Source organism: Anas acuta, chromosome 2 (assembly GCF_963932015.1).
Source record: "Anas acuta chromosome 2, bAnaAcu1.1, whole genome shotgun sequence".
Classification (NCBI taxonomy): Eukaryota; Metazoa; Chordata; class Aves; order Anseriformes; family Anatidae; genus Anas; species Anas acuta.
The window spans coordinates 104,975,551-105,117,951 of NC_088980.1; the positions used below are offsets into that span (position 1 = coordinate 104,975,551).

A 142,401-nucleotide genomic window follows, 5' to 3' on the forward strand; every position below is an offset into this window, starting at 1 on the left:
GAACACACCACAGAAACAGTGCTTCATATTTCTTTTAAATGTGGGATATTTGTTAACATTGTTAGACAAACACAAAGCCAGATGGCTTCATTTGGAATTGTTATATGGTGTTCTTTTTCCACTGTGCCTAACAAAAAATCATTTATGAAGCAAAAGAAAAAAATAAACTTATATTACGTAACAGTTAATTCAGCTTAAAAAAAAAATAGAAGAAGAAAGGAAACCTTTTGGGATCCCACAGAAATATTATTGGATTGTTGCTGAAAATTTATTGCTTAAGACAAACATTGGATTAAATGACTACTATTATGATGGCACCTTCGTGGCTAGTACATGTGTTCGTGGGAGAGCAGTTAATATTCCCGGCAAAGCAGCTCAACTTTTCAGAGAGGCAAAAAACTTCACAGTTTTTTCAGAGGCAATTGGAGCTTTCTGCAAACTTGCACTGCTGGAGATGCCCAGGAGCTGTGGGTGCCTGCAAAAACATCCTGCTACCAACACTTTCCTAATCGCCACCCGCTCCCAGGGCACATAACACAGCCCAGATCCCCCAGTTTTCCTCTCCCCACATATGCTGGGTAGAGATGGGGACTGACAGGGTATTGCATGTGCTTTTTGCATGTGCAACCTGTCTGTACAACTCCTTCACCAGCCTCCCTAAATAATAAGGATATGAGCTACCAGTGCCACAGCCTTGCAACACCCATGAGTACCAGTGCTGTTGCATGGTGAACAATGGAAACAAGGCAAAGAAGAGCCGTGTGTCATGTAGTGTGATGGTGACAGGGCCAAGAATAAACCTAGACCTCCCGACTCCCTATCTTGTGATCTCACCACTAGACGTCTTCCTGTTTGCCTTTGAAAATGTTGACAGCTTACTGGAGAGGAAAATCTACAAACATTACGCATTCCTCTGTCAAAAAGGGGGCTTTGTTATTTGATATAGGAACTCTTTTAATTATTGTGGTAACTTCACAGCATGAGGTCAAAAAGGGCAAATTTGTTAGCAGCATTTATTAGTGATCTCTCCACGGGTAGCGCGCAATTCCAGAAGAACTGGTGTGACATGCTGGAGTTGTTTTACACAGTCCCATCTGAGAGCATTTTAATAACATGCATCATAACTTTTTGACTGGAAATGGTGAAATTGGTGCTGATCCAGTGAGAACTGACCTGATTTTTCATGCACCGCCTGAATCAACACCAAAAGCTGTTCCAGCTCCTGTTTCTTTGGATTTTACTTTCAGATGGAAACAGAGGTACACAAATCCAAAGTGAGTTTTTCCCTGAAGGAGCCAAGAATTTAAACAAAACTTTGTATTCCCCCATCCCTCTGACTATATTTTAATAGTTTGAGCTTTGGGATAAAGGCAAACTTATTAATAGTATGGATTAGATATCTGGATAATTGGCTTAAATGTTTTCATTAGTCACAAAACATACATATATATTTTTTTCTCATGGGTATTTCTATCAAATTTGTTCACAATAAGACTTTTTTGTCACCTCTTTATAATGGCAACATGAAAAAGGTTAGAACTAAATTATACCATGGGTAAAAGCTTTCTCATCTATGCACATTAAATGCACAGTAATAATGAAAAAAGTATTCAGTCATGTAAAAGTATATATAAAAATTATATTCTAAATTGTTCTCAGTCTGAAGTCAGCAGCAAAATTTAGTCACCTTTTTTGTCTTCTTATACCTAATAGCAAAAGGCATGTTGGACTCAGCATTCGTACTAGGAGCTGATACAACCTGGCTTTCTTCTTAAGAAAAGTAATGTGTCAGCCTACGTCTAACAAGCTGAAGCACACACATTCAGGAACTTTGCATCACTCTCAGAATACCCTGTGTGTGGGTTTATGCAGGAGATGAGTCTGCAATTCAGATGTACCATGTCATCTATCTCATCCTTCTTTACCAAAAGGGTTGTTAGACATTGGAATGGGCTGCCCAGGGAAGTGGTGGAGTCACCATCCCTGGAGGTCTTTAAAAGACATTTAGATGTAGAGCTTAGGGATATGGTTTAGTGGGGACTGTTAGCGTTAGGTCAGAGGTTGGAATCGATGATCTTGAGGTCTCTTCCAACCTAGAAATTCTGTGATTCTGTGATCCTGGGTGTTAGTAGATCCTCTGCAAGGCGCAGAGTCAGGGTTCCCAGGCACCATGGCCATGCACACTGCTGTAATTGCATTGCTACTGTGGTGTCCTCATGCTAGAGCTTGCTGAGATCTTCAGAAGTTCCTAGTATGCCAGATTGCTAGGTTTATACTACAGGGGACAGAGAAACAGAGTTAGGGCATCTCAGCTAAGCAAACCCTTTGCTACAGGCAACTGCCTCAGGTGCCACAACTAATACAGCTTTATGTTCAAGAGTTAGGGACACATTCAGGGACTCAAGGCTGTTGAACATTGAGTCCCTGAATGATCCCAACCTGCCCTGTGAGAAGAGCAATGGTAGGCCATGCTCAGGCTGCCTGCCCCAGACTTTTAGCCTAGGGTTCACAACTCCTTCCCTTGAAAATACAGGACTCGGATTTGGCAGCCTCAGGTTGTAGGTGGTCCAAAGAGCTCATGGAGCTCTTGAACTTTGACATCATGGTAGCACCAGTGTCCTTCTTAAGCACTGGATTTGCCCCGAATGTCCTCTCCTGGCAATGCAGTCTTCAGGGATAGATCTTTATAACCAACCTTACGTATTCCCAAAGAAGCTCATGGGGCTACACATGAGCTGAAGAGTCTCAGCTTTAAACAGCTAACCCCTGAAAACCTTTATATCCCTTGTGGATGTTTGCATGAACATAATACCACACCTTCATGAGGAGGGTTTGCTTTCTGCCTTCTCTGATCTTTACACGTGAAATACTTCAGATCATCTATATCATATAGCAAGGTCAAGCATTTTAATTTATGGAGGGTCACAGTTGCTACTCCTCTTAAACACCAATGGAATTTTTCAATATCCTTGAAGTAAATCCCCTTTTCAAAACAGTAAATGTTAGCATGACAGTATGTCAAACACGGATTTGTTTCAAGATTATTTACTTACAATTAGACAACTCTGCTGGCTCTCAGAGAGAACAGTCAGCAAAACCAACATTATTTGAAAGAGCAGCGGGGATGGCTAGTGCTTTAGAATCCAAGGAATGTGGTTTTCATGGATTCCACAGCCTTATGAGGTGCCACGGAGCTAATGAATTTGTTCTCTAAAGGTTTGTTTGGGCCTACTTTATGTGTAACTAAATTTGAAAGGGGCTACGCTTCGTAAGGAAAAAGCAAATAGCAATTGCTCCATGTGGAAGCCTGTGGGATGGACATTTTCACATTAAGATCAGCATACTTTCCATTCTTCTTTTTTTTTTTTTTTTTTTTTTTTTCACTTTTACTTTGATGTATGCATACATGTACATACAAGATAGTCCTCTTGGGCAGGGCAGAAGAGGGAAATGGCTGGTATCAGCTCCGAGGAGTGAAATGGCCAAACACAAAACGGCAGCTAGTCTGTCTGAAACTCTGATCTGCTTAATGGCACCGTTAGCATTTCTGCATGCTGTGATCCTGACTCTTCTTTGAAACTGCTGTTCCTTAATAAGCATTCCTTGTAAATCCTTCCTGCTTGGTTAGCTCTTTCCTAAGCGGGAAGCAAAAGGTAGAGCCTGTAGTTATGTGCAGGGAGGCAGTTTTTAAGCAAACATTCCTTCTGATGTGTGTTTTCAATAAAATCTTAATTACCCTCTTCACTAAATTGACATGCTTCTCTTTGTGGGCACAAAGTAGCTCAGCCTGTACTTATGAAGGGACAGCTGAGGAGCTACAGAGCCCACTCAGGAGTTTAAAAATGGGTGTTTGGACATCTCTTAGGCACACATGGAGGGGCTGGGTTTTGGTTTAGCATAACCTGACAGAGCAACAGCAAACCAGATGTGCAGCAGTTCACTGCCCGTACCAGGGCAAGAAGCAGGCAGCAAAGCAGAGAGCTCCTGGGGCAGAGCATCTGCACAGCCAAATAATGTCAGCCTGGACACCTCCTTCACCTGGGCCACAGCTCTGGACAGGCACACATGCTGCTGCTTCTGCTTCAGCTACTGATGTGGCAGTTTTGGATGGCAAAACCCTTCCAGGGAGCCCCAGCGAGTCCCCTGCCCCTGCCTGCAGCTCTTGGCTTTGGAGCAGCCCCTCTCCTGGGGAGTGCAGTGGAGGGTCCTGCAGGTCTGGTGGGATGTAGGTCATCTTACATAGAAGTAAAGTGTGCAGGGGAGGGTTACTAAAGGAAATATTTTAAATGACTTAATAAATTTGCTGCATACCTGTCCCCTTTTCTCTGCAGTGTAAGGAGTCTGCATCCATTGTAGGACAGGCTGCAAACAGAAGCAGTTTTCTGGGGCTTGCCACTAGTTTTCAGATTAACTAAATACAGCCCTTGAAATCACTGGTCTATTTACAGTAACCCAATGAGTTTATCTTATTTATTTTTTTCAAAATTTAACATTTCTGCTTTCCCTCTTGAAGATTAATTCTGTGAGACGCTGAGTCGCCCACTTCTCCCCCCATCACAATCAGGTGGGACTGGGCTTTACATGGATGAGAGCAGATAAATGAAGCAGCAGCCAACAATGCTCCACATCAGAAGAGCCAGGCAAAGAGGAAAAAAGAAAAAAAAAAAAAGACAGGAAATCATAAGGTTTTAATATGTGTTACAAGGCGTTTTTCAAACTCAACCTGGAGAGAAAAAGGGTCAGTGAAAAAGACAGTAGATTTTCTTGCAGATCTACAGATTTTTATTTACTCGATAAGTAAGGTAGAGTCTTGCTAAAACATTAAAGACATTTTTGTACTCAGCGTTCACATAATGATGTGGAAACAGATGCCAGGAACAGTCTCAAGGGAGGAAAAAGAAACAGTGAACTAGGAAACGAGGCTCCTGTTAGGGCAGATAATTAGAATATCTGAAGAGTGACAAAATTCCAGTGCCAAAAGAGCTCCATTTCACAACATGAAGGAGGTGCCACGAAGATGGAATATAGCAAAGAGCCCAGAAAATTGCTAGTTTCTGTTAAGCCTGTTGTGGTAAAGAGCCCATACACCGGGAAATTTGCTTCACAAGAATAATCTCTCCCTTTCTAGTCTTAGCCAGTTTGTGTTTTTGTTACTTGAGTATACATCATTTATAAATTTGCAAGTAGCCTTTTTCAAACATGGGGACTCACTCATACCACCTCGAGGAAAAGATGTTTTAGGCGCTCCAGAATTAAAATGCACACAAGACCCAGAATCAAGACCACACCAAGACCGGCTGTAGACCTGGGGATTTCAGCCCTGCCACAGCCTGCGTGAGATCCCCTTGCACAAGCTATCTGTCTCCTGGGCTGGGGGACTTGGGGTGCAATAACGACCAGGACTTATTTCTCCTTCAGAAGCCCGTTCTTTACCCCGGGTTGTGTAAGGGCAGGGGGAGGAGGAGGCATCTGGCAGCAAGGAGCAGAAGAGCAGGAAAGAACAGAGGCCGTGTTTTGCTCTGCTCTGTGGAGTAGCCCTGCCCTGGTCCATTTGTTGTGCAATCCAAAACTGCCTGTCAGCAGCATTATTTATGGCAATGCACAGGCTGAGCCTAAGAATCAGGAAACCAAGTCCAGCTTCCCTGATGTCATTCTCCACCCAGGCTTTTAGATTTTCAGCCTGACTTCCTAAGAAAATGAATCTTACATGACTTTTGCAGCCTATTTGTATCACCATTTATCTGTCTGCTCTCAATCTTTTCTTGATAACTTTGTAATGCAGGTCACCAGTTTCAGTCAGATGTGACAGAGGGACACAGGGCTCGATATTGTTTAGTTCCTAATGTTTGATCAAACCATTTGTCCCTGTAGAGAAATGAAAGCTGGAGGGGCATCTGTTCCTCAAGGGGAGGCAGACAGAGCTCAGCATTTGTTCAGTCTGGAAGGGGCCACCTGATCCATCCACTTGTGTGTGTTGGCTGGCTAGATAGCATGCACACAGGTCCAGGCCAGCCACAGCTTGGCTTCCCAAAAGATTTAGGGGCACTGAAGGACACTGAAGGAAGTTATCTGTGTTGCAGTGGTCGGAAGCATGGGCAATGTAAGAGGAACTGGAAGCATGCGGCAGAGCAGCGTGCTTGTGAGGACAGAAAGAAGGAAAGGGAGAATGCAACAAGAAACATAGAGGCTATGGGATGCAAGCCTGTGGTCCAGCCCCTATGGAGCAAACCAGCCATCGCGGGGCTCCTGTGCTCAGCACAACCCCATCTACATCCAGCTGAAATCTGAGAGAAGTGTCCATATATCAAAAGCAAAACTGAGCACTCTTCATGACTCTGTATATTTCCTGGCATGGACAAAGCACAGGAGATAAACCAGACGATGCACACAGTCACAGACATTAGTTCAAAAGGGTTAAGGAAACGCGGCTTTTGACTTTAAAAGCTCCATAGGAACCTTAAGGCTCGAAACAGGAATAAGAAGGGTCCAGGGACATGTCAATAGCTGAGATGATTGCATTCCTAGTAATAAACCAAGGGGCTCTGATTTAATCTATGGAATGACCAGACACAGAAGGAATTCGAGTGGAATTTTTCTGCCTGCAGAGCAGTGGATGGAGCATGCAGGACGAACAGCGTACTGAGAGGGGGCACAAGGTTGTTGAAAAAAGTGCTGTGGAGTTTATCTAGAAACTCAGAGAGGGACATGCTTAATTAGAAAGGACTCCTAGCTTCCTTCAGTCCCAAAATGTCTCTTACTCACTATTAGCAGCTCAGCAGGGGTGGTATGATACGATTACTCATTAGGTAAAGGAATGTCAAACCTTTGCCCTAAGAGGGGACTAAAATTGTCACTCGGACTCAACCTTGCATCTTTTCATGGGCCTGAGCGGTACTGAAACAAGGATCACAGAGCCAGGCTCTTTTTTTTTTTTTTTCTTTTCTTTTCTTTTTTTCTTTCTTTCTTTTTTTTTTTTCTTCTTTTGAAACCAAAAGTTTGCTCCTGCTTCTATGTGCTGAGCTGTCATGCACACACAGTCCTGCTTGCTACATAAGACTGAGAAGGACTAGTCTCTACATTTTCTAACAAAATCATTAGCTAGGAGACTAATAACCATATTTTATATTCTGGGCAGAGGGGAAGATGCAAACAATGAAGCTGCATAGCTTTGTGGCCATGTCTGCACTAATGATTAATCTTTTGTATTGTTATACTGCCCTTGCTGCAGCTTCTGTGGTTTAAGGCTACAAGAGAGGTATTATTTTTTATGAGACCAAATATTTAATTGGAAAAATGGGCAAAGCTTATTAGATTTGTGTCCCTTTTTTCAACTGTGGCAGCTAGGCTAGTAAAACATATTTCCTCCCTCTACAAGTCCTGCTTTTCTGATTAAATCTCTGCAGACTAAATACTGCACTGACTTACAGCACATTCAACATTATTCCCGAGTGTCACTCTTTTCAATGACTAATAAATAAAAATATCAAGTTAATGTACATCAAAGGCATTTAGAATAAAATCTTCAAATTAAACGGGAACATATGTAGCTCATATATCTTTATTTGAATAAAGAATATGGAAAAACTAACAAAGTGTACGATTTCAGCTGATCTGTTTTCCTCAGAAAACTTTGCTGAGTAAGACACTGAAATGTTAAACTTTGTTGCTCTTTCCATTTCTGTTGCTGAAGGAATTTTCTACAATACTGTTGAATGTGTGTTGGGAAAATAACACTACTTTATCCTCTTTTTTATAAGACACTTTGATTCTCTTTTGTTATGCCAGAGATTTAATGTTTCTTTCGACATCGTAATGGCTGTTTTTGCAAGGATTGCCTGGGACAGCAGAAAAACAATCTTGCCAGCTCCTGTCCTCATACGCGGAACAAAAAGCCAACAGATACCAAGCAGTTTTAATGCAGCTTAGGTGGATAACAAGGAACTAAGAAAATCTCACAAAATTCTCATAAAGAGACTGAAAAAAAAGGAAGCACAAGTTATCCAGAAATAACATCACCCTGTTTGGGACCAAACCAAAGAGCAGCATCTGAGCTTTCTTTGGGAGGCCACTGCTTGGGATCAGGTGCTCCTACAGGACACATTCTGCAAGCCAAGTGTTGTTTTTTTTTTTCCCTCCCAAGACCTGTGTGGGACTGCCTCTGCTTTCCTCAGTGGAAATACCACCCAAAGGACTGAACTTGCTGCCTTTGCTTTTTCAAGGACTCTTGAGTGGGCAGGAGAGCTATTTCCCCTAAGAAAGTGGGTTATCTGTCAGCAAGTGAGCCATCCCTCTGCAAACACTAGCTCTTTCAGAGAAGGGCTACTCTTGTGTAATCCTGTGGCTTTAGATGATTTCCACAAAAATCTCAAACAGTTGATTCCCCAAACAGCGGACTGATAATGTTCTTTGCTCAATATATTGAAATCCAAGCCTGAGCCTGGAGAACAGGTACTTTCCATCCCTCAGTGCTTCCTTTTATACAAGTGGTTACAGAAGCATAAGCATTAAACTCAATTACGACTTCCTTATGAGGTTGCCCTAGTTAGAGATATACGGAAGAACAGATTTTGCTTTTTGGAAAAACAGAATTTTTCAGCTAAAATGCATTACTTTCATCATCCACACAGATAGAAAGAAAACACACTTAGAAAATATGATGAAGAAAACAGTGAAGCAGGTGGCCTAAAACTCAGAGCTATGGAAAATGTGACAATGGGCAGAAATACCTTAATTCTGGCACATCAGGCAGTGCAATTTTTCCTTTCCCAAACAACCTGGAAGAAGCTAAAATTCAGTATGAGTTGTGTGTACTAGGCAGTTTTTGCTGTATTACAGCTAGCACTCCAGGCAAAGAAGAGCAGGACAGGGCACTGCAGATGCTTGGGGTTACTTGAAAAAGAGCTAACAAGGAACTAAACACTACAGTGATAATATGCAGCCACCATCATCTGCTAGCATCACCATGAAAGCACTGAGAGGCAGGACAGGGCAGAAAATATCTTGTTCAATGGAGGGAATAAGAACAGCTGCGCAAAGACAATATGCTTACCTGTATAATGGATTTTTGGTCAAAGGAGCAAATCTCCCTGCCAGCCCCCTGCCAGATAATTTGTGGAGAACATTTGAGGAGCACTTTTGATTGCAGAGGCTATGAGGATGTCTTGCAAAATCTGTATTGGCAAGCAGAGCTACGTAACTGGATTCCTAATATAATTGCCTCCAGTTGCATATGCAAATATGTTTTCCATATACTCACAAAATGGAAGCTGTCTGTGGGCGAATCTCTGTCATTTTACCATCAGTGTCCTGGCTACTTGGAACAAAAGGCATAAGGAATGGAAGAGAAGGACCTCAGAGGGCCCAGTTAATAAATGAGAAATAGAAAAAATATGTGCTAAGGATGTAGATTTGGTATTTCTGGCAAATGTCCACTTTCAAGTGGACTGCTCACATGACATGGACAAACGTTGCAAGTTGTTGACAAAATTGCATTTTTCTGTTTTCTCCATAACATGAAAAAATCTTTTTTTTTTTTTTTTTTTTTTTTATACAGTAAATCCAAACACTGAAGATTATGTTTATCAGCAAATACTATTTAATTGCAAGCAAACGTTACAAACATCAGTTGAGTGAAGTTTACATGCTTTCTTTTTGTGTGTGTGTATGCGAAAAGCAGCTGCTTTAAGTGCACATGATAGAGTAAATGCAACACTTGGAAAACTGTTGATACACATTTCTCTTTAATTTTGACTAGTGTTGAAATAAGTAGATTGTGAGGCTTTATTCTGTAAACTGCTCTTTCCTCTGACAGCAGTTATGAGTAAGCATGAATGAAGGATATATGAGCCCTGATGAAGCATATGGCTATCTCAGTCCTAAATAACATTTGCAGGATTGTCAGAGGAGTGTCCTTCATATGGGGTTATATGTGTGAAGATTTTTCTGGCACAGAAGATAAACTCATATTGTTTGCTCATGGCTTTTGGGTAGAAAAAACATTTTGTTGAAGAAGTTTCTACCAAAAGGTCTTCTATGTTCATTTCTCTGAATGAAGAAGAAATACCATCTGTAAGTTCTGAAGCTAGGACAGGAGGGAAGATCTCCCTTTAGCTGAGGGGAATGGAAGAAGAACTTTCTTTTGTGGGTATAAAAGCATGAAACTTTCTCAGATTTAAATATTTTATTTTTATGCCTGAACACTGAAAACATCTGAGAGACAACTTTGCCTTGGCCCTCCAAACATGTGGCAAAATGAGGTACGTAGCTTTCATTTCTGAAACCACTTCCGTTGTTCAAGAAAACTGGAAGTGGGTTCTGGACACAGTCTGACATTAAAACAACTAAGATTTTCTAATGTCACAGAACATGATTTTTTATCATTATTTCTTCAGTAAGCATTCCATTCTCAATTTCATATTTCAGTGCATATACCTCTTCAGCCATCAAAAGCCTTAAGGACTGTTCACATATGTGAGAACTGAAGCCTTACTTATCACGTGTAGCGAGAACAGATGTTAGAGGTGGTTTCAGTGGTGATAAGTCATTTATTACCACTATGACCTACCTGTAACAGAAGTAGGGAGCCCTTACAACTTATTTGATAGCACCTCTTATTAATCCACAGCGCCTTTAAACATGCAGCTGGTTTAGCATAAACACTTTAGACAGATGGGGAATTGTCATCTACTTTTTTTTTTTTTCTCATTAATGTTCCAGTAAATTACGTGCATGTTACAGAGAAAAATGAGTCTAATCTCCTTGAGGTCTCCAGTTGTGGAAATTTACAGCTGTAGGAAACAGTTGCAGTAAGAAATAATACTACTAAAGGGAGGGTATGAATGTTAAGAGATTACAGCAAAGAACTGTGGAAAAGATTATTAGATAATTTTATTGGAAAATGTGAGATCTGAGTGCCCTACAGCTCCACAGCATTGTGACATTTGATGGGGATCATTTGCATTTGATGCTTCCATGCTCCTAACATAAGAAAATGTTTCTTTTATAAAGGTTTCAGCCAGCATATAGCATTAATCTTTTGCAGTTATGCAGGCTAAAATGAAAGCTTTTCTCCTATGCTCTTGCACACTGGTGGCTTACATAGCTCCTTACCTGAACACCAGATATTTGGGACCTTGGGACGCTAGTCCTAGTTGCTCATCTGTACAGTTTCGGTCACATAAAGATTGCAACTCTCAGCTTCAGTTTGTTTCCTGAGCTAGTGGCTAAAAATAATGTCTAAACATCAGTCTTTATATACAAAGAAAAGGCCTTACGTTGTGTTTTTGTTGGGCTAAAGTTTCAGAAATTGAACCATTTTCTAGGAGAGCTGAGAAGGAGAAAGTACTGCTGGGTAAGTGTTCACAGGGATATGCCCAGGTTTTTTAGTGCTGCAGGTGATCACTGAGAGAAGCCATACACTGAAATATCTAAATTTCAACTCCCTCTGGGAACCACAGACAACACTTTTCAGTAAAACCTGGAGAAGAATCTGTCACAAAAAAGAAAAACTAAACCCAAATGCTGTCAGTGGATGTCTTCATCCTGATTTACATTCTTTACAAGAGGCATTGTTGGATTAAATGGTTCATGTTGTGGATAAAATAATTAATGAACAATGATGGAATGTGAGTTCCAGGTAACTGATTGCATTTTGGACATAGTTGATTATTTGCATTTATTTAACCTGAAAATACAAAACACGATTTTACCTCTTTTCCAGGTTTTATATCCTTCTTCCATGTGTCTGACAGAAATCAAAAGTGCATCTTTGTTTGCTGATCATCTTAATTTCATCAGATTGCATTTAATATCTGAGCTGAGATCATAATTTGATAAGTACTTTATGTAGGGTGAGCAATGTACATAGTTTGGATGCAGATATAATCACATTTCATGGAAATATCAGCATCACTTCAGGCTCCACCTGGCCAAGGTGTAGCAAAGCAACTGTCCTCCTGCAGAAAGCAAAGTAACAACATTTTCTGAAAAAGTCTCCATTTCATGTGTCCTGTTTTGTTCAGCTGGGCAGAAAACTCCTCCCCAAATTTAACAAATATAACATAAATGACAACTATTGTATTTTCATTTTGGAAAGGTTCATCTGGCTTAACCTCTTCTGTATGGAAATTTGTACCTGCCCCTTGTATTCCAGACAAAAGATTAGTGGAATAATGATGCTGCCTTCACTATTAATAGTATGAGTTCAGGCTGATTAGTTGAGCTTAACCTACTTGTTTTGATAAGGTCTTAAAGTTTACTTCATTTTAAACAAGAACAGAAAGCTCCTGAACGATGTTTATTAAGTATGAAACCATATTTTTCTGTAGTGGCAGTGAAAAGATATGAATAGCTCAAAGGTGCCAAACAAACATTTTAAAGTATACTCTGCAAACTAAATGACCCCTGCCTGTTTTGTTTCCTTAGATTTAGTGAAAATACCCCATCCACATAATAACAGGAAGAGATCCAGCACCAAATTTCTTTGTTAGGAGGTGAGCAAGAAATATTATTTTAGATATTTACCACTCAAAGGAATTAGTCATTAGCATCATTTAATGGAAGGATCAGCTTTGCTATCAGGAAACAAGAAGTTGTGATTCTGTATAGTAAATATTAACTAAATGTTACTTAATCTTGAAGAAAAGAAACCCAAACTTTAAATGCAAGTCCAGGGCAGATGTACTCAAGATATTTAAGAACTGCAAGCCCTTTTATCTATTGAATTAAATGTGCTGGCCAAATACTTTGTTTTCCATCAGGTTTCCTAAGACCCCAACTCTTCTATATCCTCCTCCTTCAGGCAGTGACAGCTAAGGAGACAATTACGCCCTTAGGGGAGGAATGTCACCAACACAGGTCAGGACAGGAGCCCTTTCATTTCATAATGCAGAACAGTGGCCGGTGGAAAGACACTTCCCCCTGGAGCTGTGGCTTTTAAAATAAAACTACACATGAGTTCCTGTGCAGTTTCTACAGCTGTTCCTCGTCTCCCCTGGGCTCATCACCCAATTAGCGAAAGTTTTTGTGGTGAGTAACATGATGTGATATATCATGCCATATTTCCCCCTGTGTGTTGTAGCTTGTGTCCATCCTAGGGCCAGTCCTCTGGTTGTGTAGGTTGTGCAGACATATCAGGAGTTGGTAGACAGGCAGGATGGCAAGCTCACCTGTGTCTCACATCAACCTGGAAACAGCCTGGACCCAGAAACTGGAAGTGAAGACAGCTCTGATAACTTACAGATTGCCCATGCAACCTCATCTGCAATGAAAACATTACTTATCAATCTGAGAAGCCACATAGCTCCATAATGATCCAATTTTTCAACCACAGATCTGAACTTTCAGCCTGAAGCTTATCTGCCCTGACTTGTAACAACAACCAGCCTGGTGGAGCAGCACTGAGGAGCACGGGGAGACTTGGCGGGATGGGGAAGGGGCAGAGGAAGAGCTGTCTGTGCAGCCGACCACAGGCGACTCGGCTCCTGGAAGAAGCATGCTGGAGGCAGTTTCTGACATCTGGGTTGAGAAACAGCTGTGATTTGCTGATCTAAATAATTGAGATGCCTCCCTGGAATTAAGTGTCTCCAGAGGCAACTCAGCATCTGAGCAAATTAGACAATCAGGAAGGATGTGGGATTGAGATAGATGGAAGTCAGGTCTCACGTCTCTCTAACTGTGTGCTAAACGTCTTTCTTGGGTGCCTTGCTTCCTTGCAGGAGATTTATAACAGGCAGCGTCAGTGCTGCAGCCTCCTGGGATCACCATGTGGAAGTTAGTAGCTTATGACTAATCCCGTCTCTGGTCATGGTATTTGAGCTGACAGACACACATCCATCTCTCTGTCAGTACAGAATTCTTGCCCAGGAAGTGTTTCCAGCCCCTTGTCCAGTCTCTGTCTTCAGACACAAAATTTCCCTTTGGACACCATGCCAGTCCAACAGTGCCAGGATATTTCCCCTTATATTTAGGCTTATTTTTCACTACTTTGATCTCTTTGTGCTACCCCACACTGTTTGGCTATCTCCTCAGCTGCCAGTCCCCATGGCACTGTTCCAGCATTTCACTCCATACTTGTGTATCAAATGCTCAATTTCTCCCATTAAGCCTTTTCTTGAAAAAGCCTCTTCCCCTGGCCTCTAATCAATATATATTCTTGAAGAGACTCTGTATGAAAGCTTTATGTACTTATTTCCAATATATGGCTTTTCTGTCCTAAATGCTACATAAAGTAGCAAGGGGAGTAGGGGACAGAGGAGGCAGAAATCAGGAGAAAGGAAAGCAAAAATGACAGAAATACTTCACATTCCCCCAAAATGCATGAAACTGTGCCTATTGCTTCACAATTAGAAGTGGGATTCAGCTGCCTTTCCCTAAAGTGTTTTGAAATGGCATGCATAGTTTTTGCAGTTTGTAGAATGCTATGACTAAAATGCAATTTCTAAAATTTATCATATAGCAAAGGCTACCTTTGCTGGATTTTTATTTTACTTTATTTTATTTTTTAACCAGGATAATTTCCTGTGGCAGCCTATTTCTTATTAAAAAGCAAACACACCACTCCTTGGGTGCATGCCTCTGACATACATGAAAACTGTCTTTCCTTCCTACATGCCAAAGTTATAATTTTTAATAAAAATGCAAAAACTACAAATAAATACTTGAAAACAAATGCTAACAAAACAAAACTCACAAAAAGGGGGGAAAAACCCCTCTCTTAAGAAAGCAGTTTATCATCTTAGCAAGAGGTATATTTTCCAGATCATTATTCTCAAACATACAGAGTCCTTCTATCTGACCAGCCACTTAATTTTACACTCACATGTACATATTACGCTCATATGTACATACTCAATGTTTCACATTTTCTCTTGCTTGTTCCCTCAACAAACCCCATGCCCATGACTGTGTTTTATGTTTGTCAGTGCACAAGGCTGACCCAGGCCTTGGGCTCTACGCAGGGCCCCAGTAGTAGTTGGAGGTGACCACCTTCTACTCCTGCTAGGCCCAGGGCAGGCTGCACCACAAGACAATCCTGGGCACCAAGTCCTTATCAATTCAAGGGTCAGACTTGTGCTTGAGCCTGAATATCATCAGACTGCCCACACTGCCTACAGGAATGTTTGAGTTCTGGCTATTCTCCAAAGCAAGGTCACGGCTAGAAAAACCCAAGACGAAGGGTGGAACTGGAGCTTTCTTTCCTACAGAGTGAAACCAGCACACTGAGGCACACAGTTCAGCAAATTAAAGTCCAAATTTTGGTGAGGCTAACAAAGATAGGATACATGTGGCCACAGAGACTTAAGCTCTGGAAAAGAAATTTGGGGTGGTTATCACATTTGAAAATCAGGGTGTTTGTTATCATGCCTGGTTAGCCAGCTACCTCCGTAATTTAATAGACCAGTGTTGAGAAGATTGACCCTAATCCTTATATACTTTACAATGTTTGGTTTTACCTGTGGGAATTTTGAATTGCCAAGTAGAGCAAAGTTATATCTTGTTACCTTTGCCTCATGAATTCCTGAACATTTATATTTCAAGGACAGAAAGTGCAGAAGACAAATCTGCTGACAAAAACACAAAACCATTACATGCAAATCTCCCTTCTTGTGATTATGTACAAAGACATTAATGTCACAAATTCATCTAGATGCTTGTTAATGCAACTTTTTTCACGTACAAAAGGTGAAAAATTACTTTTTTTTCAATGAACATTCCTAAGTATCTTATTATTTACATTTAAATGGCAGCCACATAAATACTGTATTAACACCTGTCTTATAACAATGATGAATTTATATGTAAATATGCTTCTATTTTGCTCAATGATTTTATATCCCTGCATAAATCAAAAAAGAAATGCATCTTAGTATTTAGCAAAAAGCCTAACATTTAAACTAGTATCATCTCACTGCCATGAAAGACACGGGAGTCATAAACTGCAATATTTTTGGGGAAAGTACACAGTTAATTACTCCCAGCACTCTGTTATGTCTTGGGTCTAAAGCTGAGAGCTGTCATACTGAAACTTGCAGGAGCTTTGGCTTAAAACTGCAGCAAAATATTACTGCTATGAACTAGATCCTTAGGATTATACCAGCTGTGCTTCTGGCCCAGAACACGACTCTTTTCTCATTTAAAATCCAGCCAATACTCATGTAAATTATGTGGGCTGATCTGAGTTTTGTTTTGGGAAATAGACAAACTGTGGTGAAACAGTTTTTCTCCAATGGCTGAATTCTGCAGGGGCTTAGACCGTAATAAGCTTCTCTCGTATAAGCAACATTCAACGCTTTTCACTTCAGTGGACCTTTCATAAAGTTGATAAGAATATGCCTGAAGATGTCTTTAATTGAGCGTTCACACATTCAATTTCTGTGATGATGCTATTGTTAGTCTTTTCTGAATAGCTCTGTTTGTGGTCATATAGGTACATGTATTTGTTGGCAGCTGAGCTGCATTCTCTTTAGACTCCTGTTGACTTGGGCAGAGGCTGTAGATTGAGCTGAAGTCTTGTTCACGCACAGAGAAGTCAATAGGAGTATTTCCAGGGACTCTGATGGGTTTTGATGGCCCTGGCCCAGGACAAGAGTTTATAGTGTTTGCCGCCAGAAAAAACTGAATGAGATCATCTGGTCTGATCTCTGGTTAATCACAGGACATGCAAATTTTATCCAGATATGCCATCACTGCAAGAACATGTTTTTTTCCTCAAGAGATCGGGAAGCGTGTGCCATGGCGAGGAGAAATGGAGGTGCCTTCCTCACTGTGCAGCACCCTGGCTGCTGGGACTGATGCTCCTTGGTGACTCTCGCTCCATTGGCAGCCACAGCTGCCAGAAAAGACTGCAAATGCTGGCTTGCCTCATCCCCTCACAGCGTGTGTGTGTGCACTTCATGCAGTCTTAAAAATAAATACGGTTGTAGTAGGTTAAATCAAGAATGCATGTAGCTCAGTACTACTTCCAAAAGTAGCAGATGCTTACAAGAAATGCAAAAAGCTGGGCAATATAAAATCATCCTTGTCCTAATCAGTAGTTTAGGAATCTCTTGAACCAGAGGATGGAACTGGACCATCATACTGGACTAATCCAGAGGGATTTCATCTTCAGGAACTACCTTTTTATGTAATTATATATAATTTTATTTTATTTTTTTTACCTCATTTATTTTGTTCCCCAAATCTGGATTAATCCCCTTTTTTCTTTTAATATATTTAATCTCATTATAAGAACTCTGTGTGAGGGTAAATCCACTTCCTTCTGATAAGCTGTCTCAGTATTTTCCTCACAGCTATGAGGAAATGTCTTATTTCAAGGCTGGATTTTTCCAACTCCAACTTCCCGGTGCTAGATCTTATCAGGCCTTTGTCAGCACACTTGAAGCAGAGGATGGAAAACAGATTTTTCTCTTTCCCTTCCCCTATTGTATCGTATCCATGTTTAAGTAGTAGCCATTTAGGTTTTTAAAATCCTGATCCAGGGGACCATTTAAGCGCATGATTTACTTTAAGCACGGAAGTAATCCCATTGACTTCAATGGGACTACGCTCAGGCTAAAAGTTAAATGTGTGGTTAAGTGCTTTGCTTGAATAGCATTTAAGTTCTTTTTAATTTCTTATTCGCTTTCATTCCTTGCTCATGATACTTGATCTGTACAATGTGTTAGAAGCACAGCATTTCAAGTAAATAGTTCAACATGGGATCACGTAGGTCACAACACAGCAATTTCCATTGCAGCTTTTGTGTAGCACTAAAGGAATTCTGACTGATGGATACCAAGGGCTTTTCTGGTGTTATTTTCTCTGAGGAGCTAATGCTCTTCATTCTTGCTAATTCCCTCTGCTGCCTGGTTTATTTGTTCAGCAGTGCCCTAAACAAGAAAGGTTTCCTTCAAACAATAGGCTGCTTTGCACTGTGTGTGTGTGTGGTTTACTGAATCCAGACCTAGGGAAAATGTGCTGGTCTTCAGCTGGTATGAATCAGTGCTGTTTGCTGAGATGAGGGAGATATGCTTATTTACATCAGCTAAGGATTTGACCTGCTGCCTACTGTGTTAATATACAAATGTGTGCGTATGTGCAGTTAAACATACAAGACCCGAACAGATGAATAGGCCTTCAACAACCTGCTCTTGGGATAGGAGATATCTTACTAGAGATGCCAGGGCAAAAGAGTGAAATGAAAAATTTTTTCCTGAAGTCAAGTAGGAAAATATGTAGTATGATACTATCTTCCAGTGCCTCTAGCGAAATACTTTTGATTAATGTTAGCAACAAAATCACATCTATACTACAGACCTCCTGAAGCTTTCTAGCATGTAAGGTGTTTCAAATGAATCAGCTTTACTTCAGAATTTTTAGGATTAATCGCTGACCATTCCTATGTCTTACATACACGTGGCCAGGTGCTCTGGCTCCTTTTGCAGACAAAAAGAAGTGGCCATTTAAGATCAGCCAAGTTAGGAAGTACTGCCTAACTCACGGTTTCAATTATTTTCTGAAGGCTTCTATATCTCTCTGTTGACCAGATGTGGAGCAAAACCATTTCTGCAAGGTGCCCAGAATCTGCAGTGAGAGAACATCTTAATGCATAGTACTAACCCTGTACTCCAGATTTTTGTCAACATTCCATAGTAGAACTTTTTGTCATGAAATTGCATATCAGTAATTTGCATACACTGACTATATTGGACATAACAAAGATCCAGTTCTTAAAGAACTAAATAAAACTCAACTAGAATGAGCAAATGGCTATATTCTTCTGCCCAGTTTGCAGTTGGAGCTGGAATGATTTTTTTACTCTACATCTCCATATCTTACTAAAATCTTAGCATAGAGGTGAAAAATTGCCCTCAATTGCAGAGGAGATATCTCAGTTTTCCAAAGCTCAAGAAAACCAGTGAAGTATCTAGTTTTAGCACTTTTGTGAGAAAACTAATATGTTCCATGTAAATGCACAAATAGGAGGCTACCTTTAATATGCTTCCAGCAGCACTGGAGACAACATTTTCTCCATTGTGTTAAATAACTAAAATGAGCCTATCTTCACAGATATTTTTACATGCATTACCTATAGGAAACAAAATAAAAACATCTGCATCAGGAATCCTGGCTAGCCACTGTACTGAAATTAGGATATCTGATACTGTGCTGGACATTAATAAATATAGCTAACCCAAAAGCTAAGTGAAAATCTAGAAAGACTTTGAAGTGTTAGAGTCTAATCCCGAAGTAAATTACTGTGCTATGTTATGCTCAGTAGGAGTTTTCCTTTATCTTTTATGACTTTAACACTTGGATTCAAGTTTTCAGAAAGATGATGATTTAGATGTGGTAACTGCCATCCCGTCTGACTGCAGATGGTGCTAGGAAATGGTAGACAGGAATCTGTACAGCTTGAAATAATTTCTAACGCAGTTATGCTCTAAGTGTGAATGCTCAGAACCTGCCAACTTCCACGCATGCTGGAAGTTACACGTAACCGTAATTTGCAGACTATCTATGAATCCCATTTTGGCCCGTGCCATACAAATATTAACAGGAAATCAAAGAAGAGTTTAGGTTGGTAGGGACTTCTTGAGATCATCTGGTTCAACCCCACGGCTCCAGCAGGACCACCTAAGGAAGGTTACCCAGAACCACGTCCCATCAGGTTTTGAGTACCTCCACGGATGGAGACTCCACAGCTTCTCTGGGTAACCTCTTCCAGCGTCTGTCCACCCTCACCATACAAAGTGTTTTTTTTTGTGTTCAGATGGAACCTCATGTGTTTACTTCATACCCAGTTCGTTCTTGTCCTGGCAGTAGCACCACTGAGTCTGGCTCTTTTGTCTTCATTCCCTCCCACCGGTTATTTATACTTATTTATAAGATCCCTTTGAAGATCTCCAGGCTGAAGAGTCCCAGTTCTCTTGGCCTTTCCTCGCATGGAAGATGGTCCAGTCCCTTAATTATCTTTATGACCATTCACTGGACTTGACCCAGTATCTCCATGTCTCATGTACTAAGAGGCCCAGAACTGGATCCCACACTCCAGGTGTGGCTTTACCAGTGCTGAGCATGGGGGGAAGGTTGACCTCCCATGGCCCGCTCCCATGGCAGTCCTCTTCTTAATGCAGCTCAGGATGCTGCTGGGAAACACTTAGAAATACGCCAGGTCGTGCTGAAACTGCATGTCATATCAATAAGATTCATCTGTCCCAGTTTTAGAGATCTACATTTAGGTTAGTCTGCTACATTCACTTTCTACTTGCAACAAAAATAGGGTCTTCCAAACTGTGACTCAACTAATTTTGAGGTCAAGGTCTATGGCAGGTCAGTTCAACTGTGGCTTAGATGAAAGCTCTCGGTTGGCTACAAAGAAAGCCTAGCTCATTGGCTGAGGTGAACACTGTGCACACTCAAATCCGAACTGAAAACTCCCATATTCTTTTCTTAGTCCTTAGTATTTCACAGCACCTGGAAATGTCTTAAGAAACTTGAAGCATCAGCAAATTCCCAACTGTGCCCAAATGGTTTCATACCAGAACTGAAGGAAACAGGGAGAAAGAGGAAGGATTTGAAGGTAAATGTAGTTGTCCTGTGCTGCCACATGTGCATCTTCATGGGCTTTCTACATTTTTGTTGTTTGCAAGACTGAATTATCTGTTGGTGGGGAATATGGAATTGTATTTTACTTCATATGTTTCCATTTGGAGAGGCTGTCCCCATCAATGCTTCCCCTGGCATTTTAGTACCTTGTGCTCTTTCATGTCTCACCTTCATTTCCCTTTCTGTCTTTTTTATTTATTTTTTGCTAATTCTCATTTGCTCTGAACTCAGTGTTTCTTTTTTGTTCTCCTCCCATTTGTCAGGTCTCTGTAATTGATGTTGTTTTTTCGCAGTTTTAAAAGCTCGGAGTTCTGAGGCAGCTGCACGGGGCAGTGTACTAGTTATATAAAAGGACAGCTGTAAAAACATGTGCAATGGCAATTAAGCAAGAACTGTTAGAAGCATGAAGTCATTAATTCTAATTGCAGTAATGCTCTTCTTAGAAATTGCTTCTAATATCTGAAATGGAGAAAAAGACAACTTCAGGCAGCATTCCAGCTTTACTCCTTCCACTTCCGTGCTACTGCAAGCAAGGGGGCTGTGTTTGTCCTCTTACTGGTTATATTGAGGAAGTGTGATCTTCAGACATCCCTCTTTGGACTTTCGAACCCTCAGGCACTGGAGCCGGTTCCACTTTAAATGCAGCAGAAGCAAGAAGCCAAGTTTCTAGCCAGAGGATTATTCTTCACCAAAGCAATTTCCAGTTTCACAGAATATTATTAAGGCCCTATCGTGAATGCCTTTAATTAACTTTTCAAGAAACCAGCAGATTGGGGCAGTTAACAGCATCTCCAAGAGTTGTTCAGCACATCAAAAACTACGCACTGATAATTCATTCATCTTAATTTCATTAAACCCCAGAATTGTTTCCAACAAGCAACCGCCCTTTAACTAGCTGATACAGAACTGAATGATGAAGATATGCTTAAGCAAACCAGATGAAAACACACGAGGAACCCTGTTCCTTTCAGTTGCAGGCTGAAAGCTGATATATTACATGTCTGCATGCAATAAAACTTTTTTGTTTTAATGTTCCTAGGGAAGCTTGAAACTAAATCCTTGCAAAACATCTGGTTGAAAACTTCAGCATTTTAATATTAAATGCTTCCTGAAATCTGTTTGTGTAACTGTACCATGCAGATTAGCTTCACAGGTTTATAATAAATTGTTTCTAACTCATTTTGTTATCCTTACACCGACTTTGATATCTCCTGCTGATAACATAACACCAGTAATAGTGCTACTCCAAGTTCAATAGTTAGCTGATATCTCAAGCACAAATTCTGAAGACAACCACATCATTTTTATGTTTCAGCTTCATACCATCTTACATTCAACTCTAAAGCTTTCATTCTCCGGTCCGTAGAAGTATTTAAATCCCTTTATTTCATACTTTTGTCTTCCCAAATACAGTGTTCAGTATCTTGCTATCACTTACTGGTCCCTCCTTTCTGTGTAGAGTCTTTGGATTAGACGTTAAGAAACTTTGCACAACTCTGTGAACAGCAGATGTCCCTTTACTGCTGGGACTGGCATTTAGAGCTTTGTGTCAAAGGCCTGGAGTGTTTGTGAAAAAAATTCGGCAGTGAAGTGGAAGATTTTTTTCCACACCTAATAGTCTTCCCGAATGTCCATGGATAGACAAGCAAAAGTAAATCAGAAGTCTTACACATTTTAAAACACATCAAAACTGCTGAAGATGGTTCCTCTGACATCAAAAGCTTAATAGTTTCAAATAAAGACACATTAATTAGTGATGCACTAAGCTATGCATTCTGATTTCATGCCTTCAGCTGGTTTTGTGTTTGCGTGGAGCACAGTGAAGGGCCTTGATGTGGCCTTGCCTGACCCTCCTCCAGACAGGGCAATCACATCGGCAGGGCTCGTGAACTTTGAGATAGTGTCATGCTAACACAGCTGTGCCACTTTTGAGGCCTGAGGTGATATTTCTTTTTACAAGATATGTAGCTTAGTCTAACTCCAGCTATGTAACTTAGGGTAGCCTCAGCTCCTTAGTCCTTCCAGCATGAGTGAGAGCATCTCTCTCTCCTGGCTAAAGAAGGAGCCTTGTTTCCTAACTTCAACTACTCAGGTAAAGCTCAAAGTCAGACTGAAGGAGGGCTCCCATGGCCTCTGAATGACAGGAGAAAGTGGAAACCACTTAGAGGCTCCTGAATTACTGGAAAGCATTAAGACCAGAACAAAACAAAATAAAAACTTCAATTCCTATAGCCTTAAAAACCATACCAACTGCTAGCAAAGTGTTGTGTGTGCTTTAGATTAGGCATGTAATCAGACAATAGGCCCCCAGTAGGATTTAATGTCAATTGAAAGCAGTGGAACTAATGGTGTGCTTACAAATAAAGCTAATTAAGATTTGGTAGAACTGGGGACTATTCCATAGAAGTATCAAGAGAATTAATGTCGATATATAGCACTTTGCATGCCTCGTGAAGACTGAAAGCAAGTAAACATACTTTCAGCACGATCATTAAATGACTGGCCTATCTCAGGCATAAATGTGAAAATATATAGTAGAAAACAACTCTTCCAAACAGCAAATAATTGTATAAATACAAAACCGGAACAAAATCCCACAGCTAATGTATAACACAGGAAATTCCATTTCAACATATTTCTTGATTCTTAATCCTGCCAGGTGGAATGGATCAACAAAAAGGGAGAAGTCACAGTACACTGTAAAAAAATGTTATACATTTGTGGAGGTCATCCAGTAGGACAGAAGGCAACTCCAAAAATCAACTACAACTCCCATTGCTAAAGTTCAGTTAGGTTCAAGTTTAATGTTGATCTGAATCATTGGAATTATTTCAGTTTAAATTTATCAGATTCTTGCAAAAGACCTGTTTTTCTGCAAATCCCTTTTCAAGTTATTTCCTTTTTTTTTTTTTTCCAATGTATACTTATTACTTTCAGTAAATTTATAGCAGTATGCTATACTCTGCGGAGAAAGAGACTTTTGCTCACAAAGGCTTCTTCAGATTGTGTCCAGCATGAGAAGCTGTTAAAAGACTATATCTTAATTTGCAGCCACAGCAGTAAGCTCTGAATCATCTGCTTGTATTAGCTTGTGAAAAAATAGTCATGTCAGTACCACAATGTGGTGACATGGCACACTATTGGTGATCGAATTACTCAAATTTAGAAGAACACATTAAGAGGAAACAGTTGAATATGGCAGCTGACATAAAAATTGGAGATATCCACAATGGGTCCATACAAGACAGATTTGAAACATTAAAAGAAAATAGAATGGATATTTGATATGTAACCTGAAGTTATAATTTTGGAGATTTCTGTTTAATTAAATTCAAAATGAAAATGTGAGAGAAATGATTTCCAGAGTGAGCACTACCAGTAATTACCTTTCAAGAACAGAGTGTTGGGTTCCCAAGTGCACTTGAAAGATTAAATATAAGTCCAAGATTAACTTTAACAGGTATAATAGCTATAGATAATTTTGTCTTCAGGTTGAAATTTCCTAGGTTTCTTACACCTCCTATTTCAACCACCAAATATATAAAAAATAATATTGGAGCAAAGAATCGGGATTTTTTTTTAATTATTATTTTTTATTTTTTTTTTAATGAATAAATCTATATAATAATGCCTATTTCCGTTTGCTTACATAGTGGGTGTAATACGACATGAAGAATAACACCTAGGGTGATGCAACACACTTCACAATGTTCAAAATCAACCGTATTGAGAAAAAAGTGCCTGACATGCATGAGGCTTCATGTCTCAACCTTAGCTTATTTCCCTTAAGGACTAGCATTGCAAGGTGCATGGATGTGTTTGACTGTGGACCCACACGGGCAGTCAGAAGAAGAGCAATTCTGAAAACAAGACATGGAGTCGGTGCCTGAGGCAGCCTCCAGCATCTGCACACTTTGACAGGGGTGCTGGTCTCCCTCCCCATGGGTCTGAGGCTGGCTGCTTTCTTGCAAATTGCTGTGAACTTTGGGTGATGTGTTGGACTGCCATTTTTACTCTAGATCAAGTACAGTTTTCTCTGCATTGAGTCAGGCTGCTCCTGGCAGGGGACTGCAAGTCCTTCAAGGCTGCTTGCTTGGTATAGTCACAAAAGATAATTTGAAATATTTTGTACAATGATGAATCTTGGTCAAGAAGTCAGCAGTATTTCAGTGAACACGCAGTTCATATATATTAAAACAAAAAATGAATTCCCCTTCCCTCCACCATTTTCAGAAAATAAGAGTGGAGCTATCTAAATATGTAATGCAAGTCGAGGACTTGCATTTCCCATTAAAAGCTAACGGGTTCTCCATTCTTCCTGACATGTTTTAAGTAGTAATAATAATAAAAAAACAAGTCCCTTGCCTAAGCAGCACTAGTCTTCCTGGGCCTTGACCATCAATCACCAGTTGACTCTTATGAACTACGAGGTAAACAAACAAACAAAAGGGATGTATTAAAAACTGATGTTACGGACCACTAGCCACATACACCTACTTTCATTGTCCCCTCTTTGTCTTCAAGGGAGTACTCCTGGTGAACATCACAGGTGCGATACTACCTGCCAACAATACTTGTGCATATTTTATATCAAGCATCTGCCAGCATTTAAGTATCTCATTTCAAAGTATCTAAAACTTCATGCTGCTCGGATCCCAGATGTACTTCAGACACATGGGTTTACTGAAGAAAATCATTAAGGGGGCAAAAAGCCCAAACATCATCAAGAATAATGATGTACAAAATGCCAAGATTTGCTTATTTCATCTCAGACTCTACTCATATGCCAGGCTGCACCTGGATTCCCTAATTCTTTCAACTTTTGTATCTTCAGAATGTATATGAAGAAAGCAGTGACGCAATTCAATGTTTTTTATAGCTGAAGAGATTAAATGTTGGAAGCTATTTTTAGCCAAACTAATTGTAATAATTTCACTAAGAACATAAACTGCAGATGTCTCCTAAGGTAAGAAGCAAGATGACTGACAAGCTGTAAGGAGAGGACTACCGAAAAATAACAGATCCGTATCGCGTTCAATTATGTAATTCTATCCAACACTCCCCCTAGTGGTTTTGCCCACACGGCTGAGCACGAAGTCCCATACAAGCAACCTCCCCCCAGCCTAATGACAATATGTCCCATTAATAGGATTAAGTACCTTGTCATCAGATAAGTCGAACATGGCAAAATCCCTGTCACTCTGAGCAATTAGATCAGAGCACAGCCCCAGCCCTTCCTGACGCGGGCAGCAATTTTTCAGAGGACGCGTTTCAGTATTAATGGTAAATATGCTGGTTTTTAACTTTCCTTTGGCAGTGGGTTTGTATTTCTTTGCAAAGTTAATCGGTATTTCATTATAAATGTAAAGGTAAAATGTGCAAGTGACTGTAGAAGTAAATCCAGGATATAGATAAATCCCAGCTCTTCATTTACATATGCACTTGCAGCTGATAATTGCATCTTCCAGAAGGCTGCACTGCCTAACAAGAAGGAACGTAAACACCATGTTTACCTTATGAGATGAGGACTATAAATTGTAGTTGCATGGTTTCTAAAAAATAAACCTTTCTCATGTAACTTTTTTTGGGAGGGAAATAAAGCAAAAGTCTTTTTTTTTTTTTTTTTTTTTTTTTGTAGGAATTTATTTCAATTGCTGCTGTGTTTACTTATAAAAATGATCTAATTGCCAGCTTCTTAGCACACCTATTACTGCCTTTGCTATTTTAAGTATTATCCTGAAGGACAATGAAAGCGGTCACAAATTTGGAGATAAGGAGGGGAACAATATTCTAGAAATTTCCTTTTCAAAACCTAGCAATAATGTTTAGCATGGATTCGTGTATAACATGAACTAACAATAAAAAGAGTAAAAAGCTTTTAGTGTAAGAGAAAAGAGACAGACTGAGCTTCATAATCTTCCAGTTTCATATTTTTTGTGTCCTGGTTCTATTACACCACTGTGTAAACTCAGTGGAATTGATCTATTAGTATGAATAAATAGAGTACGAATGAGGTCACCTTTTTACTCATGTGTTTTTACTAACAGTAGGAGTATATTACAGATCTGAGAAACCATACTTAGAGAGTCAGAGACAAAAATAAAGGGACTTGTATTATGCTTAGTAAAAATTACCTAGGCATTTGGCCATCACAAAGATCCTTACATCTAACTTTATCAACCTGCTTTTTTAACAGAAAGACCATGAAGTCCTCTTGGGTATTTCTAATATATGTGCTCTGTCTGAATGGTCACCACTGTGCACCGACAAGGCAGGAGGAAACAAATCTCCGGGAAAGCCTCAAGAGTATGTATGCATTTCTTACGGGGGGTGTGCTGGAAGTCCCTGGGCCCAGGTCTCCATTCAGGCTTGCCCTGGTGCTCTTTGACTTCCGTGCTCATTGCAGTCAAGAGATCTGTTTTCATGTGTGGAGCTTAGAAACTGTGATATAGCTGAATTTTGCTGAAACAAAGCATCCACACACACACAATGGGGAAATAAGAACAATCGAGTGAGAAACTAAAGGTATTAACAGAGAAGCCTCCTGTGACAAAATAAACTATTTACATTTTTATAGGTTATTTGGTCCTTCATAGATCATTAGAGTTTAAGCTGAACGCAATGTTCAATCCCACTGATTTTTGTTTGTTTAAATAACCTTTGCGAACGTTTATTCCAGAATTATATGCTTAGCTGGAAAAGATGATTATTAAAAATAATTGAAATAAAATGACTTAATTTAGGAGAAAAAAAAAAAAAACACAACCCTACAACAGATGTTCTGTGTATACTCACCTCTAAGCATAGCTTTACTGTGTAGGTATGAAGCCCAAGAGGATCAGCCATGAAATATTCCTTTGCTTCTGTCTATTTTAATAGTACTTCTGTGACAAACAAAATGTTAGAGGAGGGGAAGAGAAATATAATGGAATAAATGAATGACATATGCTTTTGGCAGTCTCATGGTAATGTGCCCTTTACTTGTTTTGTATAGCTCCAGTAATATTCAGGATATTTCTACACAGGGAGCAAATACAGATAAAGAATTTGCACTCGTGAAGAGATTCAAGGTGCAACATGGAGACCAGTCTGGCCTTTCACCAAAACTCTATGGGTGTTACCTCACAGGACCTCTAGAGATTATATTTTTTGGAAAGCAGGTTGCAGGCTCCTGTAATCTACATCTTCAAAATATTAAACTCTCACAGACTGATTTCAGATCAAAAATAAATATATAGGTTTTGTCATTAAGAAACTAGTGAACGACCCTTGGAGACATCCAAAACCCAGGATGAGGTCCTGAGCATCCTGCTCCAGTTGACCCTGCTTTCAGCAGGTGGGTTGGACTCAGTGACCTCCAGAGGTGCCTTCCAACCTCAACTATTCTGGGCTTTGTTGATCAGAAATGGGACAGTCAAGTATATAGCTGATCACTGGCAAAGACTCTGAGCCCGAACCTTGGCTCATGTTATTCAGCCTTGGCTGCATGTTATTCAGCACTCACTGTCCCAAGGTTTGGCACTGCAACTGTAGGGAAACATAAAGCTGGTTTGCTTTCCTTTGTCATCTGTGTGTGACAATTTGTGCTAGTGCTAAAATTGGATTAAGCCACTCTATAATTTTATTTATGTATTTATTTTAGTGTTATCTGAAGTTGGAGAGAAATATGTAGATGACGAGGTAAAGAAAGCTCTGATTGGTATTAAGCAGATGAAAATTATGATGGAAAAAAATGAAGATAAGCATATAGATCTGATGAAAACCTTGAAGAAGAGCAGTGAAGAAAAACAGGTAAAAAGTGCACCTTTTTTTTTTTTTTTTTTTTTTTTTTTTTTTAAAGTTATGGCTATTTTTAGTCAAAGATGAGGCAGGTTGTACATGGACTTAGACTACCTCCTGAAAGTGGTATAGCATGCTATTATGCTAAGGCCAAAAACCAACCCAAAGAGGATCCCTTGGAGTCTCCCTTTTTCTGTGAAGAATGCAAACCATATTGTATATGCGTTCTGAGGAGCATACATCTTTTTGTGCAGTCCCATAGCAAAGCCAGGGGCAATGGGAAATCTCTGCTTCTGCTTTTTCTCACCAGCAGAAGAAAACTCTCACAGTAGGTCTATAGAGGTTCTCAGTGTATGGATCCTTGAACCAGGAGCTGGGCCAATGGACATTCTTTTCTAGCCTGGACTGATGCTTCTAAAAAAGTTAAAGCATTAGTTCACATTTGCCAATTTCTTAAGAAAGAGGTTGTGTGTTTGCAGGAACCTGGCATATTGAGGCTTCAGTTGACTGAAGCTCTCAGACTGCACTGGAGTAAAGCATTGAATGAGACCAACGCCTGTCTCACTGGTGTCTTTTCCAGATTTTGTGGTTCTTTCAAAACCTAGAGGTGAAGAGTTTCCATCTTTCCTCAGAAACACAGCTTCCTAACTGAGTGCCATAGTGTTAACTTTTCCCTTGTGGCTGTGTCTAAATCATTTCTAAAATGAAAATAAAGGAGCGAGCAGTAGACAAAATGCAGCTGAGTTACCACAAGTTAGCACATTACGTTGTCTCAGCCCATCCTGGTTGTAAGTTAAAACAAGTCATCTGGCACCATCCTCCTTGAGATTTGTGTTCTTGAATTTTATTCTGCAGTTGTTTAGTGACAAGAAGCAGCCTAGGCATAGTCAAAGCTGGTGGTGACCACCATGTGAAAACACAGATGTTCTGCAGTAAAAGGAGCCATGAAATGCCCTATGTGGACTCAAACATTATTTAGGAGAGAGAACTTGAGTTTGTAACATCCAGCAATGTGTTTAATTCATTTCTTCATTGATTTTATGGTTCATTTCTAGAAATCACCTCCTTCAACAAATGAAGACCAAGGCAACTACAGGCAGCTTTGCAAAGGTGCTTAGTACAGAAAGTCTGGCTGCTCAGCCCTCCATGTCCCCTCGTACACTGCAGGCCTTAAGGCACTTCCCAGCTTGCTTTACAGACTTCAGACCTTCAGAAAAAAAAAAAATATATATATATATTGCTGTAAATAATAATGCTCTCTAGAGAAAGAACAGGGGATTAGAGGAAATCCTAATGTCCTGGTGCGATGCCTAAGCTTAGAGCAATGTTCTCAGATGATCCTGTGAAGTGGAGAATACTGAATATTAAAAAAAAAAATAAATAAAACAAAAATACAAAAAGATCTTAACTATTGCTTTCAGTGAGCTTGAAAGAAAATTCAATTTTGGCCCAACTTGGAGATTATTTTAAACTAAACGTATTAGCAATTCAAAAAGTTCCTGGTAACTTGCTGACATCTTTGGAAACACCACTATGCTCCCATTATTGTGTCCATTGTTGGTTCTTACTGGATGATTTCATTTGCACAGAATTTATCCCCAACAGCAAGAGTTCATAAAACACTGAATAAATATATTTAGAAAGATCAGAAAATAATTAAACATCAAACATGAATAGCAAAATTACTAGCTCCACCAAGCACTTTCTGACAGAAGTCTTCTTTTCTCAGAGACTTTTCTCTATTGAAATAACTGCCAGGAAGGAGTAAGTCTGACCCATTAAGTATTTCTGTCATATTTAGGAACAGCATGAAATAGTGTTTGGAAACCTAAAGTATTAAAATATGTTGCACTGGAAGAAAGAAATTTATGATGTGCAATCTACTTTAACAAGAAGTTTTCTGTCTTTCCATTGTCCAGTCTATTCTAAAGTGCTTCTTCTAATCATTGCTCAGCTTTGTGCTCTACAGGATGAAGAATGTTCCAGTAATTAGAAGCAGCATTGCAAAATGCATCTTGTTTCCATTTGGTGTAGAAGAAGTACCTCACACTTCCACAAGGGGGGGAAGAACACCCCTCACTACAGTTTTTGGATTAGTATAATCACAAACAGAGGAAAATACATACATACTTTTGGATACTTCTGCATTAGAGAGGGAATTTGTGTATGGCAAAGACCTAGCTTCGTGAAGCATCACAGGCCCTTAAAGAACAGAGCAAAGTAGCAAAGCGGACTGTTTTATTTTGTTTTGTTTTTCATAACCTCAAAGATCCAGGTTGACTGTAGAGATCTGTTTGGTTTTGTACACTGCACTCTCTGAATGTCAGGAAAACTCTATATGGAAAAGCTTTTCAATTTCCCCTTCCATCCACATGTGATTACAGCTGAAGAGGCAACACACCCCAATGATTAAAGATTAGAAAAAAGGAACAATAAATAGGCAAAATGAGTGATCAACACTAGGATAAGCATTCAGGATATTAATATGAAAATTGCCATCAACTGAATCTTTTTCCTTATTCAGGAAGCTTTGCGAATTATGGATGAAGTAAAAGAAAGATTAGAAGAAGAAGAAAGACAATGCCAAGTATCCTTGAAAAATCTATGGGATGAATGTGAATCTTGTTTAGAAAGTACCTGCATGAGATTTTCTACAACTTGCAGACGTGGTGCGTCAACATTTAGAAGCAAGGTAGGAAGAAATTTTGTATCTGGGAAATACTCTTGAATCCACACACTGGTTTTGGAGAGAGCACTTCTCATTTTCTCAGTGGCCAGCTCTTTCAGCTATATCAACTTACTAAAATTAATTTGATTTGGAGGGCCTGGAAATGTGAAGTTATAAAGCACAGATTACATTTAATTACATTCATTGAACACTGAGCCAAAGTGAGTTCTGTGGCACCCTGGCGTGGCTCCATGGGCATTGATTATTCCTCTGGCTCCCAAGGAGTCACTCCAGATATACAGTGATGTATCTCACAGTAGGACTTGCATTAAGATGCTCAATAACTGTGAAAAATACCACATAGATTCTCTGTGCTCCATATGATAATCAGAGTTAAAATTGTACATAGAATTAAGAAAAGTCCCCATGGAAAAAATAATCTCCTTACACGATACCATTCTTTTCTATATTTAGGTTATACTATATCTACTCTTTAAGTAACAAAATGGCTTTAAAGTATTTAATTGTTTTTAACAGAAGAAATTGTTAGGTTTGCTAATTGTTAGAGAGATTCCCCAAATTCTACCAGAAAGAAAGTATGCTTTCCTGGCTGGGACATTATTACAAGATTTAACAAAACTGTATTTTTTTATTATTATTATTTGGGCATATGCTTTAACTGCAGCTTAACAACAGATCCTTCACAATTGTTGCTACTGAAATGTTAGCCAAGTTACCTAGCTTTCAGATCCCCAGGCACTGAAAAATATGCTAACTGAAAACTTACACATGGTGTGTCTTGCATGTGAGAAGCTTTAGATCGAAAGTGTTTAGCATTTGTGTGTATTCTTAAAATTATTCAAGTAAAAGTGTGGGATGTATTAAATTTAAGCCTATTGGTGATTATTTGGGATTTTTAGATATTAATTCCTGATGTATCACCTGGAGTTTCAGGAGTCTTTGAGTGTCAGGTGGAAATCCTTGCAGTAAAACATACACTGCACCATCACTGTCTTTGACACTCTCAATAACTTCTCCTGTGAGCTCTATGATTTATTTGAAGCATTCAAAGTGAGAAATGTGTTGTGACCTAAATCGTGTTTAAAAAAAAGGAGGACAAAGACTCCAGCTGTGGCTGATGGCACACAGGCAGTGGGGGCAATACAAGCTGAGGCTGATCCTCCAGCATGGATTCACAAAGTGCCTTCCCCCTAGTTCTGCCAAAATGCCTGTCAATGTATACATGTATGTATTCACATATGTATATGTGTACATACATACTTGACATTGTGCTTCTTAACCCTTACCAATTTTCTAATGCCATAAATTGTGGCTTCACAAGGCAGTGTTTCTGCTCAGGTGAAGGCATTATGTCAAAGTGGGAAGCAGGGAACGAGCAGCTGAGACCTGGGAAATGGGAACTCCACGAAGCACAGCTGTCACTCAGTCTCCTCCATCAGCAAGCCATGGACTCGAAGCCACTGCTTTATTGATTTTAATGGGTTTGGGTTAGCAGAGGAATTTGAGCACTTGGCTATTGGTGAGAGGCAAGGGCGTTTACAGATTACACTGAGAACAACTGCCTTCTGTTCTCTACATGACACAAAACTACCACAGAAATATTTCCAAGATAAAGTCCAAACTGTATGTTGGATAAAACCCAAAAACCAATACTAACTTTGAGCGTCAACAGATTAAAGGCCAATCCTCTTCCTCTAGACCTGATTTGGAGCTAATAATTTAGACTAAATGTACTTGCACTCTTGAGTCTAACATCTTAAATTACTTTGGAGAATTTGCTGTGATTTCAGTTGTAAGAGAGCACATTGTTACTATAGGTATTTGAAAAAAAAAAAAAAAAAGTTTAGAGCCACTTCCCTGAGAGACGAAAATCATTAAATTGGCAGCTAATCTATCTCTTTCTTATATTCAGGTTGAAGATTTTTTGAGGAAAATACCTACGCTTATTTTCACTTTTCATGAAGATCAAGGAAAAGACATCCAGGTTAATGAAAAGCCTGAGAAAGAGGATACCCAGCTAGTAAAAATGGAAGATTTATTTAGCCAACTATTATCGGACATGGGCTCAATATTTGACAGAAGTTTCATTTTTTTCAAGCACATGCAAAAAGAATTTGACCAGTCCTTTCAAGCGTATTTCATGTCTGATCTGGATTTGAACGAGTCCCCCAGCATGCCTGCTTTACCCGAGGATACTACCAGAAGTGATGGCTTACAGAAAGACTGGGGCATACCGGGCTTCCTACAGACAGTCTTTGATTTCAGCAAGACAGTGTTTGAAGGTGTCAGTGAGGTGATTACTGAAGCATTCAATGAATACAAAGATAATAGAAGAGATTTGACAGAACAAGCCAAAGGCAAGTGTTGAAAAACAAAACTCAACTGCCTGGTCGGTGACATCAAGCCTCTCAGGATTGCTAAACTATAGCTTGTGGCTCAGTCTGTGGCATGTTAGTGTAAGACGTGGTATGGAGGCTACCTTGGTTAAACAGGCATGGGCCAAGCATAAATTCATTGGATAAATTAAAAAGAAGAAATCACCTAGAAACCTCATAGAAATATTGAAGTGGAACTTATGGGTCCCACACAGCCTAATTTTCATGGTATTTCTCGAAATGTTTTCAGGAGTTTCTCAGGAGCTCTTGAAGTCATGGCAGATGCAGGTTTTCACAAGGCTGACTGACAGGTCTGATCTCAGCCTTTGTCAGGAAGACTTATGTATCATGCCATATTGACGTGTCTCCAACTCTAAAAAGTCAGGGTAATTCTGCGAGATGTCATGGCATATCCCTGCCCTTGCCAAATGACATTAAGCTCTGCCAGACAGCTGCAAGCCCTGCCTGAAGCTACTGGTGCAATGTAGTGTACCAGTCAAATACAGAAGAGCCACAGGATTTCCCAGTAACCAGGAACACACTGGGCATAACTTTGGTTTAACTCTTGATAGAGGAAACAACCCTCAGTCAACCTTTAAAATACAAATAAGCTTTATCCTTCCTATCTTATTAATGAAAATTAAAAACAAACAAACAAACAAACAGCAACAACAACAACAAAAAGCAGTTCAAATACATGCTGATGCCTATCTATAAAGAGATCACAGTAAGGATATGCAATAACTCTGAGTGGGAGGTGGCATAGTCACTATACAGTCATCAAAAAACATAAATTGAAGCGATCCTACAAAAGTGATTTTTAATTTTTCCTGAATCACGACCCATGTTACCTTGGTACTGTGCTCTCATCTAGCTCTACACAATTACAAAACATCCTGATTTCTAAAGGTCAAACAGATCTTATCAGAATGCTCATGCTGTAAAAATGGTCTGTGGTAATATTAAGAATTGTTAGACTATCAGTGGGAAATACATTACCATGCCTTTATAAGGGAATTATATGAATTCCTTGGAAGAAAACAGGGTTTACATCATCTCCTGATTTTGACTTCTGAATGTTTAATCCCTATTTTTTGCTTGGACTTATGCCAGTTATTTTGGATTCAGTGCAAAAAGTATCTCTATATAATCAAACGTAATAGGTAACAAATGTGTATTTATTAAGAACCTAAACTTAACGTCGGTCTAAAAATACTGTAATTTCGCCCTAGATTCTGACAGAAGTGGCATGTTCTCAAAAATTGTGTCAGGACGTCAAAGAACTCTGTGCAAAGAGCTTCGAGAGAATTCCTCTGGATGCATACGGTTTCACGAGAGATGTCAGAAATGTCAAGACAATCTTTTGCAAGGTAAATACTTTCTGATTTTCTGATTTATTTCTGTAATGTGTTGGCCACTGGTTTGTACATCTTGAGGCTGTCATTTTCTACTGTGCTGTTTCCATATTTTTGGAATTAACAGTCAGTCACTGGGTTTTTACTGTAATTAGGAATTTAAACACCATTAGTCATTCCAGATGATTTCAATTACCTTTCCCCGCTGTCTCCACACAGTGTCAGTATAACTCAGTTGTTAACATCCTGCTGGAGGTCCGAAGTTGAACACAAAATACCTATATACACTGTGAGAGTTGCCATCCTACAGAGGAGCAAGAGGTCAGGCAGCAATCAGTCCTGCCTGGGTGCACAAGTGCTGAGCAGAAAGCGAGGTGAAGCTGAAACTCCTGACACTGGCTTCTCCTGCAGGCAACCAGACATCATGCCAGGCAGCATTAGCTCCTCACAAGGAAAGCAAGCACTGAAGAGCTTGTAAAACAGGGCTGACATGGCGAATAAAAAGGGGCGTGCTTCTCAATATGTAAGAAGATGGCAACGCTCTGGCATGCACTCTCCATGGGCACCTGGAAAAAAACTCAGACTGTATCACACAGAAACGCTGTCAGGACTCCCACTGCAGCATAACATGCCTGCGTTTCCAGAGTTATTTATGCCTCAAAAGCCACAGGAAATACTTAAATCCAAATATCTTCAGAACATCTCCAGTGTTGCAGATTTAAGTGATCCAATGACACATTTTGGAGAGAACATCGGACCATTTCCATCTCACTAAAAACACCTTTTTGTCTACAGCTGCTTATTACACATACCAGTTCGTATCTGTGGTTGCTGTGCTATCAGCCTGAAGGTGTCCCTTGATAGTCCTATTTGATAGAGAATAAATTGAATGTGTCCATGGTAATTCTTGCACAGGAATAATATAATACTACTGTTTAAACTACACATTTTACAAAAGAAAAGAGACAGCAATCCTCAGTCACATACTAACGTTTAGCAATTGTTAGATAAAGCAAATTAGGCCTTAACACTCAGCAGGAATACTAATGTCAGGAATTACAGTCTTCTAATAACCCGTACACTTGGGATGGATTGATAAATGAGCAATTAAAAAAGAGATAACATATTAGGAGATTAAGAAGTTGCTGAAGGTAACAACTACCAGTTCTTTGTTACCATACCCGACAATCTATTGCTATGTGATATGATACAAACCTTAAAGTACTTGCTAAGTCGTTGTAATGCAGCAAATGGGATAATTAATCCATTTAGTCATTGTAAGCCTAAACTAAAGCTACCAAAATAGGTCAGCAAGAATTAAACTTTTTTATTTAGCATTATTTAAACACTAACCCAAAAATATGCCTCCTTGCTAGCCTGTTTTTGTAGTTTTCCTAGATTTCTGTGCTTTAGATGGAGGAGGCCAAGTAGAAGACGCATGACTTTCTGTAAGCTTCTCGCTGGCTGTCTTTCTAAACAGATTGCCCAAATGTTCCTGAACTGCACATCAAGTTTGATGAAGCCTTTAAACTGGTTAATCTCTCTGGCGAGCAGTACGAGCAGATTCTCCAGATGGTTCAGCGCCATACAGAAGACACTTCCTACTTGTTGAACAAGATGAAAGAAAGATTTGGCTGGGTCTCTGAGCTATCCAATATGACCATTGGACCAGAAAACATTTTCAATATAGTTAAGGTAAGGATTATCTACTAAAGGGAACTATTTCACAGTGTTGTCTTTCACCTATGCCTTGCTCACACGTATGCTCTTGGGGATTGTGGCTGTTTGCGTATGTGTAATTTTTGGTCTTTATACTGGAAAGTTCTTACTCAGCTTGAATTTACGTATGTTTGATAATCCCTCGATGAGCTGAAACTCCAGAGATTAGAAACTATTTTCCTCTAAATTTGGATGGCTGCCTGACAGGCTAACCCGAATCATCTCTAATAAGAGCAAATTGATACTAGCAGCTTTGGCTGGCCTCGGATTCCCTTCCTGGGCAAACTTCACTGTACCAGCCAGTAACACATCCTTAATGGATCACTGAATATATGTACCTGTCTCTACCTATATATCCCAAAGCACAAAGAAAGCAACTGCTATGCAGGTTATTGCAGTGGAAGCTGCATATCATAAAGAGTAGCTGTCAATATTGCAGTGAATACATCATGATTAACTATACATTGCCCACAAGAATACATTCAAGGTAAATTCAATGGATTTTACTAGGCAGGGACAAATCCTGTTCTCCCTTTCAACTCAGAAATCCAGCACACTACTATTACTACAAGAACTTTATACAAAATAATTGTGTAATCCACCAACACCCCCTCACACTCCCTTCACCCCAAAAATCAGGAACAAGGAGATGAGCAATATTTAAGTGCTCTTTCCCAACCAAGTCTGAGCTATCTGCTCAGGAAAATAAAGCTACAGATCTAAGTCTGGTTTAGGAAAACACATAGGAATGAGTAACTTCAACCATGCGCACTTCCTTTTGAAATTAATGGAACAACTCAAACATAAGTTTTCATTAAGAGATCAGAAGCTCTTTATACGCATAGTTCATGGTTTAAATACTAACTTACAGTTGTTAAACACGGTCTTGCAGTGCCGTGTCACCTCTTCCTGCTGCTTACAATAGGCTTTGGTATAAACTCAAGACACCCACTGTCTTTTCAGAACAAAGTAATTTAAAGAAAGTAGACAAGTTTAAAATATTCTTTGGTTTAATCTTCTCTTATTAAAGATGGAAGGCACAGTAGGTATAAACAAAACTGAAAGCACACAGCAGGTTGTAGTGTCTAAAGTACGGATTTGCTGTCTTCTAGGTGGTACCTGGGGATCCCTCTGGTGCAAATGAAACTGTGGTAGATGTGAATATTCTGACTTCGCCTACTTTCACCATTAAAGTTCCTCCCAACTTAGACCCACAGAGTGCTGAATTCATTGAATACATAGCTGGAAAAGCACTGCAACTATACAAGCAGAATTTTTAAGTGGTAAGTTCATTCTCTTCTCCTTTTATAGAGAACACAGTTCTTCATAAGAGATGTTTACATTGCAATAAACATTAGATGGAACAGAATTCAGCCATGGTATGTTCAAGACCATCTCCTTAGAAACAATGTATTGATTGAGAGACAAACACAAGTGTTACAGAAAACAAAAACAAATGCTCAATGTTCCAGCCTGCAAAATGCAGACAAGATGATATTAAAAGACTTTGCTTATTTAACTGTGAAACCCTCGATCTTTAAGTAACATCTGGGATGAGGTAATGTAATGACAAATATTCCATCAGAAAAGAATTGCCTTGCAACCACAGTCCAGAGCTTTGGCATCAGACACCATGTCTTCGCCTCCATTAATCAAGTACAAACTGAAATTACCACTATTCATAATGTGTTTTTTTTTTTATTATTATTATTTTTGGTGGTGTTTAAGAGCATGCTCCATGTTATTTTTGACAATAAAGGACTGAAAAGTTAGGGCCAGCATCATGACTTGAAATAGTCGCTTTGCCATAAAATTTGCACATTAGCAGTGCTCTGCTCAGAGTAGCAGTTAACCAAGTCTGCAATTTGACTTGTAGGAGTGTGCAGAGGAAAATCCTCCCCACAGCCTTCTAACCATTTCTGTAGGAATTGCTCATGGAGGCCTCGCTCTGCGTCTATGAGATTTCCAGATGGGGAGGGAGGAACGAGGCCAGAGAGGCAAGGGCAAACATTGCTTCAAATTATCTCACCCCATGGGGAAACTCTAGGAAAGATAGCGCGTTTTTTAGGTGGTATCATGCTACTGGTGATACCATGCTGCCATGGGGCTAGCCACAAAACCTGGAGGAACTGTGAGGAGCTCTGTCATGCACAGCTCTAGCAGCCACCAATGCTCACAAATGGCAATCCTAGAGGCCAGAGTCACAAGAGGTGCAGACCTACAAGCACTGCAGTGTCCCACCGATGTGCTGAGGAGGCACTAGACTCAGAGATGGCTCCTCTTCAGGTCACTGAGTGTCTGACAGCCTCATCTCAGCAAATAAAGCTAGGAAGCATAACCTGAAAGCGTGTAGAAGTCTCTGAAGGAACATAAAAAGGAAGAAAAGAAAATGTCAGTGTTTTGTTTTTTTTTTTTACTGACTGTCATTACTTTAGGTCAGACTCACAATTTTTAAACAGATGAGAGGTCCTCCATCAGAGAGGCTGAGGTGGCCTGGCCTGCAGAATTTAGACAGAATACAGTAAGACTCACCACGAATTTCGATTATGTTTATGTTGGTGAAATTATATTATATTTAAAATACATAGTTTTTAATATTTGTAAGCATACAAAATAAATTTCTCCCACAACTGATATACAGTTTGCCTTCAAAATTCTCTGTAATTTCTATAGTTATTGATAATATATACTCTTTCAGATCATATAAGACTAATCTTCATGCCCTTATGATGACAAAATTAATTTCTTTAGTCTGATTATAATTTTTAGCCTGAATTGCCTATGCAACACATCTTGTATATGCATTTCATACCCAAGAAAAGTAAGTGGTGTTAGTTTCCAAACTGCAATACCATTTTATGTTCCATTTGCACAACAAATTCAGGGTACGTGGAAGTATGATGAAAGAAAAAACAAAAGCTCCACAAGGAAATGGAATGCTCCACAAGAAGTGAAAAAGAGAAAAAAATCCGCTTCGGCCTGTTTTTCATGTTGTATAAGTTTTTACAGCAGGACACTGATACATTCCCCATACATTTAATTGTCAAACATCTTTCAGATTAAAAATAAATTATTTATTTATTTTTCTCCTAGGAAAGAAGACGTGTGAAATCTTACATCCTGAAATCCAGTATACTCTCCTTAGGTGAAATACTCCTTAGCTCGATGTACAGCTCATTGTTGAATGCCTATGGTTATAGTAGCTGCATATAAATACAATTTTGCTTAATAAATACCATGATGTATCAGCTAGCAACTGATGACTGTAGCAATCTTTTAATTGGAAAACAAATTCAATCCCATTTTAAGTGTCATTTGTTTAAATAAAATATTATTTATGTTGTAAATTAGGTAATCTTTGATAACCAGCTATGGTCCTGTTTATGCAAAGATTTAAGGAAATAATCAGCTCTAAGCATGCAAATAATTCCTATTTGCATACTTAAATTCAGGCACATTTTTAAGCCTTTTCCAGATTGGTCCCTACAGATGTTGCACATTCAGCTAAGTCTGAATCAACCAGATTTCCATATGCATATAGCATATTATTTTCCAATGAAAACTTTCCATCTCTTCTTCCAGTTCCTTTTGATGTTTATAATGCACATTAATTGACTTTTCTGAATATGCAGTAATGAGTAAGTCTTCTGCCTTTGGCACTTTTTTATTTGTAGTTTGCCTCTGGAGCCATAATTAACAGGGAACCCTTTATCAGAAAAGATGTTTGTCTTTTCCTACATTATACACTTTAGCTTGCACGGTATTTGCAAATTATAATAAAGGTTAAGTACTGATACATCTCTTAGAAGCAGAGTTCTGGGTAATTTGGTTTCATTTACTGTGCCTGATATTTCTTAGAATTTTTGGCACAATTTTTGGCACATTTTTGTTCACCATTTTCAACTGTCTTTGCTAACAAAGTTGTATTCATTTCAAAATGTACAAAACGATACAAGAGACACGAGAAAAATAGTAATTTTATTGTCTAAATAGTAGGAAAGATACAGTTTGCTGCCTGCTGTAAGGAGAAGTAATGCTTTCTAGCAAACAGTCCTCTGTTCCATTCATCCATTTATCCATCTCCATTCATCCTTCATTATATATGCCTGTATTGCAGGATCCTAATCTTGAGAGATTAGTAGTCATAACTCCTGCAATCACACTAGTAGTTAGAAAGTTGGGTTTTGTCTGAGAGATAAGTGTCTGAGAGATAAGTGACTCTAAGACATACTAGCAAAGAAATATTCAGGGAAGAGCTTGATGAACAGAATCTATCTAGAAAAATTTCAGATGATGCTGCATCAGGAATAATTTCCATCAGTTCAGAAGGCACAAGTCAGAATGCAAAACGATGCTGAAAAATGGGGGAGAGAAGCGGAGATCGACAGGATGAAACTCAGTAAGAGCCAGCACCGAGTGCTACCCGTGGTGAGAAGGTATGGCAGAGAAGGAGCCCAGCTGTAAAAGCACGGGTGGGTGTAACACGGGAGGTGAGCCTGTGCATGGGGCATGGTGCTGCAGGAGCATCTCACAGAAGATGAGGGAGGCAGGTGCCGGGCTGCACTCGGGGCTTTGGGTATTGAGGTCGAAGCAATCCCTCCTGAGGTGTTGCAGCCTGCCAGCACAGGCCGAAGCCTTCTGTCCGGCTACCAAAGAGACCAGAGATGGATTAATTTGCCCGTGGGGTGGAACAAGTGAGAAGTCAGGGCACTTTGGTGCCCAGGCTCGGTTAGGTTTTTGGGAAAGGCCTGCCAGGCTGCGTGCAATGGGGCCCCAGGCAGAGCTGTGGGGAAAGCCACTGCGGGAGGGGGGGGAGAGGAAGGGGAAGCGCTGCTACGCCTGCTCCTCCCAGCGCTGGGCGGGAAAGCAAAACTTCTGCCGGGCTCGGACGAGAGGCCGAGGGCTTGGGGACAGTCCGAGCCGGAGCCGGAGCCCCCCAGGCCGGCGGGGACAGCCCGGGCTGCTCACTGCCGCCATGCCTGCGGCGGGGGAGCCGCCGAGCGCGGCTGCTAATGGGCTGGAGCCGATGGCCGGCGAGCTGCAGTACCTGCAGCAGGTCCGGCACATCCTGCAGCACGGGCACCGCAAGGACGATCGCACCGGCACCGGCACCATCTCCGTCTTCGGCATGCAGGCTCGCTACAGCCTCAGAGGTCGGCACCGAGGCAGGACCCGCGGCCCCAGAGCCGCCTCGCAGCGCTGGGGGTCGGGCGCCATCTTCTCTGCCCGGGGGGCTGCGGAGGTGTTTGGGGGCAGCCCTGCAGCCCCCTCGCCCTACTCCAGGCGGCCACGACTCAGGGACACCCCCGGCAATGCTTTTTGTATTTTAGGGAGGAGTGGCAGTGCCCCCGGGTGAGGTGGTGAAAGGGGGGAGGTGGGGAGGGAACCTTCCTGCTGTGCGGGCAGAGGAGGGAGAACTGGTGAAATAGGTTTGTGTATGCTCGAAAAGTTTCCCCTCAGCCTCCTCTGAGGTAGGATTGTTTATCCTATAAAAGTGTATCCAAATCCTCCTCTTTCTGCTTTCTACATGCCAGGCCTACGTGGCCCCGCATGCTGCCCCATGGTGTCCCTGGCGGCGCTCTGCAAAATCCCCCTCTGCAAACTATCGACCTCCATCTGCCGCCGCACTTTGCTCCAGGAAAAGAAAAGGCAGGCTCTTATCTTCCTCGGCCCCAATAACTGCATTGCACATCCTTTCCCAGCGTCTTACCTCATCTCCAAAGTCCTGAGCATCAGATGAGGACGCTGTCCTCTGGAGAAAACACTAGGTCAGCTCGCCCTAACAAATTGGTGGTCATCTCTGACAGCTTGTATCTGTATATTATTTTTTCAGATCAGTTTCCACTGCTAACAACCAAGAGAGTGTTCTGGAAAGGCGTGCTGGAGGAGCTGCTGTGGTTTATCAAGGTTCAGTATTTGGATGTCTCTATCAGTAGCAGGCCTGCAAATAATATCAAAACAACTTTCTGGTATGGAATAGGTTAAGGAATTTGGGATGGCTGCGGGTACTTCTGTTCATGCAGCAGAACGCACTGCATGCTCAAGACCATTATCTTCGAGACACTGTGTATTTTAGTGAAGACTATTGCATTGTTGCAAATCATTTTCTTCCTCTGTTTCAAGGGAAATGGCCTCATACAGTGAGTGCTTGTGCTATGCTCTGCAGTTGCAAAGCCTAATACAGTCTCTCTTATTAGTGTTTGTGTAAGAAATAGTAATATGAAGTAGCTTGTAAACAATTTAATGATCCACTTTTTAATATTGAGGTAGATTGTATTGATTTGAATAGAAGCAAGCGGTGAGGAACCACAGATGCAGTAAGACTGATGTAAACATTAGGCTTTTTAGCAGCAAAAAATGAGACCTAATAGAGCTAATAGCTGTAGGTAGAGTACTAAAATTCTGTAGATAATATGTTGCTGTACAAGGGTTCTTGATATGTTGTGACAATGTACTGGTGTGTGAAAATCTACCTAATCATTTCCTAAATAGCAGGACTCAAATACATACATATTTTTTTTAAGTATCATTTTTCCAGAGATAAAAGGCTAGATACTCCCCAAAACAGAACACTTGTTATGTTGGATTTGTGAGTTTGCTGATTCGGAGTTGTTGAGGAGCTCATTGTTCTACAACTCTTGTTGGATGACTCTAGGTCATTTTGTAACATTTTAAATTTTTGTCACGCTAACAAGAGGGATTTTAAGACCTTAAGCTCATTATAGGTGGCTTGGGAAAGACAATGTCTAGGCCATCCATTTTTTGTTTACTTTTATCCATCTGAAAGCAAAATGTTTTTCTCTGTAGATGTGCATGTGAAATGATATACTGCGGGTGACCTTGAGACTGTACTGTTTGTGTCTTCACAGTTAAAATAATCCTGGGTTAAATAACAGGAGCATAGCATCTCAAACCTCAGTCTAGTATGTTGCTCATAAGATTTATTCTGTCTAAGTGCAAGAACAGCACTAGTATAATAGTATAGTATAATAATCAGACTGTTTATCCTTTATGTTAAAAGTGGAGAGACGCTGTTGAATGGCAAAGCTTAACGCAGCTGTTTTGAATCATGTCGTCTGTGCTGGGATTAGGAGGTAGACTTTGTACTGTCTGTATTTTGTAGGGTTCGACAAATGCCAAGGAGCTCTCTGCAAAGGGTGTGAAGATTTGGGATGCCAATGGATCACGTGAATTCCTGGATAAGCAGGGTTTTGGCACCAGAGAAGAGGGGGATTTGGGACCAGTTTATGGTTTCCAGTGGAGGCACTTTGGAGCAGAATACAAAGATATGCACACAGGTAATCAGATAAAAATGCATTTGATTGCTTAGTGGGATGACTGTAACACCTCACTTCCGGAATTCTGTGCATGGTTTGGATTATTGTTAAAAGGACTGTTCACGGGGTGACCTGAAATCGAATGAATAATCAATCTGTCAGAGAGAGTGAGTTTTGCTTTTTATTTTTTAATTAACTGAATCTAATTATCCTGAAAGAAGTAGCATTGTATGTTGTAGTTTGGCATTTATAGAACAGAGGAATCATAAGATGCGTGTTACTTTACTTTAATGTAGAGTTGGTATGGGCATTGATAGATGGAAAGATAGGTATTTGTATTGCAAACCAGAAACGTGAGCTAGCTCAGTGTGATGGCAGTGGGACACAGACTGTGCTCTGAATTCTAACACAGGATCCTAACTCCATAATGCACTTGTGCTGCCAGGAGCTGATGTTAGTGCACTATGTCCATGGGAGATTGTGGAACAGAAAAGTATTTCCATTTTAGCTGGAACTATATAGGATGTATCCATAGCTGATGATGCTGTGGATAGAATAGCTGTAACAAATTTCGATGTGATGCAATATCTGTTGATACTATTTTCAGTGGAGCTGGTCCATTAAACTCACTCTGAAGTGTCTGGATGGCTCTTTCTAAATCATCGAAGCAGAGGACATGCAAAAACTTAAAAGGACTGCCATAAAAAATGAATCACAAAAAAAAAAAGAATATCCCTGTCTGGTTGGTGTGATTTTTTTTAACTCATGTGGAATATTAAAATGGCTAATTGTATTTTTTCCTGCATTTTCTTGTCAATGCATTCTCAAAGTTGACATTAGTTATAGATGTTGTACTTAATATTGGCATGTTGACTGCTGGCAGAGTACAGTTTTATGTTAAAACAGGTGGTCCAAATGGTGAACTGACAAGTCTAAAAACTTACAGAAATGTTTTATGTTTGCTTTACTGAATTTAAAAGAACTGAGGCCTAACATAGTGTAGCAAAAATGAACAACATAAATACCCTTAACTTTTGTTGCTAATGGATTTTGTTATGTTTTGCTACTAATGGATAGGTAATTAGCTTCAGGAGCTAACAAAACCATTTGAGAAGGCTTCTGGCACAGTGCTGCTGGCAGAAGAAATCCCTGAGATGCTAATTATGTATTACTACTTTGCTTCCCAGCCAGCTTGGGTCTCTCCCTGTAACCATAATTTGGTGTTGTGTTGCAATAAGAGTTATTAGAAAAAATTAGTTACCAACCATGCTGATTCACTGGCATGAGTCAGAATAATGAATAACAACTAATGACTCTTTTATTTTGGAATCCATTCTGCTGGTAAGTTAATTCCAGTGAATTTTGTGTATAATTGATATTGAGCCTAAGATCAGCCAGCACAAGGGTCAGTGGGTGAATTATAATATCCTGCAATATATGAGATGAAAGTTCCCTTCTGGCACTGAATGTTACGGAAATTTAGTTTTTATAAATGACCTTGTGAGCTCTAGATCATAGAATCATAGAATGATGGTTTGGGTTGGAAGGGGCCCTAAAGCTCATCAAATTCCAAACCCTCCTGCCATTGTTTTCTGGGATGTAATGTTCATGCAGACTTCTTCTTTGGTCTTAAAAAATGTCTAGTTGTTGATGCTTGGAAGAAAATGTTCTAAATAGGAATATTCCCATTTGAATGGGTGCTAAAGGTACACAGGAGATTGTGGGACATACTGTAATACCATCATGAGAATTTCACAAGCCTTAGAGCACCCAAAGGAAGACCAAGAATAGCCTACACTTGGAAGGTGCAAACTGATAAATCTAGTCATTTTCAAAGTTCCACTAAAATCTTCAGAGATTGGGGTATGACCTTTCAGTGGGGTGTGAGCTGGGCTTTAGAAATAAATCATGATTTGAATCTATCTGACTTAGATCATATTTGGTATCTTTCTTCAGATTATTCCAACCAAGGAGTTGATCAGCTGAAAAATGTGATTGATATGATCAAAACCAATCCAGATGACAGAAGAATCATTATGTGTGCTTGGAATCCCAAAGGTACTGAACAGCGCACATTAAGGGAATGCAGTTGAATGTTATCTTACTGTACGATAACCTAGGTTCTAATTACTGTGTCAGCAATCAGTTCCATCTTGGTGTCTGCTTATTCTTCATAAAACTACCAGGAAAAAGTAGGTCACTGAGAGCAATAAAAATGGTCAGGGGTTATCAGCTTGGTTCTCTTTCTACTTAATTCTCATGTTCAGGCCTCATAATTTTTGAACGATTACTCCAAAGTTTTTCTCAGCAGCTTAGAGTGAGGGATATACATGGCTACCAATGACAGAAGTTGTTATGTTAAAAAGGTTAAAAAAAAAAAGTATACCAAAGCAGTATGTCTGTTTTTAAGACATATATTAAACCATAAACTTAAAACCTTGCAACTATAGAACAAAAACGTTACTTGTGTTGTAATTATATTCTTTGGATATACGTGTGTCTAGATGCCTACTCACTCTGTAGCACTGCCTCTAAATTAGAGCTGCTGCTAGAGTACGTTCTACTTCAGCAGCAGTAGTTCCATGCCCACAAAAAAAATCCCCCCAGCATTTTCCACTTAAGCCTCTACAAGAGGTTTCCAAGCACTGTTGCTGGTATTTTTAAGGTTAAACATTCTCCGATACCAGGAGTGAGTTAAAGTTTTACTTACCTACCTGTAAATTTACTATCTTCACTTTTAAGTGTAGATAATCACTCAAAAGACCTTTTGTTTGCTAATTAGATTATTGTTGATCACTCAGTTTTATATCAACAAGCAGTAAAGATACATTGCAGTGAGAAGAGCATAAGATGAAGCTGTTGGAAGTTGCTTTAGGGTACACGCTTAATTTTAGTCCTAATGCCTCCCTTTAGGGAAATCAATTGGCTCACCTAGGTGAGTAAAACCGAACTGCTGTGCAGCATTATGGCGTAAATCTGTTCTGTGAAATATCTGTTTATGATTTTTCTAATCATACAGCCCAGGAGACAGGTTGTCATGACCCAGTCTTAATTGCTTAGGCAGCAGGTGCTTTTAAACAAGAGAAAGCAGAATGATAGTGCAGCTTGATATTGCTGTCTACTATATCTCACCAAGTGCTTGTTCAGTTTTTGCATTTTCTACGTTTATGACACGAATGCTGTTTTGACTTTTTTCCCTTTCTTCCTGTATTGCAATTCCTAGATATTTCTCTGATGGCTTTGCCACCTTGTCATGCTCTTTGCCAGTTCTATGTTCTAAATGGTGAATTGTCTTGCCAACTCTATCAGAGGTCTGGAGATATGGGACTAGGAGTGCCTTTCAATATTGCCAGCTATTCGCTGCTCACATACATGATCGCCCATGTCACAGGGCTGAAGGTAGGCCAATCGATCATTTTACTTGGTATTGTTTGAAGAGTGACAAAGTTGAGACTCTGGTGTTATGTCCAAAAAAACTGGACTGAACAGACTTTTCAGATTCTTGCTGAAATATGTGTAAAAGAGATTGGCAGTTGGGATCAGCAGTGCAAGAATTCTTAAGTTCAGGTCAAACAGAGGAGATCCTCTAGGTCTCTTTAACTGAATGTGTGAAAACTGACGTGTTCCAGTTCTCTTCTACTCAGAAATCTTAACTGAGCATTTGTTGTTGGGATAACAATGTACAAGTGGTTAAATTTTGTAGGATTTGTTTTTTTGTTGTAAGTGACAGCTTTTCTTGTAAGCAACAGCTCAGCAGTTGCTGTCAAGATTCCACTTTGGATATTCTGCCCACCTAACTTCCTGTATTTTCAGTTTTGTGGCTTTATTTAATTATTTATTTGTTTATTTTTCCAACTGTAGATGGTTATGTAGAGTGGCAGTATGTGCTCAGATGGGTACTGCCTTTATTCCAGAGCTGTATTTTGTAGTTTGGTAGAATAATTTAAGTAGACCACAGCCTTACACAAGCGAACCCCTCTCATTTTTAGAGCACTTAAAGATTAAACCAGCAAGGCCATTTGGGCCTGATCCTCCTGCCACCAGCAACATGGAAGGGAACTTAAGGTAAAATAAGAAAGTAGAGAAAAGTCAAACTTCACAGCAAAAGAACAGACATACTTTTAAAAATAGGCCGAAGTACTAGGAAAAGCAAAAATAACATTATGTCCATAAAGTAGCTCTTCCCCAACCACCACTTCCTCTCACAGCTTTGATGGTTTCCTTTTTTCCTGTGGAGAGATCCACAAATCTTTGCTTTTAAAATCCAGCACACTGTGAAATATTACAAGGAGAAATGCTAGGGGATACAGAGCTCTGAATAAGTATTTTAATATCCTGGTTTGTATAAAATTGCAAATTAAATAGATTTTTAAAACGTGTATTGGGAAGCGATAAATTTTAGTTTTCAAATTTTTTTGCCCTACTTATCATTAGTTGAGAAGTAATGCAGCCTCTGAAGACAGACAATTTTGACCACTCAAGGTAGGTGTCTGAACTAATCATAAAATATCCTGCGTTGGAAGGGACCCTCAAGGACTATCAAGTCTAACTCCTGGCTTCACACAGACCATGTGTCTGAGAGCGTTGTCCAAACGCTTCTTGAACTCCAGCAGGCTCAGTACCAGTACCACAGCCCTGGGCAGCCTGTCCCAGTGCCCAGCCACCCTCTGGGTGCAGAACCTTTCCCCAACCCCCAGCCTGACTCTCCCCTTTCCCAGCTCCATGCAGTTCCTTTGTAACTAAGTACAAGGAAATTTTCCTTACCCTTTCTGTACTGTAGCAGTGTAATCTCTGAGTATCCGACATTTAGCATGATGTATCCAAAGGCTCATCTACATTGGTTAGAAGTTGATAAAATAGCCAGTAAAAACTACGTTAAATTAGATTTTTCAGGGTTGCTTAATCAAAGAACTTTCAAGCCTGCAAAACTCATTTGGATGCTGGATAAATGCATTAGCCTCCATTGCCACAAACTACATTGTTCAGCAGTGGCTAAGGCTGCTAGTTTGAAACAACTTCAGCCAGTCCTACTTGCTGAGGATGGGGAAGAGAAAACTGGATGTCACTGCCACACCTGTTTCCAACTGGGTGAACAGATCACTAGTACTCCATTCAGTCACTCTAACTGTTTCCCGAGGAAGATTTCAAGGATACGTTTTTTTTAGTACATTAATGGGAATTTCATTATGTTTTTATTAACCATGCATGCATCTGGGAAGAGACTGTCCTCTGAAGTTTGCAAGGATGTCTTGATAATGTAATCCAGTACAGAAGCTGCAGTTCCATGCTAGCTGTATGATGCTAAGAATCAACACCGTAGGCATTTTAATGTTGTGCTTTCTTGAAATCTGACTATTAGAACTATTTTCCTTTCTCTTCAGCCTGGAGAGTTCATACACACATTAGGAGATGCTCACATATATCTGAATCATGTGGAACCTCTAAAAATTCAAGTAAGTACTTACTCCGTGTTCTTGTATCCTTTTATCTTCCACAATGCTCATCCAATACAAAGTTATCTTGGTGTTGTAATTACTATTTTGCAGATACTCATTTGTATGGCTTTTCTTACATTTCTGTGCTAATAATTATAGTATTGAAAATGGGTATTACCATAATAAACTGCCCTTTAACCTATGTTCACCTCTGTTTGCAAACAGAAACATAATACAAACATGACTGAAAAGTACATCAATGTACCATTCCAGATTGAAATGTACTATTCCAGAACCAAGTTAGAGATCCAGTGTCTGTACCTTACTTTTGACTTCATCATTACAAAACCTTAGAAAACCATTCTGCCTAATAGGATAAACTCAAAATAAAATGTCTTTGGAGTATATCAGAAAAGGCTAACTCATCAATTCACATTCGTTAGTCACTACTACTATTTGGTTGAATAAGGGTATATTTTCTTCAGGATCTAATTTGGTGCAGTAGAAACAATTAGAATTTTATTTGATTAGACTTGGCTCGGAGTGAATATCCTCACAATTCTCACAATTTGTATGCTTCAAAACCATCCAGAGAACTAGTTACTGGTTTGGGCCCTAATGTTCCCATGAGAAACTGCAGCACATTGGATGCACATCTGGGTCAGAATTTCCAATTTAGTTTCCTCTGGAAGGAATTTAATTTGCATCCATGAGAATTGCTCTACAAACTGAAACTGCGTGCAGTGCATTCGGACACTGCTGCTTCCAATCAAAATACTAAATTAGATACTGCCAAACTGTATTGTAATTATTTGCCTTTAACTCTTCCTGGGGAGGGGGGAGAATCTACATGGTGTAATCTGAATTGAGATTAATGAGATCGAATTTATAACATAAAATCTCTGCCTCCAAGTATTACCTTTGTACAATAAACTAAGGACATGCTTTTATTTCAGCTTCAAAGGGAGCCAAGACCTTTCCCCAAACTCAAATTTCTTCGTAAGGTTGACGACATCTGTGACTTCAAGGCAGAAGACTTTGAGATTGAAGATTATAATCCTCATCCACCTATTAAAATGGAGATGGCTGTTTAATGCAATAGAACAGCTTCTATTAACATGGAAATTTACCTAAGCTACTTAGCTTTCTCTGTGCTTACAGTAACTTTTTTTTTATATACTTCAAAAGGTATATGCTTTATTATTGAAAAATAAATGGGTGATAATAGGTCACTGTTATCTTCAGTACTGAGTTGTCATAACAGAACAAATTTCTAGGCATGGAAAGCACTGCTGTTTTTTCCATCTGTTACAAAGCAGAGTGGAATTCTTAGCTTCTGTGAGTTGAAAGAGTTTGGATTATTCCTTCTGTGTAAACAATGCATATACTATGCAGATGTTACCCCAGCTTTAGGTTGTTTGTGAGATGGTTTTCTACACATCATTTCAGTTAACAGCGGCCATTTCAGTTACCATTCATCTACTATTTCTGAGTTGTACTTGCATAGATGATTAATTTAGTACTGAAAATAAGAGCTTTTATGTGTGATAGAGGATTTCTTCAAGTTTATAGAAGTCTTTAAAATGCATATGTTTAATAAAGCTTTTTTTTAAAAAAAGTCTTTTGGAATGGATGATGCATATTTAATTTTACTATGTTTGTAGTAGTAAGTAAGAGCTGGGAAACAAAGGTACATGCTGTTAGTCAATAAGAGTTGGAAAGCAAAGGTGAATTCTAGTTTAGCAGTCTGCTACCTCTCTGCTACCATGGGCAACAGTTTCCTGTATCTCCTTACATAAAGAAATCAAATTTCACTGTAAAACTCGTGTCTTTCTGCCCTTATTCACTCCTATTCAATACATTAATACTAGTAGAAAAAATGTATTTTAATTTCCAACCAGTAGGATTTACTAAGCTTAAATTATTGCTTTCTTTCTCTGGCATGTAGCCCAACACACAGAATGGGGGAAAGAGGATGTTAGTGCCTTTTGTAAGTGCACCAAACGTAAATAAGCCACTGCTTATTAGACAGGTTCTCCTCAGCATCTATGGTAGTCCATGTTTCTTGATCAGACTGAGATCATACCAGAAACTTGCTTAATACATGGAAGGGTACAGACGGTAGCAGTATGCTTACTAGTTACTAGTCCTGAAGGCCATGTCACACGCTCTTTCCTGTAAATTTCATCCCAGCTCTAGCAGTTTTAAAGTCATCTAGTTAGGCTCTTCGGGTGCCATCTATCTTAATCATACCTTGCAGCTTTAGGTTGTCAGCAGCTTCTTACAATGACCATACTTTCGTAAGTTAACGATTCTTGGGTGTATTTACAGTCCTCTAAAGTACAAGAAAAAAGTTTAGGTTGTGCATTCACTTAAGAGTTCTGCCTACACTTAGCAAGTTAAGTTCCTTTTGCTGGAAGCCACTTTATGTAACACCTCAGTGAAGGTGGAATGTGCAGGGTGTTTTAGCAAGTGTAGCTAGAGAGAATGTGAAGCAAAATGTTGGCCTCAAGGCTTGAGTAGAGGGAATTAGCACACGGTGAAGTTGACCAGTACAGACACACCCAGACATGAGAAGAAAGAATGTAGAATGGGAATCATTGCCTGCCTTTTATAAACTGAAGACGAGTTATTCAAACCATAAAAAAAAAAATATTAAAAAATCTTCTTAAGTATGAAGCACGACAAATGGCCTATCTTCCCATGGGTATAGGGACATACACAGAATGCTTAAATGTGGTAACAGACCAGTGCATAGCTCTGGAAGAGCTACTTCTATTCACTGGGAATTAACTGAAATATCACTGTTCTCCTTTATTAGCACGATTTAGTACTGATAGCAGTTGTTGAGCTAAAGCACGGACCTTAAAGTCCAAGCTAGTTTACGCTGCTCAAGAGATCAGAAAGATACAAAAAAAGTAGAACTAGTTTATTATACAGCAAGCTTTAATGTGATTTAAATCAATAAGTGTGAGACTAGCATATTTTCAGGCAAAGGAAATTAATATTCAAAAAATATGAATTTGTAAACTTAAACTCGAGGTACTCAAAGAATTCACAGAATGTGAAGACTGTTCACTGCTGGCAAAGAGACCGGTATGACTGAAGGCTATATCCAGAGCAGTATGTTAGACAAAACAGGACATTGCTAGACCTTTTGGGAAGCTATGAAAGGAACCCATAGGCCTTTTGAGAGAAGGGGGTGTTCCTGGACTTTCTGATGAATAAGCTGTCCCCAGCAGTTTCCTATTCTTCACGCTTTCCAACTGATGACTTAAAGAGCCCTACAGGTGGCATAAAAGAGACCTACAGGTGGCATTAGATGTCAGTTCATTACCAGCTCTGCATAGCTGTAGCATTTCTGAGTCCTTACCATTTGCCCTACGCTCATTCTGCCTCCCAGTTTGGTCTTGAAGTTTCCTTGTCCAGTCTTTCATCATTCCTTCTCCAAATGCATCCTTTCATCATTTCTTTCCCCAGTTTCCAAGGGTAATACATAAGGTTGCTGTTGGGTCTCCCTGAAGCCTTTCCTTATCTGAGCTGAACAACCCCAACTCCCTCAGCCTGTCTTCACAGGAGAGCTGCTCCATCCCTCTGATCATCCTTGTGGTCCTCTTGGCTCACTCCAACAGGCCCATGCCCTTATGTTGGGGGTCCCAGAGCTGAGCACAGTGCTCCAGGTGGGGTCTCAGGAGAACAGAGCAGAGGGGGAGAATCACCTCCCTTGACCTGCTGGCCACACTTTTCATGGAGCCTGGGATACGGTCGGCTTTCTGGGCTGAAATTATAATTAATAATAATTATACATACATACACCGATATCGTACAATTATATAATAAAATATGGTATGATATGATATAATGTAATTAATATTCATCAAGGCCGCTCTCAGTCCCTTCTCCACCCTGCCTGTATTTGTGCTTGGGTTTGCCCCAGCCCAGGTGCAGGACCTTGCACTTGGCCTTGTTGAACGTCATGAGGCTCACACAGGCCCACCTCTCCAGCCTGCCCAGCTCCCTCTGTATGGCATCCCTGCCCTCCAGCCTGTTAACTGCACACACAGCTTGGTGTAACTGGCAAACTTGCTGCAGGTGCCCTCAATTTTCACTGTCCATGTCACCAACAAAGATGTTAAACAGCACCGGTCCCAACACTGCCCCCTGAGGAGCACCACTAGTTACTGATCTCCACCTGGACATTGAACCATTGACCACAACTCTCTGATTGCGACCATCCAGCCAATTCATGACCCACTGAGTCATCCATCCACCAAACGCATGTTGCTCCAATTTGGAGACAAGGATATCACTGGGGACAGTGTCAAATGCTTTGCACAAGTCCAGGTAGGTGATGTCAGCTGCTCTTCCCCTATCCACCATTGCTGTAACCCCACCGTAGAAGGCCAGCACGTTTGTCAGGCACACTAACTCCTTCTATGTTAGCTGAGCTTCCTTAACTCACGTTATTCCTTTTGTCTTATATGTTACAAAATTGGCCTTGCAGCAATAATCTAAGAGTATTAGTTATCTGGTTATGGGAGATAAGGGGTCATAAAAGAAGGAATTGTCTCTGAATTTTGAGACCAACACCTCATCAATCATCAAAATCCATAGTCTATTCCTTTGTCTGCCTTGGTGAGTTTGCTACCTTATTGTCTAGGATCCATGAAGTATCTTGAAGATTGAATATGGCCCAGGTCTTGAGTACCTTTTATTAAAAATAAACTTTTCACTTTCATCTGCTTGAAATTTAATCACACTTCTAACTTCTCTTTGTAGCCCACAAGGGTTACAAGGCTAATGCAAGTTGGGAGCACCAAGTAGGAACATCTTTTTAAGTAAAAAAAAAAAAAAAGGAACCCCATGGTAAATTGTTACAGGAGTGTTTTGTATAACTAACATGCTTTCAACACTTCCTGATGCTGAAATATCATCAAATATTATCAAGTGCTGGACCAATTCACAGAGGCCAACACTCTCAGCATGAGAGCAAACAGGCACTGAAAACAAAACACCAATGCCTGTGTTTAATTAAGCACATGAGAGGAATGTTCTAAATAATAGAGTAAATGATAGAAGACTAAACAATAAAGATCAACAGTGTTTCTACTCCTTCATGATTTTTTAAAACGGCTTCTGACAAACTGTCCTAGCAATTTCTGCCCCACATTCCCCACAGTGACCAATACTGGGGATCAAAAGGGATCAAAGGTCTCGGTGCAGCCCTATAGCACAACATGAAACAAAGAAAATTACAGAACTGCATGCAAGCTTATGCTTAGAAATCACAGACATGACAGCTGAAGAAACCAATCAGACTAGTTTGGAGGGGAGAGAGAAAAAGATTTTCTCATTCTTGATGCATTTTGCAGAGCCTTATTCTGGAGCTCTTTGTCCATCAGTGACAGACAAGGTTTCATTCACCCTTCCCTGCCTGCAGCTGTCACTTTGGCAATAACTCAAGGCACTAGCTTTGTAGGAGCTGTTTAAATATCACTTTGTTGTGGCACTGCAAGGGAAAAATAACAGGACCTGAAGTCTCCCAAATTAACATATTACAAGAGCTGCTACAAGAGCTGCTGGCAACTGATATCAAAACATTTGTACAGTGTCCCTTCTGTGTGGTTCAATAAATGCAAATTATTTTCATTATTCCATTTAAATGAAAGGTCGCATGAGTATTTGGATGAAACAATGTTCAAGGATGTTACCAATATTAAAAGAATCAGATTACACTTGTGAGTTACTATAAGGGCTACACCTGACCCAGGTCTGGATGAACTCAGTTACACAGAAGAAAAAAAAACGTCAGTGTGTTTGAGGGCAAAGCCTCATTGGAGTGCATTTAGAAATTCCTGTCCCTTACCTGGATGTTGAACCACACAAGGGAAAGGCAAAGTGAAAATGGCTCTTCCATTGCAAGACAAGGACAGTGGCTTTCACCGAAGCAAATAAGTCTGTCTTTGTAGTGAAGCCTTTAGGTAATGCTCACACAGACTGATCTGGCAGCTCTGCCAGATAATTGCCTCCCTGACTGCCTCAAGATCATTTCAGGATTTAGGCTCCTTTGGGAGCCCACTCAACCTCCTCTGGTTGCCTAACCTTCATGTCCACAAGCAGGGACTGCAGATGCCCTGGGGGCTGGACTGTCTTAGCCATACTTCAGCACACTCTGTACTGAGCAGCTTTGGGATCTGCTTGCCTTTGTGAACAAGCAGCTATTCCCATTTTGAGACAGCATAAGTGAACACAACAGCGATTTTGCTACAGGAAATCGTTCTTTCTCCCAGAGACCTGTTCAGATGAGAGATGGCCTGATAGAAAAGATGCACTTGGATAAGAGTCAGGGTTCAATTTCTAGCTGTGTTACAGATTTCCTGCCTGGAGCTTGGCTAAGTTGTTCAGTCAGTTCAGGCCTCACATTAATTTAGCGGGTCTGTAGTATGGCTAATGGTATTCCCTCTATTCGCAGGAGAATTGTGTGGATAAATACATTAAACACTTAATGTGGTTCTCAGATGTTATGGTCAAAAGAAGAAAAAGATTACACAAACCAACAAGTAAAGCCAATATTCAGGACTTGCCTTTACTTTGTAAAGCAGAGCCATACTGATGGGTGATTAAAACACTTCCTAATAGATGTTCACCCCCCTCTGCAAATTAAGTGCCTTATCTACTGATAGAGAACAGCTGACAGAGAGAAGTACAATGAAATGTGTTGATAGCAGGGCTTGGCATGAGAAACTGGCAGCAGAGGAACTATGCTAATGCAATCATGTTGTTTCCAGTTGCTGCAGAGGAACGAGAATTTGTTAATTCGCGTTGCTTGGCTCTGTCGATTTAGTGTCAAGAGCTGGCAAGAAGATGGATGCAGTAAGAAAACATTTACTTCAGGCTGGATACTGCTATTCTGAAAGGTTGGTCTGTTGGCACCTGGCTGCTTATGGTATATTTTGATACGGTTATGATATAAATTAGTTCTGGTCTTTGGACTCATTAAAATATTTAATGTGAAAAGTGTTTAGGTGTAGCCGCTGGCGATGACTTAATACTGATGCTGACAAGGAGTTTCCTTGGGGGAAAGGAAAGGTTATGTGCAGCCTTATAACACAGCTGCATATATAACATCCAGGAGCTCTGCGGGGAGCAGCCAGCCCTCACTGCACCCTGACAGGGGCACAGCACAGCATCTTCCTTCTGGCTCCTCTTCTCCAGAGGTTACTGCCTGCACAGCAGAGCTGGCCTCAGGGGAAAGGTTTTTCTTCTCCACCGCTCCATCCCACCAAGATGCACAGCACCATGGCTAAGGCACAGGCACAGCCAAGTGTGTCTGTCCAAGCACGGCGCTGCCTATGTGCCAGCCTCACCTGAGCAAAGCCTGGTGGAGAAGCCAAATTTCCCCTGGGGTGACGTGAAGATCAGACTATGAAATCTCATTGCTGCATCTGCTGTGAGCAGTGAGCATGGGATGAGCATAATGCTGGCCAGGTTACATTTCTGTGGGGTCTTCAAGAGACCTGATTCTCAAGCAAATGGTGTACAGGCACCCTGACAGGCTTAAGAGGATGAAGTACAACTTGGTAACAGAATAACCTTCTGTGGGTTTGGTCTCTGCAGTTGAGCTAATGCAGCACAAATAGATTAGACACAACAACAGGAGCCAGGAACCTCGTAATTCCTACACCCGCTTGCTCATACAGCCACAGGAAGGGGTGCCGCGCTGAGCACAATCTGAGCACCACAGCCACAGAGGAAAAATCAACTCTGCTAGTAACCCTTGGGTTACCAGGGGATATCAGCAGCCCTGCAGCTCTGTCCAGACCATGTTGTCCAGACCATGTTGTTCTGCAGGGATGCTCCTGGGAGCCTCTAGTCATGGATGTGGCAGCACCGTGCTCCATGCTGAGCAGCACAGGCTTCTCCTTGTGCCTTGCTTCTCTACCTCTGGTGTGGGCACTGTCGATCACAGCTGCATACTTTCATGTTTCTCACAGCTGAGGGGATATAATGTTAGCAGCTACTCTCTTAATTAAAAAAAAATCTTGTATTTCCAGGTTGTTCACAGAAATTAGGTGTGAGAAGAAAGGAACCAGGGAGAGCAGGTGAAGGAGGCAGCCTTGGTAGGCAATGGCTGTAATAGATATTGGGTAATTTTCAGCTGTAGTATTTAATTCTAGTGAGAAATGCAAAGGAGTTTTGGCACTAGCTCCAAAGGCTAGGTGTTTGTTGCATTAATCAAATAGTAATTAGGAAAAAGCCCACAACGCATACACATACATTTACCCTGTTGGTTGTCACACCAATTCCTAGCAGTGCTAAGGCCTGCAAGGAAATCACAAACATTCAAGACTTGCTTCTGGTTTTTAATTCCCAACAGAGTTACCCAGTAGCATAAAGGATGGAATAACAGTTGATTCAGCATACTCATTTTATAGAAAATGTTACACACTTTATAAAACATTTTATTGATTTTTTTTTTTCTGCCTTCTCTGCTCCGCAAACAACATAAAGAATTATATATCAGTGTGTGCGGAGCAGTAAAGAAATGCATGTTCTGTACGTCTGGGGTTTTAATGGTGCTGCCAAGTGCAGCATGTGGAGAGCACAAATGCTGAACCAAATTTCCAGTTTCATTGGAAGCCACACATTTTTAAAAAAGTCCATTCACATTTCCTACTAAAAGTTGGCTGCCTTCCTCATGCAGACATTACAGTCGTTTTACATATATATTTTTTTTTTTTTTAGGAACAAGCTATTCCTTTAAACTTAAGGGAATACAGGTGCAGAATGTGTGTCAGGGTCCTGTAGCAAATATATTTAATGACACCCTGAATAACAAGTTCAACCTGAACTCTGAGTATGTCAAGGAGCAGTATCAACATTACAATACAACTTTCTAGACTGAACTCACTGTGTCATTTTTTAAACAAATAATAATAATAGAAAAGCCCTCCAAAGAATATCATCTGGAGGAGTTGACTCCATGAAGGTTTAAATTCATCCAGTTTAGTGACCCACTCTATTGCTTTTATTTCCCCTTGTTGGTTTGCGTCTGGCATCTGGGGATAAGGAAAATAAGAATCAAATATGCTGCAGGATCCTATTGACTTTTTCTGTCAAACTCTAATAAAAAGAGCTGAAACACTGATATGAAATGATGGGAATTCAGGAAATAGAAAGGAAATTAAAAGCTGGAATTCACATTCTGCCTGTATTGTGTGCTTTTGGCCACACTTACTCCAGGAGCTTGCAATGACTATAGCAATATCCAAACTACATTTGAGCCAGGCAGATCAGGAGCTGCAGGAAGGAGAGCAGAGTCTTCTGTGGGATTGAGTACATCTTGGCAGCATGTGTTGGATCAAAGCACCCTAAGGCATGGACGTGGCTGCCTAAAGTTTTCAGTGGAAAAGATTTTTTTTGACAAAAAACATAGTTTAAATAAGATGGCTTCCCAACCAGCACATCTCTCTCACACAAGGGAGAATTTTCCGGCCTTCGAAGAGTGGAACACCTGAAAAGGACACTACACTTCCTCTACAAGCTCTTCAGGTCCTTGACATGCTGCATTCAGAGTTCCTGATTGGGGATTTCATGATATATGGCACCATGAAAGCCCCGTGCTGCACTGCAGAACCCACAGTAAGTAGGGAACAAATGGGGCAGAGATTCCAGCCCATAGCAGTCCAACAGAGCAACATTTCTGAATCAAGTGCGTGACTTCCATCTAATTATTCCTTAACAACCTTTCCTCTGGAAGCCTCCCTGAATATAAAAGACATGCTAAATCTTCTAGAAGGCAATCCTCTACATGGGGTTCCTCCACAAACCTGAGTGAAAATTCTGGCACATAAAATGCTTAGTCATACATCCACCTCAGTCATGTCAAATACTGCTCTTTTTTTGGTATTATATCACCATTCATTGCCATTATTAGTCAGGATCTGAAAAATGAAAAATAATCTTTATCAAGAAATGTATATAATGGGAGATATTTCATCTAAGGGTTTTGATGTAGCATAGTAACAAAAGGTGATATTCCCCATTATCTTGCCAGGGCCAGTCATTTGTCATATAAATCTGCATCTATGAATATTGCACTGCCGATCTGCACCCACCTTTATTTTGAAGCCAGATGCACATTTGGAACAAGATAGAGATCGCTTCTGAATGATTAATGCAGCTGTAAACTGGGATCCATAAACTAGAATTCACAATTGCAGCATCACCATCTTAATGAAAGAATTTTCTTATTACTTCTCTTATGAGTAAGCTTCAACCTGCTCTGAAAACAACAGCTATGTTTGTTGTTTTATTTTTTTTTCTTTCATCAATCAATGGAAATGTGGTTATTGTCATTTGCAATCATCCCTCAGTTTTGCCATACCATTACTGCTTTTCTGCAATGCAGTATTATGCAGCAGTGAAATTGGGGAGGTGTCAGAGATATACAGAAGCAGACATCACTGCCCGTATCACAGACTTGAAAGAGTTAGATGAGATCTAGTCCATCTTTCTGTTCAAAGCATAAAACACAGAAGAATACAAGTACAAGTGTTTACTGCACCTTGTCCAGCCCTCTCTGAAGGCCTCTGTGTATAGATGCAAGTAAAGTTATATCAATTGCACACATTCAAATAACTCTAGAATAATATTCATTTGCGCATCTTTAAAAAAAGACAAAAACTTTTTTTACTTCTTCCTATGAAGTAGCAGAAAGCTAGCAGAAAATCCGATCAGATATATGAATAATATCCAGTTACAATACAGGAACCAAACTCAACTCAGTCATGTATAATATATGACAAATATTACTAATTCAGGTAGGAACATCCTAGGACTGAGCACTGATGTTTCTAGATATACCAAAGAGGTGTATTTCCCAGAAGACAAATCTCAATTGTATCAACTAAATGTGACACAAATAAACTGTCAAAGCTTTCACATTTTACTGAAAGACAAGTCCCTTGTGCACGCCACCCTCTCAGGCAGGAAGGATGCTGCTCCCCAAAGGAAGATAGGGACCTTTCCCTGTTCACAGTTTCAAAGTATCCCCCAGAGCCAAGGCAACCAGAGGTGGTAGAAGAAACCAGCAATTATCAGACTTCAGAGGGTCATGTAATCAGCCAAGGAGACATCCCCACTTCTCAAACATGAATTTACTGCAGGTTAACAGCACTGTGCTTCTAATCATAGTCATCCTAGCACAGACTCAATGTGTTTTCATCAACTTGTAACAATCAGACTTTTGGTGCGTACACATCACGTTCCCAGTATCTTTATGTGCTTTAGCTCCTGGTTTAACCCAACACGGCTGCACCAAAGTAAACTCTCTTGTACACAGCATACCAACATGAAGAGACTTCCATTTCACCCTTAATACCTCGTTCTCAATACGCAAATTCTTTGGGTATAATCCAAGGAATAGAGAGGACTGTAACACACTGTCTTACTGGGAGAATTAGTTAAATGGCATTGGGCCTGGTTTTTACCTCCCAAAATGTTTCTGCAAGGTTACTTTTTAACTCAGTCCAGCAAAACTTCTAAGTGTTTAGGAGCAAGTAGTGAGAACTGATCGTCATCTGCTAGCATTTCCCCATTCCATACACCATTTTAGGTCCTCCTATTGCAAGAGTGAACATTCAAACCTGTTTTACCTGCTGGCCAGAGTAGTGCAGCCAGGCACAGGATGTTGTATAAGCAGGATATCCATGCTTCAACGTTTGCTATTCTGGAGCAGACAGTGACTGCCTCAAGCCAGGTGGTGTTTTAGTCAATAGAGGATTATTTTGTTAAATGGCCCATCAGACTGCTCTTTGGGGAAACTGAAGGAGTGGAGGTGTTTTGACCTCTTTTTTTTTTTTTTTTTTTCTTCTTAAAAGTAATAATTCTGACTCAATAGATCAATTTTTGAATTACCCCCTCTATCTTCTCTCTAGCCATTTCATTGCAAGAGAACTGCAAATCAGAAAAATCCTTGGAAGGAGCAGAGAACAGCATGATCTCCTTGCTAACCCAACACAAACAGCTGTATGCAGCACAAACCAAATGGATGACTTTGTGCTTCTGAGACACAAGAGAAGATGCTGGCAAACAACACCCTTCATCTCACACAGTCCCCTTCCCATTCTCCATGAGATGCAGAGCAATGGTTTTCATCAGGTGCAGGTCTGCTTTGGCTCATCCCTTTCCTTTTTCCCAAACAGGCTAGTTTGGAGTGTTTCTGCTGGGGAGCAAGCATGTATTTCAAATTACACCAAAAGATTTCTCCTTGCCCTCTGGATTTCATCATTATAGTTGCCCCTCCAGCCTAAACTGCACAGACTGGTGGGATATTCCTGAGCTACTCCCCCCCAAACTGGTGAAACAACTCAAGGATTAGGAAGAAGGAGGGTGCCAAGGTCTACCTTTGAAGGAAAGATGACTTGCTATGAACTTTGTTAGTACATCAGCAACATATCTGAAATCTATGCAGCACAGCAATTGTTTGGCACCTTGATTTAAGGATGGCATACAAAATAAAAAGCATAGCATAACAAGACAGTTTGATGAAAACAGGTGAAGTAATGCTAGCCACTTGAGGCATGGCTATCAATCTCTTCCCTGTTCCCCGTAAGCCAGCAGGGAACTCAGAAGCAGCAGCTATTCTAACTGAGCCCATCAGTCTGTGTTGCACTGCCACACGTGTAACTCTGTGGCTGTGAGCAGTTGATATAAACCCCTTCCTTTTAAAGTCTGTTCAAGCAGGAGTGAAACATTAAATGGGAAAGTCAAGTCAAACATCTCAGCTGTCATATTTACTCTGAGAAGCACCCTTGTTGTCACACCTCCTGCTCCCAGGGAAAAGCAGGCTTCTTTAGAACAGGAAAGTTAATCTTGGAAGTGAACAGAATTCCCCCAAAATGATCACTTTAGCAAACAGATCAACACACGAGGCCCAAGTATTTGCTAGCAGACAGTGGTAGCAAATAAAGTTCAGTTACTTAGTTTTCAGTTTTCAGTAGGGAGTTATTGAAAAAAACCCCAGCCATTAAAAATAAATAAATAAATCAAACACCCCATTATCCAAGCTTAAAGAAAAGTAGGTCCTCTGCAAAATCACAAACAAAGACCTGCAGATTAAAGCATAATCTCTATGTACACAGTTTCCTGCTAGCTGTCGGCATTAGTTCTCATTAGCTGTGACTCCACATCTTGCACAAGGCAAACTGCAGCCACCTCCCTGGAGGAGTTCACATCAGGAGGGACATGGGCAGGGTTTGCTGGAAGGGCAGGGGATCTCTGAGCAGAAAGTAACCCCCACTGCTGGGGAAGTGGCTTGTCTCCAAAATGACCTGTGAGAGCATTTCAGTTGGGACATGGTGCCCAGTTGCCTTTAAACTGGAAATACAAGAAGATTTCCTTACCATGACACCTACTGACTTCCACAGAAGCCAGAAGACAAAACAGATTGAGTAACTGGAACCACATGGACGCCATAAAGGAGGTGACATGCAGATGCTTTTTTCTTCATTGAGGAAATGTCACAAAGTGCAAACATGTTTACAATTGGCACGCAAAATTAGTTACTGACAGCAAAGCAATGTGTTTCTCAACCCCAGGCAAGAGCATTTGATGCTTTCCCCTTAAAATCATTAAGGCTTGAGCATCCATCTTGGTTTCATTATGGAAGCAATATTGGTGGTTATTAAAAAAGAAGAAAAAGAAGTGAGCCTCATCAGCAAGGCTGACCTTCCCCCATGCTCCTCTCCCTTGCTGGAAGGCATTGCTGTACAAATGACCCTTTTTACATTTAAGATGCCTCTTTGTAAGTTTTTGATAAACCTTTTCTCAGGACCATGTTACAGTCCTGGACTTTGGCGAGGTGAAGGCTGCTGACCAATTTCCTGGGGAACAATACCCAAAGGCTCCATCCGACAGAGCTGAAGTGAGGACAAGAGTGGATGCTGGCAGCCCCGAGCCCATGGGCCTACCCCCCTGCAAGCTGCGTGCTCAGGGTAGAGCCGCATGGCACAGGAGCCAATTTCTGCCCAAATAAGCTATTTTTAGTCTTCAGTAACATGCTAAGTACATGAGATTTGGCTCCTGGATCAAGAGCATAGTCAATAAGGAAGTGACTAAAAGATTGAAATCTCAGATAAGAATCTCCAAGTGAGAATGACAAAATCAAGAGAGGGGCATACAAAGAAATATCTGAGAAGCAGAGCTACGCAAAAATCTTTTCTTTCAGCCTAAGCTTCAACAAAATCACCCTGAAATGTTCTGATCAGTTCCACTTCTAAGCAATGCACAGTTGTTGCAGCCTTCCACACTGCAAACTTAGTCCTGTGCTGACTCCAAGAACTGTGATGCCTGTACTTTATCTGATATTTTAGAGCCAAACATATGTAGAAATTATGACAAAATCAAGACCAGATGTGCAAAAGAGGACAACCAGGAGTGGGGAATCTCTCAGGATTAATGAGAAGCCTTACATTCAGGCCCCATGAGCATTATCTTTCCCTCTTGCTAGGCCTACAGATCCCACAGAGCGTTCACAACAGCAGTGGTGGCCAAGTGCACAGCACCTTTCTCTGGTCCGATTTGCTGAGCACACAGATGTGCATGCACTAGTGGTATCCACAGTGCTTTGATACTCACCAGTGCCTCTGTTTCTGTTAAATGACATTTGTTTCCCCAAAGATTAAAACACATCAATGCAGATAACACAAAAATTATGAACGAAATAGATGCTGAAACATGCAGTTGGTATCAACCACCCATCCGGAGTGCTCTCAGTGGTCATTTTCACACTTCCCACCCTTAGCACCTTATGCGTTCAGAGTTTCCAAGAATAAAACCTGCAATGTTTTGTGACAATGCACAGCCTACACATTTGTTACCTTCCATTTCACAACAGCACCCCCAGCACATCTCACCAGCAGAGCGTTGCTGGTGAGCTCTCTGTGGAAGCCAACAGAGCTGTTGGCAATTTCTTCCGTGGCTCTTTTGAGCACTGGTAGCACAAGCAACTGCAAAGCACACTAGGATTTCCTGACTCAATACAGCAAAATACCAGTAGCAGAATGACTGGGGCCCTATCTGCAGGTGATGCTGAGAGAAGTAACCCTTTCCCTGCGAGCCTGATGTATCAGTGTTGAACCACTCACTTGGCACCCAGGTCTAGGTGGCCACTCTCTGTCTAGTTGCATGGCCAAGTTTCATCTCACACTTGTCTGTTTCTGGATGCTGATCCCTTCCTCAAAGCATGTATTAATTACAAAAGGCTTCCAAGAGGAAGAGTTTCACTTGTATCCCTTCTGCCACATAGGGAAACAAAACTGCCACCAGTGTAAGCTCTAAACCGATGGCCCAGGATGCTGTGGAAGAGACAGAGGCTGTTGGATCCCATCTCCTTTGGAAAAAGCAGCACTTCTATAAATGCCTTCCCCTGCAAGTAACTGCAGCATCTCCCAGAGCTGTTCTGGTACTCGTACTGAGTCTAAGGAATACAGGACCATGAGTCCAGTTCTGTAAGGTCTCTCCTGTTCAGAGTATTTGTTTATATCCAAGAAACTACTTGTGTAGGTGTCTCTTTGTGTGATTCTGGGCAAGACACTTGCCTGTGCCTCAGTTCCTCCACTGTTCCCACCTGAACTGTGCGGAGTACATCCCATCCCACTTGCCTTGGATGCAATGAATCCTGTCCTAGGGTGACTGAGGTCATGCAGGTGTGCAGGCAGGTCATACCAAGCTCATTTCACCCGTAAAGATGGAAGGATGTTCAGCATCTTGCATCCTCGGGGCTGGAGCAGCAGGTAACAGGCAAGGAGGATTGCAGGCTCAAATCTTAGGCTGACTAAAAATAATAATGAATCCTTACAGAAGCTTAAAATAGCTGAGTGGGTAGTTGCCAGATTGCTAGTTGAATTTATATATATGTGTGTGTGTGAGTGTGTGTGTTGAAGTTTAGCTATAAGAAACAATTGCAAAGGTAGGCTGAGAGAGGAAAAGCCATGATATCATGAGGCCACAGATCTGTGGGTGTTCAGCTGATTTCTTGGAGGTTTTTTTTGGAGCTATGCAGCAGTGTCAGTGAAACACCAGACTTGAGTGGCAAAGGAACTGCTTGTACTGCGGCCTAGGGCACCCACTGGCTGAAAAGGGTAACAGAAAGGCCTTATAAAATACTGCTGCAAACCAATACTGTATGAAACACACAAACAAACAAACAAAATCCCATGCAACTCAGCTCTGCCTCTGCATGACAGCATGGCCTTTTGCATGCACAGGAGAGAGGAGATCCTTAGCTACCCTCCCAGGAGGCGAAAAGCACAGACTTCTGCTTTGAAAGTGCAGCTGGTGGAAGGACGGGGAATGAGTGACCCCACAGAGGAAGAGTTCTGTATAAACAAGGGCGATGCTTACATAAATAAAAACACTAAGTAGAAACCCCATTCAACTCACTCTGATCACAATTCTAAAAAGAGTTCCCTCATGTATTTTTGCTTGGATTTCTATCCGCACTGTCAGGGCTGCATCATGCCCCAAGGTCCCTTACAGACCCCTGTCCTGAGGCAAGGGGTGACAGGTCCAGATGTGGCAGCAGGATGGGAAGTGCCCACCCCATGCATCTGGGCTGCACCTCAGCTGGGCCCAGGCTGAGCGTGACAGGGGCTGGCAGGGTTTAATCCAGGTTTTTCCATTTTTCAGAGTAGGTAGGTGTCTGCTGTGGGGCATAATGGGAAATTACTGCAGGCTTTCCTTAGGAAATCCCATCTTTGAGACCAGGAGTCTTGTTTGATAGGAGGTACTAAAACTCACCCATCTTCAAGGTAGCTCCCAAGCCCTATATTTTGTCTGCTGCTCAGTCACAGTCTTCAGCTTGATCCTGGATTAGTCAAGATACCCTGCCTTGATTTCCCATTTGGAGATAATGAAACCAATCTCATTGGCCTCATTGGAAATGCTATGTTGGGTATAGAAATGCTATAAACACTATGGGGTAAGATGGCAGATGCCTTGAAACCCCAAAGAGAGATGCTGCCTGCCAGTAGGTTTCCACTACTGCCTGGCAGAACAGTGTCAATTTTGGGATGAAGAACAGATGAGGGTTGTGCCAGCTTGTTGCTAATCTAAGAGCACCTGCACAAAGCAGGCTGCTCTGTCCAAGTGGATTTGTATCTTATTAACCTCCTGAATGCCATCAGCCACCCCTGAACTGCAGAGACCGTCATTCCTTCTTACCTACCTCAATAGACAGTTGAACTTGGGGCAAATCTATTGCTAGGTATATGTGGGCTTGCTCACAAAATATTGCACAACATTTTGAAAAGGCTGGGGCCATTCTAATGACAGTGGCACCAGGGATTATATGTAGCCTAACAGTAGTCTGATTATTATGATCTTAAACCCGGTGAAGCTGAACTTTGGTGTTGTATGAAAAAATATCTTTCTTTGTAAATGGCTGTCCTTTGATACAGGTGGCAAGATGAAACGCACTGATTTTGATGGGATGACCTTAACAAATAGCACTGAATGAAAAAGTAAATACTGAAAGCATTTCTACTGTACTTTGCAGTCCTTTAGCATGAAGAATATACATTTATGCCAGTCATAAGCCAGTTTGAAAGAGACAGTCACTCCTCAGTGCTTCTGAACACTGAAACAGAGAAGCACCATCAGCCACCAACCCCCTGGAAGACTGCCCTAAATGTGAATGAGCGTGGGGGTACTGAACAAGCAGTGAATGCTGCACGTGGCACCTGTTGAGGCCCAGGAAAAAAGGGAGTTGTTAGCACAGACGGGATGGATTTTCAGGGATCCATCTGCCAGCATGCACTTATCAGTAGCCTCAGGGAGAGACTCAGTGACCTAGCAGCAGGGCACAAAGGAGAGGGGTGAAGTCTCCCACTGCGAGTAGCTTTCTGATAGAAAAGGGAATGCTTTCACAGCAGTTAGCTCCAGTGCTGGTGCATGACTGATTCATCATGAATGCTTGTACTCAGGTTTCCCTTTTAAATTTGCAGTCTGTTCTTCAGGCCCTGCTGAGTTTAACTAGGTAACTGTCTCCTCTCCTTTAGGGAGAACAAATCAAAAGCAGCACAAGGGCCAACGCGTGTTTCTACTCAAAATAAATGAAATGCTTGGGGGAGACGGACCGTGTTTTATAAAAGCACACAGTGCTTTGAATAACTCGATGCCCCCAATAATAGTGGGTTTTACACTTTACCAATAAATATAACTTCAAATTTAAAGAAAACGTTTAAAACAGCCAATGTGTTATGCCCAATAAGCAAATGTTTGCACGCAGAACTGACAGGAGAAATGAGCTCAGTGGGTCACATAACGACCATGGGTCCTGTGGTGAATGCCTAACCTCTAGTAAATTCTGAAGCACTCTACACCTACACAGAGAGGAAGGAAACCTAATCCCAAATCCTACATCAATACAGCCCCACAAGGAAAAAAATACTAAATGAAGCCAGTGTCTGAAATGCCATCACTCTGAGTGCGACCTCCAGAGGCACGGATTCCTGTCAACCTGGGATCTAGAGACTGGTATCTCTCTGTATCATTTTTGCCTAAGAACTGATCAAGTTCTTAAGCCTGTATGTGTGGGTGAAGTCCTGCGTTGGGTTCCACTCCCTACCTTTAACACGACCCCTCACACTGAACAGCCACCTATGTAAGATCCAGCAGCAATCCAGGACTTGAGCTCAGAGCCCAGGTTTGCCACTCTAGGCCATTATACCACAAATAAATGCAACCACCCCATTTCCATCTACCGCCTCTTCCCATCTGGCTTAAAAAGGCATTTGCTGGAGATGTGCATCAAGAGGGTTCCCCATCCTGCACTGACTGCAAGCCTCCAGCAATGCCTGGAAAGTTGATGGCAGCTGTGTTCCTGCTCTAGGACCAGCCTGACACAGGTGCAAGATGCAAAGGCACCTGCACTTCCAGGCATTCACATAAATACGAGTCCAGGTACCCACCCCACAAGACATGAGTTAGGTAGGGAACGTATGCACATCAATTCTGGCCTTCAGCAGCTGTCCACCCAGCCCTGCCTTTGGTGCCCAAAATTACACAGTTACAAAAAATTAGCCCTAAAATCTTGACTAATTGTGTGATGATTTGAACCTGCTGTTTGCAACATGCTGCTTAGCTTAAGAGCGTGCTGTGGTTTAAACCCAAGATGACTGTGTAGCTCCACAGCAGTCCTGTGTACTGGGGGAAAGTTGGTGCAAGTACAAACATCTACAGCATCTTCAGAGAAAACATAAAAGCTGAGGGTTTTATTGGATTAAACAGATCAAAATAAATAACAAGAGTGAGGGTACATTAAGTTTAGTTATGTTTAGATTCATTCTCCATGTTTGAGGTTTCTCAATGTGGTGTTAATAACGTTTCAGAATAAACAGTATTCTAGATAGCATTCTGGCTTGTCTCTACCCTTCAGCAAACCTTTATTTATTTATTTATTTATTTATTATTCATTTTTAAAGACCTTTCTAAGGCTAGTTTTCAGCCCAGTGAAATGACATTTCAGTGGTTGCAAGGGTAAGAACACATAAGGTTCTTTTCATCGTGCTTTACACTAAAATAGGGATGTATTTTATCTAAACAGTAGGATCATAGACATTTTTATGTTTGGAAGTTTACTCAAAAGTATAAAAATATTCTTAAAATACTACAGTGTGAAAGAATGAGTGACAGAAACAATCTGCAGGCCTACCACGAAGACTGGACGCGATGACGTTCAGATGGACAATGGGGAGCACACAGATTACCAGAAATTACATGATTGTTGTCATTAAAAATAGCAAAACATCAATTACAGTACAGAACATACTTAAAATACAGTAAACCTTGCAGCTCATAGCATTGGTAAGAACACTTTTAGCGCCATGTTATGAGTTGTTATTGAAACTCAAACCATACGTTGGCAGCACTAGCTGCTTCATCTAGTGGCACTGCACACGAATTTCAGGATTTGTGATTTGAGCGCACTGGTCTTTGTGACAGCTAACAGTCCGTGAAGTTGAGATAAAACACCAGCTATCACAAGAACAGATTTACAAAGTTCCCTGAAAAAAACTGTGCAGAAGTCAGCAGTGACTGCCAACAGCAGATAAAGGGAGAGAGGGGACACGCGCCTGGCCGGCAGCGTGGCAGTGGCTGCCAGCCCAGAGCCTACTTTGGGATTTCTCATCAAAACCCCAAGCCTGTCTGTCTGTCTATCCATCGCGGGGCATTTACTTTAAGTTTAGGCAGAATAGTTCTAGCCAATTCCTCCCAAGGACTCCTGAACTGCTCTAGAACAGTTTCTAACACATCGTGAACTCAGCGTCTTTTACGGAAGTACATTAAAACAGTTTACAGAGGATAAAAATACACCCTGAAGTCATCAAGACAGCTATAGATTCAAAGTTCAGTTTTCCCTTTTATTCCCCTCCTTTCTCCCTCAATATGAAGGCTTTTGCTCTCTCCCTGCCCCATTCCCCCCTCTTCATCCCCCCCCCCCCCCCCCCCCAAATAAGCAGATGCAATCAAGGAGAAATTTATTTTGAACCAATTCTGCAAAACAGTTCAACAATGCCATACTTTATAAAAATACTTAGTTACATAATTAAACTTATTACTATTTATATAAAAAGTGTGAATGTGAATTTTAAACTCTGTTAGGGTAAGAACCACATCAAGATCCTCAGGTGAAACAAATAAATTTTCATAAACATACAAACTCTTTTGGAGAAGTCTTATAATACACAACCATTTACAATGAACACGTTCATTAAGTTAGTGTTTTATTCCTTTGCTATACAAGTGTTATTACAATGAACTGTTCCATTCTGTAATTAAAATCCAAACAATGCCAGTGTCATTTTTGGCATTTGTTGTTATAGCTGTATTAATACATAAACTCATATGATTGTGTTATTTATTTTAAAATATTTAGAAAAATTAAAATTCCATTGTATTTTTCGATTTTTGTTGTGTCTTTTTTTGTTTGTTTTGTTTTTCTTACATAAAGCCCTTTTAAAATTTGATAACCACAGATGTACAGGTGATGAGTGATGATGAAGGAAAATTGAAAATGATGGCACTGTACTTACAAAGATCTGTTTGGTAGCTGGATTCAGTGTAGTGTAAACCCATGAAAAAAGGTAGGTTTAGTACCGGAACTATATTACCAACTTTTCTGAAATTCATTTGTTGGATAGCTTTACAATGCTAATATAAATTCAAACCCGATAGATACGTAAGAGTTTAGTGTTTCAAAATTAAAGTATATAAGCTTGATCAGAAATTCAAAAATGTCATGCAAATTGTTGAGTAAAAGACATGATGTTATTGCTTGATATGTCAGTAGCCAAAGAAAATAAATCTAGATGTCGTGTGAGCTGGGCTGAAAGCCAGCAAATTTCAATGTCACTATATTCGGACAATATTAAATATATTTTCTCCCTTTAGTTTTTAAACTTTCACATTTTCTTTATTTTTATTTAAATAATTCTGTAGGAAGGGCATAAGTGGGAAGAGCAACTGTGTGTAAGGGTGTCTTAATAGTCAAGAAAAGCAAAAGTGCAATCAAATCCCTGAACTAGTGACAATTAACATTTGTGGCACCCACCCTTGCTAACACATATAAGCCACATACAACAGTACCGAATCTGTCTCTGCAAAAGGACTAAGAAGTGGCCATTTACCAGCTTCAATCTTGCTTTCATGGTGAGCTTTGTTCAGGTAGTCTTCCCATACAAAAGCTCTCTGTAGGATCGGAGCTTAAAAGATAAAAGGATTTCCCCCCATGATTGTATCACATAGTTTCAAGTTCAAATATCATCATACTTTAGCAACATAATTTTATAAAATATTACCTCATTTTCTAGTTACCTTCATTATTCTTAATTAGCTATGCAGAAAGAAAAAAGAAAAATCTCTCATGCTACTTTCCAGTTATATTAATACAAGTATTAACACAGTGCATTATGCTCTCTAATTTCACTATTGAGGTCTACCATTTAGATCAAGTTTGTCATTCTCTGTTCCAATTTCTCTTTTAACCTGCCTACCCTAATTAAGTCCATGCAAGAGGAAGCTTATGGATCAAGACTATGTATCAAATATGGTTGTACCATCTTAAGGGGAGGTATGGGGGACGGGACACGTAATTTTGAACACAGGAAGTTTTACAGAACTGGAATAGCATTGCTTGGTCCCACGAAGTTCTTCTGCTTTAAAAATGTCCTACCCCAAGATCACTTTAATTCCAGACAATTCCCTCCTTAGTAAATGATTAAATGTTGGAAAAATAAAGGATTTGAAATTGTTGTTTTTTTCTGCTATCATTCACACCAACACTCATTTTACTAGCCCGTATTTTCAGTAAGCTTCCTTTGGACCCTGAAGTAAGTTGGGAAATAGGAAAAAAAAAAAACATGTCATTGGTAAATTAGATTATAACATTTTAAAAGTGGTTTTGTGCAACTGTATTATGAAATTCCAGTTTGCCATTAAGAGCATGCAAAGTAGCGAAGATTTTCTTTCCTTTGATTCCTTATAGACGTCAGGAATTCTTTGCAAGTCTTTTACATTTGGCAGATTTGTGCATGTTATATAGACTGTTGGCTTATAAATTGTCTCCAGGCTGGTACTGTGGTTCTGTAGCAGTAAAGTAGTCCTCCAAGAAAGACTGAATATATTCAAATGTTGGTCTCTCATCAGGGTCCTTCTTCCAACACAGTTTCATTAACTCATGAAGAGACTCTGGGCAGCCCTGTGGGCAAGGCATCCTATATCCACGTTCCACTTGTTCCAGAACTTCCCGATTCACCATCCCTAATAAAAAGAAAGCATTTTACCTTTGAATGTCATTATACGAAGAACAGTTAGCCAAAGCTTTTCAAGTTTCTCCAGCCACAATGTTGTTTACAATGTGCATGTGAATCTACCATTTCAGAATATTTCATGAATGCATTTTATGTTGAGTGAATTTTTAAATTCTTGGATGAAATACATTTTCTGAAAATTATTTCATTGTTCTGATAATTCCTCAGTACCTGGTCCTTCCTTCATTTGTATAGTTACTTGTATGTTTTGCTACAGAACATTTACTACTGTTTTGAGCCTGCTATTTCAAAAAGGAGACTCAAGCACAGATACCTTCTGCTTGCCTAAACTTCTATTAAAGGACCACTTAATTTGATATCATTATGCCTTTTTATTATGCATATGCCTAGCAGAACTACCTTACAACTCTAGTCACAGAAAAATATCTGACAGAACATGTTATATATGCTTAGTTTCAAAAACAGGTCTGGCAGGTTCATTCTATGGATGCTTACTGTAGACTGGGAAAATGTCAACAAAAGTAGAAATTTCAGGAACAGACAGACAGGAAAACCTAAGAACACCCACTAATCTGAAAAGAACTATCAGTCACATTTGCAAATTCTATAATCTTAAAACACTTTGAGGAGCATGTAATAGTTAATCTGTAAATAAAACACGTAGCTTTGTGAACAAAGGAACCAGTGAAGTGTTACCAAGCTTTTGTCTCTGCTTGTCAACTGTGGGCTGTGGATGAAGGTAAAAAGTCAAAAAGGTAACTTCAGAAACAAAGAACACCACAAAGTAAAGGAAGATCTATTCCATTTTCCTCTTACCTGGATACGGCACTCTCCCCTTTGTTACCAGCTCTGTCAGTAAAATTCCAAATGACCACACATCTGACTTAATTGTAAACCGACCGTACAGCGCTGCTTCTGGAGCGGTCCATTTAATTGGAAATTTAGCTCCTGCAGACATCAGAAAGACAGATACTCAATTTATCCTTGGTCACGCATCGTTTACTTATGCTTCAAAATATTTTAAAAAGAATACTGCACTCAAATTTTTTTAGTTTGCTTTGTTTGACCAAATTCAAGGTAGTTCAGTATTTTAATATTTTAAGCTGGAAAGCAGTTTCAAACCAAAGTAGCAACTACTGGCTATAATTTCTGGAAGCAGTTAAGACATCTGGGATTCTTAATTAAATATGTTTCCTGAAGTGGGGTGATCTTCAGAAATTGAGGAATACCCTCTCTAGAACCTCATCTCTCTTCAAATTATAGCAAGTTTTTACCTAAAAAAAAACGTTTCAAATGTCTTTCAAAAACATAAGTAAGTTGCTAAATAATTCTGAACACAGAAAGTTTAGAAAGTTTACAAAATATGCACTTAAGCAAGAGGGACACCCAAACATAGCTATGCAAGCACACTTAGATGCATTATCTTTATTCACGCATACAGCATACATTGACACTCTGCTAAATGTAATAGCTCTAAATAATTTTAAGATAATTGGACTTATTTATTGAGTAAATAAATCAATCTTACCTTGTCTCGCAGTGTACTCATTGTCCTCTATTAACCTTGCTAAACCAAAGTCTGCTATTTTACACACAAGATTGTCTCCTACAAGAATGTTAGCTGCCCGGAGATCCCTGTGGATGTAGTTCATTCTTTCAATGTAAGCCATGCCATCGGCAATCTTAAAAATAAAGTTTTATTAAAAATTACTTTCCATGACTACATACATTTATCCTAAGCATTAAATTATATCATTTTATTTTAGGTGTATTCTCATTTGGTAAGTATAGAAAGTAAAGCACAGCTTGTGACAACATTGATTTGAGCGTGCCTGGCTCTACAGTATCTATCAATTTGTAACTGACCATTTCTTTTTGACAAATTACAAAAATCTACAACAGAAAATGTAAGAAAGAACAGTGTACAACTGCTAGTGTACAATATTTATATTTAGTTGATAGCTGATATAGTTTTAAATTTCTAGGCACAAAATATAATTTTCTTGGTTATAAAATGTACCTGAGCAGCCATATCGACGAGCTGTGGAAGTTTTAAGTACTTCCCTTCTCCTTCTTTTAGGAAGTCTAGTAAGCTGCCTGTAAAATATGACAACAGTTTGGTGAAAAACAACAGAAAAACACACTAACTTGTCCTGAAAACATGAACAAGTTTTTTTTTTTCTAGACGTTAGGATTGATGGATTCAGCTCCCAAAATCTGAGTTTGAAAATCCTCATTTACCAGAGCAATATGCATTGAGTATGCCGGTATAGTTGACTATAATTTGCAAATTTTATATAAGCACTTTTTAATCAATTTTAATAATTCAGATAACTAAACGCTGATAAAGCAGACTGCCATTTGATGATTATATTGCCTGACCTTCCTGGTATCAATGCCTTTCCTGGCTGGACTTTCCACAATTTATAATTAAACAAACAACAATTACAAAAAACAACAACAACAACAAAATCCACCTATCTGTTAGTTAAATCTTCTGCCAGCTCCAATTCTATACCAGAGAAGTGATTCTGAAATTGCTGCTTTTAATTCCTTACATGGGAAAACAAAAGTATCTTCCATACTTTACGACATATTATGTTCTCATATTTATATAACACAATTGTGTCCAGAATATTTCAGCATTAGTAGTATTTGAAATTAATTCCAAGGACCTGTGCCTTTTTTAAAGACAATAATTTTTACATGTATGTTAAAATCCTGTTTCTGACACAACAGCTTTCCATAAGGGTAGAGGAACAGACTGAATAAAGACTAATCCCTAATCTGTCTTATTGGAGTCAAAGTAAGACAGACAAAATGAAAAGTGCAGTGATGGTTTGGGAAAAAAATCACTAAATAGCAGGTCTTGCAGGGGACTCATGGCAGTAGTAATGAATTAGATCTGTCTGATGCGGTTTTAGTCTGTTGCTGTATTTTTTCATTGGAAATAAGAGCATGAAAGGCTCAAGGCTGCTTTTTCAAGGTAACATCCCTAGAAAGCAATTGTTTATCTTGATTGCCTTGCTAAAACCCGATTTCTGAACAATGAAAACTGATTTTGCATGACTAATTTAAGATCTGACAGAGACTGTCTACTGTTATTTAGAAAAAAAAACAGAAAGAAATTCTTAGATTTTCTATTCCTATGTTTTCAAACTTGTAAAACACTTTAAAATCTTTTTAAACGGGGAAAAATAAAACACACACAAAAAAAACATATTTGTGGAAGAGTACTGAACACAAGCAGCTACTCTCATGGGCTTTGGCAATACTTCTATTTTTTACCAGGATAGCAAAATTTCTCTGAGGTAAACAGACGTTTGCATTTTTCAAAATCTGGAAAAATTGCCACGAGAATCCATTTCTTCTAAATACTAATATGCTTTTAAAGGTTATTTCCACATTCAAACTAAATCTCTATTTCACTATCAGGGGGATATATCAATGGAAGAAGGGCGGAGGACTGAAAACAAGGAGAGATAAAGGCCAGAGTCTGCTAAAAATAGCCAACCATTTTAAAATTCATCACTCTTCTAGACAAGAAACAAAACAAAACAAAACAACTAATTCTGTTGTTGTGAGCATGAACAGAAGGAAGGCATACTCTTGTAATAGTATTTGTACTATACCACCCAATTTAAATATACCAGGCAGTATGCACTAAATAAATGAGGAAAAATGAAATGAAATGAAATGAAATCATGTACTTGGAAGATTAGCAAGGGTGACACAGATGCATCAAAAAATTCATGCCTCCACCCATGATCTAAATCGGAACTGCTTCAAGTAGGTCAAGCATTGCTCATTTTAATTTAATCAGAATTATCATTTTAAACCTAACATTAATTAAACATTTAATTTGTTCCTGGGGTTTTAAATAATCTTTCTGATACAGTATCTTCAGACTATTCTGCCACACACCTTTTGTCATGAATTCAGTGACTATGTAGATTGGTTCCTCAGAAACAACGGCATACAGCGGAACAAGCTTGTCGTGTCGTAATTTCTTCATGATTTGAGCCTCCTGCAGGAAAGCTTCTGGCATCATTGTTCCAGGTTTTAGTGTCTTGATTGCTACTTTTGTGGTTCCATTCCATGTTCCTAGAGAAGCAAATTATATGGTATTCTCCAATACAAAACCAAAGAGGTTTTCTGCTATTTTTTTTCTTTTTGCTTCAGTTTTGTTAGGTAACAGAGAAATCTTAAATTACTAACTACATCGAATATTATTTTTAACTTTATGTGACTGATCATAATCAATATTTTTCCTTCAATTATTTATAAGATTATCTTTTCAGATTCTAATACTGACTTACTTAAAATACTGTTAAAACATGCATACAGACAACTGAAAGATGTCAGCTTAAGCTCTTACCCATCCATACTTCACCAAAACATCCTTGGCCCAACTTAACTTCCAGCCTCAAAGATTCTCTAGGGATTTCCCATGCATCTTTTGCTAGTCCCTGTGTTTGTGGTTTCACAGTGGGACACACAGTTGTTAGCTTATGACACAGCCCATCGGCATGTTCTGGAAAATGAAAAAAAAAAAAAAAAAGCTTAATAGTTAAACAGGGTAACACTAGCAGAAGTAACATCCTAATGTTGGTAAAAGAACTATTTCATTTACTGTTTGTCAAAATCAAAAAGAAACTTTGTAATTGTAGGTTAAAAACAAACTACATATGAAGTTTTTCTTCCTCATGGTAAGCACAAGCTAGTATTGGAGCACTAGAATTTTGTCTTACCTCTGTAGTGCTTCACCAACTTCTGTAGAGATTCAAATTGTGCTCTGGTTGTGATATAGTATCCACCATTGTCAAGTTTTCTGATTTTGTAGTGTTTCACATTATCACCTCTGACCTCATCCCAGTCTCGTATGGAAAGGGAGTAAGCACCTAGGAAATAAGTCATACCTGCTGTTTCACCAAAAATTTACAAATATTTTTGATGCATCTGCCCTACTGTCGTTATACACATACACGTGTGCACATGCATACGTGTAATGTAATCGACATAAAAATAGTCCTCACCCTGGGGAGAAGAGGAAGAAGAGATATACAGAGGCACACATACCTTTAGTGGTTTCACTCTCTCTTACTAAGAAAATGCCGCGCTGGTTCCCAGGATTTAAAAGGAGCCTTTCTGCATCCTTCCTGCCCATTTTACCAAAATACCACCTAGAAAAAGTTAGAGGAAATTAGTGTCAGTAAAAGTCTCCTACGCTTTTCTAGTCATATAAATAGAAGATTTATAAATCTCAAGCATTGACTGGACTACTAATATTACAAAGCAGTTACAAATCAATAAAAGTAAAAATGTCCATATAATTGGAAGATTAAGATAACCTATTTCTACATGACTCTGATTTCTATTGTTCACAAAATAAGTAAAAAGAGGCCTCTGTCTGCAAATATTATGTTTTTCTTATGGTTCAACAATAGATACCAGTAGTATTCATTGCTGAAAGTAACACCCTCCTTGTAGTAAAGTTCATAGGGCAAGCTGAATCAGATGACAACGAAATACTGTTGGTGGCATACTCAAAACACTGCAGAAGCCAAAACTACCTTCTCTAGGAAGTTTCAGCTATAAATCACAAAACAGTATTTAATGCAAAGCGGGTGTGCAGCAAGATCATCGGATCACGTTTATTCAGGTTGGAAGAGCCCCTGGGGGGTCTCTGGTCCAGCCTCCTTCTGCAAGCAGGATCAGGATCAGCTGTGAGATCTGACCTGGCTGCTGAGGGGGTGTCCAGTTCAGTCCTGAATATCCTAAACGGTGAACGCTGCATAGCTTCCATGCGCAACCTGTGCCCCTACCTGGCTGCCTGTCCTCAGGGTAAAACGCTTTTTGTTACTTCCACCTGGAACCTCCTCTGTTCAACTTCTGTTCTCTCTCATCCTTTTCCTGCACACCTCAGTAGGGGGAGCACTTTTTTCTCCTGTTCATGTAGAAATACCCTTTTGGTAGGTATCATGTAGTTCTCTCTGAGCAACACTCCATCTTTGAATTCTAATATTGAAAAGTATGGAGATGTTTTAACACATCTGCTTTTTTTCTTGCCTGAAGTTATTTCAGAAAAGGAAAGTCTTCTATTAGAAGAAAATAGTAATTTTCATTAAAATCATAAAAGTCACTAAATGAAGCAAAGTATAAATTTCCAACATTTTAATTTGGGACCGTTGTAGCATCAAGCTAATCTGGCTTTATGATTGTTGGAAGTTGGCAAAAAATGTAGGTAAGGAGGGATCATTTTGTTGGCATGTGATCAGAATGGCCTGTGCAATCAGTTAGGAATTTTAAACTTATTTTTACTTATTATTGTGGCCAAAATTTGGACATGCAAAATAAGAATTGGTCATGAGCGTACATACGCTTGAAACAACTTTGAAGTAACTCTTAGTCTTAATGAAGCAAAGTTGAACCCCAAGACTATGGCAATTTACAAACTATATTGTAAAGTGTTATTTTATTTTAGTACCTATAAAATATTAGTAGGTTTAACTTTTTTTTTTTTTTAACTAGTGTTCAACATCTACGTTATAGCAGCATTCAAAAGCCACAAGGATAATGTAAGGATAATGTATCCTATCACAAGCAGTTTGTGATATAAATGCCTTCAAGCTTAGAAAAGACCATTTAAAGAAAATCCTAGCAATCTGGGGATGTATACTGCCTTGCACTCCTAACTCCAGCCACAATCACAACACAAAATCTATAAACACAATCAAGGGAAAGGGCTAACAAATGAGCTCTAAAGCAAATGAGCTCGATTCCAAATGCTGTAGTAATATTTAATAAAATTAGCACTAGTTCTTTAAAATAGCGTCAGTTTAAAACAGCCTCCTCACTCATTACCCCTCACTCTCACCTCCAGTCATCACAAAAACCTATGACAAATCCCAAGCACCACATTTTGCTTGTCTTTAGGAGCAATAGTTCCTTTGCAGAAGCACTGCATTCTTTGTTTGCAAAGGTCTACTGTTTCCATTTTACCACTACTGCAGCCCTAATGACAACATGCTTTTACTGCATAGTTTAAAAAATGGTAATAATAATACCGATCTCATTTTTTTCCAAAAAAAAAAAAATCAATTTTAAAAGCAGATGAAATACAATAAAATAAACCATAGACCATAAAATAACAACAAGCCTGCGGCACAATCACTTTTTAATAGCAAAAATCCAGATGAGAGCAGCAGCACACTGAAGTCTCAGCTTGAGATTCAGGAAATGTCCTGGAAATTGGGCAGCTTTCCCAAAAGAGCCGCTGGAAATACGGAAGAGCCCAGATCATGTATGGGGGAATTGCTTATTTGCAGAACCATGCCTGTTTATCACAGCAAGAGCTGTGGAGCGTTACATTGCTAATACAATAACTACAATTAGTCCCTTGAAACAAGCATCACCTGAAAGTATACCCCAACTCACAATTACCAAAATAACTTTACACAATTCTGTAAGTGCTCTGGGATCTTTGTAAATAAATGTAGGAAGCACTGGTACCCAAAGTCACGAAAAATTTCCAACATAGTTGTCCCTAGTATGCCTAACAATTTCATCACCAAGAAGTTGCTATAGATGAATAGATTAACAATAGCTGTCCATACCACTGTTATTTAATAATGTGAGAACAGGTACTACCAAGGATATAGCTGATATTCAACTCAGGGTTTAGCAAGCAAAAATAAGGATAAAAACCTACAGTTGTGGATGTATGAACTCTTAACTAAAAGCATGTATTTTTGCTCAATGAGAAATACAGTGCATGTCCCACAGTTCTCACCTCCATTACTACACTCTCCCAAACTTTCTCCTTTAGCCCTGCACATGGCAAGTACAAATAAAACATTTGCAGAAGTATCCACTTTACCAGTAGTAATAATTGTATCTTTGACACTACCCACACAGCATTCCTATCCTTTAATTAGTAGTGTTATCCTACTATCCCTTCAGTGTTACATGCAAGGAATTAAGGGAACAGTATCACCACAGAGTAAAAAGGCAGAATGGATAACAAGAACAGATTGACAGGGTACAGTGTCTTACTCTTCTGCTTGAATGGAGTCTGCAGGAGCTACGTAATTGCTTGGGATGTAGCCTGTTTTTCCCGTAGCAATGGATCTTGCTTCCCACCAGTCTCCTTCCCTGCAAGGAAAGATCAGTTATCTCTTCCACACATGAACAATACATCATTCCTAACAGCTACAGCACCCTCATGTATGAAAGACAGGTTAAATTTAGGTAACATTGTATTTTAATTGAGAAGGACTCTAAAATAATTTCTGCTATACCTGAATGTATTTTCCTTTTCATTGTGAACAGTGTGAGTGCTTCTTGGTGGAACTATGTACTTTAAATGATTCTTTGTTTAAAGTAAAGTTTATCTATACATGCAAAATGCAAACCTGCAACAAAACACTTTATGATGGAGGTATGTAGACAAACTTCCCAGTTCCTAGTCTTATTCTGCCTCACCCATATCATTCTGCCTGTACAGTGACAGCAAGAAACAAAAGAAGCAGACAGTGAGCAAATAAAATTAAGAGAACTCAATGAATGAAACCTGCCCCATCTACATATTAGAACTACTAACACAGCCAAAATCTGCATGAAAAGAAGTCTTCAAAGTAAAAAAATAATTTATTTTTTACTAGGCTTCTAGAAATCAGGCCATAATAGTCCAGAACATCAAGCTACTACTAAGTTACCCTAGGGTGAGTTTTCTATGGAGGCCAGTGAGATGCGCTTCCACGGCCAGAAGTCCTCTCCTACCAGCAGGCTGCTCACTCCTGCATTTGTGGTGCAGTGCTGCCAGTTTCCCCACCTCCCTGTCAGATGGACAGGCAACACACAGAGCTTGTGACGCCTCTGCTACCCTGAAGGGAATAGCTGTGCCTTGCTGCAGAAGAATGCAAAGATGCAGCCCTATCAGCAGGGGAGGAGGCGGCTTTGGGCTTCCCCAGTCGCTACAGCTCTGCACTTGCACCCAAACACAACCTCAGCCTGAAAGTTATCACCTTCCCAGTATAATTATTTTAATCCTATGCGTGTTGCCTCTGTCATTCGAGAAAAGAAATAATCCATCTACTCTTCACTGAAACATGACACATACATTTGAAGAAGGGCTAAGGATCTATTCATTCCGAACAATGCCCAAGTGAAGTTTATGAATGAGAACACTTACGTGTTGTTTATTATCTGGAACCGTTCACCTTTCTTAAATGAAAGGTCATCTGTAGTTCTAGCTTCATAATCATATAAGGCCACAAATACAGTAACACCACCTTAGGAAAAGGAAAAAAAAAACACAGATATAGCAGTAATGCTGCAACTCTTGATTTAAGGACTTGCCCGTGAAAACAACTCATCAATTTTAATTTGGAAGCAAATTAATATTTTGGGTTCCATCTGATTTTGGCAGTTAGATCAATAACTCACTCATTTCTTTAGATAAAGGAAAGTCTATAAACAAATAACCTTAAAAAGTATATTATTTCCACAGCAAGAAAAAAGCAGATAGATACATCACTGGAAGTACCTTAACAATTAGAGTATTTAAACAGAGACACCTGTAAGAACACATTGATAGTAAAAAAAATAAAATTAAATTAAAATTAAAAAAAAAAAAGGTTAGCTTCTTTATAAAGTTAGCTTCTTTTTAAGAAGATCAATAATAAAAGATCCTACAACACAAAAACAGTCAACTGGCAGCCATTAATTATATATATATTTTTTTCCAGAAGTAGTTTGCTGTTGAACTCAGCTGTAAATAACTGTGGTAATTCCAACTTTCTGGGATTATAGAACAACGATCTCTGGAAGGAATTCAACTAGAAATACAAGCATTCTGTTGAAGACAAAGACATTTCTCTGCTTTAATACTAACATATTTTTTTAAATTCCATTAAGTATCCCAACCACTGAAGCATAGATCCATCAGTGCATTCTTCGACAGAACAATGCCAGAGATATTTCACAGGACAAGCAGCTGCGCTCCCTCAGCCCTAGGGAATTTGCTTCCCTTGTCCCCCTTCTGGTACAGGGCGTGCTGCTGAACGTGACCCACAAACATGACACAAGTGTGAGAGAATGATGGCAAGGAGGCTCCTACACTTACAGTAGGAACACATTTTCTATGCTTGAGGGAACTACTTAATAAAACTGGGCTAAAAGAAGAGAAAGAGGGGAAGGAGTACAGGCTGTATGAGATGTACGAGCCATGAGCAAAAATAAGTACCATAGCTAGAGGAAATTTAAAATCGAAAACTGCAGATGGGCAATTCAGAAACACTTCCTGAGCTCTCGAAATGCTATTTCACAGTCTAGTGGGCATTTAGGAAGCCTAATGATAATCTGAGGAATAAAATAATTAATTTTTGAAAGTACAATATTACATCTCTAACATGCACATATATGTACCAGGAAATACACAGAAGACCACCTACAGAAACAAGCTGTGTCTAATCTTAGATGCGGCAATTAGCATGACGGTGATCAGAAAGGAAGAATACGTAATGCAATGGGTATTGTCTACATCTAGTGTTATTGTACTATGGATACTATCTGACATAAAGTTCCAAATCAGTCAAATATTTTCATTTGATTTAGAGTCTTCCCGTGCTGATACTATCTCAGCAGGCCATAAACGGGAATGAATCTATAGTTCTTCTAAGGAAAATAGAAAAATCTCCCTAAGATTATAAAGTAAGTGAGGGTTTATTTTGAAGTATGACTTATAAACTGAAAATTAGACTATCCCCGAGAATTAGACTATCCCCCACCTTTGGCACTAAAAAAAATAAATGTTGTTCTCATAGTTGACTCCTGTCTGAGGGGAACAGAGGGCCTGATATGATGACTGCACCCAACCCACAGGGAAGTCTGCTGCTTCCCTGGGACCCCAGTAGGATATGTTACTAGAAAACTCCCTAGCCTGGTACAGCCTTCCAATTATTATCCTTTATTGGTTTTTCACATTAGCAGCAGCTATGAAGTATCAAAGAGAAGTCCAAGGGCGATCAAAAGGGACTTTAGAGCTTTGAGACAATTGATTAAAGAATCGGGGCACAGGCAGTGTTTTCCTCTATCTTTCCAGTAGCAGGGAACAGTATTGTAAAGAATAGACAGACCCAGCTCATCAATACAATGCAATGAGACACTGGCACAGGCTGCCCAGAGAAGCTGTGGATGCCCCATCCCTGGAGGTGTTCAAGGCCAGGCTGGATGGGGCTTTGGGCAACCTGGTCTGGTGGGAGGTGTCCTTGTCCTTGGCAAGGGGACTGGAACTGGGTGATCTTTAAGGTCCCTTCCAACCCAAACCATTCTGTGATTCTATGAATACATGGCTCCGAAGCTGGTGTCACCAGAAGTTTGGGTTTCTTGAACATGGGATTCTCGAACACCAGGCCTGCTGCTGCCTGACTGCATGCACCTTTCTCCGAGGAAGAAAAGGATTTTTGTGCAGGAGTTAGCAAGGTTGTTCAATAGTGCTTTAAACTGGATTTGAAGGAGGAAAGGGATAAAACCAGGCCTGCCTGTGCTAAACTATGGGAAGGAAAGCATGCCAAAATTTGAGGGACTGTGTGCTAGTGAGATCCTTCAGTCTGCTTCAGGAGGAGCTGGCTACAATGAAGCACATTTGAAATGTTTCTACACCAATGCACACAGCATGAGGAACAAACAAGAGGAGCTAGAAGCCTTGGCTCTGTCCCAGAGCTGACATCATTGGCTTAAACAAAACCTGCGGGAAGGAAGAGTCCTGTGACTGGTGTGCTACAATGGCCAGTTATAGGCTCTTACAAGGGACAGGCAGGGCAGGTGAGGTGGGGGGTGGTTGGACCATACAGTGCTCGCCTCTGGTAATGACACGGCTGAGAGCCTCTGTAAGGACAGTGGGACAACCAAATAAAGCTGATGTTGTTGAGAGAATCTACTACAGGCCACCCAGCCGGGATGACGACATCAAAGAATTATTCTTTAATGAACTAAGAGATACCACCCTTGTCCTTATGGGTGACTTCAACTCGCCAGACGTTAACTGGAAAAAAAACCACACAGCTGATACAAACAGGTCCAGGAGATCCTAAAACACCTTGATGTCAAACATACTCCTTCTTGGCCTCTGTCTCCAACACTGATGATGGGCTTCAGGAGTCCAAGAGCCTTGAGTTGGAGGACTGTGACCGTGGGAATGATAAACTCCCAGCCGACCCTAAACTTGTGTGGGAATCGTTGCTCCAACTGGATGCATGTAAATTTATGGGGCCCAATGGGATTCATCCCAGGGTATTCAAAAAGCTGGCTGATGTCATCATGAGACACCTCTCAATTACTTTTCAAAGTTTGCAGATGACACGAAATTGGAAGGAGCTGTTGGCTTCCTTGAGGGTAGAGAGGCCTTGCAGAGAGATCTTGACAAACCAGAGACCTGAGTATTCAGCTGCATTAATTTTAGCAACAGCAAGTGCTGGATTCTGCACCTGAGGTGGGGCAATCCTGTGTATATGTACAGACTGGTGGAGGAACGGCTGGAGAACAGCCCCGTGCCAAAAGGGATCTGGGGATTTGGTTGACAGCAAGATCCATATGAGTCAACAGTGTGCCCTGTCATCCAAAAGGGCCAACTGTGTCCTGGTGTACGTTATACATGGCACTGCTAGCTAGTCAAGGAATGGGATTGTCCCGCTCTGCTCTGGGCTGGTACATCCTCATCTTGAGTGCTGTGTGCAGTTTTGGGCACCACGATATAATAAGGACATAAAACTATTATAAAGTGTGCAAGGGAGGGCTATGAAAATGGTGAAAGGTCTAGAGGGCAAGACATATGAGGAGGAGCTAAAGTCACTCGGTTTGCTCAGCCCCGAGCAGAGCAGGCTGAGGGGAGGCCTCATGGCGGCCTGCAGCTCCCTCACGAGGGGAGCGGAGGGGCAGGCGCTGAGCTCTGCTCTCTGGGGACAGCGACAGGACCCGAGGGAACAGCATGGAGCTGGGACAGGGGAGGGTCAGGCTGGGGGTTAGGGAAAGGGTCTGCACCCAGAGGGAGGTCAGGCACTGGGACAGGCTCCCCAGGGCAGCAGTCACGGCACTGAGCCTGCCGGAGTTCAAGAAGCATTTGGACAACCCATCCAGTTGGGTTTTGAGTATCTCCACAGTAGGAGACTCTATAGCCTCTCTGGGCAAAGTAAGTAAGTATTTTCTCATACTCAGATGGAACTACCTAGGTTTTAGTTTGTGCCCATTGCCTCTAGTACTGTTGCTGGGCACCACTGAAAAGGAGTCTGGCCCCATCTTCTTAACGCCCTCTCCTCCAGATATTTATATACGTTGATAAAACCCTCTCTCCAGGCAATTCTTCTTTTCTCCAGGCAAAACCAGCCCAGCTGTCTCAGCTTCTACTTGTATGGAAGGTGCTCTAGTCACTTAATCATCTTCACAGCACTTCTCTGGACTCGCTCCAGTAGCTCCATGTCCCTCTTGTACTGGGGAGCCCAGAACTGGACCCAGCACTCCAGGTGTGGCCTCACCAGGGCTGAGTAGAGGGGGAAGATCACCTCCCTTGACCTGCTTGGCCACAAGGGTACAGTGCTGGCTCATGGTTAACCTGCTATCCACCAGGAACCTCTGGTCTCCCTCTGTAGAGCTGCTTTCCAGCAGGTCAGCACCCAGACTGTAGTGGTGCTTGTGGTTATTCCTCCCTAGGTGCAAGGCCCTGCGCTTGCCTTTATTGAATTTCATGAGGTTCCCCACCGCCTAACTCTCCAGCCTCTCCAGGTCTCTCTGAATGACCACTAAGCACTATGGTGGATCAGCCACTCCTCCCAGTTTTGTATCATCAGCAAACTTGCTGAAGGTGCACACTCTACTCCATCATCCAGGTCCACTGATGAATAAACTGAACAAGACTGTGCACAATACTAACCGCTGGGGGACACCGCTAGCAAAAAGCCTCCAACTAGATGCTGTACCACTGAGCACAACCCTCTGAGCTCTGCCATCCAGCCAGTTCACAATCCACCTCACCGTCCACTCACCTAACCTACTCTTCCTGAGCTTGCCTATGAAGATGTTATGGGAGACAGCATTCAAAACCCTGTATCAGAGTAATGAAACAGTGTATTCAAGTGTAAACAACGCAATAAGAAAATTATCATTATTTGTGAGCTCAATTATTTGTAAGAAAGAACTGAAAAAGCTTATGTACAATCCTTGTAAAGTTTTGCTTTCAACACTTCAGCTATCATAAAACCTCTTTATTTTCACTCACAAGTGTAATTTACTCCACAGCAAAGAAAAATAAAGTGCTTCAGGCAAACAGCATCGACACAGAATATTTTAAACAAATACAGCCCAAATGATTTTTAAGTCTCTTGCAGATGTTTTCTTTGTGAATTACGAGTTGTTCAAGATATGTGGGATCAAAACTTTTCCCTTAAAGAGAATCCTCTCATTAGTGCCAACTTTTCATCCTCTAATCTAGGACTGGTTTTGGAGAAGACTTTACTTTCTTATTCAGCATAAGGACTAGAGAGCCCTACTGCATACATAGCTGCACAGAAGGCAAGAATGACAGTCAATTATTCTGCTGTGATTTTCAGAAATGTTCTGTGAATTCATAGTGTCCGATGACTGAGAATGTGTAGTACAGGAGCAGTGCAACTAACATTTCTTCTCCTTTTCTGCTCTAGAAGAATAAAGAATGCTCAACTCTTTTTCAGCCTCACTACCAGCTATGATGACAACCGTATCGTCCTTTTATCAGACATCACTGATGGACTGGATAAGTACTACTGACACTTATGCCCTGTCTGACAAGCCCATCTATTCTCCTCTCTTGCAAAACAAAGGGCTCCAGAATGTGATCTAGTGTTTTATTTGTGACAAAGACTGGAAGCTTACAGCCAGATGAAGTTTGTCATTTAATCCATTCACAAACATACCTAGTTTTGATTGATTTGAAAATCAGAAGTGGATCTATCAAACAACTGCTGATCCAATTTTTATTTAAAAAATAAATAAAAAAGGAGAGAATGTGTATTTGAGGACAGACTGGTTTAGCAAAACAAGATGGAATAATTAAGTACGAAGTATCATTTTACTTGATCATAAAATGATTGCGGCATTCACCCAAATCAACTTGCCTGCAAATAACTGAATGCACACTAATGAGATTCAAGCCTATCTTTTCATGAGAAGTCCCTTCTGTTGACTCTGATCCAAGATATAACATGCTTAAGTACTAACAGGAACAGAGACAGGCAAGAGATCAGCCCTGCTGGTCTAGGCAGAAAAAGATTTATGGTATCCGGGGGGGCTACATTCCTGATGTCTGGTAATGCCCAGGAGTGCCTGCATGCACTGCAGGAGATTCCCACGTGAAAGAACCAGATCTAGCAAGAAGTAATACACAGGGGTTTCTTGGAGGATATGAAGATTTCTGTAAGCATGCTAAATAAAAATAAAGGCTGCCATTATTTCAGTTTTACACGTGTTCATCCAAAAAGGATTCAGAGCAGGCTCAAAAACTTTGAGACATGATAGATATTCTTTTTTTTTTTTTTTAAAAAGAATTCCCAAATAGGGAATATGACATAATCATTACTTGACAATTCATATTTTATTTTCCTGAATTTCTTAATGTCAAGGCCACAGTGGATTTTCATGAATTTCAAATTTTTTGTGCTTAGAAGTTTTTAGATGCTACTGCAGCAAACATTTTAATGTTACTGCAGCAAAGATTTTACCACTATAACTGTGCTAACAACAGAATTTTGTAGGAACACTAGAAATAGACTAATAAAGAACTATTCACCATATTTTGTGAAGTGTCTGCATAAAGTTTCTTCCCTCTCTCTCAAGTAAAAAGTAAATGACCGTTCCCTCTCAAAAATATCCATCAAAACTAAGTGAACTACTGAGATTACCCATGAGCACAAAAATAGTGTTTTTTAATGAAGTTTTATGATTTTGATATCAAGTGTATATTGCTTTTAAATGCTGTATCTTTAGAGACTTTGTGTCAGCCAAGGTCTCCACACCTTGTAAATTCTACCTTCTATATATCCAAATTTGCTTTTAATATGACCATCAACAATGAGAATTCTACTCTTTTGTTTTACATTGCCCATATATTTAATAACTTTATAAAAAAACAGATTTCACGCCACCTCAATGTAAATAACTTAAAGGTAATCAAAAGATCTGAAAAACAGTTTAAATCAAAGTATCAGCTTCCTAAATTTTAGATGCTTTACATTTTGCCTCTCTCTCCAAAAGTTTAAAGCCATTATTGCATGTGCATCCCTTCAAGAGCTTAAGAATTTCTAAAACATTTTTATCGTCTACTCCTATTACTGCTTTTAATGTGTCAAATATCTCTGTGCTGTGGTTCTAAAAAAAAACCCCAAAGCCAAAAAAAAAAACAACCACCAAGTCCCAGTTACTGGTGTGTATGGGCTGAATTATTATTTGAGCAGTAAAGATACTGAAAATCAAAAATCTCTAAAAGGCAACTGATTTAAAATTTGAAATTTATTTCTGTGTGGCAAAGGGTAGTAGAATTTATTTATTTTTTACTACGACTGTGCAGCTTACATATAAATAGCAACACAAATAGAATTTTTTGTAATACTCACCTGTTAAAGTACTAGGATATGGACTTGGCACAGCTGAAAACGAAGATGATGCTCCTCCAAAGGGTGTCATTCCTGAGGGCCCTCCAAAAGGAGTCATGGAATGACTGTTAAAATTAACTGCTGATCCCTTTATTGCCGGCGACTGTGTTGCTTGGCTGGAGTCTGACCCGTAATGGCTGACGTGGGAACTAACAGGTTCTGGAGTGTTATCAGTCCTGTATTTCATGGCCGGACCTTTATCTTCCTTGCTTTTAATGCACCCCATGATTGCTTCTGTGAGAACAAGAGGAAAAAATTAGTTCTAGATTTCACATCTTTTGCTAGTTAATACAGAAGACTCCCCCAAAGTTACTGAAAATGTCGATTTATTGATGTTTACAAAAATGTTGATTTATTGATGTTTACAAAAAACAAACAAACAAAAGAATCCCTTCAGCAACTTCTACTACGTGCAGGTTATAAACGCCAATATTAACACACTCTGGAACAAGATCTAAGCCATTCCTGGACTAGAGGGGACACAATCATTTCCCCCTACCACAACACAATCATTTCCCCCTACCACAACACATAAAAACATGACATTTGAATTATTCTTCACCCCAGATCCTTGCTGGACTGTACAAGGCAAACAAACAAAAACCCAACAAAAACAGGCAGCCGGACAGAGGAGGAAAAGTCACCAAAGACTTCTACAGCAGAAACCTGGGGAAGACCAGGAATTCTGAGCAGAGGTGACAAGTACAGGGCGATGTAAGCCATGATACAAGGAAAACAAGTGGGGCACCCCTGTTCTCTTTTTTAAGCACTTGTGCAATAAGGTCCAGAGCTGCTGATGGCATAACCACTGAGGATATCTTTAAAGAGGTAAAGAAGTTTCCATCCATTTCCAGCCCCTTGAATACAACTCACAAATAAACCCATAATATCCATTGCCACGGGATAGGATTAAGCTCAGTGCTGAAGCTGAATTAAAAAAAAAAATTACAAGAGTAATTAGAATATCCGTGGTAGCTTAGAAACTGATCTGCACCCTGGCAGGTGACAATTTATGGCCCTGGCAGCCCAGGATGGCCACAAATTTCCATTAGAGGCAGACTGTGCCAGAGCTGCTTACTGCAGGGACACCTCTTACCTGATGACAGTCATCAGAGACGAGACATGTCAGAAACAATTAAAATTACCATGTCGTAAGAAGTCACCACCTGTCATTTATCAGGTGGTGACAACTGATAGCGGGCAAGTTATAGCTTCCCCAGCTGGGAAACAAATCAGAGAGATTTGGAGAGGAGCCTGTTTTAGATGCAAGGCTAGTCTGACATGAAAATTTCTGTGTTCTTGGGGAAAAAAACACACCAAAAGCACTAAACCTCCCTACTTTAACCTCAAACATAGAAAATTCTAAAAAAAATAGGAAATTAATTCTCTAACAAATCAATTAAAAAAAAATACATCAATCTGAAAGCACTAAAAATATTTCTTCCAATAATTGCAACAGCAGTTTCATGGATTCTTTAACTAGGAGTTCGGAAAACTGTTTCCCATTGTATATCTAATTAATTTTCCCTTTCAATTCTCCTTTACCTTATTGACTATTAGATACTTAAATCTAGAACAAAGTAAATCTTCCTAAGCAAATACTGCCTTAATATAGACACAAAGAGAAAACTTAGTTTTCCAATCTAAAAGTTTTCTCATTTCCTCTGTGTAACTACTACAATATTAAAAATGCTGCAATTTCCTCAAGAACCTTCAACCAAAGTTCTTGGAAAAAAGAACATCCATAGCTACTGAAACACCACATAAAATTTTAAACTAAGAGTATTCATCTGACATTTCAGCCCCTAACACTAACGTGTTACAGAGAACTACTACTGCAGAAACAAGAAGCAACAAAGTCAAATAACTGCATTTTTACAGATCTCATCTAAGGGTTTTATGTGGAATAATGAATCATCACAAAAGCAAACCTTTTTTTTTTTTTTTTTTCCTACTTCTGCTATTATTATTGCCAACCTATTCTATTAACATTTGGGCACAATTAATAACTCACATACATACATAAAGAATGTAACATGTCTAAATACCTTCAGAATGAAGCATTATAATAGAAAAGCTAGTTAGCAATTCATGATGTAAGTGGATCAAACACACAAAACACATCCTTTTCATTTCTCTACCTCTGTAAAATAGACACTGTAGTTTGAAGCACATCTTTTTTGGTTGTTTGGCTGCTGCCTATGAATTCTTGTCTCACTTTCTTTGATTCTCCTTAAATAACTGCAATCAAAGTTTTCTGTAAACAGGGAATACAAGTCCAAACACCTTTGTGAGAACGTGTTTGGAAATCGCACCGATTCCCTACCTTTGGTTAAAAAAAAAATTAAACATCATGCATGATTAAAAAGTAGTTATGTTAATAAGTAAATTAAAAGGTAAAGGTAGGAACATTCGTACATGTTCATCACAAATATTTTTCCTCCAATATTTCTGGCATTTGGTTAACTTGTAACAGGCTGATAAGACTTCCAGATTTAGAAAAAAAAAAAAAAAGAGAGAAAAAAAGATAGAAGCAAGTTCACAAGACTGGTGGATTCTGCCCACACTAAGTGACAGTAGCATTGCATGCTTCAATTATAACTAATATCACCCATATGTGCTCATGTCCTTCGGTGGTGGTTAGCAGTAAAAAGTTACCATTGGTGTACTTCAAAGCAATGAAAAGCCCTTACCGAAGACCTGAATTCATTCTAGAGAAATGTCTCTTTCTCTTGCTTTTTCCCTCCCCACCCATTTCACTGCTCAGGTGATCTTCAGTCAGGGGTAAAAGGGATTAACAACAGAGATTCAATCAGCACTTCAAAGAGACTGACATTCAGAAATAGGCAAACAAATATGTAATCATTCTTCTATTTTTATAATTGCATACCCACAAAACAAAATCACAGAAGCAAAATAATTTGTTTTTGAAAGCCAAAAACATAGGTGGAAAAAATTCTGTAAAATGCTGCATATGAATTTATGAGGAGAAAAGACAGGGATGATGGCATAAAGGGTGAGTAGTAGGGAAGAGACTGCCCACACAATGGAAGGAAAAAAAAAGCCTTATTACTGTTTAGCCTTGCAATATATACTGGATAATAATAATAATAAAAAAAAAAACTAAGCAGCTGGTAGTGTTTTTGTTTCTTCTGGTACTGCATTTGTTATTAAAAATTTATGTAACTGGAATAACTTACAACAATTTTCATTACTCTTTGACCAGAAACAAAACACTAAGAAATATGTTTCTGCCGTAATATTCATGGCTCTTTCTGAAGCACCAAATTCTTTTTTGGAAACAGAAATATAAGAAGTTCCTGTTGGCTCTGCTGCAGTCAGTCCGTCTATTCAAAGAAATGCTGATCCAAGGTAACTAATCCATAAGCCACAGATCCATTCCCATTAGTTAAACCCTTATTGTAGATCAGACAGAGTAACTTCAGTGGCTTTTTCTTTCTTTGAACAAATACTTTCCAGTGTGCCAATGTGTTTGGTAGGTGGGTTAGGAGTCGGGTTGCTAGAGGACTAGCAGGAGAGCACAGTCTGAAAGGCCTGGAGTGAAACCACAGATGTCTTGTCCCGCTATCTAGATGGAAACAATCCTGCATTAGAATGCTTTCAAGAAGCAGAAGCTAAAATGATTACTGGAAGGATGGATGAAGGTTAGCAGGATGCCCACAAAAATCAATAGAATGAGTATATGCCAGAAAGTAGTCGTCATCAAATGCGACTTTAGTGACATCTAATTTGACTTGGGATTTTAGAAGAAGTCATACAAAGGGCAGAAGTTCATTGCCTTTCAATACTCTACAAATACCTCAATAACAAAGGCATCTTAACAAGCCCTCTGTCAAACAGAGAGCTCCAAGAAAGTCAATTCTGCCCCCTTATCTTCCTGAGTATTTTACAGCAGAGTGCTAGATCACAAGGAAAACACTGTTTAAAAAATCAAAAGGTATGGCTAGTAAAGCCTTTGTGTTTTGTGCTTTCATTTCAGAAGGATGACCTACCAGCCCCTCAAAAAAGTTTTTCCTCAAGAGCTGTCATACCCTCAGGTACTGACAAACCATTTCCTTAGGGAATCTGCAGCCTTGATGTCCATCCAGCCCAGAGGTGGGTGCCACAAGGGAATCCACCCATTCATTAAATGCACCTTTGTTCCTTCCTGTTGAGAGTTACTGACGTTATTTATTCACTGGTTCATCAGGATTCAAGGTTTCTTGGGAGTGCTTCAAGAAAGGTCTTCTGCTGGCATGAAAGAACATTAGGTGGATAAACCAACAGTGCAACAGCTAGCATTCCCAGAGCGAAGCACTCTGCAAATAACCTCAAAACTGTGTATTATTTCCACTTCCTTCAAACTCTACCCATCGGCAACAAGATTTTGAGGCCATTTCTGAAATCCTGAAGACCAAAAGCTGGGAGAGCCTCATGTTTGTTCTGCTTGCTGTCACTGATTTAATAACAAAACCTAATCACTATGAAAAAAAAATCAAGAAAAGTAAGGATTTTCCTCTAGGGGCCAAACTGAAGGTATTCTGCTCTCTCACTTTTGTTACGAACCATCACTTCCAGTCCTCTGGAGACTTCATCACTACCTAAGGTAGCAAATGGCAGCCACACAAGGAGGCTCTAACACGTTGCAAAGGGAAAGATGCTCTAGGGAGTTGTTCTCTATTCAGCCTCTTCACTAAATCAGGTACTAGAACCATACAGGGAATAAATGCAAGAGGTAGGGAAAAAAGAAAAATCAGTAAGAGGGACGGTGGAAAGTAACGCTTCTTTTCCCCACTCCTTTCAATTACTGAAAATGCCCACATTGAGAAAAGAGCACCTAAATCCTTTTTCACTATAAAGAGGAGTCATTACAAGAACTCTGGGGAAGTCAAATCTCTTTCAAGAAGAATACAGCAAAACTGTAAGTATCTTTATTTCTAAAAAATAAAAACAAAAACTCTATGCTACATAATATAAAAAAGAATTTCATTTGAGATTCACAAATTGCCAATACAATGACCAAAAAAGTAAAGATTCCCACTGCTACTCTACTTTCGTTTCTCAGTATTAACAACAAAAATAGCTTCTATCGATAAAAGTAGCATCTTCAGTTCTCAAATGTGAAAAATGTCCTCCACAAAAAAGTCCTCTTAAGTTTTAAATAGAGCCATGATCTGAAGTTATTAAAGTTTCATGCAGTAACGAAGACAGGATATTCTGCAGAAAGTACACTAATGGATCCATTAGCTAACAGCTGACTATTTGCTTAAACAAGTGCAGAGCTGACTCCGTATGTCACCGGAGACATGCAACCTCTGCTGGCTTTTTGTGCACCAGGCAAACAATGTGGAGCATTCACCAAACAGGTGGTGTCAGATGGCAGCCATGTAAAACTCATTTATTAGGAGTGACACAGACTGAATAAAATGAAAATAATCAGAAAAGAGGCTAGTAACCCTTTTGGCCAATGCTATTGCATTCAACTAACTCCATTTTAAAATTCACTGCTTTGATATGAAAATATTATTTTTATAACTTTTTTTTTTTTAAACACAAAGCAATCCACTATGTAGGTAAAGAAGAAATACACGAAAGAACGACCAAAACTAGCTTGTGTTCTTTGCACAGTATACACAGTTTTCATTCTGAAATTATGTACTTTTTTACCATGCGATAGTTTATCTTCTCTAAGCTGTCGTAACTTGCAAAGTTTCCTTATTTCACTACGAACAACCCATGACATTTCAAAGAATGATGTTCCACGGGATACAGTTTTATAATTAGCAGTAACATTAGCATAATGACACCTCAGACAGTCTGTATGATTATGCATTTAAAGTGCCACTGACATGACCTTGTAGTTAATGATCTAATACGGAGCGAAAAGTGAAGATAAAGGAAGAAGCATAAAACAAGACATTGAAGCAAGGACTTAGGCTATTACAATTTCAATGTTTACCATTCATCTGAGCATAAGTCTCTCCAGAAAAATAACTATAAACCAGCACTATTAGATCTTAGGTTGCTCATACATTAAAATATTCATTTAAATAAATCTCGTCCTTTACCACTAACTAGAAACCTTTGATCCTAATGTTCCTACAGACCAAATCCTGCTTTCAGTATGACTGCAAAAACATATTCAAGGAGAAATTATGAGGCTCCTGTGGCAATGCTTTTGATTTCATAGAAGCAGAACAAACTCCAGCTTGGTTGCTGAAAAGGCTATGGCTAAGAGAACTAGCATAGCAAGCAGAGGACACTGCACAAAGAGAAAAAAAATAGTACAGAATTCCTTTTATAACTGGAAATTTTGTGTATTTCAGAGAATTAAAAGCTGTTGCAAGTTTTACATATTTCTGTTCCATCTCCTACTTCTTCCAGAAATCAGATTAAAAAAATTACATTAAATTAATGACATTGAGTGTGGCTGGAGGAACTAGCTGGCAAGATCATTACAGCTGTGCTCTGAAGGAACACCAGATCTCAAAATACTGCCTGAAAATCCAATATAAGCAGGGATTGCATGAGAAAGAATTAAGTCCTTCAACCTTTCCCATTCTCTAATGATTTCTTAGCATTTTGGCATGGAAGATGAGTCTGATGATATGTGCTTCTTCTAAGGCTTGACTGGGTTACATATTTTAGACATACAGTCTACGAAGGAGAACGAGGATTTCCAGACCTCCAGTTTGAATTGTCTCAGACAAAGGCTTCTCTCCAGAAGAAACACCTACTGTTGATGGAACTAACAGGTAGGAGGAGACGGAGCTGCTCCAGAGGGCAGCACTACCCTCATCCCAATCCACACCAGGCCCTATCATCCAGCTGCAAGGCTCTATCGGACATCAGGTTACAGAGATAAAGGAACAAATAACTGCTGCAACAAAAACATTTAGTGACCAGAATGGAAATAAGGATTATCAGTGTGGTCATATCAAGGAAAATATGAGAATTCACAGTTTTCCCTCTCAGTCACACTCTTGTTCTTTCTGGACAAAATATGTAGGATCTCCTCCCACTCCTTATGTACTTGGACAGTTCAAGCTGTCGACGTGGTCTTTCATTTTAAAGACAGGCAAAAGTTTCGGGGGCATATAGGAGAAAATGATTGTGTCATGGATGACACATGGCCTCCTCTGCAAAATATATGCTCATAAAACTGTTTATAATCACAGTTTTGCCTACACTATCTGAGATAACGTAGGTTTGCTTTGACTACATATTACATGACAACATATTATATGACAACATAGCTTCTCAATACTCTCTGCAGCTTTTCAGTACTTAAAGGGGGATTATAAAAAAGATTGTGAATGACTTTTTTGCTCAGGCAGTCAATGACAGGACAAGGGGGAATGGTTTTAAACTAAAGAGGGGAGATTTAGATTAGAGGTTAGGAGAAATTCTTTACTCAGAGGGTGGCGAGGCACTGGCACAGGCTGCCCAGAGAAGCTGTGGATGCCCCATCCCTGGAGGTGCTCAAGGCCAGGCTGGATGGGGCTTTGGGCAGCCTGGTCTGGTGAGAGGTGTCCCTGTCCTTGGCAAGGGGGCTGGAACTGGGTGATCTTTAAGGCTCCTTCCAACCCAAGCTGTTCTATGATTCTGTGATAGCAAATAAAAGTGTTTTTTCCAACCAGAGTAATGCATGCTCAGGAAAGACAGACTGGAGGTGGAAGACAGCAAGCCTACTGTAATTTTAATGACTTTTCCAACAAAAGATGACCTAACTTAATATCCTGTCTTCAATACTGGCCTTTGCCTCCAACTAAGAGCTCCTCATTCACCATATGGCCTGGGCACAGCCTCTGACAACCAAGTAGGCTGTCTTTTTGTAGGAAGAATGACCAGCAGTGGATGTCTTGGAAGAAGAGAGGAGAAGGATAAGCACAGGCTGAAACGTCCTCAGTCTTCACTGATCCACTCAGGAATTCCAGTCAGATGGAGATGAGCAACTTTACTAGACTGGAAAAGTCCTGCAGGTACGAACCAGCTAAGGGATTTAAACCAATGCATGTTATGTTCATGAAACACATGGATAAGATTTCAAACTCCACTTCATCTGAAAGCTGCCCACCTTGTGTGAAAGGTAACATAACACAAGAAAGAAAGCAGGTGCTGGGAGGAACACCAAACAACAAAACAGCACCACAAACCCACCCATACTAGGCAGAGCCTAGCCAGACTGAGCCAGAAGGAACTGCTTTCATAGCACAGCAAAGACAAAATCGTCAAATTTTAATGTTTAAGCTCATTAAAAAAAATAATAAAACTACAAATTGCTATGCAGAACTTTTATTTTAAGAAAGTTTATGTTTTCGGGATCTGCTCTGAATTTTCAGTGGAGTCAGCAAAGTGTTTGTATCCAGAAAGAGTAGAAAATAATTTGCTTTTTTATACATCCAACAAAGACCTGCCAACAATCCTAAGGCAGATGATGCAAAAATGGATACACAACACTGAGATTAATTTTCTTTATTCCAGAGGTCAAGATCACAAGGGAGAGATTAACTGAAATATCAGAACTGCAAAAGCAATTTTATGTGCTGAAATATATAATGTATATACATGAAGCTATTTTTAAATTTGGAGTTATAATGTCAAGCCATACAATTCGAAGCCTTTACCACACCAAGAAATTTTCTCTGACAACAGACAATACCACAGACAAAACAGCCAATATATTGTCTAGACAGCATTATTGCTGCTCCATTGTCTTGAGCATTTAAGCTCACAGTCAATAAATAAATTCAAGCAGAAAAGGACAATTTAGTGCAACAGCTATTTATACTCACTAATTTGTAAATAATTAGAATTATCTTGAAAACTCAAAGCCTGAAATATTCAAGAAGTCTCTCCAAAAGAATGTTTCAGATGACAGCAAGATGCATGTCATAACTTGTCAAGCTGTCTAGTCTATTTCAGACAGGATTTAGGAACTTATTTATAAACAGAAAGATTTTGTTTTCATTGAATCCTATTCAGAAATGAACAAAGTATGCCTGGTATCACACAATACTTTTAGAGATACCATTTCCAACTATTCTATTTAAGTATATTACTTCAGAAAAAGATGCCTCCGGAAGTAATTTTAAAAGCACATTTTATATATTGTTTACTAAAATAATTGTGCTGGTTTTAGCAAGATGCATACAGCTTTCCAAGGGAAGTCTGTGTTAGACAAAAATTGAAGTGAAATTTCTGCAGTAGAAGAACAATTTGCAGCTTTTTTGTTCTGAAAAATTCTGTGAAAATTTAAGGAGTCATTTTTTAAAAAGTTCAATTACGAACTACATGCAAAAAATAGGCTACAAGAAGTGCAAGCTCACAGAAGTACAGAATGGACTTACAGATAAAGTGACAATTACATGTTAAGATGAGAAAAAAGAGGAATTTAGTAATAGCAACACTCCAGCTGCTACTTCATTTACTCACCGTTAGTCAACTAAATACTAAAGAAAGGAACTTTCATACTAAAGAAAGGAACTTTCTTTAGTATTTCACAGCAACTTAGAAAGTGAACCCTCCAAAAAAAGATGTTATAATAAATGGTTGTTACATCCACCCAATGTATAACACAGGAACAGTGCTAGGGACTCTGATGGAACTTAGTTAATTTGGTGTGTGTTTGACACAACAGTTACTTTACATTTGCACATACCTGCTTTGCAGAGTTGAGTTTTTACAGCTACTGTTTGCCGAATGTCACTCTAAGCTGAAAGCACATTCCCCCTTATTCTAAAGCTATTTTATCCTCACTAACGTAATTGACATGATTAGCATGTTAACAAAAATCAGTAATTAAAGTATTTAAATCCAATTACTGATAAAACGTTACAGCTCATTTATTCAAAGACCATAGACCCAGATCTCCTTCAGCAATTAGTTCTTTGCTGAACAACAGGAATTTCAGGAAGCCAGCTGGAAAACATCACCCTTTTGACTAAAACAAAAAGTAAAAGTATGCATAAACAATTACAACCAGACATGTACGCTCTTCTTCGTGATTCAATAGCTTGTGTTCCCCTTTGCATATAAAAAAAAAAACAAGTGAAGAGTACAATTATATTGTAAAGAAATTCAAAACTAAACAAAAATAATGTAAGATGACACCTGCTAAATAATAGTCTTATTAAAAGGGAAGAGCTGGATGATGTTTTAACTAAACAAGAATTATAACCCTAATAGCTATCATTACGGCTGTTATGTTACTTTCTATAGTGACAGATCTAATAGCTGTCATAGGAAAGAAGACCAGAAGAAATTATCTTAATTAGCTAGTCAGGCATCTTGCACAATAGAGGCCATAGGGCTGCGCTAAATTCATTTCTCTTTTTCTGTGTTTTTCGAAGTACACACACGCTCAAATTCATTCCATTTCAATATGTCCTGTTAGGAGAAATCCACCCACACTGGGCAAGTACCATGTTTTAAACACGGTAACCTCTAGAATACATGCCCTGTATCACACTTATGCCACCTTTGCCTGAGAGCCCCACCAGCACCAAGCCCCCGTTCCCTCTGCACGCAGGCTCCTGGGCACCCTGCCCAGGGGACTTCCAGAGGGCCCTTCCTACCTCAGCCACATCATTCTCTGGGCATTTCAGGACTCTCACCCTTCCCTCTGGTAAGTGTGATGCATTTCACTCAAACGCAGTCCTGTGAGTGGCTTTCCAGACAATCTCATCTTCTCCAAGCCCCCTCAGTTTTTTTCAGTGTTTTCCTTTAGCAGGGATCTCCAGGCACAGATACAGCATCCCAGGTAAGGAATATTCTTCCTCATCGTTCTTTGAGATTGTAGTATTTATTTCAGCTGTAGCCACTGTCTTACGATTCTCAGGGATTTTTTAGCGAACAGAAACTCCCTCATCTTGAAAGCAGAGCCCTCATCCTTCTGGCTACACGTATATTACATGTTGCTGTACAAAGCAGCCCCAGACTCTCATCTAATCCAGATTATTCTAATCATGGAGCTGTAAGGCAGAAATGGAAAAAGAAAAAAAAATTATAATTCATCTGCAATCAGAGACAACTGGACATGGTAAGAGCAGAGTCTCACCGCTACCCTGCCTAGGGCTTCTTGCACATGGCCCCAGTACTGCACAGTCCCATTCATAACCTGCCCTACAAGCACTTGGCACTGCTTTGCAACAAGCATGGAGCTCAGCCATACAGTTCTCTGGTTCCTAAATTCCACAGTACACACACTGCAGAAAGCATCTGCTTTGTCTTGGGAGCCAGGAAAGCATTCACTTTCCTTTTGTCCTGGGAGGCTAAACTGGATTATTTGCACACCACATCACTTGTCCCAGCCCCGGGTTGGCTCCTGCAAAGTAGGAGTATCCTCTCTCTTCAACAGGTGAAGTTTTGTTCTGAACGTGGGCATTTCACAAGCAATTTGTGAGCCTGCTACCAAAAAAGAAATAAAAAAAAAATCTTAATTCTTTGCTTTCAAAAGCAAGGTGCTGTTTTCCCTCATGTTCATGCTGATTTTTTTGCCTAAAGGGATCAAAATACCCAACTCTTTCCAGCTCGAGACTAGCAATTAGAGTGGCATGTACAGGATGTACCAAGCCTGCAATGATGACATGTAATGGAAAACCACACAGTGCTCACTTCCCATTTCTCCTTTGTTTTCCTTTAGATGGATCTTCTGCTGATTTTTCCTTACCACTTAAAACTGCTCACAGGACTTAAAAAAAAAAAAATTAAAAAAATTTGAAGTTTTCAGGCATATTCTAAAGATATGTTAAAGATTACAGCAGTTATCTAGTTATCTGTTATCTGTAAAGGGTTTTCCACACTTGGCAACAGATCTTCCCTTTAATTTAGCATGCTGCAGCTCAGATTACTCACTAACATGCAGTCAACAAAATCTGAGATTGAAACTCCAAGTGAGCAACACATGAACCACACTATCAGTCTCCAGTGTGCAAAGGGAACACAACCGATGACAAGTTGACTGCTGCACTTGCTGCAGAAGAGGAACAGATGAGAGAAGGGTGTGAAAAGGTACCACTGGAGTGCTATGGGTTCTTATGAGAAAAAGAATCAGAAAGAATATCAGTAATCAACAAGGAACAATAGAAAAGTTTTATTTTGAGGTGGTATTTCATGTACTAAGTATTGTTCACTTACAATACTGTACACCACAGTACAAGGACATCCTTCATGAAGTTTTTATCTGTAGATTCTGATAACACAGCTCTAAACAAGCAGGCAAAATGCCTGAGCCTTTTTTGTTTTGTTTTCAGTCATTCTGCTACTTATTTTTCAAAGCACACAATTTATATTTAAAGATTCGCTTCAAGCTAACTACTGTTCAGTAGCAAATTTTCTCATTCCTACCCAGTAAGCAGAGCAGAGCTCTTTTGACTCGAAGAGTATAAGCAGAAGGAAGGGCAATTTCCATTTTAATCAAATGTGAAAGGTGGAAACATGGAAAGGTGAGGGGGGAAGATGGCCAGGGTTCAGCAAAACACATGCATGTCAAACGACTTACTCCTCGGTAACTCCTGGCAGTTATTTACATTTTGGTCACAGGTCAGAAGGATTTAAATTCAGAGTAACACCGAAGGAAACAAATTAATGACATTTAGAAAGAATTAGTGCTGCCGAAAATAGAAAGATTGTGATGCCAGAACTCATGCTCTTCAAACATCAGCAGTGTGCTTAAAAGAGCTGAAGTATGTACACAACAGCAGAGCCTAGAAGCTCCAACAGAAACTTTCTGTGAAACTAAGTGTTTATTAAAAACGAGTAAGAGTTTAAAAAGCATTTAAAATAATTCTACATTTTTTTAACTTTTTTCCTCCACAGGTTAACTTCAGGAACCAATTCTGTGAATTTTTAAAGCCTGTCTTCTAGACTAAACACCAACTGCTGGAAAACAAGTTCTGCTGTTTGGAGCCATTTGTGGATGGCTCACCGCCAGAGCGCCCTGCTATTCACCCCCAGTAACAGCAACAGTGATAACCCTGGGGCCGAGCAGCATTAGCAGAGGTAAATACGTGTGCCTTCAGCCACCAGGGGCACGTCGGCATGGTTCATTCACGAAGACTGGTAAAATTACACAGTGCAATGGTGATCTCTACCTGAGAAACGCTCTGCGAGTGTTAAGGACAGGCCAGCAGTGTGCTTCATCTGTCCTTTTTCTGCGGCACGTCCTAGTTGTGGCTTCTGACTTTTGCTATTTTTGTTGCAGAGCCGAGAAGCGTTTTACGTCCTTGTTGGTCCAAGTAAGGAGTGCACGAGAAATGCGTCCGACACCCAGCTCCCCGCTGTGAGCCGCAATAACCCTGCAGTTCTGAGCTCCCAGTTACTGTTTTATCCCTGAGCTCACGGTGAGGGGCTCCTTTTCCCCTGCTGTTTCTATCTGGTGCTTTAAAATTCACAGCAAGGAAAATGTTTGAAAAAATGCACATTTATCTAGGCTCATATAACCCGAGATGATGATGTGAGTTATTTTCTACCCCCAAACTACTTGTCTACAATGTCAAGATGGATATAGGAAATGAAAAATATTAACTACAGTGGAGAAAAAAACCAACACAACAACCCTGACAAAACTCTGTCAGCTTTTGATATGTAGCTGAACATAAATATAATGAATAGGATAGAAAAGTAGAAGTATACAGTACAATATCCTCCTCCCTCCCCCCCCAACCCATCCCAAGATATAAGGATAGAGTCTGGTAGTAGGACTTGATTAGTGTGATCAAGAAGATAAAGTTGCCACAAATGATGACATAGAAAGCAGAATTCCCCAAGGGGAATAAAAAGAAAAGAAGATTTCCCCTGAAAGGAAGTAAGACCTATAAACAAGGAAAAAGAAGTTTAGGGGAGGAGGCAGGCATGGGCAGGGGACTGAGAGCATTCAAGCATGATGCTGAGCATGGCACAGCATTAAAAGATCTTAAAAAAAAAAAGGGGGGGGGGGATATGAGCTATTTCAAGTGTCAACTTCAGAGAAATCAAAGCAAAAATTAAGGATGGTATCTGAATGCCTGCCTTTCAGTCTGGAAAATCTGAAGGTTCGCTCACCTGTGCATGGGCTTCCTGTGCAACCAACAGAGAGACATGGGCTGCTCTGGACACCTGAAGAGGCTTTTGTTTTTTGCTTGGCTTTGTTGATTTGTTTTGTTTTTTTCTCTAACATTTAACAAAGTTTAGAGCATAAAGAAAATTGTATTATATGCCCTGCTCTTCTCATTATGCCAGTCAAAAGTAAAATAAAATAAAACCAGTCAGCAACACAACAGTTTGCCTAATTTTAAGGCATCTACCTCTGCAAGGCTATGCAAATATACCCTAATTGTCAAGTTTCAAATGTGCCATAAAAGCAGAAAAGCTTCAGAAAACACAAGGCACGAACTAGGATACAGAGGATTTTAAACTAGGATTTTAAACCTCTGAAAATTAACTCATGGGAGAAAACAAAAGACTCCTACTCAACTGCTGTGCCAGTCAAGCTAGTGTCCTTTTTAAAAACTCCCTAGCTTAAACAAATGACATTTATACTCAGCAATGGACTTCAGGTGGAATTCATCTTCCAAATTTAGAGATCTTGCTCAGGATGAGATGAATCATGCAGTGGAAGTGCTTATTTCTCTCCACTGACTATAAAGGGAGCCTACAGAACCAGCTCACACACAGGCAGCCGAAGCTGGGGTTTGCCAACCTGCCCCCTGATAGCTGATGCTGAAGTTCACGTTGTACAGCATGCTTAATCACAGAATCACAGAATTTCTAGGTTGGAAGAGACCTCAAGATCATCGAGTCCAACCTCTGACCTAACGCTAACAGTCCCCACTAAACCATATCCCTAAGCTCTACATCTAAACATCTTTTAAAGACTTCCAGGGATGGTGAATCAAAGAATTAAGCTGGAAAACTTTTCTTTCAAGAAGATGAGAAAGAGCACTGCCCTAAATTAGCACCTGGAATTAGCTTAAGCTAGGTGTAAATGTTAGCACCCAATACTATTTTCCCCTCACACCATGGTTAGAGTACTCTTTGTATAAAAACAAGCACATCTTTCAAATAAAAACCCCAGACATCTGACATCTTACTACAAACTGTAACACCTGCTGAATACGAAATTATTATTTTAAAGTAATGAAACCACACAGAGAAAGCTTTATAAAATTATACGTAACTAGATGAAAACGCTAAGATTATTAATTGCCTAAACTCAGCCTGAAATGTTTCTATGGAAAACATGGACCTGGGATTCAAAACCAGTGCCATGCTAAGGTACATTATTAAATCAAAATTATCACTTAAGATTGAATCAAAGAGTAAAAAAATCATTCGAGTTTTGCAGTTGCCATATTAAGAAGAGAGCAGCTATATTAAATAGCAGTCTCTTTTTTCAAGTAACATGAATCTGCTCCAATGCAGTACTTCTGTCCAGCACAAAGTACATCTTCTTTATATTACTCCTCCACTTACAAGTAGAGAGCTCTCTCTGGTCCCTGCAGAAACAAAGAACTACATTTTTCATCAATAAACTGGTCACATACAACATGGAGATACAGGGTGCTGAGTACGTCTGTGGGAGGGCAGGGCAAGACGAAATCACTGCAAAAGAGTCTGAAGGGACAGCAGGAATAACCAGCCTACAGACAGCCCAGGCCATGCATTTGTTTCATCAGTACCCACTCAAAAATGCCTCTTTCCCAAAATACCTCTTTCCCCAAAGGGCCTCTGTTGTGCATGGAGCATGAGATAGATGCGACTGGAAGGGCATCCGTTAAATAACCTAAAAAATAGTAGGCAACAGTAACAGGACAAAGTCATATGAAATTAATCCACTGTCTGACATGTGCCAGCAGTCCTCTCCCTGCCCTGAACATGACCCTGGCTTTGTGGAGACTGCGTGTTTTGGTGGAAAATACACGGTCACACAGAGATTATGTAGCCTATGGACCTAAACCACCTCCTACATAAGTTAGTGTCTCGTTATGGCCCAAAGTTTGAGTGCTACTGGTTGTAAGGATTCTGGAAAATGAGTCAACAGAGGAATTAAAAAAAAAAAAAAAAAAAGAAAAAAAAAGAAAGAAAGCATTACAACAAAGGAATGCTGTACTGACAGGATCAAAAGGTCCATTCAAATACCCTCTCACTAACAGTAGCTGATACTAGATACCTAGAGAAGCATGGAAGAACATGATAAATATATGGCAATACTTCCCCTGAATACTCCTTAGTTGAGGAGCCTCCAACATCTTCCAACAGTTTGCAGAAGTAGGATTTCCTGAACAAGCAGGTATTTGCAATTGATGATTTTTCCTCCATGTTGACATCAGCGCTGAGGGGAAGCGTTCAGCCTCCTTAAATTCCTGAGGCAAGAAGTTCTATAGCTGAATTACACGTTCTGTCAAGAACCACCTCCTTTTGTCTGTTTTCAATTCATCAGCTGCTAGTTTCATTAGATACCTCTTGGTGTGTGCATGCTAAAAAAAGACAGCGAATAAACACTCCCTATTTATGTCCCCTTTGCTACTGATCACTTTACAGAACTCTACCACACCATTTCTCAGTTGTTTCTTCAACCCAAAAGAATTCATGTTGTTCCTCTTACACAAATTGTTTCCTATTACTTTCATATTTGCTCTTCCGTAACACTTTAATTATGTTCTGAAACTATGCTCGATTTTTATTTCTAATTGTCTTAAGTAGTAGTAGGGGTGAGTGGGGCAGAACTACATAAAATAATTCACGACTTTAAAAAAACAACAACAACAGAACAGTATAATTACTAGTCTCTCTTTATTTTCTAAACATTTTTAACCTTTGTCTGTTTTTGACATCAATGCTGAAGGACAATAGTCAGCTTTAACCTCATCTTCTTAGATGTGAAGGTAAGCTTGCTCCCCTACTCCTCCAGAATGCACCACATTAAGCTATTGATGGGAAACAACTTCTGCTATTTTAATGTCCAGTTGCTGAGCTTTATCAAGTCCTTAAGTGCTGTTATGATCTGCCTTTGTGTCTACCACCTGTCAGTAGACTCTGTGAGCTCACCTTTCTCCCACATCCATCATGAACATGAATGTTCCCCATGAACAAAACTGTGGAGAACAATTACTCAGGACTCCTCTCTACTCCAACTCTCTGTGTCTTTTATTTTAGTCTGCAATTTAGCCACAAGAAGCCCTTTTTCCATATCCAATGGCTGCTTACTTTCTTCAAAGGTTTTTGGTTGGGGCCCTTGTCAAATGACTGTTGGAAATCCAAATGAACTATTTCTGTCAGGTCTTACTTATTCATGTGCTTGCTGACACCTTCAAAAAGCTCCAATGAATCTGCAAAACATGACATCCCTTTGTAGCAGGCTCCTTACTCTTCCTCAACACACCATGTTTATCACGTTGTCTTCCATTATTATTTTTATTGATTTATTTGGCACAGGTGTCAGGCTTACTGATTCCCAAATCTCTCCTGAAGCCTTCTAAAAAATAAATAAAATAAAAAAATCAGTGTTACATACAGATTAAGCCACAGTAAATAAATGATTCTGTATCTTAACTAGATGGTGTCTTTGTTGCTTACTGTGTACGGTAAGTACTATGTTCCTTTGCTTGCTTGCAGTTTGGAAAGCTAGACTTACAGGGTGTAAGCATAAATGCAAGCCTCTAGAAAGAGATGTGTATGTTTTTATTTTCCTCAGACAGCTTAAACAGTATTTTTGGGGAGATCAGTACATGATAAAGATTTACTTTAATGGTAACGTGACAAAGATTTAGTTGCATCAAAAGAACTCTCTTGTCTTTCCAGTCTGGAAATTATAGCTCCATAAATACGCACTGCTGCGCAGCAGGAGCTAGTCAACTATTTAAGAGTGGTCCTAATCACCAGGAGACACAAACAAATGTGTAAAAATACAATTATTCATTTATAAATGAGATACTGTTCAAAGGGAAGTATAACTTTTAACATCTTGCTTGAAGACAGGAATTGAGAACTTCTGCAGCAATTATAACCAACAACCAGGCAACCTGAGAGAAGGACTACACCGAGCCAATTTTTAATATACACAAGTATTTTTATCCTTACCAATGGTTTGAAATTGCAGCTTCATTTTACAAGGTTGCTAAACCCTCTCTAAATTGCAAGTTGAAGCTCACCCAATTTTTCTTCAGGACAGTGCTGTCATTTTCTACTCACAAGTTCACGGACAGAGCTGAAAATGAGTCCCATCTGAGTCAACTCATCAGGTGCCTTTTTCTGATGCAAGCTGAAAAGTTTCATATATGCCTGCCTGTGACAGGTTTCCTTGTGACCGTATTTCTAATATAACAGCGTATGTAAACGCACATGCAAGTTTCAGATTCTTTTTCCCTCTCTAAATTTTCTATTAGTTTAACAGAAGTTTGTAGTTCTAACACCAACACAATGACAGTATGGATTCAACAATTCATGGTGTTTAGCCAAATGTATGGAGGGAAATAAACCAAAAAACCACCTCTTCACCATCAGCACAGACAACACTGGAGCAAGTATAGAGTTCATCTTCTAAGTTTTTACAGCATTAAGGAACAACAACAAAAAAAAGATGATGCTATCACAGATGTTGAAAAAACACCTGTCCAAACACGAGATGAAAACTTTTCTGCCACTTAAAAGCCTCTGGTGCTGCTCAGCCTTCCGGGCAGCAGAGAAACATATCTGCCTTTAAATACCTGTGTTTTGTTAAAATTCAATTACAACACTTATTTCTGCATCACTTTTATTCCTTACATAAAAACTACCCTGACCAGGTAAAGATGGAAAGGACATCTGCAGGTTGTCTACTCCAACTCTCCTGCTCAAAGCCACGTCCACCACAGCGAGTTGGTAAGGGCTGAATCCAGTCAGTTTTTAAGTTATGAGCAAGGATGGAGATCACACAACCTTTCTGGACCACCTGTCCAGTGTTTAATCACCCTTACAATATTTTTATTATGTCTATATGGAATTTCCCATATTATAATTTGTGCCCATTGCCTCTTGTCCTGTCACTGGACATTATTGAGAAGAGCCCAGCCCTGTCCTCTTTACTCACCCTGTGAGGTATTCATACCCCAAGCCCAGCAGTTCAGCCAGTTTCTAGCCCCCCTCAGCATGATTTCCCCTCCATAAATCCACGCTATGCTGACAGCTCCCAACCACCTTCCAGCCCGTTGTGCTTGGAAATTATTCCGGCTCCCGTTCTTCGCCTTTTCCAAACTAAATATTTTTCACAGCTATACAAATACACACACTCATTAGTAGTTGCACATCCAATAGCTGGGATGTCCTTAAAACAACCGACAATCTCACGCCGCTCCTTAAAAAACTGCTTAGTCCAGCTAGGCACTGAAATAACAATGCTTCTTTTTTCTCTGGCAAATGTATCTGAACCGATAGAAATGCTGTTGCAGCTGTAATGGCCAAATGATCTCAGAGAAGCGAGGAAAACACCCCCACCCCCCAAACACACTCCTTACTTACTGGTGGGAAGAGAGAAGTTTACCAGGCACGTTGTATGACAGTCATGCCCACAAGAGCTTCTATCTCCTTTAAAGGATACATTTAAATTGGGAGAAAATTAAATTTAAATTAAGCTTTTTGTTAAAAAAATCCTCTCTGCAGATCTAGTTTTATTCTTGTATTTTGTCGTTGCTCTTGACAGAAGTAGCTCCCCTTTACAGATGCCCTGGCCTCCCAGCAATAGAGATATTAGGAATTTTAGGAAGCATCTTCTCCACATTTTTTTTCCTGCAACTTTTTTTCCACTTTCTGTCTTCCCTTCAGGTTCCAGTGAAGACAATTATCAGCCCACAAACTGTGCTAAGAAGGTGCCCTGTGCTTACACCATCACTCCAACGAAGGGCAGGTTTGGTACTGCCCAGTACCTGGATCCAGTACGTGAGCATCCTTTCAAACCCACTACAAATTCATCAAAAAACTTTGTCCCGCAAAGAAATGCTGCAGCATTCCTAAATCCCAACCAGCTTTAAACATTTCCAGGTACCGGATAAGGCAGGAGCTGTGTGGCTAACTGGTGGCTCAGCTCTGCAAGCCTTACAGGGACGGCAGGCTGCAGTTGTGGTTTTGTACCGTATTATGCATCCGACTAAGTGCTTCAAACACAAGCTGTGGCATTACACTGCACTGGAAGAGCAGATTACAACATGAATCCTGTATTCTTTCACCAATTTAGTGATGTACTGCCAAAAAAAAAAGGAGCCCATTATAAAAGCTATGTTGTACATTTGGCCAGGGCACGTCTTCTATGGTTTTGATAGACCAAGGATGATCGCCTAACAATAGTTCCTAGGATATTCATACCCGCTGCAGTGAAGTGGTTGGCTAAAATATTTTAAACAAATTTGGACATACTCCCAATGAGATTATAACAATTTTCAGGCAGCTGAGACCTTGGGCCAACACTAGTTGACAGCATCCATTTAAAAACTCTTTCACACTTGTGCAAAGTTAAATCAACTTGGCACGGGCTCTGGTAGCCAATTGTCTCCTTAAAGTATGAGCTCTATTCATGCCATTGAATTGCTGCATTAAGGGGACAGTTGGCTGGCATGGGGAGGCTTGGGCTGATTGACAATGTGCTTTAGTCACAAAGAAGTTGCAGCAAGAGTTTCTAAAAACCAAAAGAAGCAGTTAGGACGCTGAATAGACGAAGCTAGCTGAAGACAACAAAAGTACAGGATGTTTCCGGGAAGAAGCCCGTGCTTCAATAACCTTCCTAACTACGACTGATCTTAAAGCCCTTTTTAGGTTTTGCTCTGTAAACGTAGCACCTCAAGTATGACAGCAAATTTTAGTTTGCTGCTTAACCCCACCCCAGCTAAATATTGCAGCAGCAGCCAGGATTCGGGGAATTTTTCTTTTTGCAGAGCTGCGAAAGCTGAAACAGCTTACACCGCCGTGCATCTGCATTCTTCCCACTGATGGGATTTCAGTTTGCTTGTGAAACATTAATAAAGGAATGCTGAACAGCATTTAAGCACTCATTCTACGATTATTCTAAGGAGATTACAACGCGCCAGCCCTTCTTCCCTTTGTGGAGCTTCAAAGAGGCAATAAAAGAAAGCCATCCAGTTGCTTAGGTCAAAACAGTTGCAGAGATTTGAATTAATTCGCGATCCCCAACAGATCCTAGCAGCACTGAAAGAAAGACTTGATAAGCAAAATTGACACACGATACATTTTACATGAAGTATTACACAATAGGACATGAGTAATCACTGCATTTCAGTTCATTCTGCAAATTCTCTCCCTTGTTTGTGTACACAACACAGACAACACCACGGAGTAAGGCACAAAAGGGATGCCAAAGCCGCTATTGTCTATTGTGGAAGTCAGTGAAATTGCTCCGCATACCCCTGGTAAACACACAGGCTGACATCCAGCCCAGCTTCTGCTGTGAGTGAATCTCCTTCCCACCTCAGCAAGACCACGGAGAGCCCCTCAGAACACCAGCCCTGATGCTGAGGCTACGTGAAGCAGGTAGAAAACACAGAAGCCCACAAACCCTGCACCACGAGTAGTATAAATCATATCAAATTTAAATGGCATATAGAGCCCTTTAAGCGACTGAGAAGGTGAATGGCTTGAAAATTTGCTAACAGTTTAGAAAGTGTTTGTGTTTTCTCCTCCTCTTTCTTACATCGCACACGCACAAGAGTTCATAAACAGGTTGCGGCTTTCCGGTGCTAAAAGATTGATACTGTAAAACATCCCTAGTCAAAAGTAAGTGACATCTGAAATTGCTCAGTGCAGTGAATCAGAACAACCGATTCTATCTAACTGGAAAAAGGAAAAAAACTTCTTTGATTCAGTGCTAAATGAGCCTAGCTGTTTGAGACAGCAGATCCAATTTCATTGCCTGTAAAGGCAGGCCACACTTCTTTGTCTTCATTTTATACTCCAGTGAAGCCTACTTCAATACAGTTGCCTCCACTTATCCTTTCTGGTCCTTTTATGTACAGCTAATCCAACTCTCCCTGAAGTCAAGAGGAATTTTGCACTTAACTTCAACGTGAAAAAGGATCAGGTCCTAGAACAGCAAAACTAAAATATCCGTGAATAAGAACAGATTCGCGTTTTTCCACTTCCTAATTAGTTGGAAAACAAACAAACAAACAAACATACAATTGATTTGATGAAGTGAACAATCCAAAAATGGAAAGAAGTCTGATTTGCACTTCAGTTTAAAGCATGTGAGAGGTTGTTTAATATGGCAAGGTTTTAAAAATAATAATAATTCCAATTTTCTGGCTGCAGACCTGCATCATTTAATGCATCCTGCTTTGCCTTTTCAGTTTCACAGAAACCGAGAGGTGGAGAAACGTCCAAGTCTAGGAAATAGGTCAACAGAAGCAACACGTCAACTGCACAGTTTCCCAGCTGTACAGGTCATGCAGCAACACCACTTACAAACTTCCCAACTGCCCATCAGCACGTTGGGCTTTCCTCAAGAATCTCTCACGCTGCTATTACTCTGCTGGCTCCAATGTTTTGGCAGGGTCCTCTGTCAGCCTGAAGATGAATTGATTCAGACATCTAAATTATCCAGTTACCTGTGGATACTATCTGACATCTGAGGCAGTAAGTAACATTAGCTTCTGAGTATTCCTGCAAGAGCAAAAGGAAAATATAACAGATCTGCACAGGCAACTGGAGTCATATGCTGGCCGGGCATAATGTGCCACTTTATAATGTAAAGTTACCTGTCCAATTGCATTTTTCAATAATTAAAGTTGAGAAATAAGTATTTATTTCTAATTACAACATCTATTTATAGTAAGACCTAAATTTACTGTTAGGATAATCTATATTAAATCCAATTTTATTGAAATTATGCTAGCTAACAAAATTTTAAACAAATTCAGAGGCAGAGCTCACCCGTAACCACCTTGAATCAGAATTTGAATGCTGATGTACCTTAACCACCAGCTTCTTTTACAAGTATAGAGGATTTCCATCCAAATTAACATTATATAATATCAGTTCACTACAGTCTGTGAAACATTCAGGCAAAATATGATCAGAAGAGGCCAGATTTTTGTTCATGTCTTCAAAGAAAACTAAAACTTACCAGTACATATCCATTCATTCTAACACTTCAGAGTTTTCGGTAACCAAAACCAATTAAATTGAAGTTATCATTCCCTCTTGTAAATACATCTATCAGATTTAAAACAAAACGTGCTTTCAATTTAAATTATCACATTCTAAATCCTTATCTAAAAGTCAACACGTTAACAACTTATACCTTAAAATATAACACTGGTAGTTTGTATGAAGTTCTATCACTGCTTCCATTCAAATGCCACTGAAGACAAAATGGGAAGAGAAAACTGTCTTGCAAATAAATTGTGCATTCATTGCTTAACAATTGTACATGTAACTTAAAAGAAGTTATTACGACATTTTATTATTAAACGGTACAATTGGAAAATCCACATTACTGGCAAAAAAACATAGCAAGATTAGCCCAAACCCTAGGATACAGTTAGAGTCAACATATTTATTGACCAGGAATACTCAGCCTCTTTGCCTGGGAAAACAGCTAAGAAGTACAAGACCAGGTTAAAATATTCATTTAAAATACCATATAAAATCGAGGTGTCATGCTTGTTAACTTAAGTCACTTTACAAATCACCCTGTATTAACTTGGCCATGGTTTTAGCATGTACATACCAAATGTAAATAGTATTTGGATGGTACATCAGACTTAAAGTAAAGGTGGAAAAAAAAAAAGGTAATAAAAAAGTCCTACTTTTAATAACCAATACAAAATAATTGGAGAATATTTATATATACCTCCTTTGTATGAACAAACCAAATTTATTTTCAGAGCAATATGGTTTCCATCTCTAAACTATCACTTGTGCCTTTTTTCATGTATCATGATAACCTGAATCAATCAGTTCTACGCGTTTTTACAGTGTATGAAGTATTTCCTAAAATGAAAAAGATTGATATCTTTAGCAAATTATATAATATATATAATTATTCAGCAAGCTATTTTTGAAGCGATAAGAGCAACCTCAGTCACTATGATTTATGAATTGCGTTTTAAGTGTAGAACTGTACTTCAAGTACAAAGCTGCACTTACAAGTAAAAAAAAAAAAAGAAAAGAAAATTAGCCATATTACTATTGCATCTTAGCCTCTAACACCACGTACAAGTGACTGCTTAATTTTTGTGTTATTTCAGGAGTTGAGAGTTTTATCCTTGAATTTTGCTCGCTCATTTGAAAACCCCAGAATGCAAAAAAAAACCAACAAAGCCAAAATCAACAATGTAAAACACCAAAAAAAAAACACAACAAAATCTTTTTCTCCTAACCTTCAAAGAATATTAATACAATACCTACTTACTTCTCAGGCTTGAAAAAGTATAGCTGCTGTGAAAAGCAGTTTTATTCAGGACAATTTCCACCGACTAGCTGTAGCTCAGGAATTATCTTGTTTTCCCCTACAATTCTCTTTGTTTCACAAGTAATTGTTTTCAAAAGGAACAGTATTTTACCATATACATTCCTGATTAGAGTACTTAATTTTACAATGAAAAAGGAATTAAATATGGGCGTCCACAGTGAGAATAGTATACTCCCTTCTCTCTCCAAAGCATGTTTTCCAGTCAGGTATAGATGAGATCTGGACCATACTATTATAACCTTTAATAACCCTTTAAACCAATCTTTAAAAATCAGTTAAACCTCTCCATTTGTTTTCAGGATGTTGTCATTCTATTAATGTACCTTCTACCTAGAACTTGGGGAGGTGGGGGGAACACAGACACACACCAAAAAAAAGAACAGAAAACATACTTTGGCAAAAATCCCAAATATCACGTGCCTCAGAAACTAGAAAGCACATGTACATTTTGAGATACTACTGCTGGAAGAAAACCTGAATGCTTTTTATTTAATACAGGCAGAATCGGACCCACACCTGTAGCTGAGCAAACCTACTCTGAAATTTTCCCCGTAAGTGAAGTTCCAAAAAATTTACTTGAGACTTCCCTGTTTCCGAGTTCAGGATAAACTCTTAATATCTCTAATCTTTTAATAAAGAGAGATCTGGTCTAGACCTTTGGTCTGATTCATGACAGCTGTCCTTTCAGGAGCCTTTATGTACTCAATAGGAGCATCAAGGAAGAAAAACACTGTTACAATTTAAGATAAAAAAAAAAAAACACACCAGACAAACCCAGGTCTTCCACGCCCATGCAGTAGGAACAGCCTTCTTACAGCAGTGATGCACAGCTCACCTGGGCTGGCCATCACTCAAAGCAGAGAAAGGCCTTTGCCCCAGGGATGTTACCTAAGCCTTACATAAATTTGCATTAGGAAACACAACAATCTGTGCTTTCAGGTTCACTTGTCGCATATTGCAAGACTTTCTACTAAGGGAAATTACCCAGTAGCAGGTAAGGTGTGCAGCTTCATAGTAGCACCAAATGAGTTTGCACCTACAAGGATGAAAACATGGACTACTTCGAATGAATTACTGAAATCAGAGCTAATCTTAAATACTAAATCATTAATAGCATTTAAAAAAAAAATAATAAAGCATTCTCCCTGCACATTTTGTTTTCAACTCAAAAAAATATGGGAAGAGAGACATGAAACATACACTTCTATCATCATATGCCTTCCTCCCATTCCGTCTCACCCTCGCTTAGTCCTTACATGAATATAAAAGCCATGCCTTAACATGTGAAGTTTGCTACTAGGTTCGGGGCAAATTTTTCATTTTCAAATCATATAAAACAGATTTATAAAACATTTTTAAACTGTGTTTGGAGACCACTCACTCCAAACATATTTCAGACCTACACATGGCCCTTAATTCTCAGTTTCTCACAGGATAACTTTGTTAATTTTTTTTCTGAAACACCAAAAACTTTGCCTGTGAATATGCTTCTGAAGACTTCAGTTCGGAAAGTACTAAGATAGGGTTTTAATCTCAAACTGCAGACATTCAGAAAATAGTATCAGAATCAAAGAAAATGTTTTAAAAAAGGAAAATGTACTACTAAACTTGCTGATTTTAAGAAGTTTACTGTATAGAACCTTTGTTATTACGTTTGGATTTCCTTCCTCGACCACATAATAGCTCCTTGAAACTAACGTTTTTCTGCCAATCTGTAGGAAAAAGCATTAACAGGTAAATGCAAAGTTTGAAAACTAGAATATTGCCTATACATTAATTCCGTATTCGTTTTCAAATGGAGCATGCTTTGACCGAAACCTTAGTTGTGTCTCCTCTCTGATGCACACACACTATGCAGTTAAATCCACTGAAAGAACATCTCAGCAGAAGTCCATCTAACCCAAATCTCTCCCCAGACTGGATCAAAGCCCACCACCAGCACCCACTGCCTGAGACAGCGAGCTGTGCCGCGTGTTCAGGAGCATAAGAACCAAGAAAGCCCGTGCCAAGGACAGTTTCTGGACTTTGTGGTACTATCACTGGCAAAACAGAGTATTTGTGTTGAACAAGCCAGGCTGGTGAAGACAACCAGAAGCACAAAGAGTGTAGAAGAGTAGAGCAAGGTATATACATAAGCACTTGGAAGTTTTTTTGTTTTGTTTTGTTTTTAATCCATTACAAGTGTATGTTGTGATTTTAGTTTCCAATGAAACGTTCTTGAAAAGCAAGAAAGCGCTACACAGCTCGGACCTATTCTTTCCTTCATCAAATTTTAAGCATAAATATTAATTTTGTTGCCTAACCACACTTAAAAACAACTTATTAACATGGGATCGTTCAGCATTAATTTGTTTTATGTCGTCTTCTCCTGGCTGACTGCCAAAGGCAGTTACCACGCTACACAACTGCAATACACAAGGGATTCAGGGTACCCTCTAATTACTCCTTAAACACCTCACTTAAGCACTGTCTTTTATTGCAGTCGTGAGGGCATTAAGTATGGTTGAAAATCTCAGAACCTTTAGCTCAGATAACTGCATTTTTCTTCCTGAAGCTGAATATTTCAAACGCGGAGTAGAAACATTAGAAGGTCTTCCTGAACTGTAGACAAACATGAATGCTGTCTTCTGCTCCTACCATTCTTTTGCTACGGGGCCATTGATGCTGGTAAGCATACCTGATACCACACACTGCGGATAAAACACTTCTGCTGTCTCATTTTTATAAGGTCAGAAGGTGCTTTGGGCATGTGCAAAGGAAGGAAAGTTAACCCCACTGAACCAAAGCCCCCCTGTACGAAGACTAACCTGAAATACCAGATTAACACCACCAAATGCATCAAAGTTTCCCCAGAAAGAAGTTAGGGACCCCCATCTACAAAGATTAACTGTTGTGACCGGGTTTACTCAGCTCAACAGCAATGTAAGTAAATGAAGTGACTCACTTCTGTAAGCCTCAGCCTAAAATCTGAACAGAAAGGGTGGCTCTAAGCTTCTGAAGAATCATTTATTTTTCTCTCAGATGTCTCTAAACTTCTGGTGTGAAGAAAACCACAGAAACATTTATCTTAAACCACAGAAGTTTTGCTTCCTCCTGAAGTACTGATTTGGAAGACAAGCTATTTGAAGATCAGTAGCACCATCAGAACGCACAACTTCCATAAACACACAAAGATGTAAGTATCTGTATTGATTACATCTATCTTATATAATGCCATTATAATAACATTTGCCTTCCAAAAATACAAAGATAAAACAGAGCTAGCCCAGCCAAAAAAAAAGGCCATCTAACTCCACATGCGGCCTCTCAGAGTACTCAAGAAGTTGAAAACCAGATAATGCCTGCCTGAGGTTTTGGTGGTCATTACCTCCTTGGCACTCCCCCACCATATCCTGTAACATTAAGTAAGAGAACTGTTACGAAAAATCGAAACCAAGCCCCAATCCCAGCGATAACAGCCAGCATGGCTGAAGATGCGCTTTCTGATGATCCCTTCTGCAGCATCCCGCTCAGCTGTGGGGTCAGAGAAAAACCTAGAGCAGGCAGTCCCCAGAGGAGACCCTTGGCCCAGGGACTTTTTGCAGCAGAGCTCAGCTTTCACTTATTAATTTTTGGGACAGAGCATGAGACCCAGTGAGAGAACCAGCACTCCACGCAGGCACCTACCTGAAGGGACAACAGAAAGGGGCACTTGGTGGCTTTAATCCCATTGCCAGTCACGTTTTTAAAGAATATCTATTTAAATCTGAAGAGAATAAAACTCATGCACAACCAGTAACTTCTCCTTACTTCTGTCACTAACGTTACTATCATCTCGATCTCGGATCCCTCAACCAGCCGTGTGTGTTAACGTTACCTACGGGTGCAGTCCCACTCGCTTCACCAACTTGCCTCGGTGCTGCTTTGATGCACTGGCACCATGAAGAATAAATCCTATTCCCATAGGTGGAACTGGCAGTAAGAACGACCTCTAAAAGACTAAAATTAAACTTGTCCTGCAGTTAGCTGACAGCATCTTCGCAATACTACTTTTCCCCTTCAGCATACGGATGGGAATTTGTTCAGGTTTGCCTTCAAAACCTGGCAACTGCTAACACGCTCTGGAACCCCACAGCTCCAAGTCACTGGTTTGAATGCAGCCCAGGACTGCAGCGATTGAAAGAAGTTACCATATGGCAACTGTAAGGCAGTTTGTATTCAAAATAAAAATCATTAAGAAGAAATAGTGGTTGCTACATCATAAAATCCAGCACCATAAAGCGGCACCCTCCTGGCATTCTCAAGGAGAGAAATGAAATAAAGGCAGAGAATGAGCTGTCTTCTCATAGTCAAAGGTGGTTCCTCTGGGAGTCTAAGAATTAGCCCCTACTTTTAGGATTAGTTTTAGGAACTACATTTCTCCCTCAATATTGGACCTGTTCTGTCAACTTCCAGAGGATTTTCAGTACTAGAAGCTGAAACCTTTCAGAAGGGCTTCCCAAAAACCACAGCCTGTACAGGCATGGAAGGTGTCCTACCTGAAAAGAGCTGCCCAATATGACACAGCCAAATAAGCAAGAGCTCTTGTGGTAGTCTGCATGTTAATACTGACACCAATTTCTAAATTAACATCAAGTTAGCGTACTCAAACTGTGATCAAAGTACAAGGCAAAACAGTTTGATCCAAATGGGAAATAAAGATGAAAGAACGTATTTCTCTTAACTATCGGTCTGAACATGAGGAATTAGCTACTGAAAACGCGCTGCTGTTGCCCACATACAGAGCATACAGGAAAGTAAAACTGTGCAGCTCGCGCGTTCATAAAGTAAACTTTGGCCACATGAACTGACATGAGCCACGACGCGGGCGTTCACATCCCCGTCACATGATGACAATCTTTTATCAGCACGAACACAGTCCTGACTTATCTTCTGGAATTGCAGGAAGTACACAGGTCGCAAAACGAAGAATATTTCTCTGGTGCAGAAGAGTATTGATAAAAAAAAAAAAAAAAATCACTAAATTATAAACCACAGTTTTTCAAGAAATAATTCTGGTACACGCTATGCACCACATCACAGATTTATTAAGCGTGACACCCCTCTAGCTATTTCAAATAAGTTGGCAATTCCAATATAGTTTTAGTGCCATTCACTTATTTCATAGCCAGAGAACTACGAGGTCATAAATATTAAAAAAATAGAATAAAATAAATCCCTCTTTATAATATGAAATACAGATTACAGCTACTATGGCCTCACCCTCACTCCGAATGAAGTTTTCCAGATTTCAAAGAGGAATATTAGGGCTTCAAAATTAGGAGGTTATTAAAAACTACACGGGCAGCTCCGCGAACAGCAGAACCGATGAAGCCTAATTTCCTGCATCGACTTCCAGCTCGAATGAAGTGCTCACGTGAACTCTCCGGTGTGCAGCTTAAGAGCTCTTTTCTACCTGGCTTCCTTACTTTCGCAAATTTCATACAAATTGTCCACCTGGGAGACCTCTGCTGCCAAATTTGTTTGAAATTGGCTAACAGCTGGAAGATTTGTTAGAGGGACTGACAGGCACACAGATGTTGCAGTTGCACTTGAGTTGCACTTCTTGAGGAAATAAAGCTAACAAAGCCGGTGGAATAAAACAATTATTGGCAATCACTGTTACCAACTATCGACACAGTTTTATATACTTTTGTATTGTGTTGTTTTCTTTCCTCTGAAATTCAACACAGTCCATTTGAGTGACAGTGCTGCTCTCCTGTCCATGTCACAAACGCTACCTCATCCTGAAATTAACCCTTGCACCCTGGCTGTATAAAACACACCCAGGGGCTCTGCGTTCAGTAGGAACCCTCTACAGCTGCATTTACAATCATGCATAGGAAATACACATACGAGTTATGTGTTTTGTTTGGTTTTTTTTTGGCTGGAAAGGAACAATCCTGAAACTTACCAAGCCTGCAGAAACATGCAGTTGTTACAGTGTATGAAGTACAGTGTTACAAATGTAACTGACAACATGGTTTTATTAGAAAGCCTTCTTTACAGTCTTGGCTTCCAAAAACGAAAAAGAAAAGAGACAAGCAAACTTTTGTATCTCGCTTCCTCAACTAAAGGTCAATTTTGCTTGCAAAATTTCTCTGAAATTTCATTCAGCTGCCGACGGATTGTTAAGAAAAAGACAATACACTTTCCTTGGCAACACGCTCTAGGTTTTAAGCTGGCTTTGGCTCAGCCTGCCAGCTGAAACGAATTCATACAGCTATTTTCTAATTACCAGCCAGCCTCTGCCCGGGCTCAAATTCAGCAGGTAGGCCTGAACGAACCTCCTTAGCAATCAGGAGGTTTGCATGCCTTCATATCCTACTTTCTCTGACACAAACTGGCTCATGTGTCTGTACGTATCCGACCCCTGGAAGGGGCCATCCTGAAGCAGTGAACCCCTGCATGTGTGCACCCAGGGCGTGAGGCAGCGCCTGGAGGGACGCGCACCCAACTCCTCCACTCGCCGGGGGGGCTGCAGCAAGGAAAGTTGCACGCGGTCTCCACAAGGGATGGGGTTTTAATGCTTTAAATATATATATATATATATATAAATAAATAAATAAAATGGAAGGAACATGAGGAGGTTTGATGAAGTGTTGTGACTGAATATTCAAACCAGTGAGTCAGAAATCTCAGGCGGTCGTGTTCCTGCTAGGTGGAGGGACGCAAACCAGAACACGGAGCGAAAATAATATATGTATTTATATTTATATATATATAAAATAAAACAAGCCGAGGCACGCACGGCCCCTTCAGAAACCAATTTCCTGGATCTCCCCCCCCACCCCCCAGCCACCGCCGCCCCGCTCCGAGCCCTCCCCTGGAGGGGGGGGGGTCCCCGTGGAGAGCCGCAGCCGGCCCCGGGCCGTGCCTCATCGTCCCCCCCTCCAGCCCCTCCGCCTCCCCGCTCGCTGCCCCGGCAGGAAAGTTGCCGAGAAACTTCGGGCGGAGGAAGGGGTCGCGGCCGGGAGGAGGGCGGCCGGGGCCTAGCGCCTCCTCCGCTGCCCGGCGCCGCCGCCATCGCGGCCGCCTCTCCCCCAGCGCGGCCGGGTCCTCACCTGCCTGTCCTCGGCGGCGCCGGTGGGAGCCGCAGGGGGGGAGAAGGGAAGGAAGCGGGGCCCCCCCCGCTCCTCCCGGAGCCTGGCGGCGACCCGGGGAGGGAAGGGGGGGAGGAGGGGAAGGGAGGAGGGAAAAGGAGGAGGAGGAGAGGAGGAGGAGGAGAGGAGGAGGGAGCCGGGCGCTCCGGCAGCGTGCGGAGAGCTGGAGCCTGGCGGCGGCGGGAGGAGGAGGAGGAGACTCCCCGCCCCTACGGCCGGGCTTCTCCGCCTCGCCTCGCCTCGCCTCTGCCGGCCTCGCCTCGGCTCGCCCTTCGCTGCCTGCCCCCGGGCGAGGCTCCCCGCCCGGCTCCGAGGCCGCGGGGAGGAGCCCGGCGGCCCCCACACCGCGGGATGGCGGCGGCGGCGCGGCCCCCGCTGAGGCAGCCAACATGGTGGCGCGGGGGGGCTGCCGAAAGGCCGGCGGGCAGCGCCCTCCTGTCTGGGTTTTGGCTCTTCCCACTGTCCTCTCCCTGATGGTTGGAGTCAGGGGTGTCCCACCAGCCTCAGTCCCTTCAGGTTGAAGACCTGAAAAAGGTTGGGTTTGCGTCAAGGTGGGGCGAAAGGAGAAAGGTCGCTGCGACGCATCCAGTTACTGCAGGAAGAAGTGGGGAAAAAACAAAAAAAAACAACAACAAACCACCCTAAGGAGACAAAGTTATTGAAGTTTACGCGGGCAGATTGGTGGTTATCACTCTGAATTATCTTGTATTGCTTTCAGCTCGCTAATAGCAAAACTTGGTGCGGTAATAGCGTTGGTGTCTATTGCGCCTTTATTTGGTTCCCAGGCTGAATGTAAAATGGTAATTGTATTGATCCGTAATGGTAATCTAATAGTGTATTTTTAATCATTAAAAGCAAGCAAAACACAAGATCTCTAGGCAGGGATGCAAAGTAAAGCCACTTGTAGTTTTTAATTTAAGACAATACATGTATTTGCTTTTACAGGGCCATAAATACACTAAGCAGGCAGCTAACAAAATTAAAAAAAAAAAAAAAAGCATTTCAGATTTTGAGGCTCCTTACCATAAATCACATTCATGCAATCCTGTTAGCGTGGTGGAGCTTATCATTTTCCTGCCCTGTCAGGAGCCTAAATCACATTATGAAGAATTGATTTTTAATTTAGAAATCAACAGCGGGTTTTACGAATCGAGCTGGGCAGCGAATTACTTAACCGAGGAGTATTTGCAGAGTGGCAGAGGCCTGCGTCTGTCGCTGCTTCCCAGCACTTGTGGGAACACAGTCTGACCTCCAGCATCAGCCACGTTAGCCTGTTACACAGGCAAGCACTGCTGCGTGGTTAATTTTCCATCACGGAGGTAGAACTTGCATATCTGAGAAAATGACTGAGCCCCGAGGATGTCGTCATCATTATGCTTCAAAGTTACTCATTTTCTCTAAGACATGGAGCAGTTTTGGGCTGAAGCTATTGCCCTGGGACTACAAAGCTTTACAGCTGGAAGCAATTTGGTGTCTAGTTTTCAGGCCTCCAGAAGATGAATGGGATTTCTCTTGGCACCTGGCTGTGCCCATGTGGCAGAGACAGGTTACCTGGGATTCTCAGTACCTCTCTGTTTGCTTTCTCTCCCAAGGACCTATATAACGAGTGTGTCGGTGGGTTTCTGAAAGGCAGCAGTTGACTGTGGCCTCTATCACTGCATTTATGCTGTTGGCTGCCCAGATGTGCCACCACAACCAGTACTAGGGCTGCATGGGCAATTGACTTCTCTCAGTCCTGAAGAGACCTGCATGCTTAATTTCAAGCCCGGTGTGATTAAAATAGCACAGCAGTTTGGGAGAAGAGGAGATGACCGGTCTTGCAACTGGCAACAAGCTCAGCCCCACACCACGTGGATGTGAAAGAATAGATTAGGGTTTGAGTCTGGAGTCATGGAGGCTAGACATACTTTCAGTGCAGCGGAAAAACTGGCCACTTCCTAAATTGTCTTGCACTTGTTACTGGCTGTCTGACCGCTCCTCGTTTTTATGAGGCCATGTTGAACAGGTGACTTAAACCCATCAAGCGGCTGGTGGCTCACTCTGTTTAACTCTGCTCTAGAAGGGACTCGGGGCATCATTGCCACCTTCTGCCTGTGAGTCAGCCTGCAGCCTGTCGCCACATTTTACCTAGGTAAAGCTCTCTTCTCTTACTGCTCTGCTGCTATTGAGTGGGCTCTAAAATCTGTTGCAGTGCTGTAAGTGCCATAAGCCATAAAGGTTGGGCTTAAACCCCTCGCTGTGCACTCAGGAGGCATCAACTGTAGCTGGCAAAGGTCTCAGCTGAGAGTCAGCTAAGACCAGTGCCTGCTTTTACAAATTTCTCCTCCCTTTTGGTTTAAATTTACATTTTTGACCATCTACAGGAAGGGGAAGGAGGAGCTGTAGCACAGCTGGGATGCAGTGTGAGATGCTGCCACTGCAGAGGTGAACTGCTGCCATGTGTGGGGTATGATTTCCTGACCAGCCCCTCAGACAGGCTCAGCATTTGTTAATGCAGCAACATGTGTTATATTTTTAGTATTTTAGGAGAATTGCTGTTGTTGAGGTTGGCATTAACATAATAACAAAGATTCAGGTAAATTCCTAATTATAGGCTACATGAAAATTCTTAAATGTTTCTAAAGAAGGCAATCATGTATACAATTCTAAATGTGTTTTGGTTCAAATTACCTGGTGATTGATAGGATCAAGAATTGATTATGCCAGATCAAGTATTTTTAGGGACGTAAGAGGTATAAGAGCAGAAAGAAGGAGGAGCAGAGAAAGGATACAAAGGAAGGTGGACTGGGCTATGTCAGGTACCTATATGGGTTCACTGATTTGTGACTGAGGAATACAGGACTTGTATCCTGAGACTTTGAAGGAGGTGGGCAGACTGATCTTCTGAAGAGCTTTAACAATACATGCTGAAGGTTAATCTATGGTACACAGTATGGGTATAGAGTAACTTGGAAACGTTGAGACATTTTTGAACAGAACTGGTGGGATTGTTTCCCAATAAATAGGAATAAAAAGTAAGATACTGTAGAGGTTCACGGCTTCCTGCAAATAACTTTTAAGAGAAACCTGGACCTAAATCCATCCTTTCATTTTGAGAAATAAATGGTAGTCAAGGCCTCATCTTACCTTTAAAAGCATGAAAAGTAATGGAATGGCAACACCTCCTAAAATTCCTTGGCAAGTTCCCATCGCCTATTGCATGATGTAATCAAATTACAAAAAGCAGTTCTTCTTAAAATTAATTAGTATTAATCACGTGTACTTATGTAAATAGTTTTAAGAATTGGGAGTTCAGCAAAGCATAGAATTTTTTTTGAATCTGATTATTCTAATTGTTAAGTTTTTGTTTTGTCACGTTAATTTCTTAAAGTGAAGTTATTAATAAAATCATTGATTTTTAAAAGTCAGACATCTTCCTTGGATATAATGCAAATTGCATATGCATCTAGGAGTTCAGTAAGGAAGGGGTGTTAAGTACCAAGCGGTGGATCTGTCATTGTTTCTTATTCTGAAGCAAGCATGCTATTTAAACTTTATGTTAATCTTCAAAATGTTTTCTTCACAAATATCCCACTTTGCCATAAAATGATTCTGCATCTCCAAATAGCCGGGGTCTTTGTGTTTACTACTCACGTATATTTCCAAAATTAAGTATTCTGTTCACACTCAGATAACATTTCCATTTGATCTTCTGAAACATGACCAACTACTTACACATATTATACTTTTAGCAAGTGTGTGGAGGTTAGTGTGTTTTTTTTGTTTTGTTTTTCCCTTTTTCTTTTTTAAAGATTGAATCAAACATTATTTTTGATGTCTCAGAAGTAACTATCCTGAGAACACGTTATACTCTATCTTGGAAAACATTGCACTTCCAAACCTGTTGCTATTTACATTGGTGTCACATCCAGTTATATCAGACACGCTGGATTACATTGTATAATGAAAGCCGTATTGCTGTACTCTAATCTTTATCTCTTTATATCCGATCTCCTTTGAGTTGCACATAAGTATTGCTTATGGTTACTTAAAATAGCTACTGCCTTTATTTCAAGGGCAGTGTGATGAACACTTAACACCCAGCCCTGCATTGGTAGCAGCTACAAATCCTGTATCTTTGGTTCTTGCATGATTTAATGTGGAAGCTGCATGGATACAGGTACAAATAGGTACAGATAAGTGCTTTCATTTAAATTTCACGTTTGAAAAATCTGAAACCTGTGAAATCATACACGTGCAGAAAAATGTAATGCATTTTTTGAGCCACTGTGTTCTTCTGAGAGACTTGGAATTTATACTCTTCCTCACAGAGCGGGTCGTGCACTCTTGTTCAGAAAGTAAGAGAAAAAGAGATACACGTGTTAAAACTGACCTGAACTAGATTTGGTTTTAACATCAATGCTAGAGCCATTCAGAGCCTTTAACAGACTTCTGACCTCATTTGGCAGCCAGCGTAAAGGAGCAGTTTCTGCTGACTTTGGGAGACTTGCACGTATACGTATAGGTTTTACTTATTAAGTTATTCTTGCACATTGTGCTGACTGCCTAAGATGGTACTGTGGAAGAAACACACTGATTAATATTATTAGCTGCAAAATCCATGTTAATGCAGCATTTAGAGAGAGTCGTTAGGGGATTCTGCACCAAATTCAGCTCTTTCCCAGGGCACCCTGAGTTTTAGCTGCTGGATGCACGTGCTGATACAGAGATTTTATACACGACTTCATAAAACTAAGCAAAGTGAAGTAAAATTCAACTTTCTTCTTACAAAGACATAGTGATTACATACATATGGCCCTGTGGGACAAGTCTTTCCCTAATTAGCCTCTCCTCTGCCCACCCCAGTCTTCACATCCCTGCTGTACTCCCCTGTCTTCTCCTCCACCTCAAGACTGGTTGGTAGTTCCTGTGCTCAGCCTTGTTTGAGTCTCAGGGTGGTCCTTTCCTCTCTGCTTCCACCCTGGCTGAAGACAGACAAACTCTGGAGGCCTGTGTCGGTGCCCTTTGTTTGCAATAATCCTTAACAGATCTGAGTTTTCCATGCCTGGTTGTTTATTCTTGCCCTGGTGTTTTGAGGATAATTGCTTGATGTCCCTGGGCACCAGAAAGCCTTCCCTCTTCACTTGGAGATGAATGTGATGAAGTTTATTACTTTGGGAATAGCTCCAGGAGCAAAATCATGCCTCAGTCTGGGATGCCAGACAAATCCTTGGAGCGGAGCTTTGATCAGGATGGGGTTGTTCGCTGTCATGGTGTTCACCATTACAGGTGAACATGAATGGTTTGCACCATTCAGAGATCTCAGGAAGTTGCACAGCTGTCAGATATGATTTTCTTTTCTTGGCATACCCCGTATCTCTGTTATTTTTTCTCCCCCATCTTCTGTTTTCTCATCACTATTCCTTCAACTGAAGGCTTCAGTCCCCTCAGGTCTGCCAGTACAACTACAGCTATCATTTTTTTCCTGGTATTTTTGCAGTTCTGTCAACACGATCACAGTCAGTTTAAGTCTCTTTGCAGTTTTGTAAAAAAATTGAGATTCGGTTGATACAACTTCTCTAGGGAGTGAGATATATACGGTTGTGCTCACTGCTATGAGGAAAGAGGTAACCACATAAGGAGGAGACCAGTGACTCCTTAATCCTCCTCAGCTGCAGCCGCAGTCTGAATTCTGCTAAAATTCAGAATTTAGAAAACCCCAATGCGGTTACGCTGATGGATGAGGAGACTGCGGTGGTGGTGGGGAGGAGGGAAGAACCAGTGGCTCTGGTTCCCTAATATTTAACTGTTACTTGGCCCTGCGTGGCTCTTTTCCAGCTCCTTTCCAGTCTGCCTCGCTGCGGGGACACCTGCACTGTGAAAACGTGCTGTTTTCTCATGTTAGAAGAAAGTAACTTTTCCAGCTGATCTGCAGAGAAGAAGTACTTCGACCTCCAAACTGGGAACAGTCATTTGAAATTTAGCAAATCTCCCATGCTGATGTCAGGGATATGACTTTTGCGGTATCTCTTAATAATACACCCACGTTTGACCTGGTGGTGAGTAAGCCTCTGCACAGTCTCACTTCACATGTAGGGGCTTAGTTCATCTAAGCTGAGCTCTCCCCAGACTATCTGCATATCCTCCCACAAGCCTTACTTGCCAAGCAGACTGGAGATGCTCTGCTCCAAGGCTTCAAAGGCTAAGCCAGCATTTCTTTGCAATTAGGTAGGAACGTAGCACTGGGATGGACCTCCCACCGTGCAACAATTACTGTGGGAAAGTGGTAGCGGCCCTTCCCTTATCCACCCCTCGCTTAAAAAGCACAAAAAAATACAGGGAAGAATAAATAAGGAAGACTCTGTTTCCGAGTTCCTCTCTTTTCGTGCTTCAGGCTGCTGTCCTGCTCTTTTATCAGCACATTTCTCTAGAAGCTGACTCACAAGCGGGGAATCCAGCCTGAGCCCCTTTACATGAGCATTTAAGTTGGTGATATGTCTCAGCTTTTCAGAACTTTTTAGGTTTGTATTCTTCAAAAGGGGGTGGTGGTGGGGAAGCTGCTACAGAAACCCAGTAGAAATCTCTGCACATGCCATGAACTCAGGACTGAAAGCATAAAAACGACAATGTTAAGATTTATTTATTTATTTTTTTTAAGAAAGTAGAACTTTTATCAACATGCATTTCTCCAAATTTTGAGTCTTTTTTTTTAATATATATATATAATATATATATTTATATAATATATATATATTGAAAGGGATCTAGTAGGTATTTTTTTCCTTTAAATATGTAAGTAATATATTCTGTTGTTTTGGAGAATTGTAAAACTGCAGAGAGAATATCAAAATCTTTTTCTTTTTTTTTAAAGTAATATCTTACTTCACTATCTGCTTACGGTCCCTACATTTGCTTAAACAGATTGTGGCAGCCAAATAACATCACGTAATTGATTGATCGTACGATAAATTGTAAATTATGGGATACAAAGAAACATTTATCATTCTCCTCACAATAATGGAACAATGTTAATTAATAATACAAAGACAAAGAGAAATACTAAATACTCAAGAAAAATATGTGGCATTAAAGATTACATTAATGTGGCTCACATGCTGCTGCCTTTTGCTTGTTTTTCCCTTTCACTTTTGGTTAAAGTAGGATTTTCCAAAGCACAGGAATTTACTTATCCTCTTCCTAGTTCTTTCAAAACATAGCCTACTGAAAATCAGACTGTCTGTCCTACACTGTCCCATATTTTTGCTTTTGTTCTCTAATTGGGAAGAAAAATAAAACATGGAAAGTTCCAAAATATTTGGGTTTTGAAATGTGGGCTTAGGGCATCTTTGATGGATCACCATACCACAGCTAGAAGGGTCTCTATTGTTCTTTATGGAAAATGTAATCCATTCAGGGACCCCAGATGACAGGGAGAAATGAGGGACCTAACCATGACAAACTCCTGATGAGTAATGACAAGCCATCCTGAAGCAAAACATTTAGATTCACTTGGACAGTTCAAAACATGTTGGATTCTCTTTTATTCTCCCAAAGGGACACTACATTGTTTTGGCATAACCAGCTTTTTTCCTGTGGAAAAACAGAATATTGCAGAAACCACTTCTCTGTTAAAAATCATGAACAGAAAATTCTGGGGCGGCAATAAGGGAAGACATCAAGCCAAAACCAAGCACATTTGAAAACGCCCTCCCTAGAGAACACTAGGACTGCTCCAACCTGGCAATAAGAATTTTATATTATCTCCATATTTTACACGAAGCATAAAGGTAAGTATATTTCATAGACAGTGAATGTAACGTGATGAAATCCATGTGGCGTGACTTGCTGTGTTTCAACACATTGAAAATATGATGTTTCACAGAGGCCCTCAAAAGCTGTGTTTGTTTAAAAACGTAAAAGAACTTCTGTGGAAAGCTTGGGCCTTTGAGGTAAAAAATGCCACACGAGATTTCACAACTGTTTTGCTGGGACTGGGCACTTTTGAAAAAAAAAAAAAAACACAAAACAAAAACAGTCTACAAAGCAAAAGCTTCAGCTTTTAGCTCTGGAAACATACTTGTAGCTATAGAAACATAAGGCAAAATTCATTGTTATTTGTTATCCAGAAATATACTGCTAGGTTCAGTTCTCAAAAAAATGCACAAAAAATTTACTGATGGCAGCAAAGTAGAAGATTTAGGATGGGTTTCTCTTACTGAAATTTAGGATGCTGGTAGTGAGGATAACCTGCCAGGCCATCCTATAGCCTTGGTGCTACAAAAGTGACATTGAGTCCATGATGGCAGGTGGTGGCTGCGAAGTACAAGAGAGCCTCTGGTTTTCTAGAATTGGCAGCCATCTCAATGTCTGTATTTTAGGGCAGTTTCCACGTTAAATATGGCTAACTTTGTCCTGGCTGCCTTTATATCAGGGCAGACTTCATCATCATGATAGTGGGTAGAGAACAAAGCCTGTCATTTTCCATAACCCAAGTTAATCACATGCTTTGCCGAAGGTAAACAGGTAATTCAGCAAGTTGGAGAGCAGAAGTGACAAAGACATCAGCCAGTGAAGCTCTGAAGATCACCACCTCTCAGCTTTTTCCCACACATGAACCCAGCCCCTGGGCCAGACCAAAAGTGTCCCGTATAGATCAGAAGGCACTGAGAGGTGGGGAGTCCACACCTTTGGGTGGCAGAGGCTCAAGGGAACGACAGGCATGAAGAACAGAGCAACAAACCAGATCAGGAATCTGCCTGCTATTTGACAACGATGACTGCTTATCGGCATGCGGATCACTTGTCAGCTATATTATATGATCGCTTATCTGGTTCTTGCAGGCATGCATCATACTTTTTTTGTTCTTTGTATGGTTTTCAAAATGGGATGCTAGTCCCCATGGCAAGTCTGTTGGGTATTTTCATAGTAGGAGCTATAGGAATATAAAGACACCTTGCTAGGCAGACATGCAAAATAATCCTAACAATTCTGGACTTAATCACACCCAGCTATTGAAGCCCAGGCTCATTGCAGATTTTTGCTGGTAAAAGTGAAAAATGCTCTTTTTGCTTCATGATCATTCTGAGAATGTCTGTGGAGTCAAATTAAAATGGACGAGTGTATTTCATAGCTGAGTGCTTCCCTTTGGAGCACTTGTGGCTCTTCAGTAGCTCAGAGAAAACAAATTGCAAATGGATCCTGTATGGTTTCAATGCTACTTTAAATGTATTAGATTTTTTTTTTCCAACATCACCTGACAAAGTGCTGTTTATTAATGTATTCAGTGTGTTTCAATACAATTTTTCTTGTCTTTTTTTTTTTTTTTTTTTTTTTCTTTTTCTATAATTGCTTTTGTTAGTCATTTCTGTAGGCAGCTAGGCAGCTGCTGCTGCAATCCGTTTGTTATTTGTGGTTGGCTCCAGATTTAACAAAATGCAACTGCACCCTCTTGTGGCACCTAATACGTGGATTATTTTGGTTTCATGGTACCTCCCGGTTTATTTTTTCTGAGCAAGAAAAATAAAAACAAATAGCAGAAGTGTCCTGAGGCCACACAGAAACAAAGCTTCCTGGAGAACTTCAAAAACTTCACTGCAACGTAGGAATGTCTGAGCTCTGGCAGCCTTTGAAGACAAACTTCTGTGGAGAAAGCCTTCAAAGGCACCCCGGGAAACCTTTGTGCTCTTGATTTTTGGGGGGATTCCTATCACAATATATTCTTCAAGAAAAACAGAGTTCATATGGCTGTATGCATATAAACAGTACATTTACACTAAGGACAATAATTCATTATAAGTATCCAGCATGGACCTGAAAACTAGTTCATGTTCATTATTATCTACATGTATAAATTCATGAACAGGCATTTGTTCAGACATCAGTCTCCTTGTATGTACTAATGGAAATATTGTATGTTCTTGGATGGAAATATGCTTGTGAAGAATGCAGGTTAGGCTGCACATTAAAGGTTCAACTTTGAACAATTCTAAATCTTGAGTTTTTTTTTTTTTTTCCCCTTCGGAGACTCCTGTGAACACCTTATATAAAACAACTGCATTTAAATTCATGAATGCATTTATATGCTGGTCTCCGAGGAGTGGTGGCAGGCGAAACAAGAACTCCTTCAACTTGTGAAGCAAGTGTATGGGCATGTCCATCTTCACCTGTAGTACAGTGGCTCACAGAGGTTTATTCAATATTTTCCCTAACTTAAAAAAATAATAAAGAAAAAAAATGTGTACAGGAAACTCATTTTTCTTCAAAAGATCCCCAAACTCTTTTTTTCCTCTCTCTCTTTTTTTTTTTTTTTTTCTTGCACACAACCCTCTTCCTCCCCCCCCCCCAGCAAGTTAGTGAAAAAAGGAGAAAAGGAGCTTCTCCATGAGATAAAATGGAGGATATATATATATATATATTTAATAATAATTCATCATGTTCTCCATAAGCAAAAGTGGTCACAAAGAAAAGAGAAAAAGATGCCAAGATAGTAACACAGTATTTGTGAAAATGTAACTTTTCACAAGTAAATTTTGAAGAAAGAATGGTGAAAAAAAATGTATAATTTTAATAGCCAAAGTAACTGGGTGAATTGAGTTTTCGTTTTAGCACCAGCCACTTCTAATGGGGCACAGCAGCGCTAGCCTTTTGCAGAGCAAAGAATTAACCCAGAACCTAGTGCCAATTACAAACCTGGAAGGTTTTTTTCTTATTTACTGCAAATGGTTAATTAATAATAATTTTTGAAAAGGTAACTGTTGCACAGCAATTTGATCCTCTGCCCTACACAGGATTTAATGAGGTGAGCAGATCTGCACTTTTATGCCTGGACTTGTTCTTTGGCTGCCAGTGTCTCTCAGGGAGCAGTGGAGTCCGACCTATCCACGTGGCTGGGTGGGGTAGCAGCCTTCAAAAGGCTGGTCTGAAAGCTGCGTTTAAGGAGCCATGGTCGTATATTCCCATCACCTTACCCCTGAAAGAGTTGTTTGACTTTCTAAAATTCCACAGAAACTATTATGTTATTAAAAAAAAAAAACTATTTCTATTTGTTTTTCTCTTGTGCTATACTCCTTGCTTTCAAGGACCCTTCTCCATCCCCAGATGGCATACCAGTCAGCAATATGGTACTTTGCACAGGGTATGTATCTGAGCCTCATTTTTATATCTCCAAGCTGTTAGCCCTTGTCCTCCATGCTCTACTTTGTGTGTTTCTCCCAGATCAGCAATAGGGCCAGCACCCAGCAGGAGCGGCTATCGTTTCAGGTCTCTGGAGGGAGGCTCACACTATGGCAAGCTTTCTGCTCCAAGGTCTATCACAAAGGTAAAGAAACAGGTCAAGTACTCTCATGACTGTTGACACTATCGTTCGGTTACGTCTTCCCACAGGGCATGCAAGTGCACGCAGGTGGATGAGCAAAATGAGGAGCGAGTGCCTTCATGTATGAGAAAGCTGCTTCTTGGATGGCGAGAGGAATTGCGTTGTGCTGCCAAGCGCAGAAGGGCTTCCCATCATGTGAGCTTGCTCCTACTCCACAGTGAGTGTGGATGTGGAGTTTATGCAGCTGCATCCCTCTTTCAAGTTAATTATATCACTCCGAGCGCTTCAGCTATGATCCCACACTGCCCTGCTCGCTGCTTGAACCAGCCTGCCGATTCCCCTGGGTGCCTGCCACAGAGGTTGCCTCCCTGCTGAAATCCTGGCACACTACCCAGTCCTCTGCAGCCTGGGTTTCTTTCAAGATGATGCACCCAGAATTCACTGCTGCGGCCGGGCCTCATGTCTCTGCATGATTTCAGCTCATTTCCCAGTCTCCCTTGGGGAAAGGAGCATGTCCAGTCTCATTTAAAATAAACATTGCTGAAATCCAAGGATCTACACACAGATTGAACAGCTCCTGTGAGGCTAGGAAATGCCAAAAAGCCATTTTCAATTCCTGTCATTGATCCCCCACTTAATAATCCTGAGCATCTCTATTGGATACAAACCCCCTATCTCTAGCCCATACTCATCCCATACTCCAAATCTAATGCTATTTCTGAGGGGAGGCCTCATGGCGGCCTGCAGCTCCCTCACGAGGGGACCGGAGGGGCAGGCGCTGAGCTCTGCTCTCTGGGGACAGCGACAGGACCCGAGGGAACGGCATGGAGCTGGGACAGGGGAGGGTCAGGCTGGGGGGTTGGGAAAGGGTCTGCACCCAGAGGGTGCTCGGGCACTGGGACAGGCTGCCCAGGACAGTGGTCACTGCACTGAGCCTGCCGGAGTTGAAGAAGCATTTGGACAATGCTCTCAGACACATGGTCTGATTTTTATTTTTTTTTTGAGGAGGTGGGAGACCCAAGAGTTGGACTTGATGATCCTCGTGGGTCCCTTCCAACTCAGATATTCAATGATTCTAACCCTAGCTTTAATCAGAGGCTGGCTTTAGGAGGCACTGGGCTTGACAAATGCAGGAAAGAAAAATGTTCAGTCCTTTCCACCCAGAACCCAGTTCTAGAATACCTATAGAGCAGCAGCCTCCCTTTCCCCCAGCTCATAATAAACAACCCCACTGTGCCCATGGTGCTCTTCCTCACAAGCCTTCTGGCCTAGAAATTCCATAAGGAAACCCATACCTTCATTTAAAGGCAACCTGAATCTTGCCAATCATCCTATGCAGCTTAAACCTTAACCATGGACCCCCACTTGTTAACTGTGGATCATTGGGTGCTTCTGGCCCTAGGACTTGAAAAACTCAGCAATCAACAAAACTTATTTTTTTTTTTCTTTTTTTTTAGCCCTAACTTGGATATTATCCACGCCCAACAAGATGCAGCCTTTCCAAATTTTGTATAAGTCACTTGTGCCTCACAGCAGAAGATCTTACCTAGCACCATCTCCATTCTTCTAAACGCTCTCCCACAGTAAACCCAGCCATTCTCCTCATGGACGCTTCAGGATCTTGATGAATGTCTTCGTTACTTGCTATCACAGATGTTGGATGATGGCTGGGGTTGGCATGGTGAAAGGTTTGTGGCAGCAGAACAGAAAAGGGTAGGTTCCAAGGCTAGTGATAGATAGGGGTAAAGAACTGGGTTCAGAAAAAGAGGGCATGAAGATCAGAACAGCATAGGATGTGGGTTCTTGCAGTGAAGTCTGGAGTTGCAGCTAGAGGTTCAGATAGAAAGGGTTGATCCAGAAATGCAAATGGAGATGAAGATGCCAGCCACAACTGCAAATTAAATGCTGAGTTGTGATTAATGCTAGCATTAAAGTTTGGCTGTAACCCAGGGCTCGGGAGGGCTGAGGAGTCAGATGATTGCTGCATCCAAGAGGCACGCAGTGAGGACTGACATTGGTAGGAGAAAGAAATAAACCAGAGTACTGTTTCCAACAGCTTGTGTTGGAATAGATTGGTGGGATGTATGTAAGCCCTGTGCTTGGGTTAGGGTTAACGTTAGGTTTCAGTTCATGGGAATCTGAAGAATTCAGGAAGATTCAGGGTCTACTAAGATCTCTAGGACTTTGATGAGGAATGAAGCAAGGGTAGGCTGAATTTATTTTCAGGGTAACAAAAGCTTGATCTGCTCTGGGATAGAATAAAATTAGGCTTATATCAAAGCTTTGAAATTAGGTTTGGGTCCAGAAAAACAGGAACTGAAGTGTTCAGCTTACTGCTGAATTCTACAAGACATACAGGAAAAACACGATCAGTGCTGGCAAATAATTTATGGCTCATTCAGAGTCAATTAGGAGTTTCTGGATGATGGTTAAGTACAAGGATTAGGACACCAAGGGCTAAAGCACTGAGTTTACTTCAGGTTAAGTGCAGCAGCTGATTTCAAAGGAGTGGTTTATGCTTAATTCTACAGTTATATTTAAGATTAAGTACAGTGGGGCTTAATTTCTTGCTACTTTGGTACAAAAGAGTTTGGTTTCTTGCTGAATCTGGTAAGTATAGATGCTAAAATGAAAAGAAGTGTTAGATTAGTTCAAGATTATTTTAGTTAGTATTTATTTCTTTCTATATCAGCTCTGACAAGTGAGGCAGGAACCTCCTCATGGGAGTTCAGCTAATTTATTTTTGGGAATGGAGAAGAAGATTAAATTGGACAAAACCAATTTTGGTGAGTTTAAAGCTAGAAGTCATTCTGGGTGAACGTATTTTGTGACTCTACCAATAAATAGCACTTAGGTGTTCTAAGGTTTTAGTCAGATTTCTGGTATGCTGGCCAAGACCAGTAGGAAAAACAAATACACTTAGACCAGTATGAAGGTGTTTGTGCAGATCAAACATTAACCAGGAATCTCAGGGTCCCATGCAGAAAATGCACACGTGCACACACACACACATTTAATTGTATGGGCTCTCAGAAAATTGAGGAATTGAGGCATCACTGTGGGAAGGTATCAGAAAATCAGAATACTTCAGCTCAAGGCCTGACTACTAGTTTTAGAAAAGACAGTGGTTACCATTCAATTAAATTCTTATTAAGTCCTGCAGTTACCGTCATACAGCTAAGAGAGTAGTAATTACCAATTTATTTATACATTTTCCACAGTTAATTTGAAATTACAACACATTCACCCATCTTATGAAGCATTCTGAGTTACATCTCCTTTTAACAATGATTCATGATTGATGAGTAACATACAGAAATAATAAATTGCATAATGCACATTGCATAGAGAAATGCAGCCATACAATACATTTGTTAGCCACCTTGGTTTGGTATTTATAGAAAATCCAAGTGGCCCTTCAAAATTGTTGAATCAATACTTCAAGTACAGAATTTTGTAAAAATGCTTAGAACAATTCTTTCATATTGTATTATTTAATAGCATGTTTTGGAGGTATATATTGAGTGTTTAAGGAAATGTTGGATGTGGTTCTTAGGGACATGGTTTAGTGGGTGACATGGTGGTAGGGTAATGGTTGGACCAGGTGATCTTAGGGGTCTTTTCCAACCTTTATGATTCTATGATAATTTCACGTGAAGACTACAAATCAGTTTATATATTACACCTCAGAATAGCCTCTGCTATCATTTAGACTTCTTATATACATACATAAATTCTTATATATATATAAAATATATATTTAAAAGCCGGTAGTTTTTTTCCACTTTTATTTATTTATTTATTTATTTATTTATTTGGTAACTACTTCTATTCAACAACAGTTGAATTGTCTGTAAAGGCCTCTTGTCGACCTCAGTGGAGCTGCTCAGGACAGAAAAAGGTTTTGAGGACAGCATACCTTTTCATAACAAGGAATGTAACTTGAAAACTACCTACGTGAAGTTACACCCTTCTCCTCACAGAAATAGGAAGTTTTGTCTTCAAATACATTATGACATGTACCAGACATGCATGTCTTGTAGAGCTAAACAGTAGACAAATGCATAAAAAAGAAGAAGCCTATTGCTGAGGTAAGAGCTTTAAGAAATGCTGGAGTACAGGGCTTATGAAGGAGGGGCAAAAATCTTGTCTCCTCCCTCTGTGGTGACTCTGGTTTTAAGGACAGCCTCAGGGAGTAATATTGCAGGACACCACTCCCAGCAGTTGCTCATCTTTTAAGGCTTCTTCCCCTCAGAGCTTGCTGGCTGCACCATTGTTTGCACCATGACAAACACTCTGATTTCAGGTGGAAGTTTCAGAAATCCCAGCAAGTAAGTAGATCTGATAGAGCATTGGTAACCCAGAGATCGGGGTTTTCTCTCTGCCTTCTTCTCTGGTTTGCTTCAGCCAAATGATTTATCCTGTCAAACTGTAGGATGCAATTAACATTACTTATTTTTTTTTGCATACCTCTATGCCTTACGAGCTGCAGTTATAAGTTATAAATGTCAGTAGGATGACACACTTAAAAGAGTGTATCATTCAATATAACCAACACTTTTGATTTTAAGAACTCATTTCAATCCCAGTTTCTTCCAGAAAAGATAATTGATGATGAGGACAAAAATAAATGTTTTGACAGAAGATCTCAAAAGATTTCTTAAAAAAAATAAATCCCCAAACCTTCCATTTATTGTGGTTTTGTTTGTTTGTTTGTTTTTAAACTCAAATGCATTACCTTTTTGAATACAGGATTTTTATTAATGGAAAGTTGTAGAAACAAATATTCTCAAGCATGCTGACAAGCTCCAACTTAGAAGTGGGCAATTCAGTTACAAGTTACACTCAATTACATTTGTGAAAGGAGAACCTACACTAGAAACAAAGCAGTCTAAGGGCAAGCCTTTTCTTTAATGCAGCATTAGAGTACGGCTGAAGAAATGCATTAACTGAAACACTGGCTGCATGCTGAGGGCCTCGTTGTACATGAGCGGAAACAACGAGTGCAGACGACAGTCACCACCCATCCACCATGGGCAGAGACAATAGCCAGTGTTGGACAAGCATAAAAATAACTCTAGCTAAGTGCTTGCTGTGTTCTCACAAACTAACTCGTGCCTGGTTTTGAAGCTTCTCTCAATCCCCCAAACACTATGTTTCAAGTTCTCGTTTCTGTGTATATGGTTGTTTTGCATGGCATTTTCTCAGCAACTTGTGTTTGCCAGTCTTTTGGTCTGTACTGCCCATAGGGTATTTATAAACTCTCTGTAAATGCTTACAGATTGTTAGTTAGTTTTCCTTCTTTCCTCAGATTTGATCACTACTCGCCTCTTTATAGCACTTTTTTTTTTTTTTTTTTTTTTTTTTTTTTACAGCTGCACGGGGACTGAAATCTCTGTGACATTTGTAAACTTGTATGCAAAACTAATCCTGCCCGTGCTCCAGACCTTTTGAACTTGGAGTTGCTGGAACAAGTGGGATGCATCAGGTTTCCTACCAGGCAGGTGTGAGACTGGCTGAGCCTTAGTGCCAGGACTGTGCAATGTGTCACCTCGCCAGAATGCAGCCTCCTACAGGCTTTTGCTATTTCCGTGGTTTGCTGGAGACATCTTGTGGTCAAACGCAAAATCACAGCGCGGGCAGAGACCCAGTTGTGCAACCAGCGCAATCTTTCTTTGTCCTGCGGAGTCAGAGTGCCACTCAAGTGTTTACTTTTCACTGCCAGGGAATAAGTGAAGTAAAAACTAACCATTTGTCTGAAGGGCATTTTTAAACTTGGGCACGACAAATGAGCGTGCATTTTTATTTAACTTCAGCTTTTTTTTTTTTTTTTTTCCTCATATGACACAACTTCTGAAGGTGGACACCATCCTGCCAGTTCTCCTAAATCTCACTGATAACTATTTTTGCAATAAGAGTGCCAGCCAGCACATGTACCAGATGAATACAGAGGGGCACCGAGAAAGCCCATTATTTGAAGTTACCTGCTTTTGTTGGTTTTTTAAAGCATTTTTTAAAAAAGTAGATTAAAAAAATAAATAAATAAATAAATAAAAGCATAAGAAAAAGCAAGAAGGGAGATAAGAACACCCCAGGGAAGCAGAACGACAAGGTTGTTTTAAGCGTTTTAGTTATAGGTCTCTCTCTCTTTGATGTTAATTGCAATTATTACACAATTATATAATAGCATTTCTCAGCTGGCCTGGCCTTTCACTGTGGCAGGTGCCGTTTAGATACACACAGAAAATGTCAGTGCTTGTTTTGAAGAGAGTATCAGTTAGGAGACAAGATAGAGCAGGTGAATGAGAAAAATAAGTGGATTGTGATGGGGTGATGGGAGATGTAACAGTAATAAGAGGATGGGTGCAATTCTAAACGTATCGCTATACCATGCAGTGTTATTAAAAAAAAAACACTTGTGAGAAAGCAGAGAAATAATGAGCGTCCATGCTAGGTGAGTTGGGAACAAAACAAGCAGCAAAAGGTAAATCCTAGAAGATGGGTACATATTATCTGAGTACAGAAGCCATTCAGCAGAAGCTGTCTCAAGGCCAGGCAGTCTGGTAATGAGACCATATAGTAATCATTTGTCTCCAGGCTGCTATTATCCATGGTGAGAAAATCTGATTCTTGCAAGTGTGCAATGAGAAAAATCATGACCTTCCAGACCCCTTGAAGTTACAATTTATTAATAGAGCCTTGCAAAAGATAGAAATTCCACCTGGCAAAGGACTGGACACTTGTCCTCATTAGCTGCAGCACCAGTAACTTCACAGATTGTATGCAGAAGGGTATTTCGAAAAGGATTAGTTTCAGGTCGACCTGGATATTTCATTTTGAGATGTGGCCATTTTATAGTAAAATATAAAATTAAATTAACAGTTCTTCTAAAAAAAAAAAAAAAAAAAAAAAAAAAAAAAAGAAAAATAAAAAAGTACAGAATGTTTTCAAAAGTGAAAAAAAGAACATTTTCAATATTTTCAGAGCTTCACTCGCTTTTTGTTCTCATTTTTTGAATGAAATTACTGAGAAAATTATGCCATTTTGCAAACATATTGACGATAATGAAAGTGAATTCTCTATTCCAAAATTGCATCCCCAACTCCCCAACAAGCTCTGCTAATCTGGTCTAACTGGTCTTCCAGAGCTAAATTTTGTCCCCTTCTTTGAAAACTGAAACAATTAATGCTTGGTCCAGCAGTGTACATCTGTAACACGCTGGCTTAAAAAAGAGCATCCCTTCTGCAGCGTAGTGCAAACTGCTCATGTGGGAGCCAGTGCATCTCTGGCAAGATCTCTTGGAGCAAGACTGGAGGAATGGCATAGACATGGATGGGTTGGGCCATCTGATCTCTTTGGAGCTTGCTATTCTCCTGTGTACAGGGCAAACCTGCCCTGATTTAAATCTTTGCCTCTCTTGGTTGCTGAAACAGCCGAGAATGGCTGATATAACAGAAAGACCTGTACAAACAAAAATCTGGCTCTTCTGAAATGTTCCTCATGCTACCCAGCAGAAAATGAGCCAAAGCCTGAAGGCTTTTCTTTAATTTTATCCCCTTGTGGCTGTCGGCCCTGGTCTTCCTTCTAGCCAGCATTAACACTGGGATGGCCTAATGCATCAGGAAGACATATTCACCCCTCATCCTTATCTACCCAGCCAGGGATGGTTCCACGTCAATATTGGACTTTCCAAGGATTCCTTATAAACTGTGAGAAGGGAATTCCTGTGTCCCAGAAATGCCTGTATGTGCTGCAGGGTGGCAGGCTCATCAGAATGGAGCAGACACAACATATTAGTCTGATGTAAAATCTGAGATGTACCTCTGTGCCATTGCTGTTGCTCACTGGATTGGGACTGAACACAGGAGGAACATCCCAAAGGCAGCTACTGACAGTCCAGACTACCCTCTTTCCTTCCTTTTCCTGGCTCTTTGTAGAATGGATATCATTTTTTTTTCAGCAGAGAATATTATTTGTTAAGTGAAATAGTCTCTGTAACAGTAAAATTGTGCCTTTCTTGGTCTTCTACAGGAAACACTAGAAATAGAGGAAAAAAATATGCCTAAAACCCATGTAACATTTGCAAAAGTGATGTCTGAATAAATAATAATAATAAAAAACTCTTTGAAACAAATAAATTGAAAGTGTTTACTCTTAACACTAGAAAATATTGTTTGTGACTTAAAAAGTCACATAGCTTAAAAAGCTATGTCTGCTGTCAAGGTGTTGAATTTTGTACTTTGGGCATAATACCTGCAAAGTGAACAGAGAAACACGATGCTCCATGTAAAATGGTATTATAACCAGTGCAATTTAGGTATTCATACTGCAGTTGATCACCTCAGGGCAAGCCTGGCTTCAATCAAGGCAAGAAAGTAGGTTTGCAGCTATGCTGCTACATCAGTTTAAAAATCCATAATATAGATATGTTCTTTTCTGCACTGCTACAGCCTTCACTGAGGTATATAAACTCACTTGGTTTCTGTGCTACACAGCGATATGGATGTAAGAAAAATATGAAAGACAAATATCATACAGTAATTAAGTGAAATAACAATACTCCCCCTTTTCACACTAGTAATTAAAGTGCAAATTAATATTTGTAAATATTTATATATAAATACTGTAAGCTACAATACTGACTGATTTTTGCTTCTAAATGATGCTAGTGACTGGTAGCTGAGAATGCTAATCCTAACCAAACAATTAGCTTATTTCTTCCTCTTGCCTGATAAGGGGAGTGTAGCCAAGATCAGTGTGGAAAGCTTGACACTATCAGCTCAGTTATTTCCCACCCTACTCAGTAAGAAAGCTGTAGTTTAAGTTAGACCTGCTTGGCACTTGATTCTGAGCATGTTTGTCTGCAAGGAGCCTGGCACCGTCTTTTGAGCTACCCAGCCTCAGAGTGCCTGTGGACTCTTTAGTTATCTTGAAGGGCAAGTCAACAGTGCTAATAATATGCAGATAAAGAATTCAGTTGTCATCTACAGAGGGCAATTTAGTATTGCCCTGTATACCAGAGAATAAGAGCAAAAGCATGAAACAGTAGCAGTTATGGTTTCAGAAAAGTGTTGAAATGAAATTCTAGTCACACTAAAGATCCCTTTGAAACCAAGATGAAGGTGGAAAAAAGGCTCATAGTCCAGTCCAGAATAGGACACTTGATTAGGCACAGCTCTAATTAAGCTGTGAAACTTGTTCAGATATCTAATAGAAGTCAAAGGTATAAACCAGTTCAAATGCAATTAGACACATTCACAGGAAATGTCAAACAAGGACAGAACATCAGAAGGAGGATACACTTAAAACCTCAATAATTCCTTAAGCCACAGATACCAGAAGCTGTATGTGAGAAGAAATCATCAATATATGTGTGCCTTGTTCGTGTATTCTTTCCTAAGCTCTGCTGGCATCTGTTGTTTCAGGTAAGCAATCAGGTTGATGGACCACTGCTCTCAGATAGGACAGCAGTTTCTATACTCTTACATCTCTAGCTCTGCTCTCTACAGCTCCGAGGTGCTCTACTCCCAGGAACTTCAGTTTGTGTCCCGTGTGTTGCCAGAACCTCCAATGTGGGGCTGTGTGCATTTCTGAACAATTTATTCTAGGTGGAATGGTTTTCATAAGAAAATAAGAAAGTAATGGCATCTATAAGGTCTTGTGCAGTTCCTCCACTGTCTGTACAAACAAATACCGAGTGCTGCAAGAAAATCAGAATAGGGTTCCAACTTATGGCTCAGCAGATTGCTATTAGTCTTGGCTATTATGTTTCTGCAATAAATTCATCTCTCAAAGCTTTGACTAAGAGTAGGAGAAAGGCTAGGTTTTGACAGCTGTCATTTTGTGTTGATGATTCCCTAAGCAGTTTAATTGCAAACACACCTGATATTTCATTTCAAACGCATATTCCAACAGCTATCATGTGAGTACAGTGCAATTTCTGCACAGAGCGTTTCTCACAAGAGACTCATTGCTAAGGTAGCATTGATACTGCCAAAACTGAAGGCTCGGAGTCATGTAGATTGTACTAATCTCAGTGAAAATTCAGTTTATGGGTTTACATCTATTAATACCAACCAACTGTGAATCTGAAAGTGGGAAAAATGCAAAGTACATACTCTGCAAAGCAACAACAATATTGTATGCATTATGTCAGTATAGAAAAGAACCCAGTTGATTATTGATATTTTACCTGAAGAGGAGACTATTGAAGGACTAATTTCTGGTAATATTAAACATGGTTTAAGTAGATTTGACCCTCACAGATCAATTGCAGTTTTTCAGGAACTGAATACCCACATGTGACATAAAAGCATTCCCACAGGAAATCTATTCGTCTCTACCCAAATGTCATTATCTAAAAGTGGATAAAGATTATTTGCATAGAGAACTTGAAGAAGATATTTTTCAGCTATTACAATGCCATTGGGATTAGCACTTTCAGAAGAGATGGTTTCTTCTTCCTTTATTTTTCTTTAAATGGATAAAAAAGTCAACCTCTCACTTTGGATTTTATTTTGTTTTTCCTTTTTTGCAGGTAAAGGATGGCAATTTTTTCTGTGCTTCAAAATTTTGTTTTAATGCAAAGGTGTCAAAGACAATCTTTATTTAGGAGTAGGAAAAGAAAAAATATGTTTTTGTTCTTTTATTTTTTTTTTTTTTGAGGGGGAGGGGGATGCTGTTACTGGGGTTAACTCCAGAATACATACGTGTTTTCATACTACAAAATAAATATGTGAGACATTGTTTGTATTTCTATACCTTACTCTTAGCAATAATAGAAATAGAAATCGTATAAATCTAATGTGTTAAGGACCTCAAT

General features: G+C 40.1%; 3 protein-coding genes and 1 long non-coding RNA gene across 5 annotated transcripts; 3 read left to right on the plus strand and 1 right to left on the minus strand.

Moving 5' to 3' along the window:
* The first annotated feature begins 25,685 nt into the window (after window positions 1-25,685).
* On the plus strand, window positions 25,686-40,174 carry CLUL1 (clusterin like 1). Its single transcript, XM_068671493.1, has 9 exons — window positions 25,686-25,869; window positions 26,783-26,892; window positions 28,229-28,377; window positions 30,890-31,057; window positions 32,967-33,417; window positions 34,662-34,799; window positions 36,265-36,479; window positions 37,616-37,786; window positions 39,597-40,174. Exons 2-8 carry the CDS (start codon window positions 26,790-26,792, stop codon window positions 37,781-37,783), a joined length of 1,392 nt encoding a protein of 463 aa, XP_068527594.1. The 5' UTR covers window positions 25,686-25,869; window positions 26,783-26,789; the 3' UTR covers window positions 37,784-37,786; window positions 39,597-40,174.
* A 1,172-nt stretch (window positions 40,175-41,346) lies between these two features.
* On the plus strand, window positions 41,347-50,552 carry TYMS (thymidylate synthetase). Of its 2 annotated transcripts, none has more exons than XM_068671491.1 (7): window positions 41,347-41,656; window positions 42,337-42,410; window positions 43,627-43,801; window positions 45,737-45,838; window positions 47,004-47,179; window positions 49,162-49,233; window positions 50,172-50,552. In XM_068671491.1, the coding sequence occupies exons 1-7, from the start codon at window positions 41,479-41,481 to the stop codon at window positions 50,307-50,309; spliced, it is 915 nt and encodes a 304-aa protein (XP_068527592.1). In that variant the 5' UTR covers window positions 41,347-41,478; the 3' UTR covers window positions 50,310-50,552. The 2 variants fall into 2 exon arrangements, with proteins under 2 accessions (XP_068527592.1, XP_068527593.1); XM_068671492.1 differs by lacking the exon at window positions 50,172-50,552 and adding an exon at window positions 48,215-48,262.
* Window positions 50,553-55,784: 5,232 nt separating this feature from the next.
* On the plus strand, window positions 55,785-62,539 carry LOC137851789 (uncharacterized). The gene is made up of 3 exons (XR_011093475.1): window positions 55,785-56,132; window positions 58,697-58,857; window positions 61,155-62,539. It is a non-coding gene; the product is annotated as an uncharacterized lncRNA (long non-coding RNA).
* A 7,202-nt stretch (window positions 62,540-69,741) lies between these two features.
* Window positions 69,742-120,552, minus strand: YES1 (YES proto-oncogene 1, Src family tyrosine kinase). The gene is made up of 12 exons (XM_068671494.1): window positions 120,248-120,552; window positions 88,691-88,963; window positions 81,244-81,343; window positions 80,106-80,204; window positions 77,130-77,233; window positions 76,802-76,951; window positions 76,429-76,584; window positions 75,975-76,154; window positions 74,071-74,147; window positions 73,579-73,732; window positions 72,867-72,998; window positions 69,742-72,039 (listed from the first exon to the last, which is right to left on the minus strand). The coding sequence occupies exons 2-12, from the start codon at window positions 88,953-88,955 to the stop codon at window positions 71,831-71,833; spliced, it is 1,626 nt and encodes a 541-aa protein (XP_068527595.1). The 5' UTR covers window positions 88,956-88,963; window positions 120,248-120,552; the 3' UTR covers window positions 69,742-71,830.
* Between the last annotated feature and the right edge of the window lie 21,849 nt (window positions 120,553-142,401).

Excerpts from the sequence above, each read along its gene's own strand:
- TYMS (XM_068671491.1), top strand. The coding sequence starts at position 41,479 with ATGCCTGCGGCGGGGGAGCCGCCGAGCGCGGCTGCTAATGGGCTGGAG. Across the intron at positions 47,180-49,161 it reads CCCATGTCACAGGGCTGAAG|CCTGGAGAGTTCATACACAC; the intron begins GTAGGCCAATCG and ends CTTTCTCTTCAG. Across the intron at positions 49,234-50,171 it reads TGGAACCTCTAAAAATTCAA|CTTCAAAGGGAGCCAAGACC; the intron begins GTAAGTACTTAC and ends CTTTTATTTCAG.
- CLUL1 (XM_068671493.1), top strand. The coding sequence starts at position 26,790 with ATGAAGTCCTCTTGGGTATTTCTAATATATGTGCTCTGTCTGAATGGT. Across the intron at positions 26,893-28,228 it reads TCTCCGGGAAAGCCTCAAGA|TGTTATCTGAAGTTGGAGAG; the intron begins GTATGTATGCAT and ends TATTTATTTTAG. Across the intron at positions 36,480-37,615 it reads ACATTTTCAATATAGTTAAG|GTGGTACCTGGGGATCCCTC; the intron begins GTAAGGATTATC and ends GCTGTCTTCTAG.
- YES1 (XM_068671494.1), bottom strand. The coding sequence starts at position 88,955 with ATGGGGTGCATTAAAAGCAAGGAAGATAAAGGTCCGGCCATGAAATAC. Across the intron at positions 81,344-88,690 it reads ATATCCTAGTACTTTAACAG|GTGGTGTTACTGTATTTGTG; the intron begins GTGAGTATTACA and ends CCTTTTCCTAAG. Across the intron at positions 72,040-72,866 it reads GGGGAGAGTGCCGTATCCAG|GGATGGTGAATCGGGAAGTT; the intron begins GTAAGAGGAAAA and ends TCTTTTTATTAG.